Genomic DNA, 140,396 nt, shown 5'->3' on the forward strand with positions numbered 1-140,396 from the left:
GTTTTTTTTTTTTGGTTTGGTTTGGTTTGGGTTTGCTCCCATGGGTTAGTCCCTGATACCACTTGGGCTTCTTTCAGAATCTCAAAATTTGAAGGAACCTCAGAGGCTAACTGGTCCCAAACTGTATTTTGATAGAAATACTTTCCCCATTTCTCTCACCTCAAAGCCAATAAGGGACAGTTTTGCCTTTTTTTTTTTTTTAACCTCCAGAGCACTGGAGGCCACCATTTCTTGAGGCTTCGAGGCAGCTCTGTTCCACCTTTGTGAACTGAGTTGCTAGGAAGTTTTTGAGTCTCAAACAATGCTAAGACTTCCTTTTAAAATCTGTAGACTTTACACTGTGTATGTAATATCCTGAGGTTGCATATAGTACAAGATATCCAAAGCAATAAATGTACTATATGATTATACGTGACTTCTAGTGTATATGAAATTTCACCATTTAAGCCATTTTTTGGTAGATTAGTGGGGCATGCAATTCAAGGATGTTTATTTTTTTCTTTGATTTGCCTTTTTTGATCTTTCTATTTTGAATATGACTGTAAACCTATGTAGAACAAGTATATTTTTATTAGTATCTCCTTTAAAATTTTGCAATAAACATGCTGCTCTACAGAAGTTTTTTGTTACCAAAGTACTTGTAGATTCTGTATCTTCATTGTAAATGAATTCTAAATGAAACATTTCTTTCTTTAAAGCCAATCTCCATCTGCAGCCTGGATGGGTGGATTTGGTGCTCAGCCTGCCCAAGGACAACCTGCTCCTGTAATACCTAACCAAGCTGGATATGGCGTGGCGAGTTACCAAACACAGTGAGCTGGGACTCTTTAAACAAAAGGGTAATTCATGATAGGCTTCAGTTTCCAGTGACATTCTGAAGACAAGAACGTAGACATCGGGAAATGGAAATATTTATTTTTAAAATGGAAATGTTTGGAACCTTTAGCACAGCTTTGCTTTGGTGAAGGACACACATGTCTTCTAGTTCTGCCTTTTTAAGTTTTTGTTCATGATGGATATGAACATGATTTTTCTTTGTGTACAAAAACAAAAATAAAGTCAATAAAGACAATTCTGACTACAAATTTTGATATAGTAGCAGCAGAGAAGTGGGTTATGAATTTTGCTTCTTATATTACCATTCCATTTTTTTCTGTTCTGTCTTCACTGTTTTACATCACTGTTCTAAAAGGAAAAATCGGGCATCTGGAAATACAGTGAATCACTTATAAATTCTATACGAATCTCGAATCCTTTTTTCTTACTGGTGGACTCCATATTATTTCAGCTGAAACAATTGTCATTCAGAAGAAACACATACTCTGGAAGTAACTTAAGGGCATTTAATTATTTTCTGAATGCCCAAAGAAACTGAAGTTTGCCACAGAAATGTTGCAATCTAAAAGAACTGTCTGATTTACTTGAACAAATATTTGTGGTCCACATTGAGGCACATATCAAAATGGTTTTTCTTATTAAAATTATAGTATATTGCATTTAATTTTGGAAGCAATTTTTTAGTGACTATGTTTATATGAAAGTCAGGCAGTCATACTTGGGCTTTTGCATAAAGGTTGAAAATTACACATTGTAAATATTTAATAACTACAATGTTTTAAAGCATGTTCAAACATAGAAGTAACAATCTGTTTGAAGTAATACTTAATATATTCTACTGCTTATAAGTGGTAGATAGACAAGAACGTGGAAGACTGTTGTTTCCAAAGTTGGTTATTATGTAAAGTTATATAAATTGCCATTCAGAAGGAGCCTTAATTTTAAGTTCATAAATTTTTAATGCATTCATGCATTTATAAATATATCACTAAATTTTTTTTATTTTTTATTTTTCTTTATATTATTTGGTATGTAAATACCTTGGTTCAGAGACTTGTAAATGTATTTTAGGGTTACTATAAGTTGTATAGTGAGTGTTTTGAAAATATGGGGCGTGTTTTTTAAGTCTAAAAATATTTTGCCCAAGAATTTTTTAAATAAGATTGTTAAAAACATCCTATTTTAGACTACTCAATGTGCCATTTGGAAAATGCAGATACAGTCAAAACAGTATGCTGAGTTGTGACTTTCTTATTTTTAAAGTTTATGTCAATGAGTGGTTTGCATGTGATGGACCTGTACAGAGGCTGGGTTTGTGTACTGAATATAAATGGATAAATCATGAAGATGTTTTAGATGGATGATTATTTCTGAATCATTTTCTAGATAATTTGACTAAAACTGCCTCAAATTTGTAGCTGAACGGGAATATATATCAGGCAATTCTGTCTATATTATATATGACAGCTAGGGGGTGCAAATGTTTCAGCTGTGTATTTGAATACACTTGAGACAGAAACCCCAAAACTAGAAAATAACACTTAACAGTCAAGTAAGTTACAACTTGCACTGAAAAATTGCTATTTTTAAAAGTTAAAGTTTCAGAGTATATGTAGTTTAATATAGGCAATTTTATTAGTAAAAGTTGCTGTAATGTATTTTTTTCTTTTCCCTTTAGTTATACATTTTACCCAATTTAGTATGTTTCTCCTTATAAATTCACAGAAGTTTTGTCCAAGTTGTGACTTTTGTGTCCAAATTGATAAATTGATAAAGTTCTTTCATTTCTATTAGAAATGGAGGAGTTAGAAAAGAGCTGTTCTAGTCAGCAACTATGCTTTTCTGTTATAAAATTTACCCAGTTAAGGTAAATATCCTGAGGGATAGTATTTTTTTTAAAAAGTTGTTTTATATTTTAAATGGAGAATATCCAAGTGAGAATAGTTTGTTTTCTGTAGTTAGGAATTTAAAGAATTAACTGAATTTTAAGAACTGAACTTTTTATTATACAGTTAAAAAAAAAAGGCCTAGTTTTAATCTGTCAGATAGTTTTTAATACTTTCTTCTTCTAAATAATTCTGGGTTTAAGTGTTCAAATAAATTTAAAGCAACAATTTAGATATTTAACCATGTTATCTATTGCCATCAGTATGCACTGACACAATATTTTAGGATTTTAATAAAATCATTTAGCATTCAGCTTCATTACTATAAATGGGCACATGACTGAAGTGTCCTTGGCCTTAATCTAGAAGGATGAAGAACAAGATTTCATGATCAGCTGATGAAAATGACTTAAGCAGTTTTTATTTTATGAGATTTTTCCAAGTGACATAACATTTTCCCCTTCTTCCCCAACCCTTCAGATCAAGCCTTCAAATTAATACAAGTTTAAGTGTTTCACTGATTTGTTTCTTAACATGATAAGAGTTTTTTACTTTCTTCATCCTAATTCAAACTAAGGATTGTTTTCTTTTTAAATGTTCATTTAAGAGCATCAATGAAGACTGCCTTTGGCACAAAAAAAAGCTTTGTGTCAAACTTCTGTGGAGGTTTATTATAGTGATATGTTTTTACTCTGCCATTCTCTTTGCTCTGGTAATTTATTTACTAGTATTAACGCCCTATGCCACCACGACTTTATTTCTACAACCCTTGGCATTTAGTGGCTATATGTCTAGCCTACTTATGCCAAAACTGTAAATCACAGTTGAAGAAAGTCTTTAAATAAAGACTAGACTGTATGACAAGTGACTTATTCTGTATTGTCATTTGTAATTCTTCCTATTTCTACCCTCAAATCAAAATACTTCATTATTCTTTATATGTTGTTAGGGTATGTGTAGGATTTATTTCTAACAGTTATGTTTCATGCAGTAAAGCCATAAGTGTCAATAAACTAAAATTTAATCTCTGGGTGATAAGGGTTTTGCATCTTCCCTTGAAATGACTTGTTTCAATGTAAAAACCAAATAGAATAAGATGTTATTATTTAGACCCCAAAAACTTAGAAGTCAAGAAAATTGGACCACATCTGGATCAAAATTTATCCTTGTGGTTTCTGGGGGAAAAGGTTAATTTGGCAATTGAGGAACAATAATTTTTCTGGAAATGTCTTTGCTACTTATATAAAAATTTTTAAAAATAAAAACACATTCATATATTTTAATAGCACTTACTAATTAATGTTTACAAACAAATCTTACCAAATAATTCAAACAGTCCCAAGGAGGACACTTGAAAACATTGTGTTAGATTTTAAAAAAATTTCCATTTACTAGAAAATAACTAAAACCTTTAAAAATATACTATAATTTTGGGGGCAGCTAGGTGGCGCAGTGAATAAAGCAGTGGCCTTGGATTTAGGAGGACCTGAGTTCAAATCCAGTCTCAGACACAACACTTAACTGGCTGTGTGACCCTGGGCAAGTCACTTAACCCTCATTGCCCTGCAAAAACCAAACAAACAAAATACTGTAATTTTAAACTTTTTACCAGTTGGGACTGCCTTTCACTCAATAGTAAATTTGCTTAAGTATGAAGCATTCTGCTATATCACCATTGAAAATGTGTCAGTTATCACATTGCAAATATTGAATAGGTTGCAGTAAATACTTTTAAAGTGCATTAGCATTATTTTTCCATAATTTCCTAAAAGTCATTTAAGAAATTTAGTAAGCCATTATGATATTAAAATGCCTTAATATTATGAAATAGGAACATTTCCTACTCATTTAATATTGGTGAAAACTATAAAGTCCAGACACTATTTGGGTGTAAGTTGAGTACATACAATGGTGGTATATTAACTCTTTTTTCTTTTTCCTTTTTTTTTGTGGGGCAATGAGGGTTAAATGACTTGCCCAGGGTCACAGAGCTAATAAGTGTCAAGTGTCTAAGGCCAGATTTGAACTTAGGTCCTCTTAAATCCAGGGCCAGTGCTTTATCCACTGTGCCACTTAGCTGCCCCTATATTAACTCTTTTCTAAAAATTGTTTATCAGTATGCTGAATTAAGAATTTTCTAAATGCTGCTCTAGATAGCCTACATCACCCTAGGTTTGGATAGAGTAGGAAGAGGAATACTTGACTTAATTCGGCTTTAAAAGGAAATACCGATTAAAAGTTAAACATTGACACTTTTGTAAAGTTGGAATTTAGACGTATTGGGTGTAGAGAGAAAGGATTGCTGTATTCACTCAAGTTTCATAGTCTCTTTAAAAACAAATGTCAGCAGGAAACTTAACAAAAGGTGTTCACTGAATAGTTTTTCTTAGTTGGTATTCCAGTAATTTGTGCCAAGATTTAATACTAAGGAAAATACATTCAGATTGTTGCAGCCATCAGAATTTAAGTCATTTTCCATGAGATTTTTCTTTTGGGGAAATGGTTCTTAACTGACCACCTTGAAGTCAGCTTGCTAGATTTACTAAACCTGTATAAAACAAGTTCTGTTGGACAGCTGTTAGAGGAAAATACAAGTAATTGTACATTTACAAAGAATCTTTTAAGACTAAGCTGACTATATATAGCTCTTGCAGCTGTGTTTAGGTTGCCTTGGACCTCATGCATGGGATTGTCTGCCTTATTCTTGTGAACAGGCAACAGTTTTGCAGAGATATTATTTAGCATCTTACAAAATAGAATACTTGTGTACACTTCTTTATTTTCAGCAATAGAGTTGATATGTGCTAATACCTATTGCTGGACAATACAGTGCTATTTTGTTTTTGAACTGTCTTCATGCCTTAGATTTATTTGGCCATTTGAAGAAGACTGTGTAAAAAGACAGAAGACCATGTCATAGGCAATTGCTGACTACAACTGGACATATACTTTGAAACTGATAGCAAATTATCCAGATATCCAAGTTTAAATGCAAAGTGGCGAAATCATTTTAATGCATATTTATGGTTGTCTTTTTCACTGTTCCATTGTTTGATTTTATGTTCTCTATCAATATAGAGAGGCAGAAAGGCATAAGGGATAAAGAATTGATATTACAGTCTAGAAGACTTAAGTTCAAATCCCAAATCACAACTTCTTAGTGTCCCAGGCATCTTTGAAAGAAAAAAAGCTGAAGAGCAGTTATTAATCTGCATTAATAGGGGGAATCTGCTCACTGGGGTGACCTGTAGGGAATCTTCCATTTGGACTTTATGCAAGGCAAACTCCATGATTGATGAACAGTCTTAGCAAACATACATCTTGTTTTGTGTCTTACTCTAGTGCCTAATTAATTAATTAGTAGTTAACCATTTTCCATGGTTGCAATTATCAAGGAATCTCATAAGTCTATAAGACTTTTGTTCTCCCAAGTCAAGTGCATTTTTTAAAAAGTAATCACTAAGCAGTAAGATGTGGTATTTTCTGTACCTTTCAATCAAGTGTATGACTTGATGTGGTCAGCTTTAGAAATTTGTTTACAAAATAGTCTCACTTCCTTTCTTATGTTTTGCCCCAGATTCCCCTCAGTTCAGATGTAGTTCATAATTGTAAAGATGGCTGCATAGGCATGTGAATTATTGTTGTTTTCTCCACGGTCTTTTTTTTGGTGGTATTAATATAATTTTTCCTCTTATCTTTTTGATATCTTCTCCATGAGATTTTGTAAAACAAACCCCTTAATGCTTTTCTAGATTGTGTTGCTTCCAGATTTCTTCAGTCTGCATTTGACCTTAAATATTTCTGCTCTCTTGTGACCTGCCAGGTTCATCCACTCATGGGATGGGATGGCCCAGGTGAATCTCAGGCTAAGGTTTTTGTGAACATGTTTATTAAATATTTCATAAACCATGTTTAATATTGGTTTCTTTTTAAATTTTACATGTTTTGTTTTATGCTTTTAAAAACTTTAGAAGGAGTCTACAAGGCATTCTGCCCAAAGAGTCCATGACACAAAGGTTAAAAACCTTTTCTTTCATTTCTACTTCTTTTGGCTATTTTATGAGGCAATACTGCTAGCAATTTTTCACTATTCTCCTTAACATTGTTTTGCAAATGAGTTTGTCTTTCAAACATGTGTACCCCTTGGTTGCCATGCCTCTGCTTGGTAAGATCAAATGCCAGTTGTATCAAGCCCCCAAAATTTACAGGGTCATAGAGGTGAAACTAACAGTTTGAGTAAGAAAAACTAAATGGATTTTAAGACATTTAATGCCCAGATCACATCTAGTTGGCTGGCCAGTATATTAAATTAATACATCTTTACATATGTATATGCATGTGTAAAAACGGATAATGAATTGGTTTCAAAATTGAATAGGAGTAAGAGTGGGACAGCATTGCATTTTGTTTTGGATTTTTTGTTTTGTTTTGTGGGGCAATGAGGGTTAAGTGACTTGCCCAGGGTCACACAGCCAGTGTCATGTGTCTGAGGCTGGATTTGAACTCAGGTCCTCCTGAATCCAAGGCCAATGCTTTATCCACTGCACCACCTAGCTGCCCCTGCATTTTGGAAAGTAGCTCCTTTAATGATCCTAAGTTGCTCCTGGTGCAGAGACCTGAGTTGTTTTGGGTTGGTTTTTTTTGCGGGACAATGAGGGTTAAGTGACTTGCCCAGGGTCCCATAGCTAGTAAGTGTCAAGTGTCTGAGGCCAGATTTGAACCTCAGGTCCTCCTGAATCCAAGGCCGGTGCTTTAGCTACTGTGCCACCTCGCTGCCCCGAGACCTGAGTTTTTAAGATAATTGTGTTCCCAGTTATGCTGGTGTCCCAAAGGGCAATGGAAAAATGCATGATAGACCCAAGTAGGCTGTAGCATGTTTTCAAAGTTTCAAGCAAGAAGTTGTATAAAAGAAGTATCAAACCCAAATACAAATGGGAGCCTCTAATTCATACATATGGGTCCCTATGGGCTACAAAATGTATTATTTATGTTTTACTATATCTTTGTTTAATATTTCCTAAATCTGGTTTGGGTTACACTCAGGAGTGTTATAGGCCACGTGTTTGACTCCTCTGGTGTGAAGAATGCCATTGATGAAATTTATGATTGGAAAAGGATTGGTTATGTCAAGCAAGGGATAAAGTACTGCTTGAATGCTTCACTGGTACCCATGAAATATGAAAAAGGATTTGAAGCCCTCTAACATTGGCTCTGTGGATGATCTACAAGAAAATACGAACAAGTACATAGGATGAAAAAGCATGGATGTATGGTGATCTGTGCCAGAAAATGAGATGACTCATGATGAGATCCCAGATCCTTTGAAATGAAGTATATGAATATTTCAGTACAGTTCTAACATTTTAATATCTAACATGTTAACATGCTGGAAACAAACCTTAATAATTATATTTAGTACTATTCTAATATGTAGCTATGTTCATTTTAAGAGCCAAACTGTTAAGATTGTAATCTAAATTCCTTGTACCTTGGTTCGAATTTATTTAGAATTTATCACAGTTAACCTCATGTGAGTGGAGAAGGAAGATGTAATGGATAAGGAAAAACATTTTCCTGGGTTTTCATGACACTGCTCGTACTTATCTGGCGGCTCCTTGGTGTTCTTTGCATGCTCATCATCCTTGACTATTCCCCCTCCCTGGATATATTTAGGGCCCTCCATATCACCAACTGTCTTTTGGAGATTTCAAATGAGATAATCTGTAGATATATCAATTTATATCCAAAATAGAACTTATGTCCCCATCTAAAACCTCTCCCCACATCACCCCCTTCCTAGTTTCTCTTGAGGGCACCACCTTTTTTCTAGTCAGATTCACAACTGGAATCATCTTCCACCATCTCCCCTCTCCTCACATCTAATCAGTTGCCAAGACCATTCTACTACTACCTCCATATATCAATCTTCTCTTAATTCATAGCCACCCTTTCCCAACCAGGTCAAGCCCTCCTCATCTCTCACCTAGATGACTACCATAGTTCCCTATTTAATCACTCTGTTTCTGGTCTTTAACCCAGTATAACCTCCACCTATCTGACGTTGATCTTCATAAAGCATAGTTCTGACCATGACACTTCCCTGCTTATGAAACTCTAGAGGCTCCCTTGTATCTTTAGGACAAAAACGACAAACTTGTGTTTAGCTTTTAAAGCTCTGTGCGATCTGTCTCTACCTTACCTTTCCAGGGTTACTATAGGATACCATTCTTCAGGTACTCCATGGTCTAGCCACACTGGCCTGCTTTCTGTTCTGCACAAGATACTCCATCTCGTAGCATTTCTTTAGGTTCTTTCTCATGCTTGGAATGCAGTCCCTACTCATCTTTGCCAAATAGAATCCTTAACTTCCTTTAAATGAGGGTTGCTCAGGCGCCACCTCCTATAGGAAACTTATCCCCGCACTTTGTATGTTTATAGTTTATGTATATGGTTTCAGGGCAGCTAGATGGCACAGTGGATAAAGCACCGGCCCTGGATTCAGGAGGACCTGAGTTTAAATCTGGACTCAAACACTTGACACTTACTAGCTGTGTGACACTGGGCAAGTCACTTAACCCTCATTGCCCTGCAAAAATGAATGAATGAATGAGTTTATGTATCTATGTATGTGTATATATATGTGTGTGTCTGTATATGTGTATATATGTGTATATATATATATATATATATGTATGTGGTTTCCCCCCACACTATAAACTCCATGAAGGCAGAGACTTTTGTTTTTGTGTGTCTGTCTTGTTTGTCTGTCTATCTCTGATGCTTACCATGTAGTAGGCATTTAGTAAGTGCTTATTGAATTAAATGTTGCATGCCTTGGCAGAAAGTTGAGGCCATTTTGAGGTAGATATGGGATGGTAAGGATAACAGATTGATAAGTATGATATACATATATATGTATATATACACATATATAAAATCAAGTTATATGTACATGTATATGTATATACACATATAACTTGATTGTATTAGATGACTAACACTACTCAGTTGCTCTCATGGTAATGTTATCCTTTTAATTATTGACCCTAATGTATCCTCTTAAATATCTTTTAATACATTTTCTTTAGTAAAGTACAACTTACTGCTGATTGAAGTATTGTATACAAATATTATGTTTCATAGGTTATTCTTTTGCCACAAGGCATTTGCAGGGAAATGATTGAGGTTTTTGTCTTCATTTAACTTCAAATAGGAAGTCATTGGTTATAGTTAGGAAAATCTAAAACATGACCTGGTTATTGTGAGGATCAAATGAGAAAAATGCATGTTGACTGATCCACAGACTTTAAAATGCTATGTAAGTTTGAGCCATTATGAAGACAAAATTGAGATTTGCTTTCCTGAATTGTGTCTGGGAAAGAATGAAGTGACACATTTTATTTCAAAGGAATTTCAGTCAGTCAAGGAATATAATGGGTGCTGATGGTTTCCTAAAATAGGTCTTTGTGGAAATAGGATTTTGTGGGGAACATCTAACAAATTTGTTGAATTTTAATCTTATTCTTTTATTGTGAAAGACAAACATTTAAGACTTCGTGGCTTACCTGTACATATCAGTCCCTGAACTTTGACTAGGCTTTTGCCTAGTGTCAGATACATGAGTGAAATTCCCTTGCATTAGTGATCCCATTCCATCTCATCTCTAGCAAGTTGCCTCTTCTGTCATCTCTATTCTCTCACATCTTCAATCTCTCTTCTCTCTACCAGTTGTTCACCTACTATTTAAAACATGCCCATGCTTTCCCTATCTTAAAAGCCATCACTTCATCTGTCTCTGCTAACTATTGTCCCATATCCTGCCTTTTGTGGGCTAAACTAGAGAAGGCCCTTTACGATAGATACCTCTCCTTCCTTTCCTCTCACTCTCTTTTTGAATCTCTATAGTCTAGTTTCCAATCTCATTCCACCAAAGCTGCTCTTTTCAGAGATACCAGTGATCTCTTAATTGCTAAACCCAGTGGCTTTTCTCAGTTCTCATCCATGACATCTGCAGACTTTGATACTGTTAATTACTCTCTTCCCCTTGATATTTTAATCTGTTTTGGGGACACTGCTCTCTTGGCTCTCCTACCTCTATTACTATTCCTCAGTCTCCTTTGCTGGATCTTTATCATATTGTCTGATGAAAATTAGACACTAGTTGGATCATGCCCATTAACCATGGGTATCCCAAAGGTCCCTGTCCTGGGATTCAATTATCTCCATGCTGAAGATTCTCAGTTCTACCCATAGTGCCTTAGCCTCTCTGCTGACCTCCAGTCTCACATTTCCAATAAACTGTTAGCTCAAATGGAATGTCTTGTAGACATTTTAAACTCAACATGTCTTAAACTCACCTCATTTTCTTTCCCCGACCCCCTTAGATATTATTCTCCTCTCAGTCCCACAAGGTCTTAACCTACTTGTCATTTCACTCTTGCCTACTATCCCCAACCCTCTACATCCAAACTGTTGGCAGAACCTGCTGATTTCACCATTGCAAATCTCTCAAATATACTCATCCTCTAATACTACTCCCACCGTGGTGCAGACCCTGGTCTCATGTCTGGACTATTACAATAACCTGCTAAGTGACTGACCTGCCATAAGTCTCTCCCCAGTCCATTCTACCCACCATTAAACTGCCAAAGTGATTTTCCTAAAGCTCAGGTCCAACCACATCATGCTGCCCCCACAGACATTCAGTAAACTCCAGTGGTTCCTTATCACCTCCAGGTTTAAATATAAAACCTCCTGGCATTCAAAGTTCTTCATGGCTCAGGCACCCCCTCACCATCTTTCTAGTCTTCACTTACCCACCAGGTACTTTCTGATACAGTAACACTGGCCTCATTGCTTTTCCTAGAATGAGAAAGACCATATCCCAGCTGGGGACATGTTCATTGTGTCTTCTTCATGCTTGGAATATTCACTCTCATTTCCTCCTCCTGGCTTCCCTGACTTCAAGTGCCAGCTCAAATCCTGCCTTCCTGTAGATGTTTTTGGCAATCTCTCTTAATTCTAGTGCTTCCCTCTTGATTATTTCATATTTATCCTGTGTATAGCTTGTTTGTACATGGTCGCTTACATGTCTCCCCCATTAACTTCTGAGCTCCTTGAGGACAAGGACTGTCTTTTGCCTCTTTTTGTATCCCTGATGCTTTGCACTGTGCCTGGCCCTAAATAGGTGCTTAATAAATGCTTATTGACTGAACTAAAATACAGTTCAAAACTACGTAGATCTTTGATTTCTGTTTGTGTGGGTAAGTCTTTAATTGACACAGGTCATAGCATCCCAATGCTTTTAATAGTTGTGTTCTCTGAGTCACTTTGGCCAAATCAACTTATGCTGTGGCCAACCTTCTGGTGATGAATCTCTGAGTTTAGCCAGGCTTGTTCTCATATGGCAAATATAATATGTTCCCAAGCCTGGACTCTAAACCTTTTCAGATTGGTGAGCCCAGGATCATCTCAGTGCCAACACGAGGCACTGAAGTCATAGTTGTGGAAATTAAAATATATTTGTATGTTTTCACAGGTACAAATAGCCCTTAAAGCCTCCTTAAACGAAATGATTAGCTAAGTACACAGAACTGGAATTCAATCAATTCTTCATGCCAGGTGGCACAGTGGTGTCAGTCAGTTTTGTCTTGTTTTTAGGAGGGAAATGATCTGCATTGAGGATTAAGTGGCCAAGCGAGGGACTTAGAATCACTGGGCGGGGCAGTGGTGAATAGCTGTGCTTAGAGGAGTTAATATGCGAATAGGAAATAGTGTGTGCTGCACCTTTAGGCTTCCCAAAGAAAAGAATCACTGAGTAATCTCCTACTGAGGCGTCCATTGGTGGCAGCCTCGGGGCTCTTAAGTTCTTTGGGGAGAAAGAATACTTAGCTTTAGAAGCTGATTGTATTTGAGATAGTTCCCAGGGTAGGCACCCTAATGGCCATCCCTTTTTCCAATGTGGTATAATCAAATAGACATGGCACTTGAAATCAGAAATCCAGGGTTGTGGTTCTGTTGTTTCCTAGCATTTAAATATAGTAAAATAACTTGACTTCTTAAGACAGGTGTCAGCATGGAGTGCTGGATAGGGCACTGAATTCAAGAGTCAAGAGACCTCAGTTCAAATTCCACCTTAGAATTACTAGTTGTATGATTTTTGGCACTTCATATTGCCATGCCTCAGTTTTCTCATCTGGAAAATTGAGGGGACTGAACTTTTCTCAAAGGTACCTCCCAACTGCAGATCTGTGAACCTATAAAATGGGGGTTCCATTTGCATAACCTACCTTATAGGACTGACTATTGGTAGGGAAAACACTTGGTAAATCTTTAAGCACTAGAGAAAGAAGAGAAATAGGTTGGAAAACACTAAGGAAAAATGAAAAAGAAGTGAGCTAGTCATGCATGTATGTTACAAGAGTGAGGGTAGTTTTCACTTTGGGGACAGGCCCAGGCTGGACATGCTTCATTTCCCTCCATGCTGTGCTTTTTTTTTTTTTTTTTGAGGCAATTGGGGTTAAGTGACTTGCCCAGGGTCACACAGCTAGTAAGTGTTAAGTGTCTGAGGCCGGATTTGAACTCAGGTACTCCTGACTCCAGGGCCGATGCTCTATCCACTGCGCCATCTAGCTGCCCCTCATGCTGTGCTTCTGACACTCCTGGCCTACACTTCTATGCCACCACATCCTCATGGGTAGCTTCTCCCTACCCACTCAGGTTTTCCAGTTCCTTTTTAGGTGTTGCTTCCCTCATTCAAATGCAAACTCTTTGAGGTCAGGGACTGTATTTTTTTTTTTTGTATTTGTATGCCTAGCTCTTAGAGCAGTACCTGGCATATAGTAAGTGATTAATACATGCTTCTCACTTTGCCTAACCAAATGGGCAACTGAGTTCTGTACTGGTATCTATGAAACATTAAACTGAAGGAAGGCTTCCTACATGTTTCACAGTATGAAGAATGTACAAAAGTCACTAGTCAAGAATCAAATAGGCTACAGTTATAGGGTAAGGGAATAAGCATTTATAGAGCACCTACTGTGTGCTGAATGCGAAGTACAAATATTATCTCATTTGATCCTCACTACCCCATACAGATGACTTACTATCTGTGGCAGTGGAGAGAATCTTCATGATGATGAAATCATGAATTCTCTGGAGTAATAATTATTTTCTCCTCATTCTCAAGTCACTGACTTTAATTGACATTAGCGCTCTTATTGGATACTGCTTCACTGCTGCTATGTGACATATTTTGTGACTTCCTCTGAGGGAGGGTTTTTGTTTGTTTGTTTTTAATAGGATGCTCTGAAGGTGGTGGTGTATTATTAGGTATATTAAGGAACCAGCTAAGGGCTGGATATCAGTGAACATAAAGGACAATTTCTAATGAGAAACTTAGATTAAGTAGCAAAGACCTTCTATAAAAGATCTTCAATAACTGGGCAGAAAAATTAAGTTATTTTCATGTGACTTTAGGTAGTATTTGTAACATGGGACTCACTTTCTCATGAAAATATGTTGCTATCACATAATCTTTACTTTGACAATGGATTTCCACTTAGTTATTTTCTTATGCTAGTGATTTCAAGTCACCTGTGTCTAGGAAAAATTTATAATTAAGAAATAAAATGGTATTCCTGGATTTCCAGACTAAAGTGCAGAGGTAAGAGAGGGAGAATTGCTGTGTGACCTACCTCACAAGACTGTTGGGAAAGCTTGTGTGACCAAAGGGGAGTTCTCTCCATCATCTGAAGCAGGAATGTTGAAGGGCAAGAGGAGACATGGCAGTGGTGGACATATGCTTGTCAGTTGGCCTGTGAAGGAATTTATGGACCCCAAACTCCTGGGTATTTTTTGCCCTTCTGTTTTCTTTCTTAAGCACAAGTAAGAGCACATAGCATAGTAAATGACTATAGTAATCTAGTATATGATAAACCCAAAGATCCAAACTTTTGGAACAAAAACTTCATTATTTGACAAAAACTGCTGGGAAAACTGGAAAACAGCATGGCAGAAACTAGGTATTGATCAACATCTCATACCATCTACTAAAATAAAGTCAAAATGGGTACATGATTTACACATAAAGAGTGATACCACAAGCAAATTAAGAGAGCATGGAATAGTTTATCAGATTTATGGACAGAGGAAGAATTTGGGACCAAAGAAGATATAGAGAATAATACAAAATGTAAAATAGATAAGTTTGATTATGTAAAACTAAAAAGCTTTTGCACAAACAAAACTAATGTATTTATACCCTCTATGTATAATCCTTCTGTTTGCCCAAATACATATACAGTTCTTAAGAGTTATAAGTATTATTTTCCCATGTAGGGATATAAACAGTTTAACCTTGTTGAGTAACTTTTTTCCCCCTGTCTACTTTTTTAAACTTCTCTTGAGTCTTGTATGTTAAGATTGAATTTTCTATTCAGTTCTGGTATTTTCATCAGGAAACCTTGAAAGTCCCCAATTTCATTGAATGTCCATCTTTTCCCCTGAAAGATAATGAACATTTTTGCTGGGTAATAGATTCTTGGCTGCAATCCAAGCTCCTTTGCCTTCTGAAATATCATATTCTAAGCCTTACACTCCTTTAATGTTGAAGCTGCCAGGTCCTGAGCAATCATGACTGTGGCTCCATGATATTTAAATTTCTTCTTTCTGGCTGCTCGGAATATTTTCTCCTTCACCTGATAATTCTGGAATTTGGCTATAATATTCCTTGGAGTTTTCCTTTTGGGGTCTCTTTCAGGAGGTGATCGGTAGATTCTTCCAATGATGATTTTATCCTCTGATTCTATAATATCAGGGCAGTTCTTCTTGATAATTTCTCAAAATAGGGTGTCCCAGACACTTTTTCTCATCATGGCTTTCAGGCAGTCCAATAATTCTCAAATTATCTTTCCTGGATCTGTTTTCCAGGTCAGTTGTCTTTCCAGTCAGGTATTTCACATTTTCTTTTCTTTTTTCTTTTTCTTTTTTTTATGGGGCAATGGGGGTTAAGTGACTTGCTCAGAGTCACACAGCTAGTAAGTGTCAAGTGTCTGAGGCCGGATTTGAACTCAGGTGCTCCTGAATCCAAGGCCAGTGCTTTATCCACTGTGCCACCTAGCTGCCCCTGTTTTTTCATCTTTTTGATTCTGCTTGACTGATTCCTGGTGTCTCATGGAGATATTATCTTCCAACTGTCCAGTTTTAATTTTTAAGGCATTGTTTTCTTCAGTGAGATTATGCACCTTTTTTCCATTTGGCCAGATGAAAATTTTTTAAGGAATTGTTTTCTTCAGTCAATCTTTGTGCTTCTTTTTCCAAGCTGCTGATTCTTTTTTCATAATTTTCTTGTCTTGCTTTCATTTCTCTCCCCATTTTTTTCTTCTACCTCTCTCAATTGATTTTTTTTGTTTTGTTTTGTTTTTTTAAGTGAGGCAATTGGGGTTAAGTGACTTGCCCAGGGTCGCACAGCTAGTAAGTGTTAAGTGTCTGAGGCCGGATTTGAACTCAGGTACTCCTGACTTCAGGGCCGGTGCTCTATCCACTGTGCCACCTAGCTGCCCCTCTCAATTGATTTTTAAAATCCTTTTTGAGCTCTTCCAAGAAGGCTTTTTGTTCTTGAGACCAATTCATCTTCCCTCTTTAGGTTTCACATGTAGGCAATTTGAGAGTATTGTCCTCATCTGAGTTTGTTTTTGCCTCTTCCCTGTGGACACAGAAGCTCTCAATGGTAAGAGCTCTTTTTTTGTTTCTTACTCATATTACAGCTTATTATTATTATTTTTTAAAGTTGAGGTCTGCTCTGGGGGCACTAGGGTCCCTGTTTCAATCTTCTTGTGCTGGGGTATAGGGTCTGTGTCACTGGCTTTCTACACTGAGGCCTCTGTGGCTCATGGATCTCTCACCACCCTGGGGCTTGCTCCCAGAGAGCTGGAATGACTGGGTTTGGTCACAATGTCCTGTGGGTGGCCCTCCAACTTGCAGCCTGCCTTCTCAGGTGGTGCTAGTGAGTTTCACCACTGGCCTGCTGCACCACCAGCTTGTTGAGCCAGGATCCAGGGGCCTCAGTTGCTCAGCTGTGGCCTACAGCTCCCTGCTGACTTGCCCCAACCCCTTCCAAGCTGCGCTGTGCTGCAGTGCGCTGCACCTCCCTTTTGCCAAGTGAGACCATCCTTTCCTGAAGTCTTCTAAATTATCTCTGGTTGGAAGACTGTGTCTCTCTGTCTCTTTGCAGGTTCTGTAGTTTCAGAATCTGTCCAGAGGCTTGATTTAATGTTCTTTTTGAGGTTACTGAGGGAGAGCTCAGGCAAACTCACTGGCTTCTCCCCGCCATCTTGGCTCCACCCAACCCCAAACAAAACTAATGTGACCAAGATTATAAAGGAAGCAGAAAACTGGGGGAAAATTTTTGCAACAAGTATCTCTGATAAAAGCTTCATTTCTCAAATATATAGAGAACTGAGTCAAATTTATAAAGATAGAAGTTATTCCCCAATTTATAAATGGTCAAAGGATATGAACAGGCAGTTTTCAGACAAAGAAATCAAACCTATCTATAGTCATATGAAGAAATGCTCTATATCACTATTGATCAAAGAAATACAAATTAAAACAACTCTGAGGTGTCATCTCACACCTATCAGAGTGGCAAATATAACAAAAAAGGAAAATATTGGATGTTGGAGGAGATGTGGGAAAACTGGGACACTAATCCACTATTGGTGAAGTTGTGAACTGATTCAACCATTCTGGAGAGCAATTTGGAACTATGCCCAAAGGGCCATAAAACTGTATATTCTTTGATCTATCAATACCACTGCTAGGTTTTTATCCCCAAAACACCCCCGCCCCAAAAGAGAAAAAGACCTATTTGTACAAAAATATTTATAGCAGCTCTTTTTGTGGTGGCTAAGAATTGGAAATCAAAGGAATGCCCATCATTTGGGAAATGGCTAAACAAGCTGTGGTATATGATTGTGATGGAATATGATTGTGCTTATAAGAAATGCCAAGCAGGATGATTTCAGATAGTCCTGGAAAGACTTGTGTGAACTGATATATAGTGAGGTGAGGAGAACCAGAATGTTGTGCACAGTGACAGCAATACTGTTTGATGAAGAATTGTGAATGAATTAACTATTTCCAGCCAATACAATGATCCAAGATGATCCAAAGGACTAATGATAAAACATATTATCCACCTCCAAAGAAAGGACTGATATTGATTGAACACAGAATGAAGCATGTTATTTTTCACTTTCATTTTTTTCTCCAAGTTTTCTTATACCAAATGACTAATATGGCAATGTTTTACATAATTGCACATGTATAACCTCTCTCTGATTGCTTACTGCCTCAGGGAGGGATGAGGGGAGGGAGGGAAGGAAAGTTAAAATTTGGAACTCAAAACTTTATTTTTTTTTCTTTTCTTTTTTTTTTTTTTGTGGGGCAATGGGGGTTAAGTGACTTGCCCAGGGTCACACAGCTAGTAAGTGTTAAGTGTCTGAGGCCGGATTTGAACTCAGGTACTCCTGAATCCAGGGCCAGTGCTTTAACCACTGTGCCATCTAGCTGCCCCTGAACTCAAAACTTTAAATAAAAACACATAGTATAGTTGCCAGTGGTTATACATGGCCTTAAAGTCTGACAAGCCTAAGACTTTCCCAGTCTTGGACAGTAACCAGGGAGGCTAGTGTCATGGGGGATAGGGGTGGGAAAGCGATCTAGACCTTACAACCCTTGCTATTTTGTCATGACTTGCTCAGATAGTATAGGGCTGAGATCAATGGGGAGAGTTGGTTAAACAGCCTCCAAAGTGCCTTCACCTTCCAGGGATAGTTTAATGAACTAAGGCTTTATGTTTCTGTGTTTGTTTATGGACTCTTGTGAGTCCTCAGCACCTTCTGCATTTTCTGTGATGGTTGAAATAAACTAATGAATGAATTAAAAAAAACATTATTAAGTATTTACTATATGCCTTGCACTGTGCTAAGTGTAAGACAATATTTTAAAAGAGACCAGCTAAGAAATAGAGTGGTGGATCAATGGAATAGGTTAGGCATAGGAGACACAGTAGTAAATGACTTCTGTAATGTACTGTTTGATAAACCCAAAGACTCTAGCTTCTGGGATAGGAACTCAGCATTTGACAAAAACTGCTGGAAAAACTGGAAGATAGTATGGTAGAAACTAGGCATAGTTACATCCTACACTTCATACTAAAATAAGGTCAAAATGGGTACATGATTTAGACATAAAAGGTAGTACCATAAAAGGTAGGTAAATTAGGAGAAGGAACAGTTTAGCTCTCAGATTTATGGAAAGGAGAATAGTTTATGACCAAACTAGAGATAGAGAATATTATGAAATGCAAAATGGATGATTTTGATTACATTAAATTAAAAAGGTTTTGTACAAACAGAGGCAATGCATCCAAAATTAGAAAGGTGAGAGAAAGCTTGGAAACAATTTTTATAGCCAGTATTTCTGATAAAGGTCTAATTTCTAAAATATATTGGGAACTAAATCAAATTTATAAGATTCCAAGTCATTCCCCTATTTAGAAGTGGTCAAAGGATATGAACAGGAAGTTTTCTGATGAAATCAGAGCTATCTATTGCCATATGAAAAAATGCTCTAAATCACTATTCTTTCAATTTCTATTTTAGCTGCTTCTTCTAGAATTTCAGGGCAATTTTCCCTGAGAATATCTTGGAAGATGGTGTCTAAGCTCTTTCCTTGATCATGATTTTCAGGTAGACCAATAATTTTCAAATTATCTCTCCTGGACTTATTTTCCAGGTCAGCAGTTTTTCCCAGAAAATACTTCACATTGCCCTCTAGTTTTTTATTCATTTGGATTTGCTTTATTGTGTCTTGGTTTCTCATAAAGTCACTGGCTTCCATTTGTTCAATCCTAATTCTTAGGCAATTATTTTCAACCTTTTCCATTTGGCCAATTTGACTTTTCAAGCTGTTGAATTTTTTCTCATGTCTTTCCTGCGTCACCCTCATTTCTCTTTCCATTTTTTCCTCTACCTCCTTAACTTTATCTTCAAAGTCCTTTTTGAGCACCTCTATGGCCTGAGACCAATTCATATTTTTCTTGGAAGCTTTAGATATAGGGGCCCTGATGTTGACATCTTCCTCTGAGGGTGCCCCTTGGTCTTCCTTGTTACTGAAGATACTTTCTATGGTCCTAACCTTTCTCTGTCAGCTCATCTTGCCTTTCTTTTACTTGACTTTTAGCTCCTTAAAGTGGGGCAACTGTTTCCAGGCTGCAGTATCCCAAGCAGTCCCAGGTGGTATGATTTAAGGAGAATCAGGTTCTCTCCTCACCCGGCCTGTTTTCTGGCCCTAGATGACCCCAGACCAACTTGCCAATCAACCAGCTTTGTGTGTTGTGGTTGTTAGCTCTGACAAGCCTGTGCCCCTCCCCCACCTGGGCCACTGCTACTCAAGCCTTCCTCCTGGTTCTCAGCAGGGTTGTAAAGTCCAAGTTCTGCCTTAGCACCCATATAGACCCCTGTAGTCTCCTCCCTGCCCAGGGCTCAGCCCACTCACCAGACTGTGAGCTTAGTTCCAGATGACACTGGTGCTTCAGCTGATTCAGAGGCTCTGGGGGTCTCCTTCTCTGGTGAGGCCTTCCTGGGACTGGATCTGTGTCAGGGTGACTGAGGGGTTGGGCTCAACTCCTGTATTAGCACAGCAGCTCCCTCCTTCTGACCTTCCAAGCCGTTCTTGGTTAGAAGATGATTTCAGCACATTCTTCTGTGAGTTTTGCTGCTCCGGGCATTTTCCTATGGCGTTATTTGGATGTTTTTTGGTGCGATTGTGTCATGAGTTCGGGAGCTCACTGACTTTCCTCTGCCATCTTGGCTCTGCCCTGGAAGTCCGATCTAACTGGACTTCCTCTAAATCACTATTGATTAGAGAAATGCAAATTAAAACAGTTCTGAGGTACTACCTCACACCTATCAGATTGGCTAATATGACAAAAAAAGGAAAATAATAAATGTTGGAGAAGCTGTGGAAAAATTGGAACACTAATGCATTGTTGGTGGAGCTATGAACTGATCCAACCATTCTGGAGAACAGTTTGGAACTATGTCCAAAGGGGTATGGGACTGTTCATACCATTTGACCCAGCAATACCTCTATTAGGTCTTTTCCCCAAAGAGATCATAAAAAAGGGAAAAGGACCCACATGTACAACAATATTTATAGCTGCTCTTTTTGTGGTGGCAAGGAATTGGAAATTGAGGGGATGCCCATCAATTGGGGAATGGCTGGACAAGTTGTGGTATATGAATGTAATGGAATACTATTGTGCTATAAGAAACAATGAGCAGGCAGATTTCAGAGAAACCTGTAAGGACTTACATGAACTGATGCTGAGTGAGATGAGCAAAACCAGGAGAACATTGTACACAGTATCAACAACATTGTGTGTTGATCAACTGTGATAGACTTGACTCTTCTCAGTAATACAATGGTCCAAGATAGTTCCAAAGGACTCATGATGGAAAATGCTCTCCAAATCCAGAAAAAAGAACTGTGGAATCTAGATGCAGATTGAACCATACTATTTCTACTTTTTTGTTTTTGTTTTTTTTAGGTTTTTCCCTTTTGTTCTGATTCTTCTTTCACAGCATAACTAATGCAGAAATATGTTTAATGTGATTGTACCTATATAACCTATATCAGATTGTTTGCTGTCTTGGGGACGGGGGAGGGAGGGGAGGGGGGGAGAAAAATTTGGAACTAGAAATCTTATAAAAACAAATGTTGAAAACTATCTCTACGTGTAACTAGAAAATAATAAAATACTTTTATGATAAAAAAATAAATTTAAAAAAGATACCCTTCTTGCCCTCAGGGAGCCTACATTCTAATAGGGGAAGATCACACAGTGGAGTAGTTGACCAGGAAGGGGTGTTTTGTTCTGATGTGGAAAGGATGGGGGAGGAGAGGTAGATGGTAAGATCACCTGGGACTTTGGTGGAATGGAATATAGAGCTGAAACATGGTCTGGTATCTAGGGTTAGCCAACAGTGGGCTAAGTAAGTTAGTTGGCTTACATTGAGTTACCAGTCAACTACATTAGACTCCAGGGAAGGCGCTCCAAAGAGGAGTTTTCAGAGGAAATCTATGAAGCTTACGCTTCCTGAAAGCAGTTATTTATTCCACACTGAGACCTGGTACTCATCACCTCTCTGCACCAAAGACATTCCTTGAAAGAGTTACCCTTAGGAAGACAACAGTGGTATCTAGTTAGCAGTACCACAGATGATCTCTGTGGATAATGACAGAAGACTCCATTCATGAGTCTGGCCCTAATTGCTCCAGTGGTCGAGGGCTGGATTTTGAGAGGCCCAGGTGTGAAGGTTCAGGTCTTAGGTCTGATGTGTAGGGTGCTGATCCAGGTGAGTAGGAATGGGTCAGCAGTACCAGGCAGATGATGAGATGACCTGGTTGGGTTGTTGGGTAAAATGTGAGGCAATTCCAGACTTGATAACTATATTGTACTTTTTTTTTTTTAATTTTTGCAGGGCAATGAGGGTTAAGTGACTTGCCCAGGGTCACACAGCTAGTTAAGTGTCAAGTGTCTGAGGCTGGATTTGAACTTGGGTACTCCGGGTACTCCTGAATCCAAGGCCAGTGCTTTATCCACTACACCACCTAGCTGCCCCACTATATTGTACTTTTAGGATCTACTCAGGCCAACACACCTCAAGAGGCCTTTCCTGATTTCCTCAATTTTTAAGAATTTTGTCTTCCCTCCATCACGATCCTTTATCCTCTATATTTATTTATTTATTTGTCTGCTTGCTCATTTATTTATTTAATTGTTCATTCATTTATTTATTTTGCGGGGCAATGAGGGTTAAGCAACTTACCCAGGGTCACACAGCTGGTAAGTGTCAAGTGTTTGAGGCCAGATTTGACCTCAAGTCCTCCTGAATCCAGGGCCAGTGCTTTATCCACTACGCCACTTAGCTGCTCCCTATCCTTTATATTTATATAGCTATGAACATATGTATTCCTCTTAACAGAATGCAAGCTGCTGACAGGCAGTACCATCTTGTTGAATTTGTATGTGTCTCCAGTTTTTAGCATGTGCCTGTCACCTCGTGGGCACTTAATAAGTGTTTGTTGATCCATAATTGGCCAGGGTGATGCAGAATCAAGGGTCTATCAGGTGGCAATTTTGTTAGTTTTTAATCTTCAAAACATCTGTAAATCAGCTCAGCCTGTAATGTCAAGTGTAGTATACTTGCAACTGGAAAGTTTACTGCTGTTTTTTTTCTCAAGATGAGAGGAATTCCTGGTGATCCTGGAAAACAAAACCAAACATTTATCTAGTTGGAGGCAGGGAGGGAAGAGGTGGATATATGCTCCAATTAGAAGGGTTCTCGCAAGAAGAAATTCTTCCTAAAAGTCAATTTTACTTCTTATCTGAAAGTCATGTGGAAACACGGGCTGAATAAAAATACAGGTATCTTAATGTTTCAAAAATGAGACCTTGAATACGTTATGAAGTTATAGAGATAGATGGGAATTATCTGTAATTATCTCATATCTAAGATAAATGCAGTCTGGCTTTTAATTAGGGCCAGACTCATGCACAAAGTCTTCTGTCATTATCCACAGAAATCATCTGTTGTACTGCTAACTAGATACCACTGTTCTCTTCCTAAGGGTAACTCTTTCAAGGACGGTTTTTGGTGCTGAGAAGTGACGAGTACCAGGTCTCAGTATGGAATAAATAACTGCTTTCAAGAAGTGTAAGCTTCATAGATTTCCTCTGAAATGATGCAGATGCTGCTCCAGTAGCTTTCCTTATTGTCCCAGATGACTGCAAACTTGTTTTTCTTTATTTAGAGTGAGACTTTTTACTCTTTCCCCTCCCCCAATGTTTTGGGTCTATAAGCTTAATATATTTCAGCATCCCCTGCCCCCTTAAGATGAAAAAGTTCTCTGCCAAGATAGGAACACTAAGACTTCAACTAACAATTTTTAAGCAATCAAATACAAGTAAAGTAATATTTAATTCTGGAGTAAAAGAAAATTGCCTCAACTGTCTTTAAAAGTTAATGGTTAGGGGCAGCTAGATGGCGCAGTGGATAGAGCACCGGGCCTGGATTCAGGAGTACCTGAGTTCAAATCTGGCCTCAGACACTTAACACTAACTAGCTGTGTGACCCTGGGCAAGTCACTTAACCCCAACTGCCTCACTAAAAAAAAAAAAAAAGTTAATGGTGCAGGAGTATTTCCTGCTGTATAAATTTAAAAATTAATCAGCTATGTAATTGCATGTTTCATTTTTTGTTTAAATTTTTTTAAAATTCTGAACTTACACATAAAAAAACCCAGAGTATTTCAATATATAGCAGAACACGAAGAGGAATGTATGTAAAACCATGAATCTTCATTTCATACCCATGCTTTAAAAAAAAAGACACAGAATTCCATGTTTTTTCAGAACTGCTTCCTTCTTAACTTTCTTCTGTTCTATGCATTTTAAAAATTGTTTCATCCTTTTTTTGCATCACTGTTGCTAACCCCTCTCCTCCCACCCCCAAATAAAAAGTTAGAGAGAAAAAGTGAGACACACACACACACACACACACACACAGATAGAGACAAAGAGAGACAGAGAGAAAAGAAACCGAAATCCCAAACCTTGTAGCAAATAAGTAGCATAGTCAAGCAAAAGTAATTTACCCAATGGTGGTGTCGAAAAAACATGTCATCTGCATCTTAAGTCCATCACTTATCTGTCAGCAAGTGGGTAACATGCTTCATCATACTGATATATGGCTAGTCTAATGACCATTAAAGAGTCTTTCAAAGTTGTTTTTCTTTACAAAGGTGTTCTTTTATAAATTGTTTTCCTTGTTTTTTTTAATCACTTTGCATAATACCTCGGGTTCTCTGAAATAATTTCTTCACAGTAATAGTCCATTATATTCATATACTGCTATTTATTTGTCCAGCCATTACTCTGTTGATGAGCACCCTCTAAGATTCTAGTTCTTTTTTTTCCTCCCCAACTCCTCTTAATCTCCCCTTCGGCATTGGAAAGTTTGCTTGCAACTAATCCTTCCCCTTTAACCCTCTCCTCATCCAGACAAATGAGAGCTATGCAAAAGCAGAGTGGGCTGTTCCCTGTACGTCCTTCTTTCCCTCCTCCACACCTTCTCACAGGCTGTCTCCCACCAGAGGTGTTCTCCCTCATCAGTGTGGCAGGGCAGAAAGACCACTAGCTCTGGAATCAGAGGACCCAGGCTCAACTCCCGTTTCTGATGCTTATTTTCTGTGTGTGCATTGGGCATTACAATTCTCAACTATTAAGATGACTTTAAAATTGTAGTTTTCTACTGTCATGTGAAAACATTTAGACCCCATGCCAAAAACAAAACAAAACAAAAAACCGTTAACCAGATGCACAAATGTTTTTCTTTGTCCTTTTTTTTTTTTGGTGAGGCAACTGGGGTTAAGTGACTTGCCCAGGGTCACACAGCTAGTAAGCGTTAAGTGTCTTGAGACCAGATTTGAACTCAGGTCCTCCTGAATCCAGGGCTGGTGCTCTATCCACTGCACCACCTAGCTGCCCCTGTCCTTTGTTTTTGAAGAGGATCAATGATATCACATGTGATATATTGACTTGTATGTGAACTGAGTTTAAGTGAGTTTAAGTTGTCAGCCTCACCCTTCTCTTCCAGAGTCATCGAAGTCCAGTGCAAGACAAAAATCAGGATGACTGGTGATGTCCAGGGATGCAGTGGATGCCTGACCAAGCTCTAAGTGCTCCACAGTACCTGCTTCAACCGCCTTCGTGGCTGTTGGAACAAATTGTTCCCTTCTGCCCATTACACTGGGAGAAGTCTTCACATGCTTGGGTAGACATCCCCCTAACTCACCAAGTTTGAGGCCCATCAGTTATCCTCAACCTGGGTTAGCCTGTCTGCTAAGAAAATTTACAGGAGTGTGGCTACTATGCATAGTACAGCATCTTGGAGTTCATAGATGAGAATTGGGCCAATCAGCTGGATACCAAAGGCAGATGAACAGCCCTGAAAGGGTTCACAGCAGAGATGCTAGTCCTCCTGAACACCCCACACACCCCAGGGGCTATCTATACAACTGTGCAAATACAAAAGTTTTTGCCACCTGGGGTTGAATAACAGCCCCATGACATTGGGGAGAAACAATGGGTTAAGGGGAAACCCCCCCAATAACAAACAACAAAGCCTAAGGCTTAGATTCAGGATGTTTCCCTGCTAGGATGGCACCAAAATGTAACACTCACTTATAAACTCATTCTTTCTTCCCACTGGCTACCACTAAGTGAGCAAGGGGTAACTTTTGGCAAATAGCTTCCTAATCTATAAAATGAAGGGGATGGATTAAGTGTTTCTGGAGTCCCTTCCTGCTCTCCATAGGTAGTCCTATGACCATATTTCTACCTGTTGGAATTCTTAGCTCTAGCAGAGGCCAGATCAGGAGCCACTTCATTCATGAGACTTTTTCCAGTCCCCACTCCTTCCAGATGTTGGTGTTCCCCCACTGGAATGATATATTTTGCATTTGTTTTCATGTTATTTTCCCACTGTAGAATGCAATCTCAATAGCAGAGACTGCTTTGTTTTTGTCTTTCTAGAACAGTGCTTGGCACATAGTAGGCACCCAATAAATTCTTGTTGAATTAAATTAATCTTGAACATGTAACTCAAACTTTTAGAACAGCTTTATCTTCAAGGGAGTTGTTTTTTGCATGAGAAACCTTACTTACCCATACCATCTGTGAGGTTTGAATGTTTGACCTTCTGCAAAGTATAAACCTTCCATTACACAAAGAAGGCTAGCATTTGGACCTTTTAGCACATAAAATAGGTATTTATAGCTAGACTCCAAACATGGGCTTTGACTAAAAAAAAAGACCCAACACAAAAAACCTGTTTATATTAAACCATGATGGTTTTCTCTATTGTGACATTTACAGCCCATTTAGATAAAAGACAGGAAAAGGTATTTGTAGAAGTAACATGTTCCTTTTCCTTTATAAGAGAATGATGTTAACTATTTATTCATCAGTTTCAGTCTGAACTTGAAGAGCTATGAGGCCCCTCCTAGCTCCAGTGTTCCCCTGTTCTTGTTGCAGTGGGTAGACCTGACAGTAGCCCAAATTAGTTTTTTTTTCAGGAGTGGGTAGGGTGGAGCTGGCTACCACTTTAAAAATAAACTCTCTTAACCGACTTTTTTTACATTCCTGTGCCTGTTTCCTTATTTCTGCTTTTAGGATTACTTGTAATTGGGAATGTGAATCAGCTTTCTGGAGAAAGTATGTATATGAATTTCCTTGTTATCATTATATGGGTGTCATTATATTTTTTGGAACTGGGATAGGGTACTGGGGTTTAAAATTCCTGCTCTTGGAAAAAGGAGAATTCCAGGCCCTCTGAGAGGCTGCAGAATGTGAGGATTTAGACTTTGTACTTCTTTACCATTTATATCTTTTTATCTTCATTTATCCTCAGTCCAATTACTTAAGACCCATCCTTGGCAGGACAACCAAAGGAAAAGTAGGGCTACCTCATTGTCTCTCCAGCACCAAAACATGAAAAAAAGGGCTGATCTCATCCTTCCTCTTGAGGGTCATATGAAAGTAAGGTTTCAGGCATGTGGACTGGTTTCAGCCAGGCTACTATATAGCAATCTCCTTATCCTTCAGCTCTTTGCAGTGTCCTAACCCAACCTTGCCTTTGAATTATGTTCCAAACATTATTTGAAATGTCACCAGGGGCAGCTAGGTGGCACAGTGGATAGAGCACTGGCCCAGGATTCAGGAAGACCTGAGTTCAAATCCGGCCTCAGACACTTAACACTTACTAGCTGTGTGACCCTGGGCAAGTCACTTAACCCCAATTGCCTCACACACACACAAAAAAATTTAAAAAAAAATTGATGGATCAAAGAACAAATCATAGAAATGTCATCATGGTCTACTCCATTCCTAGTTGGAGCTGAATAACGGTAAACATCAGTCATAAAGGAAGTTTGCAGGATATTTCTGAATTCTGCAACTGAGTCAGCTTAGGATGGGAGATAGAATGTTGGCCTTGGAGTTAGGCAGACTTGAATTCAAGGCCTGCCTCAGCTTCTTAGTAGCTGTGGTACCACAGGCAAGTCACTTAACCTTTTTTTTTAGCCTCAGTTTCTTCATCTATAAAGTGGGAATAATGATCATACCTATCTCACAAGCATATTGTAAGGCTCAGTGAGATAATGTATGTAAAGTGCTACATGTTAGCTATTATTATTACTAAAACTTTTCATATGCTTTTCCCTACCTTAACCCCACAACCAAGAGTGGCATGGAATGAGGGAAAGAATGGTGTCTCTGTATATTTTAATTTCCTCAATTATGAAGTCATGTCTCTTGGGGCTTGGTCCTTGTCGTCCAGCTCTGATGATCTACCACTCCTTTCCTCATACCTTTATAGTAAAAATAACATGCAGCACTTGGGAAGAGTACTTTGAAATACAATAAGTAAACATGACTTTTTGAGTGAGAAAGAAATAGAGAAGAACAGGAAATAGTGGCTGAAGGAAGATGTTAGGTTAGGGAAATTCAATTCAATAAACATTTATTGTTGTTCCATGGTGTCTGACCCTTTATGACTCCATTTGGGATTTTCTTGTCAAAGATACTGGAGTGGTTTGCCATTTCCTTCTCTAGTTCATTTTAAAGATGAGGAAACTGAAGCAAGCAGGGTTAAGTGACTTGCTCAGGGTCACATAGCTATTAAAGGCCAGAATTTAAAGCCAGATTTGAACTCATAAGATAAGTCTTCCTGACTCCTGGCCCACCTCTTATCCTCTGTGTGTCACCTAGGTGCCTTTAAATATCCATTAAGTTCCAAGCACTGGGCTAAATTTTGAGAATACTTTTTTTGGGGGGCGGGGCAATGAGGGTTAAGTGACTTGCTCAGGGTAACACAGCTAGTAAGTGTCAAGTGTCTGAGGTAGGATTTGAACTCAGGTACTCCTGAATCCAGGGCCAGTGCTTTATCCATTTCGCCACCTAGCTGCCCCCTGAGAATATAATTAAAGGAAAGGACAGTCCCCTGCCCTCAAGGAGTTTACAATCTAACAGTGGGAGACACCAATAAGAGGAGTCAGGAAAGGGGGAAGGGAAGATGGGGGGGAGGTATCCCATATGGGGGCATCCTGTTCAGTGGAATTAAAAGCAGACAGGGCAGTAGATGCATAGTTCAGTAAAATGGAAAAAAAAACAATAGGGAAAGGGAAAATTAAAAAGGAGTGTATTATAGTTAAATCTCATTTCTCCCAGTCAACTTGAAACAACTTGAGGGCAGGGACCACTTCTTGTTCATTTTTGTGTCCTTCTCCCCTCCCCTCCCCTCCCCTCCCCCAGTACCTAATACTACACTTAATAAATATTGATTCAATTGGATTCAATGGAATGAGGGGAGGGTGTGGTTCAGAAAAGCAGATATAAAGGAAAGTTTTCCCCAGTAAGAATGAATCAGTGAGAAATTCAGATGGGGAGTAGGGGACAAGGCATAGAGAGAGAATAGCTTAGAGAGATAGCAATTAGTGTTACTAAAAATAAATGTCAATTTAGAGACAAAGACAAACAGACAAAGAAGGGGGTAAGAAATGGCAGAAAAGCAAATCCCTCGTGAAACAAACAAATAAAAAAAACCCCAAGCAAATGTAAGAGAAAAGAAAGAAGGGGGAAAGGAAGAATGAAGATAAAACAGACCTATAGGCATTGACAGTTATTTGGATTATTATGAGATAGGCACCACTGTTTGAAGACTCCGCCAATATTAATAACACTAAAGAAGGAAAAACCTACTTGAGGAGTCTCCCATAGCCAGTTCTTGGGAAAGAGAAATTGGAATGTTCCTATCAAATCCCATGGCAGGATACTTAGATTTGGGTACTTTCTTTGGATACTTGGGAATTTGGAACTACCAAATTCCTGTGGGTTTTCCTAGAGCTCAACTCTCAAAATATTTAAAAACAGGTCCCAAATATTTGAAATCCCTCAGCCTTCTCCCAAATCACAGGCACCCTTTGCATGACATTAGCCCCCCACAGTGTTTTTTTCTAATAACATCATTAATAAATTAGCCAGATCCTACTATCATCACAGATTCCTCAGATATCATCATTGGACGATAGATGATTGGCCATTGATAACATTTCAATGCAGCCATTGTCCTGGTTAACATACCTTTTTTTTTTTTTTGTGGGGGGAGCAATGAGGGTTAAGTGACTTTCCCAGGGTCACACAGCTAGTAAGTGTCAAGTGTCTGAGGCTGGATTTAAACTCAGGTCCTCCTGAATCCAGGGCTGGTGCTTTATCCACTGCGCCACCTAGCTGCCCTGGTTAACATACTTTTGCCTAACATCGTAATTATCTTCTATAACCAATTGATGACAATAGGCAGGGTATTCATGAAAAAATAAGACCAGAGAAAATTATGAGTAAATAAGATGAATTCATATCTCTTTTTCTTTTCAAAAGAGGGGTGCAGTGATAAGAGACGGCAAGGAGGGATAGGGAGAGGGTAACAAAAAAAGGGAAAGAAAATAGGGTCATTGAGACGCCTTTTTTTAAATAGAGAAAATAACAGAGAAAAAGCTACAGGTTGATCTTTTGCTGTATGAAAAGAAAATGTGAGTTGTACATAAGAGACCTGTGGTTTTATGTGGAATCTCTTTTTTTCTGTTCTGCATATAAGACAAATTCTGTTTGTTGTTTAAATTCAGAATAAAAGAAAAACATTAAAAGATGAATTTGCATTTGAGTATGGTATAATAGGGGGCAGCTGGGTGGTGCAGTGGATGGAATGCCAGGCCTGGGCTGAGAAAGACATCTTCCCTAGTTCAAATCTGGTCTCAGACACTTACTATTTGTGTGACCCCGGGTAAGTCACTTCACCCTGTTTGCCTCGGTTTCCTCATCTGTAAAATGAGCCGGAGAAAGAAATGGCAAATCACTCCATTATCTTTGCCAAGAAAATCCCAAATGGGTTCATGAAGAGTCAGACATGACTGAAATGAATGAACAACAATGGTCCCATAGAAAGAATGAGGACCTGAGATCAGGAAAATTGGATTCTAACTAATCCCAGCTCCAAGACTTATTCACTGGGTAACCAAGAACAGGCCACTTAACCTCTTTGGGCCTCAGTTTCCCCATCTGAAAAATGGAGTTAATAATGGTGGACACGTATATGGTGCTTTAAGGTTTACAAAGCACTTTCTGTACCTGATCTCATTTGATAATGAAACTTGCACTGCTGCCTTTACAAGGCTCGGTACTGGAAAGGAAAGAACATTCCATGTGAATTATTATTATAAGTAAGATACAAGGCCACTAGCACCATCAAATGAAATTACAGCTCTTCAACAAACTATATATATACACACACACATACATACATATGTATATGTATATATGTATGTATATACACATGTATGTATATACATATATATACATACACACATACATATACACATACATATATATACACACACACACACACACATATATATATAATATCTTTGCAGGGCAATGAGGGTTAAGTGACTTACTCAGGGTCACACAGCTAGTGTCAAGTGTCTGAGGGCAGATTTGAACTCAGGTCCTCCTGAATCCAGGGCCACTGCTTTATCCACTGTGCCATCTAGCTGCCCCCAAAATTACAGCTCTTCAACAAACATATTAATGACAGAAGCCTTTACCTTTTTTCCCCCTTCTCACCAACCTCCTAAACCCTAAATGTCTAATCAAACCTTTTGGAGAAACCTTTGGATCCTGATCCCAGCAAAAAAGAAAAAAAAAGTACCTAAAACATCCCTACATCAGCTGTTCAGTCTCTTGCTCACCCACACCAGCCCTGCAGAGTAATTGATGTCAGGGTTGTGACTTAGCATCCTCCTGAAATTCTGACATGGAGAGATAAAACCAAAGACCAGCATGTCTCATGGTTGTTAAAAATAGCAACAGGAGAGAGGAAATAGGGATTGTAGCAGCCTGGTCCCACATACGGCTTGTTGGAGGCACTAAAAAAGCTCATTTATTCACAGTTCTCAGTAGAAGCAGCAACAGCAGCAGTATCTGTCCTACCCCCTCACCCCTTTTAGGAACATTTGAGCTAAAAAGCCACAAGCATCAAGTTAATATCTATCAGTGTGAACTAGGTGTTCCCATGTTGTTGTTTTTTCAGCAGTAAAAACAACTGAAAATTTGTTCCTGAACATTTGATGGTCCAAAGACATATGGCCTTAGAATTTAAGCACTTAGAAGGGAAAAGAATAAGCATTTATGTAGTGCCTACTATATACCAGAGACTGCTAAGTGTGTGTGTATGTGCGTGTGCACCCATGTAGAGTTTTTGCTGTTGTTGTTTTATTATCTCATTTGATCCTCACAATGTTAGTCGATCAGAGGTTAAGTGACTTGCACAGTGTCATATAGTATATATATTTGAGGCGGAATTTGAACTCAGGTGTTCCTGATTTCAGGCCCAGTGTTCTATCTACTTTGCCACCAGCTTCCTCCTAGTGGAATACATATTCTTCTGTACAGCTTCTTACATGTTATGGAAGTGAAATACTTGTAAGATATCATTCCTTAGCTCAAATGAATTTAATAGCTCCCCTTTAGCTACTGAACAAATTCTAAACACTGTATGCTGCATTTAAGGCCCTTTATAAACTGGCCTTAACTTGATGCAGGTTATATATATATGGACTTGTCAGGTAGACCTGGATTCAAATTCTGCCTCAGATACACTAGTGATGACCCTGGGCAAGTCACCTAGCCTCTCTGTGTCTCAATTTTCTCATCTATAAAATGGTTGGGGAGATTGGACTTGATGGCTTCTAAGGTCCCTTTCAACTCTAAATCTATGATGCTATGACCTTTCTAAACCCCTCAGTCCATATCAAACCTAGGGGCAGGGCTTGTTGCCATTCCAAGTGTTACTTCTTCTGCCTGGCTTTTCCTATTGCCTCAATTTCCCTTGCCTTCTCAATCCCCTGTGTCCAAATACTCCCCATCTCTCAAGGCCAGGTTCAAATGCACACTTCTTTATAAAGTCTTCCCCAACATAGTCCTTCCTGTCTACAAGTTGGATATTATGTCTCTCTCCTCTAACTTCCAAAACACTTTGTACTATTTGAATGGCTATTATTATTATTATTTTGAAGATCCTGAGGGCAGGGACTCATTTATTTATTTATTTTATTAATTAATTAAATTAATTAATTAATTTATTTATTTTGTGAGGCAATGGGGGTTAAGTGACTTGCCCAGGGTCACACAGCTAGTAAGTGTTAAGTGTCTGAGGCAGAATTTGAACTCAGGTACTCCTGAATCCAGGGCCGGTGCTTTATCCACTGCACCACCTAGCTGCCCCCCTCATTTATTTTTGTACCATGTTCAGAATATGGTGAATATTCAGTAAACATTTGTTGGTTGCATGGATACACTGTCATTTAAAAACAGTATGCACAATGTAGGCAATGAACCTGTGATTTCATTGGTATAAGGAACTCCAGGGTAAGGAAGCTCCCTCTAGGGTCTGCATCCTTCCTACAACTTAGTTTTTAGAGTTGTTCATAGCACTGAGAAATGAATTGCTTACAGTCATAGAGCCAGTTTATCAAAGGTGGGACTTGCACAAAGGTTTTCCTCTCTTTGCAACACCAGCTTGACATTGTGGCTATAAAAAATACAATATGTGGGGCAGCTAAGTAGTGCAGTGGATAAAGCACTGGCCCTGAATTCAGGAGGACCTGAGTTGAAATCAGGCCTTGGACACTTGACACTTACTAGCTGTGTGACCTTGGGCAAGTCACTTAACCCTCATTGCCCAGCCCCCACCCAAAAGATACAATATGTAAAGGTTGTTTATAATTACAATTTGATCTGTCTAAAACATAAGGGGAAGGAGGGAGGGAGGTATTTCATAACAATTTGATATAAGGACAAAAGACTAATAAAAACAAGATACTTTTAAAAAACAACCCATTACATAAAATAGGATGAGGAGCAATGGACAAGGAGCCAGGAAACCTGGATCCTCTGTCATCAAACTCTGGCAACTGAAGTGTCATTGTATTTGAAGAGCTCTGTGATACACTAAAAGAGTCTCTTAACCTCCCTGGGCAACAGCATCTTCATCTGTGAAATGGGGATCATCATAACTGTTCTGTTTCTCACAGGGTTGCTGTGAGGATCTGATGAAAGGATACTTTGCAAATTTTCCATTTCTATAGGAATGTAAAGTTACTGCTTCTCAATGCTTGTCTATAGTTGTGGAGTGGGGAGTAGGGAGGAATACGAGAGGAGAGAGGTGGAAAAGGCAAATGCAAATACTGTATTTGAGAAAAATAACTTTTAGGAAGAATGGTGATCAATTAGAGAGCCAGCACACCAATCAGGAAGACCTAGGCTCATCTCCCATCTCGGACACTTATTGGTATTTCGAACTTGGACAAGTTACTGAACCTTTCGAGGCTTCCAGGCAAAACTCCCTACGTCTCCAATAAATAAAAATTGGTTCAGTTCTTATTATGTAAGAGGCACTGTGCTAAACGCTGGGGATACAAAGATAGAACGTATTTAATGATTTGCAAAGCGTGTTACAAAAATAGTCTCATTGGGGGCAGCTAGGTGGCGCAGTGGATAAAGCACCAGCCCTGGAGTCAGGCGTACCTGAGTTCAAATCCGGTCTCAGACACTTAACACTTACTAACTGTGTGACCCTGGGCAAGTCACTTAACCCCAATTGCCTCAGTAAAAAAAACAAAAAAAAATAGTCTCATTGATTCTCTCAAGCTCAAGTTTTACAGATGGAGAAATTGAGGCTAAGTGATTTGCCCAGGGTCACACAGTTAGAGAGTATGTGAGGTAGGTTTTGAACTCACATTTCCTGCACTCCAAGTCTGGGATTCTATCCAATATTCCTTGAGGAGCAGCTGCTATCTGCATTGGTAGAAGGTGTTTCTTAGCTGGGAGGTCAATACACAATTGGATTAAGGAGACAGAGATAAGGACATTTATAACAGATCCTAACGAATACTACAGAAATGGGAAGACCTATAGTATTTTTGATCTGGAAGAGATCTTTAAGATCATCGTGTCTAATTCTTTCATTTTATGGAGAAAACTAAATCCCGTCCTTCCATTCCCCACCCCCAACCCCCCACCCCCAAGAAGTCAAAAGATACCCCGGAGGTCCTAGATCATTTCGTAATTGTTTTGACTGATACTCACATCTCTTGGCTTAACAGTTTAGCAGCCTGATTGTAATAGTACTCTAAATAGGGTTCCTTCCTAATTTTTATTCTTATATACATAACCTGAGATTTAAAATAGGGCAGAAGTTGCTAATCTCCGACCAATCGGAACAGAGAGTGGACTCACAGGTGTCAGGACTTCAGAGCTGTCTTCCCCCACCCCTCCTCAGGACCCCCTCGGGAAGACTCAAGGAGGATGGGGGCGGGACAATGGTACTCTATTCCAGTGTCGTTTGGCAGCAGCGGCAGCAGCAGCAGCAGCAGCAGCTCAACATCTGGAGTTCTGTTTCTTTCAGTGCCCACACCCTTCTTAAGCTCCTCTCCCGCTTTTCCCTCTCCCCTCCGCCAGCTCTTGTCCGCTGCACCTTGCCCTGGCCACAGCATCGCACGGGTGGGCAGCATTGCAATCTGACGAGGTCTATCACTAGGCAGAGTGGAGAGAGGCTGCTAATGGGAGGGGTTGGTTAAGTTTCAACCTGCTACTGCCACCCTCACACTTCCGAAGGAGCGCGAAGGAGAAAGGGGGAGCGCGGCGGAGAAAGGGGGAGCGCGGCGGAGAAAGGGGGAGCGCGGCGGAGAAAAGGGGAGCGCGGGAAAAGCCAAGGGCGGGGGTAGGGGGGCCGGGGAGCCCGGGAAGAGCCCCCGCGCGCGCAGCGCGTAGTGGGCCGGCCGCGCACTGAGCGCGCCACGCGGCGCCTCCAGAGGTGGGGGCCTCGCACTCCGGCTGGGGCGCTGCACGCTCCACCTCCTGCTGCTCTTCCCCAGCTCTCGCGGCTGCCACTGCTGCCTCGGCTCCTCGCAGCTCCGGGTCTAGCCTCGGCAGCTGGAGATGTTTAACCGGGCAGTGAGCAGGCTCAGCAGAAAGCGGCCGCCTTCAGGTAAACGGGTGCTCCCGGAGCCCTCCAGCGCACCGGGCATGGGGCGGGGGGTGGGGGGAGTGGAGTGCCAAAGGCTGGCAGGCGGATCTCGGACTTGCAAGGAGCCCGCATCCGAGCCACGAAGTTGGCTTTGTGCAAACGGGGTGGGCTGCTTAGCGCCCAGAGGGGAGAGCAGGGTGTGTTTTTGGGTAGTGCCCATGGGAACGACTGCCCAAGTTTGACAGAAGAGGGAACAGCTCTCCGGCTTGTGCTTGGAGGGCACCCTCCATCACTCAGACAGCAGCCTTCGACCCCAGGCGGGGAGGCTGGCACGGTCGTGTTCCGCCCCCCCCTCCCCCCGCCCTTTCGCGTTTCCATCTAAACCTTTACTCACTAAGGGGCTGTGTCCAGCCCCCTCAGATCTGGCAGAAAAGGGTTTCTCCTCTCTCTCCATTTCCCTTCCTCTCCTTTCCTCCCTCCATTCTCGGGGACCACAGCTTCAAAACTCTGAAAGCAATAGCTATTCTCTCGTTTCGCGTCCCGTTGAGGCGGGGAGCTGTTTTAAGATGAGCTCGGAGAGAAGACTGAACAGGAAGTTTGGCTTGAAAGAGGAAGACTAGCAGTTTTCTTTTTACTGAATGTCTGGGAGAAACTAGATACACGCATACACAGACAATCTCTTAAGCACGGTTGGAAGTTAGAATTGAAAAAGCAGAAGTAGGTGAGGATTTCTCTTGGATCCTTTTATTACCTTCCGTGGGGGAGGGAGGAAATGAGGTTAGGCTCTGGTTAGACAGGGGTCTGTCTCATCTCCATCTTTCCAGCCCTAGTTCTTGTGTCTTTTTTAGGTGTTGAGAGATAGATTTATAGAAGAGAGATAGAGAGGGAGAAAAAGACAAAGGAGATGGAGGAGAGAGGGAGAGGGGGAGAGAGAGAGACAGAGGAAGAGAGAGACACAGAGAGACAGAGACACAGAGACAAAAACAGAGAGAGGGAGGGAGACACAGAGAGAGAGAGAGAGAGAGAGAGAGAGAGAGAGAGAGAGAGAGAGAGAGAGAGAGAGAGAGAGAGAGAGAGATCCTTGTTCCGAAGAGATCAGACAACGGCTCAAATACTCACTTTTGCTCTGCAGGAACTAAACGGAGCGTAAGCATGGGGGGGGGGGCGGGGGAGGTGTTATAGTAAGCTTTGAATTTTCAGGGAATGACATGGCGACAAAGGATAGGTTCACTTTCATTTCTTCACTTTTGCCAGATTTCACCAAGAAGTTCATCCTATGGGGACTGTTACAAGGCTGTGGAGTGGTGAAGTTCCAGGCTTTGACTTGGCTTTCATAGTCCTCACTTACTTGACTAGGAGAATGAATACATTTTCAATTTTAGGAACTTAACCAACTTTTCCCTACTTTTCTCTCCCTATTTGGCCCCTGAAAGAACCTAAGGAGCATTAAATTCTAAATTTTATATTATTCCGCATTCTCTTATCTTCAAATCTCGAATATATTTACATAGTTGTCATCCTTGTTCATATTATATCCTTTGCTCTGCTTTTTTCCTTAATGTTATTTCATATGCAGTAAATATTTCTAGGGCAGTTAGGTGGTGCAGTGGATAGAGACCTGGGCTTGGATCCAGGAAGATCAGAATTCAAATCCAGCCCCAGACACTTACTAGCTGCATGACCTTGGGCAAGTCACTTGACCTTGTTTGTCTCAGTTTCCTCATCTGTAAAATGAGGTAGAGAAAGAAATGGTAAACTACTTCAGGATCTTTGCCAAGAAAACTCCAAATGGAGTCACAAAGAGACAAACATGACTGAACTGACTGAATAACAACAACAAAATATTTCCCTGTGATTGAATTTGGAGTTAGATGAGCTTGGTACAAATCCCAACTCTGCTTTTTATACCTGTATGACCTTAGGCAAGTCACCTAATTAATCCCTATAAACTTGGTTTTCTCATATGTAAATGATAGAGTTGGACTAGATGATCTCTGTGGTTCCTTCCAGTCATAAATCCATCACTCTGTGATGGACAGACTTTATGCTTGTCATTTTAAAGAGATCATGTGTATTATTGTGTTATTGTACCCTAGTTTACTCAGCTGTTCTCCTGTTGCTGAACATTTGGGTTGTTTTTAATTTTTGACTCTTTTAAACACCATTTCTGTACAAATTGCTTCTTTTTTTCTTTTGGATTATTCCCTTGGAGACTATCCCCCTCCCCCCACCCCCCAAAACAAAAGAAAACAAAACCTGCCAGGTCAAAAAGCATGAGCAGTTTTCTATCTTTTTTTTTTTTAAGTGAGGCAATTGGGGTTAAGTGACTTGCCCAGGGTCACACAGCTAGTAAGTGTTAAGTGTCTGAGGCCTGATTTGAACTCAGGTACTCCTGACTCCAGGGCCGGTGCTCTATCCACTGCGCCATCTAGCTGCCCCTATCTTTTTTGTAATATATTTGCAGATTGCTTTTTGGAAAGAATGTGTCAATTTAGAGCCCCCCACCTCACCCTTTGTCAACACTCACCCTCCTCATCCTCTAAGAAATATGCTTATCAATGTACCTGTTTGGGTGCAACATTACTTAAGCTTTAGTTCAAGGCACCCATAGTGAGACTGATAGCATTTACAGTGTCATCCAGGACAGGACTGGATGCCTAGACTAGTCCTTGTGGTACCATGCTTGGTTACCTAATACTTCTATTGGAATCTTGAGACTTAAAAATCTAGCAATCTAGCGTGGAAGAACATGAGATCCATTTGGCTAGTGTTGTAATTATCAGGGTAGGGAGCAAAGTAAAGATAAACAAGAGGGTTCAAAATCATGATCTCTAAATTCATGTTCAAGTCTAACATTCTGTGATCTAAGGATGAATGGATAATAAATGGGAAATTTTTTTGGGGGGGCGGCGCAATGGGGGTTAAGTGACTTGCCCAGGGTCACACAGCTAGCAAGTGTCAAGTGTCTGAGGCTGGATTTGAATTCAGGTCCTCCTAAATCCAGGGTCGGTGCTTTATCCACTGTGCCACCTAGCCACCCCTGGGAATAAATATTTTTGAAGGGTTTTCCACAATTCCAAGTTTTCCATACATATTATATTATTATAGTTTAATACTCTGATGGTCCAGCTAATGTACTGAAAAATTGATGGGAGGAAATACCCTTAAAATGATGCTTCTATTCAGTGTTTACAAACTGTCTTTATAATTCTCGTTAAATAAACATGATTGGAGCCTCTTGTTTTTATATCACACACATTTCTGGATATATGTCCTCTACCCTTCTCCTCCCCCCACTCCTTCTCAAGTGTCTTTTCTAGTAACAAAGTAAAAGTTGAGGTTAACTTAGAGTGACCACATCTGATGGTATATGCCATATTATACACCTGAAGTCCTTTACCTTTCAACTGAAAAGAAAGATATATTTCCTCATTTCCAGCCCTGGGGTCAAGATTCATCATAATTACTTAGTATTTGACTTGTTTATAAAATGTTTTATTTGAATTATTGCAGTCATTGTTTATATTGTTCTCCAACTCCTGCTTACTTTACTCAGAATATCAGTTTATATAAATTTTTCCATGTTTCTCTGAATTCCTTATGTTTCTTATGGTACTGTGTTGTTCCATCACATTCATTTGTCTTGTGATTCCCACATCAGTGGACACTCTTTATTCCCACTTTTTGCTACCACAATAAGTGCTGCTGTGAATATTTTGGCTTATATGGGATTTTTCTTTTTGTCTTTGACCTCCTTGATGTGTATGTCCCCAGTAGTGGGTTGTCTGGGTCAAGGTAAATATGAAGAATTTAGAGATTTTTCTCTCATAATTCCACAAGTCTTCTAGAATGGTTGCACTAGTTCCCAGTTCCACAAAAGTAGGTTCCTGTTGTCTCACAGGTTTTCCAGACTTGACCATTTCTACCTTTTGTCTTCTTTGTCAACTTGGTGGGTGTGAGATGAAGTCTCAGCATTGTTTTAATTTGCATTTCCCTTGTTTTTATTTATTTGAAGAAATCTTTCATGTGCTTATTGTCAGTTTGAGTTCTTTTGGTGAAAATTGTTCACGGACTTTCACTACTCTTTTGTTGGATGTTGGCTCTTGTTCTTAAATATCTGTTAATGCTTTATATATCTTGTATTTCTGACTTTTAGCAGAGACATTTGATGCAAGGATTTTTTTCCCATTTGACGGTTCCCCTTCCTAACCTAACAGTCTTGATTTGGTTCCTGCAAAGACTTTTAAATTGTATTTAGTTGAAATGATCTATTTTCTCTTGTCATCCCCATCTCTTGCTAAAGAATGGAAGGTGGTAACTTTCGTAGCTTTTTTCCCAGGTAGATGTGTTTTACTTTTTCTCCTTACCCAGGCTTGAATAATTCTCCTTCACCTCTTTTCCTTCCCTCCTCCCTAAGAAGATGTTCATTATTTTGGATGACTCTGGGGCTTCTCCCTAATCCACTGACCTAAAGAAATATGAAAAGTGAATCCTCCCCATAGTGAAGCAATTGAAAGAACACTGGATGGATTAGGAATCTGAAGAAATGAATTCTGTTCCTGGCTCTTTTACTGATTAACTGAGTGACCTTAAACAAGTCATTTCACTTCTTGTAAATGTATGTGTGTTAGATGCTCTGATTGCTAAGGTCTCTCTAATTCTAATGAGTAATGACTGTGTTTAAGTATATAGTAGTGAGTATATAGTAGGATTCCCAACTCCTCCCAAGCACTCAGACTTTTCCCTGAGGTCTGTTAAAGATTATCTCATTAGGCACTTTGAAACATTTTTAGATTTATTACCTGGCTTGAGTTCTTATTTAAAGATGGCAGTGTATGCAGCCATTTAATATCTTTGTTGTAACAACCCAGCAGAAGGGCAATCTCTGTGAGGGTGAAAACTTTCCCTGTGGAATGTTTCAGGCAGCATGTTTGCTGACTTTTGTAAAGAAAGCTGTGTTGGTCTCATGGAATTCATCAAATGACAGGCAGGCCAAAGTAGGGCTGGGGGAGATCTCACAGCATTAGGATGTCTTTGCCCTGCCTAACTTTAAAAAAAAGAAAAATTCACCCAGAGTCAAAAGGATTGCTTTTATTTCTTTACCTTTTATTGATGAGGTTTTTAAAACATCATGATAACTTCCCAAAATGGCCTTTCTCCTAATAGGATCTTAGATTTAGAGCCAGAAGGGACTTTAGAGGTCATCTAGGCAAACCCCCTTATTTTTTAGCTGTAGAAACTGAGGCCATAGAGGTTAGGTAGGTCCCTTGCCTGAGGTAACACAGTTGGTTGAAAGAATGAGTATTAGAACTAGGTCTTCTGACTCAAATAAAGCACACCTTTCACTATATCAACCTGCCTCACAATAGAACCCTTCCTTATTTAGTAACAGAACCAGAATAAAATACTAATAAACCAGCAAGCAAAGACACCTGATACAGTGACTGTAATTGACTGTATATGTAACATTCTGTATCCACAGACTTACCACTTCTCTAACAAGAAGAAGGAAATATGTTCCAAAAAAAGCCCTCTGGAACCAATACTGGCCCTTGCTTTATTCTGTTATCTTTTCGAATTGTCATAATTTACATTATTGTCATCATTACATATATTACTCTCCAAGTTCAGCTTTCTTTTCTCTATATCAATTCATATAACTCTTTCCATCTTTCTTGGAATTCTTTTTCTTTGTCATTTCTTACAGAACAAAAAGATTCCAGAATATTCAAGTACAATAATTAGTTCGGCCATTCCCAAATCAGTGGACATCACTTTGTTTCCACAAAGTGTAATGCTATGATGGGCCTTTCTCTTGTTGACTTTGGGGTATGTGCTAAATAGAGGGATCAGAGAATATGGACAATTTAGTACCTTTTCTCACATAATTCCAAATTGTTTTCTAGAATTATTGAACTGATTCAGGACTTCACCAACAGTGTATCCATCTTTTCACAAGTCCTTCAATATTGTTTATTTGTCTAATTATTTTTGTGAATTTGTTGGGTATGAAGTGATCCATGAGAATTACTTTAATTGGTATTTCCCTTATTAATCATTTGTAGCATTGTTTTCATATGATTGTTTACATTTTGAATTTTGAAAACTCTTTGGCTATATCCTTTGACCAGTTATCAGTTGGGGGATTGGCTTGTCTTATATACTTGTGTCAATTCTCTATACACTTTAGATATCAGATTTTTATCAGAGATGCTTCAGATCATAGGATCATAGATTTAAAGTTGAAAGGGACTTTAAAGGGTATCAAGTTAACCCCCCCCATATTTTACAAATGAGGAACTGAAGCCAAGAAAGGTTATATGACTTACATGAAATCACATAGCTAATACTTGTCTGAGGCAGAATTTAGACCCTTATCTTTCTGATTCCATGCTGCTGCTCTTATTTGCTTGATGCAAACCCCTCCCTCCACCTAAAGCTTTTATTATCTGTTCTACATTGATTTTATTTGAACAGAATTTTAATAATTTTTTTAAATGGAAATTGTCCATTTTATCTTTTGTGATCTCAGTCCCTTATCTGGTTATGAATTCTTCCCCTTGCCCTAGCTTTGAAAGATACACTCTTTCATTTTACTCTATTTATTTGTCTTTCTTTCTTTCTTTCTTTCTTTCTTTCTTTCTTTCTTTCTTTCTTTCTTTCTTTCTTTCTTTCTTTCTTTCTTTCTTTCTTTCTTTCTTTCTTTCTTCCTTTCTTCCTTTCTTCCTTCCTTCCTTCCTTCCTTCCTTCCTTCCTTCCTTCCTTCCTTCCTTCCTTCCTTCCTTCCTTCCTTCCTTCCTTCCTTTCTTTCTTTTTCAGGGCAGTGAGGGTTAAGTGACTTGCCCAGGGTCACGCTGCTAGTAGGTGTCAAGTGTCTGAGGTCTCATTTGAACTCAGGTCCTCCTGAATCCAGGGCCAGTGCTTTATCCCCTGTGCCACCTAGCTTCCCCCTTTCCTTTTACTCTAAATACTTTTTTAAAAAATGATATGACCATTTATATTGAGGTTATTTATACATTTGGAGTTTATTGTCCTGTATAGTGTAAGATGCTGTTCTAAGCCCACTTTATGCCAAACCACCCCTCATTTTCTACACTAATTTTTACAAATATACAATACAAATAAATATCACTCCCCCTCCCCTTTCCCAGTTATTCCATAGAAACAAATAATTCTAAAAAAGAAAAAAGGAGATAAAAATGAATAAAACAAATCCATACATTAAAAATACTGACAATATATACAGTGTTCCATAAGATGGACTCATCACCTCTGGAAAAGTGTTCTTATTAAATGCTTTGTGGTTCTTTCTATTTTCATTATTATAATCATCATGTGTATTATTTTCTTGTCTCTGCTTATATCTCTTGTTTTAGTTCAAGTAAGTCTGCCTACATTTTTCTTTATTCATATAGTTTGTTGTTTCTTACAGTACAAGGATAATTCCATTCTATTCATGTGTCATAAAATGTTTATTCATTCCCCAATCAATGAACATCTACTTTATTTCCTGTTCTTTGACTACCACAAAAAGTGCTGCAATAGATATTTTTTATATATATGGGGCCTTTCTTTTTATCAATAATCTTGAGACATATGTCCACCATTGGAATCTCTGAAACATAGAAGATGCAAATTATAGCCATTTTATTTAAATAATTCCAAATTGCTTTCTTAGAATGGTAATACGAATTCACAGCTCTCCCAACAATGTATTAGTTTGCCTATCTTTCCACAATCCTTCCAGCATTGACTATTTCCATCTTTGGTCATTTTTACTAATTTGCTGGGTGTGAGGTGAAGAATCAAATTCATTTTGATCTGCATTTCTCTTCTTATTCGTCATTTGGAACATTCTTTCATATGGTTGTTAATGGTTTGTAATTCTGTCCTTCTTCTCTCTTACCCTCCACCCTCCACCTTTTCCTCCACTAATTTATGTTGACTATGGAGTCTTTCCCTAAATAGTTTGTGTTCTGGGGTATATCTGGACTACTGTGCTCATTTGTTTTTATGTATTGTTTTAGCCACTTTTCTATTGTTATTTTGCTGACCAGTGCCAAATAACTGATTTTTACCAATCTGTAATATAATTTCATTTTTGGAAACACTCATCTGTCTTTATTCCTAGTCCTACCTTGCCCCAGTTTTCCATTATAATTATTGATATTTTTTCCTCCAAATGAATTCTGTTATTTTGGTTTTTTGTTTGTTTTGTTTGTTTTTTCTTTTATGAAGTAACCTTGGTGTAAGTTGATTGGTGTAGTAATAAATCTATAGATTAATATAGGTGACTTTATTTTAATTATATTGGTATAATTTAGCTATGAACAAAGAATATCTTTGTTTTTATTTCTGTATAGAGTTTTTGTAGTTTTATTTCTATAAGTCCCTTATGTTTTTGATGCATCAGTTACCTTAGATTTTATTCATTTTATGGTTATTTTAAATGGAATTTAGCTTACTTGGCAAGCTTCCATTTTTCTTCATTGCACATGATACTTGGTTTTAAATATGTACTTTTTTTTTTTTTTAACGGGCAATGGGGGTTAAGCGACTTGCCCAGGGTCATACAGCCAGTAAGTGTCAAGTGTCTGAGGCCAGATTTGAACTCAGGACCTCCTGAATCCAGGGCTGGTACTTTATCCACTGTGCCACCTAGCCACTTTTGATTATATTAGAGATTGAGTCTTCCATATCTATGTGTTTGTTTTTTTTTTTTTAACATAAATGAGTACTTAATTAATCAAAGACATCTATGACAGGCTTTATCAGCATCGTGTGATTTTTGTTGCTAATTATTTTCCTAATATTGCAGATTCTAATGTCACCTGCTCTAAATCCAACTGTCACAGTAAATGATCTATTAGCTATATTGTTACAATCCTTTTGCTAATATTTTATTTAAATATTTACATTGATATTAGTGATAGTGATTTATGTTTCCCTTTTTTGATTTTTTTCCCTACCTGCTTTTTGTGGCAGTACTATATTTGTTACATAATAGGAGGCTAGTAGAATGTTTTCTTTCTCTATTGCTGAGAATAATTTTTCCAGCATTTCCAGTGATTAATTGTTCTTTAAATACTTGATGAAATTAGTTGTAAATCCATCCAGATGAGGTTTTTGTAGCTTATTTATAGCTTGTTCAATTCTTCTTTTTTGAGATTAGACTATTTCAGGTTTTTGTGTTTTTCTTTTTTTTTTTTTTTATTAACTTGAATCTCGTTTTGTTCCTTTAAATACCAATCCATTTCCTTTAATTTCTCAGTTTTTCTGGCATATGGGCTAATGGTTCTGTTCATCAACAAACCTTTAGGAAGTATTGATGATACTTGGCTATGCTTTGTGTAGCTTTTCAATGACTTATTATTTTTTTTCTGGTGAGGCAATTTGGGGTTAAGTGACTTGCCCAGGGTCACACAGCTAGTAAATGTTAAGTGTCTGAAGTCGGATTTGAACTCAGGTCCTCCTGAATCCAGGGCCGGTGCTCTATCAACTGCGCCATCTAGCTGCCCTCAATGGCTTATTTTTTATGAAATAAATTTGTATTGATATCTCTTGTATTTATATAGTATAGTAGTTTCTGTTAATCCTTTATTTCCTTTCTATTTGTTATGAATTCACCTTTTTCACTAAAATTTTTTTTGGTAATTTGGTTTCCCAAATATCTGATCATCTCTATAGTTTTCCTTTTTTTAACTAATCTTTTTGCTAGATTTACCCAGATCTGAAAAAATATTAAAGTTTTCTACAATTATTGTGTGATAATATATAAATGTAAGTTACTATAATTGTAGTTCTGCTATAATATATAGCCTAAGTTCAACATAAATGACAGTTAAGGTAAGTCACTTTACCCATCAAAGGCAGTGTGCTATAGTAGATAGAGCCTGGCCTTGGAGTCAGGAAGACCTAGTCTCAAGTTCTGTCTTTGATACAGACTGAATTGTGTGATCATGGTTAAATTACTTAATCTTTATGTCACAAGGCTAGTTTCTAGGAAGTTAAGTTGCCTGAGAAAATATCGATGCAATGATCGGGGTCACTTCCTTCACTGATGAAATCACAGGTGTACTTAAAAAGTTTCAACCACTGAGTTTTCTCAGATTTGGTAGGCTTTACCAATAACTGTTCTCCCTGGTGTTTAGCACAATGTGCCTGTCACATTGTAGGTACTTAATTAATACTTGTTGATTATTTTCAAAGCCATTTTCACAGTTCATTTAGCTTTTCCCTTAAGACCTCAGTTGATATACTATTGGTGTGGGGCAGCTAGATGGCGCAGTGGATAGAGCACCGGCCCTGGATTCAGGAGTACCTGAGTTAAAATCTGGCCTCAGACACTTAACACTTACTAGCTGTGTGACCCTGGGCAAGTCACTTAACCCCAATTGCCCCTCAAAAAACCCCCCAAAAAACAAACAAAAATAAAGATATACTATTGGTGCATATATTTAAAAAATGGTTGGGGCAGCTAGATGGCGCAGTGGATAGAGCACCGGCCCTGGAGTCAGGAGTACCTGAGTTCAAATCCGGCCTCAGACACTTAACACTTACTAGCTGTGTGACCCTGGGCAAGTCACTTAACCCCAATTGCCTCACTAAAAAAAAAAAAATGGTACTATTTGATTATCTATGGTGACTTTATGCTTATTGTAGTTTCTCTTTATCTCTGTCCTCATTTTCAACTTTTATTTTTGCCTTATATGAAATCATCGTTGCATCTTTTGTTTATTTGGGGGATTGTTCCAGGTCTTCATTTTCACTCTGTATACGTTTTTATATTTTAAATGTGTTTCTTATTGTTAGGCCTTGTTTTTATTCATTTGGCCATTCTCTGACATTTCAATGGGGAATTTGAGGCTTTCACATTTAAAGTTGTTGTTTCTAAGTTTATATTTTCCTCCATTATATTGGGTTTTTTTTGTTTTTGTTTGTTTTTTTAGTGAGGCAATGGGGGTTAAGTGACTTGCCCAGGGTCACACAGCTAAGTAAGTGTTAAGTGTCTGAGGCCGGATTTGAACTCAGGTCCTCCTGACTCCAAGGCCAGTGCTCTATCCACTGTGCCATCTAGCTGCCCCCCTCCATTATATTGTTATACTAGTTTTCTCCCTTTTATAAGTAAGATACTTTATCCCCAGGGTTTGTTAGGTTACTAACCTAGTTTCCTCCCTTAGAATCTTCCTACTTCTCTTCTGATTATCTCAGCCCAAATACCTTGAATTCAATTTCGTTCTCATTCTCATCCTTTCTCTCTGTCTCTGTCTCTGTCTTTGTTTTTTTCTTTGTCTCTTATCTTTTTGTAGCATAAAGGGATACACTCACACACAAGACACTGACCATATTTGACAATGTAGGCCTCCTTCTGCCCCTTATAGTTCACTCTCTCTGCTGAGAGGAAGGCGGCATGTTTTGCTAGGAATACTCTGAAATCAGTACTAATCAACTAAATGGAATCAACAAGCATTTGCTAAGTGCTTAATATATGTCAACCACTGTGCCAGATATTGGGGATATAAATCTAAACATGAAAGCAGTCCTTGCCTCCAGCTAGTTTTCATTCACCGCATTGGTCAGGATTCTAACATCTTTCAGAGTTGTTTTCCTTTTCATTATTGTGGCTATTGTGTAAATTTTCCCCTTGCTTCTATTTACTCTGCTCTTCATCAGTTCATATAAATTCTCACAAGTTTTTCTGAATTTTAAAATTTAATTTATGCCTTTGTTTTTAAAACAGTCATTTCTGTATATACATGTTTCTATTCCACTCCCATCCCCAAGTGAGCCTTCACTTTGTAACAAAGGAAAAAAGAGTCATCTAAACAACCAACATATTTAACAATGTGTCTAATTATGTCTAATAGCATGTGCAATATTTGTACCTATACTTCTCCAGGAAAAAGAAAAAGGTACATTTCTTCTTTAGGGCCAAGATCAGTCATCATAATATAGATGGTCAAGTAATATAGAAGGCCAAGTAAGTTATATTTTACCCTTCGCTCAGGGTTTCCCAGCACCTTTAAGAGAGTTTGTGACATTCTCAATAAGATCAAGCCCCTTCTGATTGTGTTCCCCTGATTTTAGGAGTCCCCTTTACCTCAGTTACACTTAAACACTTAGTGGCCAGGTGAGCTTTTACAAAGGAATATTTTCTTTTAAAAATATAACAAGAATTCTGGCCCTGGATTCAGGAGGACCTGAGTTCAAATGCGCTCTCAGGCACTTGACACTTACTAGCTGTGTGACCCTGGGCAAGTCACTTAACCCTCATTGCCCTACAAAAAAATTTTAAAAAATATATAGCAAGGGGGGCAGCTAGGTGGTACAGTGGATAGAACACTGGCCCTGGAGTCAGGAGTACCCGAGTTCAAATCCGGCCTCAGACTTGACACATACTAGCTGTGTGACCCTGGGCAAGTCACTTAGCCCCAATTGCCTCACCAAAATAAATAAATAAATATATCAAGACCAGTCCCAGGAATTGGAGAGGGGAAGGGATGGAAAGGAATGAACATCAGGATTTGTTACTCTCAAAGAGGGCAAGAAGAGAAGGATGGGAGACCAAGGGGGGTGTCACTTTTCATTGGCTTGAGAAGAGATTGAAAATGAAGAAAAACTTTTAAAACTTTAAAAAAACAATTGTATGGCAGTTTTTACTTTTATCACAAATAAATGATAACAAAACCTCAAAAATATATAGCAAGAACTGTTGAAAACTATCTCTACATGTAACTAGAAAATAATAAAATGCTATATAAAAATATAGCAAGAACAAACATACTAACACCCTTCTCATCCCCTGCCTGCCTGGGTGGGGCAAAATTTTCTCTTATAATACCTTAGTTTTGGGGGAGCAGAAGGGGATCCATTCCTGTATGGCATGGTTCCATCAAGTTCCAAGTCCAAAGCCCCCATGGGCTTATGTCCAGGACTCTACTTTCTCAGATTCTCCCTTGAGCTGGCAGCAATAACCAGCCTGGAATTCTGCCTCCAAGGTTGTCATGACTCCTGGGTTCAGGGACTCTACTGTCTGCACCTGGAACTGAAAAAGACAACTAACATAGACAAAAACTCCAAATCTGATTCTTGAGACCCTAAAGGAGAAGGCAAAGATAGCCTTTTCCTCTACTTGGTTTAGCTCATGGTGCCCATGCTGTGGGTGAACAGGACTTTTAGCTGTCCTGAGTGCTACCAGAGAGAGTGAGACTGTCCCACTCTTTTTTTTTTTTTTTTGGTGGGGCAATGAGGGTTAAGTGACTTGCCCAGGGTCACACAGCCAGTAAGTATCAAGTGTCTGAGGCTAGATTTGAACTCAGGTTCTCCTGAATCCAAGGCCAGTGCTTTATCCACTGTGCCACCTAGCTGTCCCACTGTCCCACTGTCCCACTGTCCCACTCTCGATAGTTTTAAAGATGCAGTCTGTTCTGGCTGTGCAGTCATGGAAAGCAGCTGCTACAACCCATATGGTAGGGGAACACAGGATATCTTTTTGCAGAAGCAGATTCCTACCATCTCCCACATAGGTACCTCTATCTCAGGTTATTTGAACATGTATAGCAAAGCCCTGTTACAAAAATTACACAGCATTCAGCATAATTTCTTACAGTATAAAAATAAATATTTCTTCCCATTCATATATCATAATGTGTTCATCCATACCCATTTTATAGGTATCCACTTTGTTTTCAACATATATTTTTGTATATAAATTGCATATTTTTATAGATTCTCTCCCTTTGGTTTTCTTCTTTTAGGCTGTATAATAGTAATGAAATTACTAGATCAAAAAGTTTATATTAGTGAATTTTCTAGCATAATTCCATTTATTTTTCCAAAATGAACCAATTCTCAGCTCTACTAACAGTGCTTATCTTATTGCATTTCCTTTATTAACCATTTTTACTTTTTGTTATATGCACAAATATGATGAGTATAAGTTGGAACCTCTGGAGTTGCATTTCATTTCTCTTATTATGATTCAGAGAACTTTCATATGGTAGTTGATAGTTTGCATTTCTTCTTTTTTTGGGGGGGGCGAGGCAATGAGGGTTAAGTGGCTTGCTCAGGGTCACACAGCTAGTAAGTGTCAAGAGTCTGAGTCTGGATTTGAACTCAGATCCTCCTGAATCCAGGGCCAGTGCTCTGTCCACTGCACCACCTAGCTGCCCCGGCATTTCTTCTTTTGAAAGCTGCCTTTTCATATATTTTCACCATTTATCTTAGTTTCCCTGATTTATGAAGATCTTGTGTTCATATCTTATTTTCTTTTGATTTTGTTCTATCTGTTTTTCTCCTACCTCTACATCCTTAAGTTCCAAATTATGCATGTGGTTACACAGCTAATTAGTGTCACAGGTGGGATTTGAAACTACATCTTTTGATTCCAAGTCCAATACTCTTACAAATAATAACATAATAGAAATGCTCATATTGGGAAATAATAAAAAACATAATCACTCTGTTCCCCTTAGAATCTGTATATGTATTTACGAAGAGCTCTTGATTTTTTTTTTGCTTTAATAGAATAAAAATGTAGTTTTAATCTAGGTCTTTGCTGGTATGATTCAGCTTTGCATAATTTCATGTAGGTGTTTCCTTCTTTTATTTCTTGATATTTGTTATTTTGTGTCACCATGATATTGGCTACATCAAAAATTTAGTCAGTCATTCCTTAATCATTAGTAATAGAATTTTTCAGTTTTTCACTGTTACAAATGTGTTAATAAACTACAGAATGTCCTGAGAAATATTCCTAGGATGGTGAGATGATGATTCATGACAATTGGATAGAATTGGGGTGGGGATATTTAAACTGAAGAAGCAAAGGTTAAGGAGAACATGATAGTTCTCTTCAAGTATTTGAAACACTGTCATGTAGGAGAGGGATCAGATTTGTTCCAATTGATCAAAGAATGAAAAAATAAAAGCAGTGGGTGAAAGTTGAAAAGAAACAGATTTTTGTTTGCTCATAAGATCATGAATTTTTAGAGCTGGAAGGGACCTTAGAAATGATCCCCTTATATCACAGAGAGGAAACAGGCTCAGAGAGAAGTGACTCTTCTAAGGTAGTAAGTAGCAGAGTTTGAATTCAAACCTAGATCTAAACTATGTATTCTATCCACAGCGAACTTTCCCATGAGGAAAAAGTTCCTATAGATTAAAGCTATCCCAAAATAGAATGGTTCCCCTGGGGGGAGGTAGTGGGTTCTCTTTCATTAGAAGTGTTCAAGGAAAAGATGGGTGAGCACTTGTCAGAGATATTTTAAAAGGAATTCTTGTTCAGGACTAGTTGGCCTCTGAGAACAGATTCCATGAATCTGTAAAACAAAAGGAGCCATGAATGTTTTTATACAGATGTTTCTAGAAAAATGTTAAATGATATATTTTTTTTTGGTGAGGCAATTGGGGTTAAGTGACTTGTCCAGGGTCACACAGCTAGTAAGTGTCAAGTGTCTGAGGCTGGATTTGAACTCAGGTCCTCCTGAATCCAGGGCCGTGCTCTATCCACTGTGCCACCTAGGTTAAATGATATCTTTAGGATTTGATCCTAATAGTGATAGCATTGCCTTGTCAAAGGGTATATGACAAATTTTGTGACTCATATATTGCTAGATTGCCTTTCAGTCAGCAATGTAATAAAGTATCTTCTTTCCATCACTAACTTTGGGTTTCATTCTTTTTTTTTAACCTGTGCATTTGGTGATAATAAATTGTTTTAACTTGTGTTTCTCTAATAGAGAATATAGTTTTTAACATGTTTATTAACTGTTTATATTCCCCCTTCAAAATATATATCTTCATTACTCTCTAGTGGGAGGGTATATATTACTCTTATAGATATAGATTCCTTGAAAGGTCTGGATATCAGATCTTTATTAGCTATATTTATTGCAAGTGTTTCCTCACCTCAATCTCTTTCTTTCCTTTTTATTTTGGAGAAATTTCTTTCTGTCATCCATAACAATATAATAATCAGTCTTCCAATGATTTCTTCCATTTGCTTCATAGATAATTTTTTCCTCTTCTTTATAATTTAGGGAATTATACTATTCACTTTCTTGTAAAATTGTTATTTTATAATTAAAACTTTTAAATGATGTAGTGATACAAAAATCATAATTAAAATGTATAAATAGCTAGATTATATATAATAATTATTACTTTTACCTTTTAGATCACCAAATACCAGCAAAGCTTATTGTATTATATGATTTATGTTGTGGATCTGCATCTCCCCCTTCCACCATATACTTGTGCCATTATGTTGGGGTTTTTGTCTAGTTCTCTGGGTATCTGCCTGGAGAGCAAGGATCATATGGAGACTACAAATAACAACAGCTCATCCTTTTTTAAATTTCCTTCCTTCTGGTTCAAACTGGAAGTCAGTGAACATCTGTTGTTTAGTCCATTCAAAAGAGGATGTTGAGATTTGTTCTTTGATCAAGTCAAAGAGTTCACAGGAGACAAATTCTCTGCTTCTTTAGGACACAGAATCGTTGAAAACTCAGAGATGGCAAGAGCAGGTCTATGGGCATCCATTTCACCTGGGAGCTATTCAAGTAATACTCAGAAGATGGGAAGTAAGGGATGGTTTCCCCTAGTAGCCGTGTACATTTGGCCACTATTCTGCTATTTTAGCTTTAGTTTCCAGTTAATAATGGGAAAGAAGTTTTGAGTACTTTTGGACATTTCTCTTTTCATGTGACTTTTATGATAATAACTAGATGCTTGGTTTCCTTTTAGGACTGTACAATATTTGTGATACTTTTTTTCTTTCAAGAAATTCCCTTCCATCCCACTCAAGAAAAGATAGGTTTTCTGGTTTGGTTTTGCTACTGGATATTGGTATTTTTTGTTATTTTATTTCATTTCATTTTTCAATTTGACTTCACTTCATGTATAGTTCCCGACTTGGGAAAATGCATATTGTTCCCAGAAGTTTGATTCTATAGCTATTAAGACTTAATCGTTAGAAGAATTGTGCCCCTAAACTAGTTTACTCAAAAAGCTGCTTTCATAGATGATCAGTTGTGTTGAATAGGCTGTCAGTCTTGGGTTATGAGTCGGAATGCATCCTTTTTCTATGTGGACGTAGGGTGAAATGTATTAAGAAGTTGATTAGCTTTGACTAGATTTTGTGGGGCATAAAGATTTCTGAGTAGTCTGTTGCTATGTTGCTGCAAAGTAGAGTTTATTTAAAGGAGATGTGTATATGTGCACTTGGATACTCATGTACATGCATATGTGCATATGCATACTCATGTACATGTACACAGTATACATTTTCTTTGGGCAGTTGGCCTAATTAAAAAACTTATTTCTCTGAATATTCTGTATGTTTTAGGGGAAACTTGAAACTAGATCATTATAAGATACAGAGGTAGCTCAAGAATTTGGGGGAACTATAATATATTTCTATTATTAAAGTATTACTTAACTCTTATAAGTTATTTAGTTATAGATGATCACATAGGATTTCATGCTCCTTGATCTAGTAAAATCCAGATTGCCAGAATTCCCTACTGATGAATGTTCGGGATGCTTTTTTTTTTTTGGTATTGATTTCTAAGGAATTCACATTAGGAGGTGGCATGGTGTGTAGAACAGGTGCTGTATTTGGAATCTCATGGACTAAATCTAAAGGACTTGGGTTTGAGATCTGACTTTGTCACTAGCTATCTATATGACCTTGTGCAAGCAATTTAATTGTTTTGGTGGGGAAGGGAGTCGCAGTTTCCTTATCTATAAAATGAAGGGTTGGGTTAGAAAAACTTTAAGGACCTATCCAGTTCTAAATCTTTGATCCTACATTTATGTTTGAATACTTTGTGATTTCTTTCTAATATATATATTTCATGGTGTTTCTTTCCTTCTATATAAGATAAAGTAAGGTTCACAATCAGCTCACCTATTTATCTTCTGTTTGTTTTTTTAGTGAGGCAATTGGGGTTAAGTAACTTGCCCAGGGTCACACAGCTAGTAAGTGTTAAGTGCCTGAGGCTGGATCTGAACTCAGGTACTCCTGACTCTAGGGCCATGCTCTATCCACTGCGCCAGCTAGCTGCCCCACCTATTTAGCTTTTTTTTTTTTTTAAGTGAGGCAATTGGGGTTAAGTGACTTGCCCAGGGTCACATAGCCAGTAAGTGTTAAATGTCTGAGGCTGGATTTGAACTCAGGTCCTCCTGACTCCAGGGCCAGTGCTCTATCCACTGCGCCACCTAGCTGCCCCCACCTATTTATCTTAATATATAAGTTGGGGTGGGGTGGGTTGGACTAGATCACCTCTGAGATCTTTAGGATTCTGTAATTATATAAATTAATCATTCTGTCTTTTATAGTCTAGCTTCTGTTCTTATAAATATCATTATAAAATTAATTATATCTTTTTAATAAATATTAACCACATATTTAAAGATAAATTTATCAAAATCCAAATTTTAAAAGTATAAAATAGAAGTATTAGTTTATGTAGATGTTTTAGAGTTGCAAAATGCTACAAAATTCCATAAAGGATAAGCACTGGTAATTAATTTCCTACAGGAATTGTTTTTACAAGGTGAAATTAACAACCCAAAAATTTAACTGAGATTAGTCAAATAACAGCAAAGTAAGGTTATCATCAAGTCATAGTGAGTCTGAAGGTATCTTTTTTGTTTATTTTAATTTAATTAAAATTTTTGTGTGTGGGGCATTGAGGGTTAAGTGACTTACCCAAGGTCACACAGCTAGTTTCAAGTGCCTAAAGCTGGATTTGAACTCAGGTCCTCCTGAATCCAGGGCCAGAGCTTTATCCACTGCCCCATCTAGCTGCCCCATTTTTTGTTTATTTTTTAAATTATCAAGCATTTATATTTTTTCCTCTCCCCCAACAGGGAAAAAACCCTTATAACAAATAAATAGAATCAAGCAAAACAAATTCCCATGATGGTCATGTCCAAAAATATTTTTCTCATTCTTCATATTAATCAATCACCTCTGTCAGTGTGAGGGTAGCCTTCTTCATCACTGGTTCTCTAGAATGATGATTGATCTTTGTGTTGATCAGAGTTCTTTAGTCTTTCAAAATTATTCATTTTAACAATGCTGACATTTTAGTATAAATTGTTTTTGTTGCTATGCTCACTTCACTCTGTATTATTCCATATGTCTTCCTAGATTTTTCTGAAAACATCCCCCTTATCTTTACTTACAGCACAATAGTAATCCATAGCTATTCCCCAATTGATAGGCTCCCCCTTAATTTCCAGTTCTTTGCCACTATGAAAAGAGCTGTTATAAATATTTTTGTACAGTTGGAACTTGTTCCTCTTTTTTGATCACTTTCAGGTATAGACCTAGTAGTGATATTGATGGATTAAAGTGTTTGCACAATTTAGTGACCCTTTGGACAGAGTTCTAAATTGCTTTCCAGAATGACTATGACTATACCATCACAGCTCCATCCAGAGTGTGTCAGTGTGCCTGTTTTCCCACAGCTCCTTTAACATCTGTAATTCTCTCTCTCTCTCTCTCTCTCTCTCTCTCTCCCTCCCTCCCTCCCTCCCTTCCTCTCTTTCTTTTCTCCTTCCTTCCTTTTTTTTGAGACTGAAAATATCTAAAGTTTGCTTAGAAGAAAAGATTAATTTTCATAGGAAGGAGCCACAAAAATCATCTGTCCAAGAATCTCACTTTTACATTCCCAACAAGTAGATACACAACCTTTGTTTGAAGACAGTTTGGGGGGCGGCTAGGTGGCGAAGTGGATAAAGCACCGGCCCTGGATTCAGGAGTACCTGAGTTCAAATCCGGCCTCAGACACTTACTAGCTGTGTGACCCTGGGCAAGTCACTTAACCCCCATTGCCCCGCATAAAAAAAAAAAAAAAGACAGTTTGTAGGGGGAAACCTACTCCATCCCAAAATAGTACCTCCACTTTTAGATAGTGCCAATTCTTAAGAAGTTCTCCCTTCTATTGCACCTAAACTGCAAGTCTGCAATTTCAATTATGGGCATTCTAAATCTTGTTTTCCTTGATTTACAGTATTTTAAATCTTGGCTATCTTCTACTTATCAAAGAGTCTTTAAAAATCTCTTAAATAATGGAGAGACATAGGGGGTCTTATATTTGGAAGCTTAATCTATTTAAATTTCTTTTTAAAAAAACTATATTTTTTCTGGGAAATAAACTGAAGTTGTGAAGTTGTTTTTTTTTTTAAGGCAGGAGTGAATGGCTTCATATAAATTATTTTAAATAATCTAAGACATGGTCAGTTGTGTGGATTGAAAAGCAGTAGAAGTATTTTGAGCAAAGTAATGGAAATACCTCAGGGGTATGGGAGGTATTTAGTTTAATGCCACAGAGTAGGGAGTTTGATTAGTCAACCTGAATGTGGCAATGACTTGGAAGAAATGCAGGATATCTGATAGTTTACGGTAAGTATATATTTGTCAGATGGTTGCAGTTTGACAGCAAAACATCAAACGTGTGTTTTAAAAAATTTGTTGTTTTGTTTTAAAGAGGGACCAGGTTCTAGAGGGAGACATCTCAAATCTGAGTTGAAAACTAGTGGTCATAGACAGATATAAATGGCCTGCGGTGGCAGCTGAGCTCTGTCACTTCTGAAGAACAATGAACTTCTGGGAACAATGAACTTGAATTTTTTCAACATTTATCGAAGAGACAATTAACCAGTGAAACTTTGGCAAATTACTGTGCAAAATTTGCTGTGTAACAGAATAATGGAGTAATGTAACATTTTCTCTCAAGAATAGTACAAGTTAGTTGTTGAGTAGAATAGATTCCAACATTAATGATTCTCCAAAGCCATTTGTGTCTTATTATACAAAAATGAAATATACAGAAAGTACATATTCTAACATTTGAAACCAAGAAAATAATTTAATGTGTATTACCTTCAAATGTATTACTACTCGACATAATCTTTTTTTTTTTTTTTTTTTGGTGAGGCAATTGGGATTAAGAGACTTGCCCAGGGTCACAGAGCTAGTAAGTGTCAAGTGTCTGAGGCTGGATTTGAACTCAGGTCCTCCTGAATCCAGGGCCAGTGCTCTATCTACTGTGCCACCTAGCTGCCCCTTACATAATCTTTTTTTTTTTTTTTTTTAGTGAGGCAATTGGGGTTAAGTGACTTGCCCAGGGTCACACAGCTAATAAATGTTAAGTGTCTGAGGTCGGATTTGAACTCAGGTATTCCTGACTCCAGGGCCAGTGCTCTATCCACTGCGCCACCTAGCTGCCCCCCTTACATAATCTTTTAAAAAATACTTTATTGGTGCTTTTTTTTTCTTTCTTCATCATCATCTCTACCTAATGATTCCTACTGCCATTTCCAATAGAACCCTCTGTTGGAGCAAAGAATTGCAGCTAAGTAAAACAAACCAGGACAGTGGCCATATTTGACAACCTGTGCCTCCTTCCACACCTTTTGGCCACTTCTCTATTTCTCTGTCAAGGAGTGTGTGTGTATGGGGGTGGGGCACAGGAGGGGATCTTACTGTCACTCCTCTTACAGTCAAGATTGGTCACTTGGTCTTTGAGTATTTCATCTTCTAACATTAGCAGAATCTATTGGTCCATTTGTGCTTCTATAAATATATTTCTTTTACTTCACTTACTCTTTTCTATGCTCCAGTAAATGTGTGTTCACTTTTACTACTCCCTATTGAAGACTGACTTCTCTCTCTCTTCTTTTTCATTCAGCTCAATCCTTTACCAGCTCTAACATTAACTTTGTAAATATCTCATCTAGTTTGTAAATACTAATATTTATAACATAATCAACGTGCTCATTTCTGAAGGCCAGAAGTTTCTATAAGAAGTAGGCAATGGAGAGGGGGCGGGAAGGAACAGCTAGGTGGCGCACTAGATAAAGCACGGGCCTTGGATTCAGCAGGACCTGAGTTCAAATGTGGCCTCAGACACAGGACACTTCATTATTCTTGCGTACTTCCTAGGGAAAAGTGACCACTTGACTTGGACAATTTGGTTGAATAACTAGTTGGCAAAACTAAAAGACTGTTCGATCAAAAAGGGAACCTACACTTACTAGCTGTGTGACCCTGGGCAAGTCACTTAACCCTCATTGCCCCACCGGAAAAAAAAAATGAATTAGGCAATAGGATCAAGCAACAAAAGAGAGCTGCTTGTTGTCCTCTGATAGGATGTTAAAGAAGGGAATAAGGTTATTGTCTCAGAGACTTTTTGGAGTTGGAAGAGGCCATCTAGCTAGCTCATATCTCTAAACTTATAGATTTTTAGAAGCTATGTAGCCCCCAACTTATTAACAATTATTGTTAATTTTTTAAAACTTTGAGTTCCAAACTCTCTCCCTCCCTAGAGCCCCTTCCCCACCCATTGAGAAGACAAGCAATATGATATCTGTTATGCATGTGAAATCTTGCAAAACACATTTTCATGTTAGCCATGTTGCAAAAAAATCAAGAGAAAAATAAAGTGAAAAAATTATACTTCAGTTTGCACTCAGATTTCATCAGTTCTCTCTCTGGACGTGGATAGCATTTTAAAAAATCATAAGTCCTTCAGAAATGTCCTGAATCTTTTTATTGATCAGAGTAGTTAAGCCTTTCACAGTTGATCACTGCAATATTGCTTTCTTTCTTTTTTGTTTTTTTGCAATATTGCTTTTACTATATACACTGTTCTACTGGGTTGGCTCATTTCACTTTGCATCAGTTCATTAAGTGTTTTCACGTTTTTCTGAAACTAGCTTTTTTGTCATTTCTTATAGCTTAATAGTATTTCATCATAATCATATACCACAACTTGTTCAACCATTTGCCAACTGATGGGCATCCTCTCAATGTTCAATTCTTTGCCACTACAAAAAGAGCTATAAATATTTTTGTAGATAAAGGTCCTTTTCTTTTTTCTTTGCTCTTTTTGTTTTAAAGACCTAGTAGTGGTGTATCTAGGTCAAAGGGTATGCAGTTATATAGCTTTTTGAGTATAGTTCCAAATGGTTTTCCAGAATGGTTGGACTAGTTCACAACTCTAGTAATAGTACATTAATGTCCCAATTTTCCCACCTCACCTCCTGGATTTGTCATTTTCCTTTTCTGTCATGTTAGTCTATCTGATAGGTGTGAGGTGGTACCTCAGAGTTGTTTTAATTTGCATTTCTCTAATCAATAGTGATTTAGAGCAGTTTTTCATATGACTATAGATAGCTTTGATTTCTTCTTCTGAAAACTACCTGTTCATATCCCTTGACCATTTATCAACTGGGGGAATGGCTCTTATTTTTATGAATTTCACTCAGTTCCCTACAGATTTGAGAAATGAGGCCTTAATAGAGAAACCTGTAAAAAAATCCTCCCCCCCCCCAGTTTCCTGCTTTCCTTTGAATTTTGACTGCATTGGTTTTGTTTCTGTAAAATCTTTTTAACTTCATATAATCAAAATTATGTGCAGCTAAGTAGCATAGTAGATAGAGTGCTGGGGGCTGGAGTCAGTAGGACTCATCTTACTGAGTTTAAATCTGGTCTCAGACACTTACTTAGCTGCCTGACCCTGGACAAGTCACTTAATCCTATTTGCCTCAGTTTCCTCATCTGTAAAATGAGCCGGGGAAGGAAATGGCAAACTATTCCAAGATCTTTGCCCAAAAAACCCCAAATGGGGTCACGAAGAATCAGGCATGACAAATGACTCAATAAAAAACCCAAAATTATCCATTTTATTTCCTATGATCTTTTTATCTTATTTGGTCATAAATTCTTCCCTTATCCATAGATCTAAAGGGTATAATTTTACATATTCCCCTAATTTGTTTATGATACCACCCTTTATGTCTAAATCATGTACCCATTTTGTTGGTATACAGTATAAGATAGTGATTTATGCCTACTTTCTTCCTAACTCCTTTCCAGTTTTCCCAGCAATTTTTGTCAAATGGTGAGTTCTTACCCCCCAAAGTTCAGATCTTTGGATTTATCAAAGACTAGATCACTATGGTCTTTTACTACTATGCATTATGTATTTAATCTATACCACTGATCCACCACTCTTTTTCTTAACCAGTCTCAGGTTGTTTTGATGTTTACCACTTTGTAATATAGCTTGAAATATACTAGTAGATCACCTTCCTTCATATTTTTAATTGATTCCATTGATATTGACCTTTTGTTCTTCCAGATGAAATTTGTTATTATTTTTTCTGAATCTATAAAATAATTATTTGGTAGTTTGATTACTATGGCACTTGAATAAGTAAATTAATTTAGGTAAAATTGTCATTTTTATTTTATTAGCTTGGCCTACCCACAAGCAATTCTTATTTCTCCAGTTGTTTAGATGTCTTTATTTGTGTGAAAAGTGTTTTATAACTGTGTTTATGTAGTCCTTGGATTTGTCTTGGCAGATAGACTCCCAAATATTTTATATTGTCTGCAGTTATTTGAAATGGAATTTCTCTTTCTGTCTCTTCCTGTTGGGTATTGTTGGTAATATATAGTAATGATAACGGACACTCTTGTTTCACACCTGATTTTATTGGGAAGGCTTCTAGTTATCCCCCATTACAAATAATAGTTGCTGATGATTTTAGGTAGATACTACTTATCATTTTAAGGAAAGCTCCATTTATTCTTATGCTCTCTGATGTTTTTAATAGTAATAGGTGATGTATTTTTTCAAAAGCTTTTTCTGAATCTATTGAGATAATCCTATGATTTTTGTTGAAGCTATGTGACTTTTAAACTCAACCTGATCTTCTAAGGTTTTTTTTCTTTAGACCATCTAGCTGTTGCTTCAATCCAGTTAATTATGTGTTCTTCACAAATTATTCCTCTCTATGTCTCAGTTTCTTCCTCTTTACTGTGAAAAGGTTGGACTCAATGTACTCTGAAATTCCTTCCAGCTGAAATGTTTTAAAATTCTATCCCTAGCTATCCTATAAATATTAATATTTATAAAAATTATTTCCCTTGAATATTTAGTTTTTTAAAGTTTTACTGTTTTCTTAATTGTCATTTTGTGGGGCTGGAGGTTTGATTTTTCTATAGAAATAAATTTCCAATGAAATGAAACTCATCTGGGAGTGGAGATTGGAGGGTTTTTTAAATATGAAATTTTACTTTATGGGAAAAAAATCAAAGGAAGCCATTGTTTCTGTGAAATGAGGCTCACCTTTATTTGCTATTATTTTGATTCTCCTACTAATCATAGTATCTGGCACATAATAGGTACTTAAACATTGACTTATTACTTCTACAATTTCCTTTTCCTCGCTTTTTTATAACTCAAAATTGGTAGAATCTGATGTCAGATTATAAACACTAAATGGCAAAACTTTTTAGTTGGTGAATCCACTTGAGGTAAAGAAAGGGGATCCCCAAGGCTTGCAGTAGGTTCAAATAATGTTGCAAATTTTTTAAAAAAATATTATCTTCAGGAGAACCTTGTGTATAACCTGCATTTTATTATTTTTTTTCCAGATATACACGATGGTGATGGGACTCCTAGCAGCAGCCACCAGAATGTAAAAGGCACTGCAAAATGGGCGACCTCCTTGGAGAGCTTGCTTGAAGACCCAGAAGGAATTAAACGATTTAGGGTTGCTATTTTTACTACTGATATTGACATAAAATGTTAAGATGAATAGATAATTTTTTTTAAAAGACCAGGGCTTAGTCTTGTGTGTCATGTCTGAAAGACTGAGGAGGTTCTCATTACACAGTCATTGATGAATTGAAAATATTTTCATTAGTAGAGCTTTACTAAGACCAAGCAGAAGATAGTGCATTTCAGACATTGTACATTATGGGACAAAGATGGGGTGGATAGATTACAGTATTTGCAAGTGATTAGAGAATTTCTAGCTCTTTGATTCCAGGTAGGAGCAGGAGCCTGGCTGTCTCTGTCTGGCTGCCTGCTATAAAGTCTTATTGGAACCATAAGAGCCCAGAGGGCCAATAGACATCATCTGCTTCAAACCCTTAATTTAACAGATGAGGCAACTGAGGTCCACAAGGAAGAAATTACTTTCCCAGGCTCATACTTAAGGCATTCTTAGGATCATGTTACTGATGGAAGCCTAGAAAGTATTTTGTGGTACATTTCAAGCTACCTCAATGTTCACAGAAAGTGCAGAGACTTTAGTGAAAAGATCATTGGAATGGGAGTCAGAGGACCTGGGTTTGAATCTTGGCTTTGTTGTTTACTACTTGTGGAATCTTAACCTCTCTGGTCATCACTTTCCTTATTTAAAATAAGAGGTTGGGATCAGGACTTGGATATCAGTTGTTGATATCCAGTGTTTCCAGAATCCTTGAGGATTCTTGAATATACAGTCTCCAGAATATTTAAATGCTGTCTCTTGGATAGTCTATTAATTTTCCTTGCAAGACCTTTCTTCATAGCACAGTGCCCAGCACTGTGTAAATAAATGCTTATTGATTGAAAAAAAAATCGAATGAAAGGGTTGGATTGGAGGACCTCTGAGGTTCTTCCTGGTTCTAAATCCTATGAACAGCAGGGGAGAAAGCAAATTTATACAAATAGCAAAATTTATTTCTTTTACTAATGTATTTGTCAAACATCATTCATGAAGTGGGGATCTTCCCTAACATTTTGTTGAGGGAAGACTTGTCAAATTCTACTGTTAGTTGATAAAAGCACCATGAACAAACTCATAAGAATGTGAAGAATCTGCCCAAACCGACCTACTCTTTGATGTCAATTGACTGAAAAATTATATAGAACAAGGCAGGCACCATCAGTATTTCTTTCCTACCCTCCTGTGCTAGAAGCTGGGAAGCAGCCTCAGGCTTATTCTATGTCTTAGTGAGGAAATAGTTTATAGTGGGGCATGTTGTTATGGAGAAAATACTGGATTTGGAATCAGGAGAATAGGATTCTAGTCCTATACTTGCTGTATGGCCTTGGGCAAGTCATTTCTACCTCTCTGAGACTTACTTTCATCATTTGTAAAATGTTTGGTTTGGGGGGGGAGCAGCTAGGTGGTACAGTGGATAAAGCACCGGCCCTGGATTCAGGAGGACCTGAGTTCAAATCCTGCCTCAGACACTTGACACTTATTAGCTGTGTGACCCTGGGCAAGTAACTTAACACCCCACCCCCACCCCCCATTGCCCTGCCCCAAAGGAAAAAAATAGTTTGGGTTGGACTAGAACGGGGCTTCTTAAACATTTTCCACTCATGATGCCTTTTCACCCAAGAAATTTTTATGCTACCATGGGTATATAGGTATATAAAATAGGTATACATAACTTTTTACTATTGGCAGATTTTTCACGACCTCCACACAACCCCATATGGGGTCTTGACCCACAGTTTAAGAAGCTAGGGACTAGACAATACCCAATATCCCTAAAGTTTTTTTGTTTTGTTTTGTTTTGTGCGGGGCAATGGGGGTTAAGTGACTTGCCCAGAGTCACACAGCTAGTAAGTGTCAAGTGTCTGAGTTCGGATTTGAACTCAGGTCCTCCTGAATCCAGGGCCGGTGCTTTATCCACTGCGCCACCTAGCTGCCCCATCCCTCAAGTTTAATGACTGACTCAGAGTTGTAAGGGACCTCAGAGGTCATGCAGTCCAATTCTCACTTGAATAACGAATCTCCTCTACAAAGTATCCAACAAAAGTGGTTATCTAGTCCTTTCTCCCACATTTTTGGTGATGGGTAACTTGGTAGCTAATGAGGCAACTCTTCATTTCGGGGGATGTTCTAATCATTAGCAAGTTTTTACTTATATCGAGCTGAAATCTGCCTCTGTTTGACTTCTCACCAGCCTTTATTGCTACATATATCAAGAATACACGAATGACAAAGAATATATGAATGACACTTGGTAGGGACAGAAAACAACTCTATCGACATTCCAAATGATCACATGCTATTTCGGCAAGGCACAAAACACATTTGAAAATAAAAAACAAAAGCACTGAAATTTAAAATTATTTTAATCATTTCTTTTATAAATAAGGCTTGTCTATTGATAGGTTTTTCCTCTCTTTTAAAAATAGTTTTACTTTTAGAGGAATTTACTTTGTTTAAACACTGTCTAGAAAGAACTAATATATTTTTCATTTTAATTTACTTTAGGATAATTTATTATCAGTGAGAATTTTTTTAGAAACTTGCCCAGTTTCTCCTTTTCCTTACACCAGAATCAGCAAATCCAAATGTTTATAAAATCTAAGGTAATCATATTAGTTTTTTAAAAACCCACTGAAAACACTTGTTAGAAGATGATTGCATGGTGTTGAATAGTTGATTAGTTCCATGTGAAAGAAAATTTTAAAAAGAAAGAAACCAAAATAGGAGAATGTATAATGTTTTTTCTTTTCTTTCTCCCCAGGAATTTTTGAAAAAAGAATTTAGTGAAGAAAATGTCTTGTTTTGGCTAGCATGTGAAGACTTTAAGAAAATTCAAGATAAGAAACAGGTATTTCCTTCAGTCCTGTTATCAGCCAAGAGTTTCTGTAATATTCCCTTGGGACATATTGTTTTTCCTCTCCCTTAAAAAAAAAGTTGAAGTAGGTGGAATTGTCATGCCAGGACACATTTGTAATGCTTGAAGAAATTGGCACATGCTATTTGGAATATGTTTGATGTGTTCCTTGTATTTTGGAGTGGGTAAGAGCAATGTATTTGGTATCCTGAGATACGAGTTTGAATCTCAATGTTTTTTACTTACTAGCTGTGTGATCTTGGACAAATCAGTAGTAATAAGAGCTGACATTTCTATTGTGCTTTACCAGTTTTGGAAATTTATTTTTCTTGTTGCAGTCCTGTGAAGAGAAAATGTTGCAGGTATTATTATCTCTGTTTTCCAGATGAGGAAACTGAGGCTGAATTCAAGTGACTTCCCAAAGTTAAATAGCTTATACTGGTTGAGTTTGGATTGGGTTTCTAATTCCAGATTATGTTACTCTTTCCACTATACCATTCTGCCTGCCTCTCTCTCTCTCTTTCTCTCTCTCTCCCTCCCCCCCCTTCTACCCTCAGTTTCTTCATTTGAAAAATGGGCATGTGCTACTCAACTCATAGGGTTGTTATGATATAATCTTCATAAAATGCTTTATAAATATAAAATACCATGCACATGGCAGTACTTATTGCTTGTGTTATCCTGAAGAAGTCACTTAATCTGCCTGGCCTCATATTCCTTATCTGTCAAATGAAGAGGCAGGCCTCATGGGCCTCAGAGGCCTTTTCTAGTTCTATCTTTATGGTCTTATGACCGTAAGTACTCCATATTAAAAAATAAAAGGATTTAATCTAACATAAAACCATGACAACTGTGTAAGGCTAAAAATTGCCAAAGAGTGTCAGTCTATGTTAGAAGGAGTTTCCTTATTAGGAGTTCTCTGTACCAATAAAATCACAAAAATAAAAATAAAAATAGATTTAATTAATAAAATTTTAGAGTAAATTTATTCTTTATGTCACCTGGAATTCGATTTTGGCTATAGCCTTTGTTCTTTGAATCAATTGCAAGGATGCCTTTCCCTTCCTGGGTCACGTTAAGAATACATTCAGCCATAGTGAATGGTGACCAGATGTTTCGAGATAAAAGCACAATGTATTGTTAGATGCATTGTCAATTATTTAATATCCACTTTTATGAAGCATCATGTAGTTGGTATGCACCCTATTTAGAATATTTCTAAGTGTTCTTCCTGGTAAATGTGTGTTCTATAATATATTAGGCAATTTGTATATTACGTGACCTTAAGTAGATTTCCATGGCCATAGAATTCATCACCAAAGACCAGTACTCATGATGACCTCTGTTAATTTAGCTCTGTAGGTCCTCAGGTAGCATATATGCTTCTGTAGGTGGGACCATACTTGAGCTGATTTTTGCCATTTTTTGAAGGGCCTATGAATATGCATATTGCTAGGGCAGTAGGGAAACAAAGTTTTTGAAAATCAGAATGTAGTGGTAGACTGGGTGTGTTTATATCACCTTTGCTGGGGACTAACAGATTGGAAGCTGGAGAGTAGGGAAGTTTGAAGATATCATGAGAGCAGCAGGAGTTGAACTAAACACCTCAAATTTGGAAGTCAATAGCTAGGTGGTACAGTGGATAGAGCACTGTCCCTGGAGTCAGGAGGACCTGAGTTCAGATCCAACCTCAGACACTTACTAGGTACATGACCCTGGGCAAGTCATTTAATCCCGATTGCCTCAAAAATAAAAACATATGTAAAAAAAGAAAGTAAATAGCAGGGATGAATTTGCAAATCTGAATTTATGAATTGACATTTTAAGCTCTTTCACACATAGTGACATGTGATCCTCATGGCAACCCTGTCAAGTAGGTACTTACAGGTATTATTCTTATTTCACAGATGAGAAAATAGGCTCATACAAGTCTTGTGACTTGCTGATCAATAGTCACACAGCATGCGTCAGAGGTAGGATTTGAATGCAGCCTTCTTCTGATTTGATAAGTCCAGTGTTCCTTTCACTAAACCATGTTCCCTCCCAAATTTCATCATTTGTTCTTTAATCTCATTCACATTTTAAGATTCTAAAGCATCCTCAAAAAGAGCAACAGATTAGTCCTCTAGTCCAGGGCTTCTTAAACTTTTTCCACTCGCAACCCCTTTTCACCCTAGAAATTTTTATGTGACCCTGGATATATAGGTATATAAAATAGATACACATAACCTTTTACTGTTGCCAAATTTTTCAGGATCCCCACATTCAGTTATGTGACCCCATATGGGGTTGCAACCCACAGTTTAAGAAGTTAGGCTCTAGTCCTTCAGGGAAAGGTCTTATGGATTGGGTTGAGTGGTTGTGTCCATAGTTCTACAATCCTCCAGTCTGAAGTGACTTAATACCTCCTTTCTTTTATGAGCTAATCTGTTGGACAGATATCTGGTTCTTGAAATTCCCCAACGAGCCTAATTCCAACTTCACTGTGAGCAACAGTCCACTCATAGGCTTCTTAGTGTAGTATTCATACCATCTGGGAGTAAACTGTGTTTAGTTTTGTGCTTCACATTTCAGGAAGGACAATATGGGTTAGAGGGCATTTGTTTTTGTTTTTAGTGAGGCAGTTGGGGTTAAGTGACTTGCCCAGGGTCACACAGCTAGTAAGTGTTAAGTGTCTGAGGCCGGATTTGAACTCAGGTCCTCCTGACTCCAGGGCCAGTGCTCTATCCACTGTGCCACCTAGCTGCCCCGGTTAGAGGGCATTTGGAGGAAGGAGACCAGGATGGCAAAGAGCTTCAAGGTTATGCCAGTGAGGATGAGTTGAAGGAACTGGGAATGTTCAGCCTAGAGAAGAAAAGATCTGGGTCAGGTAAGGGGTGGTGGAAGATGACTGTTTTAAATTACTTTAGATTGTCACATGGAAGAGGGATTACATGTTATGTTTGGTCTCAATGGCAGAACTGTAGGTGGAAACTGAAGAGGCTAATGTAGAATAATTAGAGCTATCTAGAAGTGGAATGGTCTGCTAAGGATGGGTAGAAGTGGGAGGAAGCATGTTCTCCTTCCTGAAAGGTATTCAGGTGAAGTCTGGGTGACCAATTGTTGGCTATACTCTCATAGCACTTTAAGGTGGACAAAATTATTTCTACAGCATTATTTAATTTGGTTCCCACAACCACCCTTTCAGGGTAAGTAGGTACTATAGGTATCCATTTTGCAGATGAGGAAACAGGCTCAGAGATGGGTTATGTGACTTGATCATGGTCACAGCTGGTATCAGAGGTGAGATTCAAATCCAGGGCTTTGAGAATCCAAGTTCAGTTCTTTCTCTGGTAGCCATGGTGTTCTTCTCAGTTGCCTAGAATTTAGAGAACATTTTTGTTTGGTCACGGTTGGATTATATAACCTCTGAGATTCTAATGATTCTGTACATTTCTACACTGGCAGAATTGGACTCGTGTGAATTGTGAAATTATGCCTATCACATTTATTACTGCTCTGGAATTTTTCCATGATTTTTTTTCCCTTTGCACTGGCAAATGAAGGCAATTATCAGGCCAAAAAAAAAAAAATCCCAAACCAAAACAAAAAACAAAGAGCAGCTAACTTTGGCCTCAGTTATTTCAGGCAAAGCTGAAAACTGAAAGGCTTTGTCCCCCGTTGGTCTCTTAAAAAAGTAGATTGTTGAGATAATTGTCTCGATTCTCCTTTCCATTTCTAACACCCAGACACAGTTTCAAGAGTGCAAAAGGCTCAACCCAGTTCTGAATAGATCAGTATTTTGTTAGGATTCTTTCTTTACAAAAGCTAGCTATTTGATTCATACTTGGTCCTGACTTATACCCCAGGTTCCTTTCCTAGTGTCCTTCATAGGGAGAAAAATGGTTTTTCTTTGTTTTCTACTTGTTTCTTGGGGGAGTTTCTGATCGGTGTAAGTATATAAATCAATAAATAGGACTGGGGATTTAAAAGAGCTAAGAGGTAAGTTCTTAGAAGTTCCTGTTCCTACCTTTTAATTTGATGCTGTTTCAGCTGCTGGGAATCTCAGGTGGCATTTTTGGGTTAGGAAGGTCATCCCACAGTCTGCTTTTTACTTTCAAAAGTAAGTGGACTTTAAACTGCTTTATAAATGTTACTATTATTACTGTATTTACTATTATTAGTATTTTTGTTGAGTCATTTCAGTCATATCTGATTCTTGGTGACCCCATTTGGATTTTTTTTTTTAGTGAGGCATTTGGGGTTAAGTGACTTGCCCAGGGTCACACAGCTAGTAAGTGTTAAGTGTCTGAGGCCGGATTTGAACTCAGGTACTCCTGACTCCAGGGCTGGTACTCTATCCACTGCGCCACCTAGCTGCCCCTGGATTTTTTTTGACAAAGATACTAGTATGATTTGTCATTTCCTTCTTCAGCTCATTTTACAGATGAGGAAACTGAGGCAAACAGGATTTGCCCAGTCATATAGCTAGTAAGTGTCTGAGGCCAGATTTGACCTTAGGAAGATGAGTCTTCCTGATTCCAGGCCTAGCACTCTATCCACTGCGCCATCTAGCTAATATTAGTATTAAGAAGGTCTAGTGCAAGTTATGCTTCCTTTACACTACCTTCTTAATTTTCCATTTCTTTTCCTCTTGAAACCATTCAGTGGATTGCCAAACATTGGTTGAGTGACAAGCCCTTCAGCACAGGGTATTTCCTTTACCCTGTCCAACTCCCACAAGTGTGGAGGGAGTAGAGGGGTGGAATGGAGCTGGCCTTTTCCTGGCATTCGGATCCTCCAAGAGTTTGCACAAAAATGAAAGAAACCCAACCAAACCAGGGAGCCTGAATGATGATCCTGGGAATGTCAGACTCATGTGTAGACTGTCATCCCTGGAAGACAAGAGATTCAGAGGAGGGAAATCAGCAGTCAGCCTAGAGTCACACAGGTAGTAAGTCACAGCAGCACTGGGAACGAAGCCCATATACTGCCCCCAACCCCAGCTGGGGCCCCCATCACTTGCACCACACTGTTATTTTAATGGACTATACCCTACAAAACACAAAAGTATTACTAAAAGTTACAAAAGTGGTCTGAGAAAATAAAATAAGATCCAAGATTTTTTTTGTTAAAAGTTCATGTACAATCATCTTTTAAAAATTTTTATTGTACTTTGTTATGGAAATGCTCGTTTTATTCCTTAAATTAAAAGTTAAATTTTTAAAAAGTACACAGAAGACTTTAGAATTACCTTTATATTTTAAAAAAGTACTGCTATTCTCTTAAAGGCTTTCATGAATAAGTGTTATCAAAGTAGTCCTGAAGAAAGTCAACTCAGGCCAGTCTTGAGTAGGAAAAGCAGCACATCAAGTGGGCTATATTGGGAAAGACGGCACTGGAGAGACAAAAGGAGAGACAAACAACATTGGTTAGGAGTCAGAACATTTGGCTTCTCTGAACCCACAGCTGTCAACAGGCCACTTCTCTTTGTCTCTTCTTCACTATGGAGGGGCAAAGGAGGGAGCAGGAAGTCCCAAAGTCTGTTCCTTCCCTTTATGGGCATAGAAGTAGGCAAAGAAAACCATTTAGAATTCCCAGAAAAGAGAGAAATCTCAAGCAATAGTGTCATTAATTTCTCAAGTGGACATAGGACAACAGGGTTTCCTTCTTATCTTTGCCATTAACAAAGATAATCATGAATTATTCTGATTCACTTGCCTAGAAATTATCAGCTTATTGAAAATTTCAGATGAAAGGTATTTCAGGGGGAAAAGTGATTGTGTAACTTTAGATTTAAGTGCTGAGTAGATACTTATGGGCATCCTTCAGAATGATTGTGGAGGCTTTACATCATCCATTTACATTTTGTTATTACAGGTGGTACAGGGTTGCTTGCTTGAATAAATTCGATGTTTTCATAGGGCCATAATGTTTAGAGCCAGAGAGGAATTTAGAGCCCACCCATCCCAACTCTTCTGTAAATGGGGAAAATGAGACCCACAGGAGGGAAGGTCACAAAGCTAGGAAGTGGCAAGGCTGGGGTTTGAACACAGGTTCTTTGATTCCAAAGCAAATGCTCTTTTCATTACACTATTGAAGCTGTTCCCCTTAACATAAGTAATATGGATGCCTTGACTTTTTATAGGACCTTATGCTCTTTAAAGAACCTTCAAATCCTTTATCTTATTTAATCCTTGTAGCATTGCTGAAAAGCAGATAGGGGAAGTTCTGTTCTTCCTATTTTAAAAGATAAGGAGACTGCCCCCCCACCAAAGGATCATCTAAGGTAAAAGAGCTAGTTTATGATAGAGCTAGTAGTAGTTGTTGTTGCTGCTGAATTATTTCAGTCAAGTCTGACTTTTCATGACCCCATTTAGAGTTTTCTTGGCAAAGATACTAGAGTGGTTTGCTATTTCCTTCTCTAGTTCATTTTACAAATGAGAAAACTGAGTTAAATAAGGTTAGGTGACTTGCCCAGGGTCTGAGGCCTGATTTGAACTCGGGTCTTTTTGATCAGGCGCTCTATCCATTGCGCCACTTAACTGCCCCCATGTTGGAGTTAGATTAGAACCTAAATTGTCTGACTCCCAGTCAAGTACTCTTTCTGCTGCCACATACTGTGGGTGCTCTTTACAAGACTGGAAGATACTTTTCAATAATTATCAATAGGGAATGCCCTTGAGACTTGGGTTCAAGGTGAACGGCTGACACATACTGGCTCTTCAGGCACTTAACTTCTCAGAGCCAAAGCTTCTTAAACTGTGGGTCATGACCCCATATGGGGTCACAATAACTGAATGTGGGGGGGGTCACAAAATTGGCAACAGTAAAAGGTTATGTATATCTATTTTATATACCTATATACCCAGGGTTGTGTAAAAATTTCTCCAAGAGAAAAGGGGTTGAGAATGGAAAAAAATTTAAGGAGGCAACTCTCTGAGACTCTAAATTGCAAAGAAAGAGCTAACCTGCATTAGTCAATAGAATTTCTTCACCTGGGAATTCCCTCTACTAATGAAATCCTGGACCATGTTCCTGATTTGATCCCCTTTCAGCAAACCTGAGAAGGAGGTGTATATGTCTGTATGTTTCTGTATATGTATGTGTGTATATGTCTATATATTTATGTAGGATATATTTAACAAATCCCCACTGTAAGGATAAGTGAACCAAGGCTTAGACAGAGTTAAAAGTGAGTCCCAGCCAAGCTGGGACCATGTTTTTGATTTTAGGTTTGATTCTTACTATACTGTGCTGCCTCTCTTATCTATTTGTCTGAATTCCCCACCTTTCTAAATGAATTCATATGCATATTTCTCATCTCCTCCCTACCTCCACCACATACCAGCGTTAAGGATTGATCTTTAGATCTCTTGATTCAAGTATATCAGTCACAGCCATTTGAAGGAGAATTCTATGCATCCATAACTAAAGTTGTGAAATGAAATCAACTGTTAGTGTTTGCGTTGTGTGACCCAGCCTTCTGACACAGCTTAACTATTTTTGTGATTACTTTATATTTTTAAATGTTTAAAAGTGCTTCTTCCCCATGAGTTAGCATATAGGATATATTTAACAAAGCAGCTTTTTATCTATTATTGAACCATGAAGGAAGTCACCAGACAATTTTTTTTTCATCCCTTGAATGTAGCTAAATGTGTATGGTTCATAGTAAAATATATAGAAATAGAAAATACCCCCCTCCCCAAGATCTTGCTTGCAAAATTGAATTCCAAGACTTTTCTAATAGAAATAGCAACAATTTAGTACTGGCATGTGTTATTACCGATGGAGCCAGGTGCCTCATTAGGACAAATAATGAACTGCCCTTAAGTGGTTGCATTATTTGAATTTGCCCTGCAGATTTCCATTGGACTGGAAACAGTGCCCATATTTTATACAGTTATAACTTTTTTTGGTTTTGTTTTTTGTCTTTTTTTTTTTCTTTTTTGCCGGGCAATGAGGGTTAAATGACTTGCCCAGGGTCACACAGCTAGTAAGTGTCAAGTGTCTGAGGCCGCATTTGAACTCAGGTACTCCTGAATGCAGGACCGGCGCTTTATCCATTGTGCCACCTAGCTGCCCCCTACAGTTATAATTTTGAATATTATAAGTTTGAATGCTTGTATCCATTTCAGGGAATTCATTATTTGCTTGAGTCAGGATTTAGCTTCAACGTGGGGTTCGGGATTGTGTGTTATATTTTCCATTATTTGGTGTTGTTTTTGGGAAATGAATGTGGATCTGGTGTTGGGTTATATATATGTTGTCAAGTACCAGACCACATAATTTCAAAGAAGTCTTTCACCAGGCTGGCTTCAGGATGATGTGTTGTTTGGCCATAATAACTCTCAAAGATGATCCATTCAGTTATAGAAGGTCTGTGTCAGTGAAGGGAGTACTTTGAAGTATCACAGTCATATCATATAATATCATAACACATCCCATCATATCATGTCACGTCATGTCATGTCACATCACATTACACATCATACTCATTTTGAAGTGATGAGAGAACATTTTCCTAAGAGGTTGAGGTATCATTTTTATATGTCTTTAAAGACCAAAAAATACAGTCTGGGGAGTCATAATGTCCTCCTGTAATCGATAAAACGCTGTTTCATTTTATAAAATGATTATATACCTTTTGCTAACTCTTGAGGCAGAAGTACTTTTAAGGAACACATAAAATATGGAGCATAGTTTTTGGCATATAGATGTTTAATAAATCCTTGTTGAATGAATACATTGCCTCTTTAAGCATGAATGTAATGATCTAACAGTGGGAAATATTTCCTTTTCAAGATGGTTACCCCCCTTTAATGGTGGCAAAGAGTCCTGGATTTGGGGTCAGAGGATCTGGGTTTGAATCTTGGCTCTGATATTTATTAGCTCTTTGGCCTTGGCCAAGTCATTTGATATCTCCAGGCCCTGGTTTTTTCATCTGCAAAATGAGGATGATAACACTTATATTACCTACTTCTGAAAAATACTAGCTAGGGGACCCTGGACAAATCACTTAATCCTTTAATACCCTAATTATTTCTCTTAAACTGACAGTTACAAAGAATGTGCCAGCCTGCATTGGTAGAGGGAATCTCCCCTTATAGGAGCACCCTGTACTAGTTAAATCACAAGTATAGTCCTTAGGTCCTATTAACTGCCTCATAGACTGGTTGTGAGGAAGGTGCTATATTCATCTGACCTGTTAGGAGTGGAAAGTATAGTGTGGGAGTTAAATAACGGGGTCCAAATCATGATTCTCATCCAAATTACTCTGCCACCTCCTTTCTCTGACCCCCAGGTTCCCCTTTGGCAGTTGAATATATCGGGCTACATCTGTGAGCTTCTCTCTAGCTCTACAATTTTGGTATTTTTAAGTGCCAGAATAAGGAGCCACATTGGTTACAGTTATATCCACCTAGAGTGGCGATAAACACTACGAATCTATAGGCCAAACCTTGTTCATCCCAAGTGATTCGAATTTCCTTTACAAAAATGACACCCATAAGCATAATTTTCAGCTCTTAGCTGGATTTCAATTCAACTATTTCTGGAGAAGGAATGATGAAACAGTACTTTCAATCATTGTGATGTCATTAAGAGATGCATATTGCACTAATGAGATTGGATCTCCTCTATGGCTTAAAAGATGATCTTTAGGGGCAGCTAGGTGGCGCAGTGGATAGAGCACCGGCCCTGGAGTCAGGAGTACCTGAGTTCAAATCCGGCCTCAGACACTTAACACTTACTAGCTGTGTGACCCTGGGCAAGTCACTTAACCCCAATTGCCTCACTTTAAAAAAAAAAAAAGATGATCTTTAAACATTTCTGTGGCCAAAAAAACCTTTTCAGTTTGTAGACACTTGCTTTGTGCTAGGCTCTTTATAAATATATCGCACGATGTTCCCACCAACCCTGTGAGATCAGGGCTGTTTGTTATCTCCATTTTACAGTGGAAGAAACTGAGGCAGACAAAGGTTAAGTGACTTGCCTAAAGTCACATAGCCAGTAAGTATCTGAGGTGGGATTTGGATTCAGGTCTTCCTGACTCTAGGCCCAGCACTTGATATACTGTACCACTTAGCTGCCTTACTTCTTGCCTTTTTCTGTTTTGAAAGGCAGAAGGCCTTAGCAGAAGGATATTTGGACTTGTCACTGGGAGACCTGTGTCTCTATCTGGCCTCTGACACCTATTAACTGTGTTACCTTAGGAAAGTTATCTCACCTCTTTCAGCCTCAGTTTTTTCATCTGCAAAATGTCAATTATGCACACTCTCCCTATTTCATAGATTCGCGGTGAGAAAAGCACCTTCGTTGTCTATAATGTGTTATTATTCCTAGCAACCATAAAGACCAATCAATCAGCAAGCATTTATTACATACCTATGTGCCAGACATTGTGCTTAGTGCTGGGGATAAAGGGACATTTATTAAACCCCGAGGTAAGGTCACTCTCAATTGTATTTTCCTGGTGGTTGGAGGGAAAGGAAGGGAAGGCTTAAATACAAAGACCTTTTTGACTAAGTCTTTTTTCCTAGTAGAGCTAGTGGGAGAATGTAGCACATTTCCTTGGGAACTGGTAGCTTCAGTGTGGTACCAAGGAGAAAACACAAGATCTGGAGGCAGGGGACCTGGGCCCAAAGCTTGGTTCTAAAATCATGTGACCTTGGGCAAGTCACATTCTCTGGACCTCGGTTTCTTCATCTGTAAAATGAAGGGATTGGTCTAGAAGACCTCTCAAGTCCTTTCAGATCTAAATCTATGATTCTATGATCTTGTGGTCTGTCATATGCAATCTTTTTTTTTTTTTGGGTGGGGCAATGAGGGTTAAGTGACTTGCCCAGGGTCACACAGCTAGTAAGTGTCAAGTGTCTGAGGCCGGATTTGAACTCAGGTCCTCCTGAATCCAGGGCCGGTGCTTTATCTACTGCACCACCTAACTGCCCCTGTCATACGTAATCTTTACGTAAAAGCTGGGTGACCACTTGTCAAATCAGTTGTAAAAGACGTTTTTGTTTAGTTAATTTCAATATTGGACTCGATGTTTTCTGAAGTCTCTTATGGCCCTGAGATTCTGAAATTCATGTGACATCTAGAGAAGTAATTTTCAGCTAACTACCAATTGACATTGTGGGAATATACCAATATATGTTAGAATCCCAGAAATTTAGAGATGGAAGGGGCCTTATAGAATACTTTACTAAGTTCACATCCTGGTTCTGCTTATTACCTGCATGACCTCGAGCAAGTTTGTCCTCTTTCCTGGGTCTTCGTTTCCTTGTTGATAAAATGAAAGGGTTGTATTTGGAGGTGACCATGAAGATCTATCCCAGCTCAGGCAGGCTAGAATGATGCACTCGTGCTTCGGGGACACCAGTCCTCTCTGCGGACACCACAGGAGCTACAACAGGGTTAACAAAACACCGGAAAACCCACCAAAATAGCCAGATGCGCTTCTCCTTTTTGGTGAACTCTTCTGTGCTTGAACACAGAATATTCCCGTGACTTGTTTGTGGTCGATTGTTTGAGTGTTTCCCTTTTCGGTCACATTTCCTATCCTGGCCAAGATAAGAACTGCTACTGAAACCATTCTGACCAAAATGTACAGCTCAAAAAACACAGAAAATGGAGGGGGGGGGGTTATTGGCTGCAGGCAAAGCCTCAACTAGGGGATAGAGAGAGAGGGCAGGCTCTTTAGTGCCTGCACTCTAGCCCGACTACTGCCATATTGGCATGGCAGCTGGGCATGGGAGAGCTCCTGAGGCATATATATACATTACACATGTAAGATATACGTGTGTATGACACATACATAAATATACAACATGTGGTATATTCTACATGCATGCATGCAGTGTGCACACAAGGTAACTGCACAATGCACCTGTGTGTAGGTACATATATATTCACAGGCATGCACACACAATATACACACATGTATATATATTGTATATGTGGGCAACATGTGTATATATGTGTATTGTATGTGTGTGTATACATATATATACTCTCTCACAAACACAAACCATAATGATCACTACTGCCATCAAAATCCCTTGATATAGGGGGCAGCTAGGTGGCACAGTGGATAGAGCACCAGCCCTGGAGTCAGGAGGACCTGAGTTCAAATCCAACCTCAGACACTTAACACTTACTAGCTGTGTGACCCTGGGCAAGTCACTTAACCCCAATTGCCTCACTAAAAAAAAAATCCCTTGATATTAGGTAGCCTGGTAGGACTACTCCTTTCTACTTCCATTCATATCTCTCAGATTATAGGTTATACTCTATTGCCTTAACTTTTTTTGTTGTTGTTTTGTTTTGTTTTTTTGCAGGGCAATGAGGGTTAAGTGACTTGCCCAGGGTTACACAGCTAGTAAGTGTCAAGTGTCTGAGGCCAGATGTGAACTCAGGTCCTCCTGAATTCAGGGCCAGTGCTTTATCCACTGAACCACCAAGCTGCCCCCCACAGAACCCTTTTAACAAATTAGTATGGTCAAGCATAACAGATTCTCATATTGGCCATTTCCAAAAATATGTGTCTAATTCTGCATCTTAGTCTGTTACCTCTCATTCAGGAGCAGGTAGCATTCTTCATCGCTGGTCTCCTGGAATCATGCTTGATCTTTGCATGATCAAGTATTTAAATCTTTCAAATTGTCCATATGTATAATGTTAATGTTAGAGTTAATATAATTTTCTGCTTGTGCTCACATCACTCTGTATCATCTCTTTCATATTTCTTATAGCACAATAGTATTCCATTCCATTATTTTATTATAAGTTGTCCAGCCATTCTCCAATGGCTGGGCATCCTTTTAGTTTCTAATTCTTTGCTATAACAACCAAAAGGCTGCTATAAATATTTTTTGTTCATAGGAGTCATTTTCCTCTTTATTTGATATCTTTGGGAATATAGACCTAGTGGTATTACTGAGTCAAAGGGTATGCTCAGTTAATAACTTTTGGGGGGCATGGTTGCTTTGCAAAATGGTTGGACCAGTTCACAGCTCACCCAGCAGCACCTTAGTGTGTCTGTTTTCCCACAGTCCATCCAACAATCATTATTTTCCTCTTTTTGTTATCTTTGTCAATTTGATGGGGATGAGGTGTAACCTTATAGTTGCTTTAATTTTCATTTCTTGAATTATTAGTGATTTTGAGTACTTTCACAAATTGGCTATTGATAGCTTGGAGTTTTTCCTATAACAGCTGTTTATTCACATCCCTTGGCCTTGACCTATTGGAAAGTGGTGCTTGTTCTTTTATTTTGAATACATTTCTTATACATATTGGATATGAGACTTTTATCAGAGAAACTTGCCACAGAGATATTTTTCTAGTTAACTGTTTCTTTTCTGGTTTTAACTGCACTGACTTTCCTCAAGAACTTTAATTTTGTGTAATCAAAATAATTCATTTTATCTTCTGTGATCCCCTTTATCTTTTGTTTGGCCATGAAATTTCTCCCTATTTATAAATGCTGAAGGTGTTTCCTTCTTTGCTCTATTTTTTGATGCTACTTTTTATATCTAAGTCTTTTATCCATTCGGGCTTGTTTAGGTATATGGTATGAGTTGTTATTTTTCCGTGTCTCATTCTTGCACAGTCCAAATCTGGAGCTGGATCTGTGACTGGCCCCCAAAAGATATTATTGATTGCTCTGGCAGGTGCACTACTAGCCCTGGCTCTCTTGCTGTTGCTCAGCAACAGTCTGGCTCTTGCTATGGTTTGGGCATGGGCTTCCTGGGTACTGGTCTGGTTCTGTGTTAGCCTTTTGTCCTGATGTGGCTCCGATGGGTTCTGTATGTCCTACGCTGGTTACTGGTCATGTATGGTCACCTGCTATGTCTTCATTACTAGCTGCCTAGGTGCTACTATATAGTCCTGTCTCCTGCTGTGGCTAGGATACTGGTTGACTGTATCCAAACTTTGCTAATTTGGTCTGGTTTCCTGCTTTAGGTCTGGGTAGTTTGTGCACTGTGCTTTGTCACCTATTGAGCCTTCACAGGTTTCTGGAAATCTTGTGAAATTCCAGACTGAAGGGAGGATCCCCTTTGGTTTCTTTATAGTTGTTCCTTCTGGTCCATTTTTAGAGCATTCCTGGAGGATATTTGTCAGGATTCTGGTCTCCTCTAGGTCCTAATATATTTCTACCTCAGCCAGAAAGCTCAAGGTAATTATTTTTTCAAGCATGAGTAGGCACATGGTTAGACAATGTGGTTACTGAAAAGAGGGCTAGCTCTGAAGTCCAAGGATTTGAGTTCAAATCCCAATTCTTCCATTTACTACCTATGTAACCTTTAGGAAATTCCCCTCTCCTTGCCTTCTCCCTCCCCCTAACTCCTCCCTCTGATAGCTGTGACTTCCAAGGTCCCTTTAAACTCCCATTCCTTGATCTCTTCTCTTGTTATTGCCTTTGGCTGGAGTGGGTCCCCCAGTGGAGGAATTTCAAGAACTACATCTCAAACTCTTTTCTAAGCAGTTTGGTATCTCAGTCATTCCAGGTGGGTAGTAGCCATTTCCTGTTATCTTCCCCAAGGAGAAAGATAATAAAACTTTGTAACTATAAGAGCATGATGAAGTTTTGTAAAACCAGCATGACAGAAATACATTGAGAATCAGGAGTCTATGAGACTGGCTACCTCCCAGCTTCTAGCAGCCCATATAGCTTCCCACCCCAAATAAACAATTCATTGATTTACTCCTAACACAAAAATTCATGTTTTTGATGTTTTTTTTAAACCCTCTCCCCTTCTATCAGTGTGGCATAACTTTGTTTTCTTATCTGTAGAAAGAAAGAAAGGCTTGAGCTGGGTGCTCTCTAAGGCTCCTGACTCCATACTATGAGAATTTCTGTGAATAACTATGTAACCCTTCCCCTTCCCCATATATATGTATATATATGCACACATGTATGTATATGTATATATATATATGTATATATATATATCATTATTTTTTGCTAATTACTGGGGAGGAATTTTGAGAAGAATCAGACAAGAATTATACAAGATGAGAGAAGGGGCTTAGAGGGTTTTGATCCATAGGCAACAGAGCTCTGTTTTTTTTTCCCCCAGACAAAGCACACCTACTACAACGTAGTTTATTTATTGTTACAAGGATTATATGATTACAGTTACTATGAGTTTTAGTAATAATAATAGCTGACATTTATATTGTATTTTAAAGTTTGCAAAGTATTTTTATGTGTGCAAATCATTTGTCTATAACTCCAGTTTCTAAATATCCTTGTTTAATCTTTGAATGGGAAGGCCCTTCATGGGAGGGTTTCCATTTAGTTCCACAAGTCTTCCCAGCAGGACTATTCCTGTCTTTTCATTTTTTTTTTTTAAATATGTTGTGCTTTTCATTGTTTAACTTATTGGCCTAAAAAAATCACTTGGCCTTGGTGTAATATATTTAACTATCAAGAATATCACATGAAAGAAATGAACACCTGAATGCAGCCAACTATCCATTTGTCTTTTAACATTGGTATCCTTAGCATATAGCACCTATGCCCTGTACATAGCAGTCATTTAATAAAAAATTTTTTGGCGGGGTGAGGCAATTGGGGTTAAGTGACTTTCCCAGGGTCACACAGCTAGTAAGTATCAAGTGTCTGAGGCCAGATTTGAACTCATATCTTCCTGACTTCAGGGCCAAATGCTCTATCCCATTTAATAAATTTTTGTTGAATTACTGTTTTTGAATGATGTAGGAGTTTCTAGCAGGCCAACTCACTGATTATCATACCAGGTATCTGATGTTTCATTGCTTCATTTGGATAGTATCTTAATCCTGCAACCTTATGTTTATTAGAGATATTATTTCTGTATTAATCTACAACTTTTTTTTTTCCAGCAGTGTTTCATTTAGGATGTTCAGTAAGAAAGCCAGGTAATGATAGACACTTTTTTAGTGAGAAAAAAAATAAGGGTTAAAAGTTGTCATGACAACTATAGATTATATAGGTCTTAGTCTGAGGGAAGAAGCAGGGGGAGATACATTATTTTCTTTCATGTGGCTATTCCTTCTGGCAGCCATATGTATTGGATTATGAGATGCTGACAAGCCCCGGAGGGCTGTGGAAAGAGCTATGTAGGCAGATAATAAATGGATCTTTATTTTGCTTTCTTGTAGATGCAAGAAAAGGCAAAAGACATTTACATGACCTTCCTGTCCAGTAAAGCCTCATCACAAGTTAATGTGGAGGGACAGTCTCGCCTAAATGAGAAGATCCTAGAGGAACCTCATCCTTTGATGTTTCAAAAGTTGCAGGACCAGGTAATGGGGCTTCTTTCTTTTTTAACCGACTCTTTAGATATTTTTTTCAATTAACAAAGATCTACAATGCCATTCATAATTCCAGAGTACTGATGATGAAATATATTATCCTTTATAGAGATGTGACAGATTTAGGCTACAGAGGGGGTGTGTGTGTGTGTGTGTGTGTGTGTGTGTGTATGTGTGTGTAACCACTGAGGGAATTTTTAAATTTTGACTATGCATATTTGTTACAAAGAATTTGTTTTTCTTTTCTTTTTCTTTTTTCCTTAATGGGTTGGGGATGGGAGGGAGAGAAGAGATTCCTGTTACTTTTTAAAAATTAAGAAGTTGGGGGGAGGTTTGCTAGATATGAAATGTTGCATACACTTTCAGGTGAAGTCACTGTATTATTAGTTTTACTTAACTGTTTTGCTTTCTTACAAGAGACCTTTTAGGAAGAGGGACTAATCTTTAAATGTTTGTAATATAAAAACAAAACACATCAATAAAAGTTGCAAAAACCCCAAAGATTTATTTTCTCTCCTCTATATCTCCCTCCCCAACCCCCGGCTGCCCCCTCCACATACCCATAGAAGGGGAGAATCAATCCTTGTAACAAATTATAGTCAAGCAAAGCAAATTCCTGTATTGGCCATTTCCAAAAGCACAGATCACATTTTGCACCCTAAGTTGTAGGAGAGCTATAGTTTTGCATTGGTAGAGAATCATAGGAGTGGACCTTAGAGGCCATCAAGCTCAACCTTTTCATCTTATAAATGAGGAAACTGAAGCCCAGAAAGGTTAAATGTGACCCAAGGTCACACAGATAGTAAGAGGCAGAGCTACAATTTGAATCCAGATCCATTAAAGTATTGAAGTCACATGTCTATAACACACATACGTGCATGCATGTATGTATACATACATATATATATATATATATATACATATGTATATGGTGTCCCAAAAGTCTCAGGGCAGTTGTAAGTTTTAAAAATGAAACCTGTAAGAAATAAAATGATATAAAATGTGCTAAGCACACTCTTCACAATAATCGTATGTAGCAGGAAGTACAAATATTTTTATATTCATAGATTACAGATGAAGAAATTGCATTCACATAGGTAATTTGCCAAGATTCAGGTCTCCTGACTCAGAGTTCAGTGTTCTTTTCACTATAAAATGCTTCCTATTTTTGTTATCTGAGAAAAAAATCAGTTATTTGCAATAAGTCATTCCCTATTTGATGTTTTATAAATGAGGTAATTATACTTCCAAATTTTAGTCTAAATTTAGAGGTATGGGTTATCAGAATATTGCATTATTTATACTTTAGTCTATAGAACTAAAACAACATTCAGTAGATACAGCAGTGATATCCTTATTCAAAGAGGCAGTTGATAACAATATCATTACATGTGTGAGTGTGAAGAACATTCTTTCCTGTGGTACATTCTTATGAAGACTGACCTTTGACTTAGTTACCAAGCATTCTATTTAAGGTCTGGAAGGGACTTCAAAAGTCATCTTGTTGGGGGCAGCTAGGTGGTGTAGTGGATAAAGCACCAGTCCTGGATTCGGGAGGACCTGAGTCCAAATCGGGCCTTAGACACTTGACACTTACTAGCTATGTGACCCTGGGCAAGTCACTTAACCCTCATTGCCCCCCCTCCCCCACAAAAAAAAGTCATCTTGTCCTACCCCTCATTTTACAAGTGGCATCCCACTCTGACCATTATATTCCAGAGGGGGTCAGTTCAAGGCAGAATGCAATGAGTACCTCTTTTTTTTCTGGACACCAGTTTTCTTAATAGAACCTAAGACTATTGGCAGCCGGGTGATCCGGGTGATTCATATTTTGAGTAAGTCCATGGAAATCTTCTTCACATGTGCTATTGTCTAGTTCCATCTCCTTCCCTGTACTTGTACATTTGATTGGTTTTTTTTAAACTTGAGGGTAGGACTTTGTATTGCACACTATTATGTTTATTATTATAAGAGAGCACACAGTTATTTTATGTCACTCTAAAGAAAAATGAGAACGGCATAGCCTGTGAAAATCTGATCCCATGTTGCTAAACAGTTGACTGACTAGCAGACTTTGAAGGATAAGAATTCTTTCTAGTTGCATATTACAAAAAGGCATCAACACTGAGACTGAAATAATCAGAATAATATTGGCACAAGTGAAGTAACAGATGGTTTTGTTCAGTCCCACGCTATGGGATTGAGCCACATGCAGCAGTGTGGAATACAAGTGGCAAAGGAGGGAATTTTAAGTGACTAAAATAAGAAACTTTTAGGACCCCTTGTTAAAACCTTTCCTTTGAGGAAAAGTTCAATGTCTCCAAAAGGATATGTGATTGAAAGTACCCTTTTTAAAATCAGGACTAAGTCTACAACAAATATTCCAAAGATACTTTGGGTTCCCATTTCACTTCTCTAAAATTCTGGCTCTGGAGAAGTTTTGTTGGCAACCACCAAAATACACTTTCAGAATGGTCTCTAGTTCTCTTTCTTTCCCAAAGGGCCTCCTACACAAGTCCTGTTTTCATGAGTAAAAGAGAGAAACTAAGCAGTGGCATGTTTCAAACTGATGGGTTTCATGTAGTTTAAAATAAAAGCAAATCTCAGCATATTTTGCTTTTCATGGGGCCTCTTGGCTTTGTGTTAGAGCCACCAGAATAGATTGTTCTGCACTTTCAGTTCTCCCAGAACATAACCATCGGGGAAAATTTAGATTATCTTTAGTCTTGCGTCCAAGTACAGAAGCACTTCACTTATCTGACAGCCTCAACTATCCAGAATACAGCTAAGAACCTGGGAGAAAAACAAAAGACCTCTGAGTGACTAAAATAGATATAATAAAGTTCATAAACTGGTCATTTAAGCAATCATTCAATGCGTATTTACTTTTTTTTTTTTTTGCGGGGTAATTGGGGTTAAGTGACTTGCCCAGGGTCACACAACTAGTAAGTGTTAAGTGTCTGAGGCCAGATTTGAACTCAGGTACTCCTGACTCCAGGGCCGGTGCTCTATCCACTGTGCCACCTAGCTGCCCCAAAAAACCCAGAATTTTAAAAAATGTAGTTAAGTAGTTTCTTAGCCCCTATCTGATTAGAAGCAGCAAAATATACTGGGTGTGGGACTTATTATGGGCAAACACGAAGAGTTGTCTAAATTGATTACTTCCACTTACTCTGTACTCATTTAAGACATATATATATATATATATATATATACACACACACATACATCCATGTACTTATATACAAATACACATATATGTATAGACATACATATATCAATATATTTATGTGTACATATATACTTTTATATATATGTATATATGCTTATAGGCATAGACGCATACATATTTGGGCAGGTAGGTGCCATAGTGGATAGAGCACAAGGCCTGGGGTCAGGAAGATTTATCTTCCTGAGTTCAAATGTGACCTCAGAAACTATGTAACTATGGGCTAATCACTTAAGCCTCAGCTCCTCATCTATAAAATGAGCTGGAGAAGGAAATGACAAACCACTCTAAGTATCTTTGCCAAGAAAACCCCCAATGGAGTCACGAAGAGTCAGACACAACTGTAATGACTGAACAACAAAACATACATTTTTGTTTGTTTGTTTGTTTGTTTTTTACATATAAGGTATTTTATTTTTTCCGTTACATGTAAAGATAGTTCTCAACTTTTGTTTATACAAGCTTTACAATTTCAGATTTTTCTCCCTCCCTCCCCTCCCTCCCCCTTCCCCTAGACAGCAGGTAATCTGATATAGCTTATATCTATCTATCTATATATCATATCCATATCCATATAGATAGATAGATATATACACATAATAACATTAATCCTATGTCTGCATTAATCCTGTTACAAGAGAAAAAATCAGAGCAGTGATGCAAAACCTCAAAATAGAAAAAAAAACAACAGCACCCAAAACAAAAGAAACAGTATGGTTCAATCAGCATCTATACTCCACAGTTCTTTTTTTTTTTTTTTTCTTGGATTTGGAGATCCTCTTCTATCATGAGTTCCCTGGAACTCTTCTGTACCATTGCATTGGTGAGAAGAATATAGTCCATCACAGTAGGTCAACACTCAATGTTGATGATACTGTGTACAATGTTCTTCTGGTTCTGCTCATCTCACTCATCATCAGCTCACGTAAGACCCTCCAGGTTTCTCTGAACTCCTCCTGTTCATCATTTCTTACAGCACAATAGTATTCCATTGTATTCATATACCACAACTTGTCCAGCCATTCCCCAATTGATGGGCACCCCCTCAACTTCCAATTCCTTGCTACCACGTAAAGAGCAGCTATAAATATTTTTGTACATGTGGGTCCCTTTCCCCCTTCCAAAAACATACATTTTTAATACATAGACATTTCTCTAAATTATAAAAAGCAGACATAAGAATTTCAAATTCAAAGTCAGTTAGCATAGGATAATCTCAATTATAATATAATAAGCATTTATTAAGTAAGTGCTTACTATGTGCCAGGCACTGTAAAAAAAAGGCAAAAACATGGCCTGAGCCCTCAAGGAACAGTTATTTATTGCAAATAACTGTATATGCAAGATATATACAATGTAGATGCAAGGTGATGCCAGAGGAAAGACACTTACATTGGATCGGGTTGGAGGGGTGGTGGTGTAGGGTTTGGGAACTGGAAAATTACTCCTTTAGAAGATGGGTTTTGAGCTAAGTCTTAAAGGAAACCAAGAGTCAGAGGTAAGGAGGGGACAGCATTATGTACCTGGAAGACAGCCAGTGAAAAAGCATGGAAATGTGATCTAGAGTGTTACACTCCATGCACAGCAGAGGCAGTGTAGTTGAATCACAGAGTGAAAAGGAATAAAGTATAAGTGGGTTGAAAAAGTAGGATGGGGCCAGGTTGTGAAGGGCTTTAAGTGCCAGACAGGATTTCATATTCAATCCAGTCAATGATGGGGAGCCACTGGAATTTACTGAGTGGATGGCATGGGAAGATCAATGGTGGTGGTGGTGACATAGTCAGACCTGAGCTTTAAGAAAAATGACTTTAGAAGAAGCTTGAGTGGTGGACTGACTGGAGTGGGGAGAAATTTGAAGCAGGGAGACCCATCAGAAGGCTGTTGCAATAGTGTGGGTAAGAGGTGCTTGTACTTGGGTAATGCCTATGTGAGTGGAGATAAGGGGGCATACACAAGCAATGTTATAAAGGTAAAAATGGCAAGATTGGAGATAGATTGGATAGATAGGGTGAGTTAGAGTAAGGAGTTGAGGATGATACCACTATTGTGATTTTGGGTGACTGGAAGGATGGTAGTGCCCTCAACAATATTAGCAAAGTTTGGGAGAAAGAAGAGGGTTTGAGGGAAGAAATAATGAGAGCTGTTTTGTACATGTCGAGTTTGAGATGCCTTATAAGATATCCAAGAGACAATTAGAGATTGATTACTATAGCTCAGGAGAGAGGCTATGGCTGGTTATATAGATATGAAAATCATCTACATAAAGATGATAATTGAACCCATGGGAACCAATGAGATCACCAAGTGAGATAATATAGTAATATAGAGTGAAAAGAGAGCCCAAGATAGAACCCTGGGCTGTGCTTACAGTTAGTAGACATAATGTGACTCAATAAAAGAATGAGAAGGAGCAATTAGAAAGATTGGAGGAGAACCAAGACAGAGTAGTGTTATGAAATCCTATAGAGGAGATAGTAACCAGGAGGAAGAGGAAGAAGGGGAAGTCAACAGCATCAGATGCTGCAGAGAGTCAATAAGAATCGAGAAAGGGCTGTTATATTTAGTAATTAAGAGATCATTGGTAACTTTTGAGAGAGTAGTTTCGATTGAATGAAGAGGACAGAAACCAGATTGCAGAAGGTTTAGAAGAGAGTAAGAGAGAAGACACATAATGTAGATGGCTTTCTAAAGGTGTTTAGCCTTGAAGGGGAGGAGATATATAGGATTATAGTCAGCTAGAGATAGTTGGATCAAGTGAAGTGTTTTATTTTTTGTTGATAAGAGAGACATGGATGTATTTGTAGGCAGCAGGGAAGGATCCAGTTTATTAGGAGAGATTCAATATAAAGGAGAGAGTTTGGAGGATAGAGGTAGAAATTTGCTGGAGAAGTTGGGAGGGAATGTGACCTGAGACCAGAGTGAAGAGATTGGGGGGAGGGGAATGTCTGGATGATGTGAGATTAGGAGGTGGAGTAAAGGAGGAGATCTTGGTGAAATATGAGGCAAGATTCTCAGCTGAAAGGGTGGGAGGAGTGTGTGCCAAGAGAGGCTTGAGAAGAGATGAGATTTGTAACAACTACTATGGAGAATGGGCTCATGAGTCAGTCAGGGATTAATGGATTGTTTGCCTCACCACAGTGAGGACCCAGTTGAGTTTAAATAACATAAATTGTAATGTAATTTTGTCCAGCTCTGTTCAGAAGCGCATGAATAAGGGTCAAGCAAGTGGATGATGGGTTGGGATATAGCAAGGGATGATCAGTGATATGATATGAGCACAGGGGGTTTGAGGGTGGAGGTAGCATGGAGTTGAATTGGTTCACCAAGGGGCTGAGGTAAGGAAGGAACAAGAATGTAACTGGCCTGTTAAATAATGAAGTGATGGGAGGTCATAGTGAGCATGAAGAACAGAGTTAGGGTTCATAAGGCATAAGGAGATATTTAACAAAAAAGATTTTTAATCCAATAAAGAAATTTTGGAGTTCATGAACATGGAAGAAAAATGCTTGGGGATGATTGCAAGATCCAGGATATGACCACTTCTGAGGGTGGCTGAGGTGGAGGAGATGATGAGAATTGAGTAAATTGAGGAATTGGGAAGTTAGGGCATTTGAGAGGATATCAGTTATGTAAAAGGGACTTTAGGGGTTAGTTATCCAGTTGAGCTTCTTCACAAAGATGAAGACACTTAGGCCAGAGAACTTAGATGACTTGTCCAAGGTCACACAAGCCATAAGTGGTAGAGTAAGAATTTAAACCCAGGCCTTCTGACTCCAGATCCAGCATCCTTTCCACTGTGTTACTCAACCTGGAGGATAAAATACAAAATTTTCAGTCTAACATTTAAGACTATATGGTTTGGTTCCAACCAACATTATTTCATATTACTCTCCTTCCTTTGCACATAGTGCTGGCAATAACTGCCATTTTTATAGCCCTTTAGCCTTTTGAAAGTGTTTTTATAAACATTATCTCTTTTGATTCCCCACAACTCTCTAAGAGAGGTGCCAGAGGTATAACTATCCCCATCTTACAGATGAAGGAACTGAGGCTGAGAGGCTAAGTGAATTATATAGACTAGTAAGCATGATTCAAGTGTTACATTTTTCTGGCTCCTAGTCTGGTGCGTGATTGTTTGTGTATATCCTAGGGTTGGGTTGTTGAGACTGAATAAACACTATGGTCCCTTTCATGCATATTAGTATCTTCTCAAATGCCCTAACTTCCCAATTCCTCAATTTACTCAATTCTCATCTAGACAGTAGATATCTTTAAATGTTTGTTGAATTCAACTGAGTTCTGACAACAGAAATATGTGATAGCTAACAACCTGATTTTGATGATAAAAAGCAGACATACAAATACATAACTCATAGCTTCTGGGTCATTTAGCTAGCATAGAGACAAATAACCCTACCCAGCTCAATAGCTCCTGAGAGCATTAATATATTACAGAATCACATAATTATTGATGTTCACAATTGCCCAAGCACAGAACTGGATCCTCAGAACGCATCCAGTCCAAGACATATCTAAGAACTCTTTCTACAACACAGTGCACAAATGGTCAACCAGTGTGTGTGTGTGGGCAGGGCATGTGTTCTAAGATTTCTAGGTGAATACATTACTTCCTGAGGCAATCCATTCCATTTTGGGGTTGCTCCAGTTGAGAGGAAGTTTTTTTTTCCCATTTCTTATGCATAAATTTCCTTCTTTGCAATTTTTCCTGACCAGTCAGAATAAGTCTAATCTCCTTTGCATCTGGGTTCTTCTAGATGGCTGACATGGTCCTCCCAAGTTCTAAATAGCCCCGATTCTAAATGTCCTCTAACTGATCCTCAAATGACACAATGTCAGGGGCCTTTACTATCCGGGTTGCCCTTTGAATGTTCTCCAGCTGCATTAGAGTTATGCTTATAAGATAATAAAATTAGAATTTCAAGGGACCTAAGCAATTACCTAGTCCAACTCCCTTATTTTATACATGAGCAAATTGAGATTAAGAAAAGCTGAGTGACTTGCCAAGAGTTGCCAGGTAGTAAGTAGCAAAGCAGGGATCCGAATACACTTCCTCTGACTCCAAATCCAATACTTTAATCTTTTTTAAAAAATTATTTATTTATGTATTTATTTTTGGGCAAGGCAGTTGGGGTTAAGTGACTTGCCCAAGGTCACACAGCTAGTAAGTGTCTGAGGCTGGGCTTGAACTTAGACTCCCGGCTTGGTGCTCTATCTACTATGCCACCTAACTGCTGAAACAATAGTCAATTAGCATTTTCTTAATTTTGTTAAAGAATCATCTATTTCAATGACTCTTATACACATGTCTGCTTAGCTCTAGAAAGTGATGCCAGGGAGGCCAAGATCCCGGGTTTGATTACTGCATGGCCCCGTTTACTTTTGTCAGTTCTCTGGTCTGTCTCTGGCCAGCTGACTTGCAAATGTGTCTTTGTTCAATTGGTGTGATTATCTCAGTGTAAATATATCCCTTTTGCTGAAAAAAAAAACAAAACAACCTCTAAGTATTTGGTTGGATCATCTTTGTATACTAAGTATGCATAGCACCTCTAAAAAAAATGAAACACTCATTTCTCTTCATTTCTTCCTGTATACTAAAGTCTGATTCATCTGCCACCTTCTTGCCATCAGAACTATCCATCATTATTATTAGAAAGATAAATGGACTTTATGAGCCGGCAGTCAGGAGTATGCATGACCCTCAATGAATCACCCTTTCCAACAACTGTCTCCATTAAAATGGACTTTGCTATTGCACCTCGTGGGAGTAGATTCAATTGAATTCAACAGTTATTTAAAGTGTGCTAACATGTGAGTCATTAGAGACAACGACAAACAACAAAAACAACAACAAAATCCAAGAATTAATCCCTTTCCTCGAGGAGTTTACATTCTACTAGGAGATACAACATGCCTGCAGATAAGTAAATGTGAAGTAATTGGAGGAAGATGAGAGCACTGACAATTAGGGGAAATCAAGAAAAGCTTCTGCTAAGAGATGGTGCTTGAACTGAGCTTTAAAGGAAGTTAAGATTAAGAGAAGAGGGGCAGCTAGGTGGCACAGTGGATAGAGCACCAGCCCTGGAGTCAGGAGGACCTGAGTTCAAATCCAGCCTCAGATACTTGACACTTACTAGCTGTGTGACCCTGAGCAAGTCACTTAACCCCAATTGCCACACACACACACACACACACACACACACACACACACACACACACACACACACACAATGTTTGTTTCATTGAATTGAAAGATTAAGAGAAGAAGGTGAACAAGTCCAAGGCAATGAGGTCAAAGATAGAAGGCTAAACACCAGGTAGACCAGTATGCCTGGGATGTAGATTGTGTGAAGGGGAGTAATGTGAAATAATTCTGGAACGAGAAGCTGGAACCAGCCCAGAGCACTGTGCTCATATAAATGCCCACTCATATCCAATTTTTATATCTCTTTTCCCAAATCATGATAATCACATTTTCTTGAAATCATATCCTTCTTCATTTCCCCCCTTATTTATACTTTAGTCCCCTTGATCTTTGTGATATGATAGTAGGCACAGTGAATAGAGCTAGGCGATGCAGTAGATAGAGCATTGGATTTGGGACCAGAAAGACTTATCTTCCTGGTTCCAATCCAGTCTCAGACACTTACTTGCTCTGTGACCCTAAGCAAGTCACTTAACTCTCTTTGCCTCAGTTTCCTCATCTGTAAAATGGAAAACTACTCGAGTATCCCTGACAAGAAAATCCCAAATGGGGTCATAAAGAGTTGGACACAACTGAAAGAGTCTAACAACAGCAACAAGAAAGATAGAATTCAGGTCCCAATTGTCTAGCCTTCTGAGCATAATTCTGGCATGGTTCAAATGATTCACCTCTGTGTTCTTTAGTTTCTTCACTTTAAAGTGCAGTAAATAATATGTGTATGCATCACCAACGTCTTAGTGAATTTGCTGAAGACAATTATGAAGTAATTCTACATAAATAAAAATTTTATTTGCACATATGGTTCTCTGATTTTTAAAAACATTTGTAACTTTCTTTCTGGCCTGAAGTGAAGTTTCTTCTTAATTATTTGTTTAAAAATATTTAAAATGAAATGTCTGCAAAGCACTTTGCAAACCTTAAAGCACTATATAAATGCTAATTATTATTATTGTTGGTATTATATGTACACATATTGCAGTAAATATCTATCAAATTTCTGACAGTTGTGTTAGTTGTTGTTTGGCATTAAGAAAGCCAGATCAATTTATTTCTTCCTACAGGTTGGTTCTGGAGTATTTCCCCTAATTACTAATGGAAAATTTGAAAGTTCAGTTTATAATGTGAGGAGACCAATTAGTTACAGACAGTCTAACTATTAGTTTTCTTTAGAAAAGAAAATGTTAGGGTCAATCCACACTGCCATCTGCTCTTGGGTCAGCATGCTTAAGCATGCTCCTGCCTAGAATATGTGATTGACAGGGATCTGAGGGGCTACAAATAGCTTCCACTGGCAGAGATTCATGACTTTTCTGGAGAGAGACATCCTAATAAGTGGCTATTACTAATAAGCATGTATTTGATGAAATTGTGGGTGGTAGGAAGAAGGGGAGGGTATGTCTCCCAAGTGTCTGTCACTCAGGATGCTGGATTTTAGAAGGAAACAGCTTCATGGTGACATGGCTGTGAAGGATTTAAAGTGAAAGGCTTTCCCCCCCTTTTCTTTCTTTCTTTTTTAAATGATCTGATCCAACAAGCAACTCCACACCAATTCTTCTCCTTTCCTGCCAGTGCCTTTTGTAATTAAGGAGCCCAATCACTATTTCCTCTGGAATGAGGAGGAGATTTTTGCCAGGGTTACTGCTGTGAAAAAGGGTTGTAAATGGTGATTTCTTTGCATACACCCTTAATAGAGATTGAGATGTGCACACAATTTTTCAAGGGATAGAGAAAACCTCAATTTCTCCTCTGCCGACTTTAGTGTCAAGTCTGCTATCAGCAACAATTAATCCAGAGACAGGTCATTATAACAATAGGAGTTCTTACATACATACATACATACATACATACATACATACATACATACATACATACATACATACATACATACATACATACACTCTGCTTGGAGACACCTTAAGAGGAGGAGCCTAGTGCTTCTACAGACAGCTGACTCCATTCTTGGATACCTCTAATTCTTGCAAGTTTTTTTTCTGGGTATCAGCCCTAAATTTGTCTCTTTGCAACTTGCACCATCCTTCCTGGTTCCATTCTTTGGGGCCATCCTCCTCATGATAGCCCTTCAAATACTTCAAGACAGCAACTGTATCCAGTCCCCATGTCTTTGTCTACCCCTCTCCTGTCTCAACTCATCTCTTCTCTGGGCTATATATATGTGTAATTCCTCTAATCAATTCCATTATGACATTGAATCAAGTCCCTTCATTAACGTGGTTGCTTTCCTCTGGTTATACATCACCTTTACAATGTCCTTTTTAAAAGACATTGTGTCAGTGGCCCAGCTTGAACATAATACTCTAGAACACTGGTTCTCAAACCTTTGGGTCTAAGGAGCCCTTTACACTTTAAAAAAGTTTCAAGGGTCTCCCAAAGTGCTTTCGTTTATTTGGATTATATTTATCAATATTTATAACATTAGAGATTAAAGTATTTTAGCATTATAATAAAAATATTTTTGACTTGTTATATCCTCTCAAAGAGTCTTGGGGACCTCTATAGGATCTAGGATCATACTTTGAGAACTACTGCTCTAGATGAATGAATGATCAGAGCAAAGTATAGTGGGACTATTCCCTTCCAATTCCTAGAAGTTTTGTCTCTTGCATTAGTTATCTTGGTTGCCATATCATATTGCTGATGCATATTGAGCTTATAGTCCACTCACACCATCACTCACCCTCAGCTATAGTATTTGTGGTTGATTTTTTTTGTACCCATGTACAAGACTTTACATTTATCCGTTTTGAATTTCATATTATTAGTCAATAAATATTAAGCACCCACTGTGTTCTAGGCACTGTGCCAAGTGCTAGGGATACACAAAAATAGGCAAAAGACAGCCCCTGCCCTCAAGCAAACAAATATGTACAAACAAACTATATATACGATAAATAGGAAATAAATTGAGAGGGAAGCTATTAAATTAGAAGGGTCAAAAAAGGTTTACTGTAGAAGATGGGCTTTTAGCTAGGACTTAAAGGAAGTCAGCAGGAAATGAGGAAGAAGAGCTTTCCAGACATGAAGGACAGCCAGAGAAAATGACCAGAGGTGAGAGTTGGAATGTCTTAATCCAAAAGAGGCCAATGTCTTTGGATCATAGTCCATAGCAAGAAGTAAGGTGTAAGAAACTTGGAAAGGTAGAAATTATTATTAAATAATTATCATTAAATTCAGCACAGTGCTCTAGTGCAGGGATTCTTAACTTTCTTTGGGTATAATGGATCCCTTTTGCAGTCTGGTGAAGTCTATGGATCTCTTCTCAGCACAATTTCTTACATAATTAAAGACATAATTAGACAGTGCTAACTTTGAGGTTAGTGAAAATAAAGATGCATTTTTTGAACATTTGAGCTCCTAGACCCTCTGAAATCTGTCCTTGGACCCCAGTTAATAATCTTTTAAGATTCTTTTGGATCCTGACTCTGTTTTCCCATGTGTTATCTATTCCTTCCAGCCTTATGCTATCTGCAGATTGAGGAGTATAACTGTATCCAAGTCATTGATAAAAATGCCAGCACAGGGTCCAGCACAGATCTTTAAGGTACTCCCATAGAGATCATCTGTCATGTTGACACTGAGTCTGGCCATCCAAACAGTTGTCAAACAAGGTAGAGAGCTACCTTGGCACAAGGACCAGGGACTGACCCTTTTTAGCAAAAAGAACATTCCCTTAATTTCCCAGATAGTCAAATAAAGATTAACTCTCTTTTTACAAGGTAGAAGTAGTAGTGGAAGAAGTAAGATAACTCACTTTTTTATGACCCACTAAAGTTTATAGTGCTTTCATCTGGTCCTAGGGTTCAGGGGAGTTTCCCCAATCAATATGATGGGAGAACAAAAGAGAATAAAAGGCAGCTCTTAAGTTTCTTTGATGGGGTTGCTTCCTAGATGATTTGGTTGACTGGGACCCTTGGGACTATTGCCAGAGAAGCTGTCCCTGTGCCAGCCTATAAAAGAGAACAAGCAGACTTCTCTCTGGTTCCTTTTTCCCTTTTGCCTATGCACATTTCTTCTGGAGTGCACCAGGTAAGGGAAGTGATTTTTCCCCCCACTCCACTCCCAATGGCTTCTTTGGGGCAGAAGTACATGGGCACCAGAGGCAGTTACCCAGTTCCTGGGCAATGTCATTTCTGAACCTCTCTCTCCTAATTATAGGAAGGGACTGCTATATGAGCATCTAACCTTTTAGTGAGAGGAACTTAAGAAGTAATTGTCTTTTGTTGTCTTACATGCCAATAGACCTTACAAGGAGAGAGGTATGGCTCATCAAAGGTCCTCAACAGAGATCTGCCCCTTAGCAGTAAGCTAATCAGATCAATCAGGGAATTCCCAGATCAACCACAATTACAATTGCAACAACTTTGTGAAATATGATTATCTCCACTTTACAGATGAGGAAACTGAGCTTCATCAAGGTGAAGTGGACTATCCATAGTAACACAGCTAGTAAATGATACACCCCAAATGGATTTACTTGTCCTTCATTCCTGGTATGAAATTATAGTAATTGGAAAGGGCAGTGTCACTAAAAGAAGTTAACATCGAGATCTACATGTACTGTCCCCTCTCCCCCCCAATATATATGCCCCTTCAGGGCATTCTTAGTTTTGTATCTCTATCTCCAGTGCTTAGCACTGTGCCTGGCACCTAGAAAGTGCTTAATAAATGCAATTTTCATCCATCCATCTATCCATCCATCCATCCATCCATCCATCCATCCATCCATCCATCCATCCATCCATCCATCCATACCTTTGACAAGCTTTTGTTATATGAAGTTTGGTGATGATAGTCAGTTTCCTTCTTTCCTTTGGGCACCTTCTTCCCTGGACTCTCTACCTGAAACCCCTCACTGGACCCCTCACATCTGCTATTAAACTACATTAGGAAGACCCTGGGATTTTGAGCTGCTCTTCCAGTTTATATTGCTCTCTCCTGAATCTAGGTAAAAATGACATATCAGTTACTATTGAACATTCTACCTTGATTTATCATAAGTGCTAAACAGTATTATTACTTAAGTTTAAGTACAGAATAGTGTAGTTGTATGTGCATACAAATTATACATGCATGTGAATATATATATATGTGTATGTATTATATAAGGCATTAACAGGATAGAAAGGTGAAGAGCAGATTTTAAACTCAAATACAAGGAAAATTGAAGAGGCAGTATGATACAGTGGAAAGAGTGCCAGATTAGAAGGCAGAGGCCGCGAGTTCAAATGTAAGCTCTCCCACTTGTTATCTATGTGACCTTATGCAAGTCCCTTCAATTTTTTAGGCTTCGGTTCCCTCATATACGAAATGGGGAAATGAAAGAATTGGACTAGCTGACTTCTACAGTCTAAATATGATGTACTGCACCTATTTACCTAGAGGGGAAAGAGTGATGAGGGTCAATTATTGAACTAATGAATAACATTTATTGAAATAATTTAGTATTGTACTTGGAGTACTCCTGCTCCAGATGTAAGGTACTCTGTGGGCCCATGTCTGCTTAAAAGTGTTGTTCACAATCCCCCACCAATATGTTTGCATTTTTCCCATAGTCATTCAAAAACTACAATTAGTTAAAAGCAAAGGAATTTAATGAAATAGCATAGTAAGAGAAGTTGTACTAGAATATCCTCTTCCTCCACCTGAAGCATACTCTTCCACAGATATCCATTAGAAGTAGGGATGATGGTCATGTATGGGATCATGGATGGGGGACACATGTATTCAGGGAACAAATGTAGAGGGATAATGTCTGCCTCTGGTAATACAGAATCCTGTGTCTTATGGGGATTTCACTGCACGGCTCTCATTGGCTTATTTCCTGGTGGGTGTAGTGTGTTTGCTGGATAGACTGTTTTATTCATTTAACTTGGCCTTGTGATGTCTGCTAGTAACTGATGGGTGAGTAGTCTGCTGGGAGTTGTTCCCTATTACCAACACTTTTTCAAAGCTACTTGCCAATTATCTCAGCTCCAGACTGTAAGGGTATAGCTTATAGCCCTGCTAACAAAAGTCAAGTCAGAGAGAGTGCCTTTAGGCTAAGAGTAAATCTTTTTCTACTCTTGGAAATTGCAGCTGTCTGTTCCAGACAACCATCTCATTTAGGGTTAGATATTCCCTAAGTCTTCTCTGGCATAGCATGTAAATGATTTGAGCCTGGATAGATGCTAAGGAGACAAATTCATAACTCTCCATTCACCAATGCATATCTGATGAGAGTAAAACCTCAGTGCTTTGGTGTTCTATTTGAGTGGGTGGATGGGAACTTCAGTCTTCCTACATTGAAATTTTGAATATAGATTTCTGTATTCTTCTCTAGCTTTCCATTTATATGAAATAGTAGGGTCTTTCTCTTCTTCCTCAGTTCTTTTTTAGTATATTCCTTTTTCCTTCCCTTTTCATTCCTCTTTTTAAACCAACAACAGAAGCACACCCAAGCCCTTTGCTTGTCTTATTTACTCCCTTCTGTGACCCATGAAGACACTGGGATTCTGAAGGTACTTTGATCTCCTTCCTCTACTAGAATGTAAGTACTGTGTCGTTGTTATAATTGCTCAAATGTATTTACCTTTCTGGTTTTCTCTTGATTCCTGTGCTTGCATTTCAAAGTATCTGCCCAAATTTGGTTCTTTCCTCAGGAATTCTTGGAAGTTTATATTAAGGTCCATTCTCTTCCCCCTCCCCCCATTTAGTATTTTATTTTCCCCCAATAACATGCAAAAACCAATTTTTAACATACATTTTTCAAACTTTGATTTCCAAATTCTTTCCCTTCTTCCCCCTCCCCTTTGAGAAGGCAAGCAGTTTGATATAGTTTATACATGTGTAGTCAGGCAAAACATTTCCATATTAGTCATGTTGTAAAAAAAGACAGACAAAAAACTCAAGAAAAATAAAGTAAAAAAATTATCCTTGAATCTGTATTCAGACACCATCAGTTCTTTCTCTGGGGATGGACAGCATTTTTCATCACAAGTCCTTCAGAGTTGTCTTGGATCGTTGTATTGATGAGAGTAGTTAAATCATTCATAGCAGATCATCTTACAATATTGCTCTTACTTTGTATGCAGTACATTTCACTTTGTATCAGCTCATCTAAGTCTTTTCAGGTTTTTCTGAAAACATCCTGCTCATTATTTCTTACAGCACAATAGTATTCCATCATAATCACATACCACAATTTGTATAGCCATTCCCCAATTGGTGAGCATCCCTTCAATTTCCAATTCCTTGCCACCAGAAAAGAGCTGTTATAAATATTTTTGTACTTATAGGTCCTTTTTGAGAACTTTTTGTTTTTTATCTCTTTTTGGATACAGACCTGGTAGTGGTATTTCTAGATCAAAGAGTATGCATGGTTTTATAGTCATTTGGGCATTAGTTCCAAATTGCTCTACAGAATGCTTAAATCAGTTCACAACCCTATATAAGGTCCATTCTCAATGTTGATTCTCTTTCCAATAGAATTATACTCAGTTTTTTGAAAGGTAAATTTTTCTTGTTTGTAAGTCTTTATCTTTGCCTTTTGGAATATCTGTTCCCAGATTTTCTCTACTTTATAGTAGTATATTGCCAAGTATTGGTTGATCCTTATTGTACTTTATAGGTTCTTGCACTCTTTCCTACTAGCTTACTTGCATTAGGTTTTTTTTGACTTGGAACCTCTGGATTTTAGCTGTGACATTCTTTGGTGTTTTTGGTTTGGAGTTTCAGAAGGTAATTAGTGTAACCTTTCTATTATCACTTTGGTCCCTGGTTCTAATAGATCTGGGCAGTTATCATGTATGACTTCTTGAAATATGGCATCCAGGTTTTTTGTTTGACCATGGTTTTCAGGAAGTGATTCTTGACCTATATTCTAGGAGTTTTTGAAAGTCAGTCTTTGACATTTTCTTCTATTCTTTCAATTTTTTGACTTTGTTCTAATATTTCTTGTTGTTTTATTTAGTGATTGCATTCTTTTTTTCCATTTCAGTTTTCATAGTCTGTAGCGAGGATGACTTTTTTTTTTTTTGGTGAGGCAATTGGGGTTAAGTGACTTGCCCAGGGTCACACAGCTAGTAAGTGTTAAGTGTCTGAGGCCAGATTTGAATTCAGGTAGTCCTGACTTCAGGGCCGGTGCTTTATCCACTGCGCCACCTAGCTGCCCCTAGGATGACATTTTTTACCTTTTTTTCTAAACTATTTATTCTTCTTTAATTTTCTTCCTCCTAAACGCTTCTTTCATTTTTTAATTTCTTCATTTTTTCCCATATCCCCTGATAGTCCTTGAGGCCAAACCTTTTTTTCCCCTCTGAGGCTCTGCTTATAGTTATAACTAAACCTCTTCTAGGTTTACCTCTTGTACTTCTCCTAACCCCATTTATTTCTTAATTATGCCAATGTTTTAGTTTGTTTACTCATATTTGGAGTTTCTCATATTTCTCAGTTTGGGATTTTGTGCTCAGGTCAGTCCCCTCAAACGTTGTTGGATTGGTTGGATGGGCCTTCTTTTATCTTGCTTGCTCTGTGGTTTGATTGGTGCTGCCACTGCTGAATTGGATGGGGTGGTTTATAATAGGCCTCACCTTGTATCTCAATCCCTGGCTTGCATCGCAGCCTCATGGTAGCCCAATGTAGATTCAGGCCTCAACTAGTCTTTTTCTCCTTGCATGATCTTTAGTTAAGAGTTGGTTCTGTCCTTTGGCTCTGGCCTTATGAATACTCAGTGGATTGTTGGATATCACTTTGATCTCAGGTTTCCAAACCTTCAGGTGCTGGCACCTGGGAGCTTGATTTGGCCCTGTCTCCTGTTGTGGAGCTCAGTGGCCCAAGGAGTTTACGAATTGGCATTTTCTCCCTACTCATTGATCTACTGGGGATGTTTCTGTCACTCATTTATGTTCTGAAAGGCTAGGACTGAGATTTCCATTTAGCCACCCAGTTACTGTAGCTGGCACTGACATTTCCAGAGTGCTGGCTGGCTTTCAGATCTATTTGTGGGAGTTTTCACTGATTCCCCTTCCCTCCTTGTCTTGAGTTTGCTTATACCTGTCTACCTGCCTCTTCCTGCTTCTGTTAATCCTTTTAGACAGTTCTGGACTGTAAGAAGTTTCTGCTTCTTTTAGGATTCCTTGGCTTTTTGTCAACTTTTCTGAGGCTGTTTTCAACTATTTGCTGGAGTTTATGTGGGAAGGCCAGGCTTTTCTATGATCATTCCCAGTGTCATGTTAACTGAGAATCAAAATTTTTTTTTTTTTTTACAGAATCAAAATCATGTTGGGTATCAGTGGGGAGGGTCAATTGTTAAATTCTCCTTTAAAAAAGCTTGGCCTAGGGCAGCTAGGCGGCACAGCAGATAGAGCACCCGTCCTAGATTCACAAGGACCTGAGTTCAAATCTGACCTCAGACACTTGACACTTACTAGCTGTGTGACCCTGGGCAAGTCACTTAACCCTCATTGCCCTGCAAAAAAAAAGAAACAAAAGCTTGGCTAGAAGGACCATAAGAGTGTATAAAAGATAAAAGGAGAATAAATAGCTTAGAACAGAAGGTGGGGAAAGGAAGCAAGTTAAAACCAACCCCTCTGCCTTTGCTTTGGTGATTTAAGTTAGAAATCTGTTGTTTGGACACTGAATCTTAAGCCTCCAGCATCAAGCTGGTTATCTTCCTCTTAAAAGCACCATTATCTTTTTCCAGACAAGAAAGAGTTTTAAAAATGATCAACCTTTTAAGGTACTTTTGAGCCAGCAGAGTTGGCTCTAGCATCTCCCTCTATAGGTCAAAATTGTCCAGATTTTGTCAGTACATGTTAATATTTCTACACAGGCTTTGCACAGTCTTGGCACTGTGATTTCATTCCCTTTAGATGAACATTGAGAGTTCAGTTTTAAAAGAACTGGATATCTTTGCCCCAGTCCATCACAAGACCTCCTGGGGAAACTCTGGGGAAAGAATTTGAAGTAAGAGTTTTTGTTATTTTAATTCCCATTCAGTGCTTCAGTCTTCCCTCAGACCTTCTCCAGAGCAAACCTCACCCCTTACAGTCAAAGAGTGCAAAGCAGTCTGAATCTTGGGACATGATCCTTCTGTATTTCCCCAAACCAGCCCCCTTCATGTTCTGCCAATCCTATAATCACTTGATTGTGTGGAAATGTTCCTTTTCCCTGCCCTCCCCTCCCCCCTTTGCTTAAAGCACGTGTGTTTGTAGGGAGTTTTCAAACAGCAATTCAAATGTCAGAAGACTTTTGCGGGGGTACATTGATAGCGGCTACACATCCTGTATTTTTTTCTTTTTCTTTTTAGAGACAGTCTCAACTTTAAGGAAAAAAAAAAGTGTTGGGGTTTTTTCCCCCATGAAGTACTTTGCAAAAAGTTTATGGTTTATAAGACCATATATCCTGATTTTTGATTTGGAAAATATGGCTACTCTAGGTTTGCTCCAACATGCTCTTAACTACAAACTAAATCAAATGTTTGTGCAAGTTATAAACAATCTTGTTAAAGATACATTTGTATTACATTCGTTTGGTTGCTGATTTTTTTTCTCCCTTTAACTTCTTGCTTATACCTACTTGAAGTGAATATAATGCAGAATTCTGACAGATTTTGAGCCTCCTTCCCCTCCAAAAAAGGGGCAACAGATTGCTGAAGGGGAAGACTCATTAGGTTCTTCATGTAATTCTTTTTCGAAAGCTTTAAATTATTATTAAGCTTTGAATATAACTTGTCCAGATAATAGGGCTTAGACCTAGAAGCTATATCAGAAATCATTTAATATGAACATCTCATTTTACAAATGAGGGAACAGAAGACCAGAAAGGTGAAGTAATAGTGGTAGATTTTGGCTTAGGGATCTTCAAAAGGCTTTATTAAGTTCTTACAGATCATTCAGTGTAGTCTTCTAGATTTAAACTTAACCTCTTAGATTTTTTTTTTCATACAGTAAAGAAGGTAGTACTCAACAATTATCACTGGGAAATTGTTTTCAGATGTTACTTTAACTTTGCAGCAAACTATGGGGAAATACCAGAGCTGAGACTGGGAGGGGAAACTGAGGGTGGAGGGGAAAGCTGCGGGTCATAAAATATGTTGCTCACTTTCTGATGTGGAACGGTTGTGAGAAGTTGCATGTCTGCATCAAGGATCATTTCTCATTTTTCAGAGGGCGTCCAACATCCAGCTGCTTATAGGGTGAAATTCCAGTGCAGCAATGTTCAACAATTTACATTCCAGGCCCACAGCTCACAGGCAGCCAGCAGTGTGCCAAAACCCAGAGCCCTTCTGGGCCACATTTATCTGGCCAGAAAAAAGGGCACATAACCGCAACTCTACTGACGGTCTGATTTTTTCATTTCTTCTGTATTCTCTTTCTTTTGATTTTATATTTGTACTTAGCCTTCTACTCAGATCCTGACAAATTTCTCCTTTTATCTCCAATTCTGTTTCAGTTTTTCCCTAAACAATTGATAATTTGTTTCTTGGTTGCATACAGTGTAATTGTGGTACATCCCAGAATTAATGGTAAGCTACCAAATGTAACCAGAGATTCCTAATAGCATTAATTTGAATAGGGTGTGTGTGTGTGTGTGTGTGTGTGTGTGTGTGTGTGTGTGTGTGTGTGTGTGATGGGTTTGGGTCCTGATTCTGCTGCTTTACCACTAACTAGCTATGTGACCTTGGTCAAGTCATTCACCTTTCTAGGCTTCAGTTTCACCATCTGTAACACGAGAAAACTAGGTGGCACAGTAGATATAGTGCTAGACTTAGGTCAGGAAGACCTGTGTTTAAATCCTGCCTCAGATAATCTCTGTGTGAAAAAAGTAACTTCACCTCTTTCAGGTCTCAAGTTTCCTCATCTTAAAGCACCTACTTCACAGGGTTGTTGTGAGGATCAAATGAGATAAGAAAACTTAAATATTTGCAGAACTTAAATCACTAAATAAATGGTAGCTAAGTGCTAACATGATAATAACTAGCATTTATATAGCTCTTTAAGCTTTGCCCCAAGATTTACTAATATTATCTCATTTGATGCTTATAACAGCTCTGAGAGGTCGATACTATTATTTTTATTCCTTTGTTACAGATGAGGAAATTGAGGCAGGCAGCAAGTGACTTGCTCACAGTCGTACAACTATTAAGTGTCTAAGGCATAATTATTATTATTATTATTACAACATAACCTCATGGGTCCTTTCTAGTTCTTAGAATCCATCAGTGCAGTGTGGTAAAAAATTATTTGTGGTAAAGATTAATATTGAAAGTTTTAGCTGAATCATTTGGGAGGGGCCACACCTGGCCCACCCTGAGATTATGTATGCTACTGAGAAGGACCTCCCATTTTGGGGGAGGAAAAACTGAACACCACTGGAAGGGAGGCAACTTCCGGGAGGTGGGGCGTGTTCAAGAGTTCTCGCTTTTGTGGCCTGGCAGATCATTCTGGTGGGGTCCTGGTCCTGGCAGAGGCACGTGTTCTGCTCTGTTTCGGGCGACTGCGTTTCTAACAAGTAACTGTAGACTGACTGGGGTTGGTGAGTTTAACCCTAAATTCCTTTGAACTAGCTTAATTGCGAATGCTCTGGGATTGCATAGGCTAAGCTTAGAGTTAATACTATCTATCTGTATTTCTACTTCCTTATTTCCTTAATTGGTTTCACCTTTGTAGTTTAATTAATTCCCAAGTAATAAAACCTGATCCTTTATGAACTAAAGCTCAGAGGCTCCTTTTCTTATTGGCCTGGGAGGAATATATAAAGAGGAAGGTTCAAAGGGGAGATTAAACCTAAAAGAGTCCCTCATATTTCCGGGACCCCAGTATTAAGGCAAGTCACCCAAATAACACTCCGTATATTGAATTTTGGCCCTCGCAGAAGGTTATCAAGACTAGGTGATGCTTTTGTGATGTCTGCATTCAAACCAACCAGCCATCCTTTAGCCCTCTTCATTTATTCATTTTCCAAGTCATCATGGTCCCTAACCCTTTTGAGAAACCAGGAGGTAATCTAGGGCTTTCTGGGATCCATTAAAAGGAGACTTCTTTGTTGTCAGAGCACAACCTGCAGACAAGACTGCCTTGGGCACTGAACTATTTGGTTAGAAGGACTTTGAAATGGTAGTGGGAAATCTTGGATCTTTGGGACCCTATTAAGTGAATGAATAAAACAGGCATCTTATGACCCAAGAATAGGAGGACATTTATAGAATCCCTAGAATCTTTGATTCAAAAGGGAATTCAAAGCAATTAATTCTGACTGACACCTGACAGGAATCTCCTCCAAAACACACCCAAAGAAGGTTTCCCAGCCTTCATCAAATGAGGAAAAACCCCTGTCCTCCCAGCACATCCTGTTCCATCTTTGCACAGCTTTATTCAAAGAAGTACATTTTTCCTCTCAACATTGTACAGGTCTTAGGCTGATGGCAAAATGGTTCAACGTAATTGAGTCATAGAAATTGTTTTTGTTTTTGTTTTTTGGGGGTGAGGCAATTGGGGTTAAGTGACTTGCCCAGGGTCACACAGCTTGTACGTGCCAAGTGTCTGAGGCTGGATTTGAATTCAGGTCTTCCTGACTCCAGGGCCGGTGCTCTATCCACTGCGCCACCTAGCTGCCCCTGAGTCATAGAAATTGAAGAAATAACAAGGCAGCCAGAGGAAGAGAGAGGAGATAGATGACATGCCAATTGGATCAAACCATTGCCTCAACCTCTAACTCCCCTCTCAACCTGGTAGAGACAGTCCAGGGCCCTGTGTCTCAAGAACTCTAGGAAGAACAGCACCACCCCACCCATGCTAGGTCACCTGCTTTTTCTCCCCAGGGCTGGACCTTGCAGCTATTATTCAGAACAACCCATGTGGAGAAGGGCCTTACCATCCCCTTTCCTACCACTTTTTCAACACCTATCACTTTTCTTACCCAACTACTACAGATGGATGAGTCCTAAAGCCATGCAACAGCAGAGTTTCCCCTTACCATCTGACTTATTCCAGGCTACCTCTCCCATCATCCAGGGAAGCGATCCCTTGTAGACACACAACCTCTGGGTGCTGCCACTGTAGATAGTACAGCTCCTGTCTTCTCAGAGGGCACAGCTAGTGAACCTCCAGAAAGGAAACTTGTCATCCCCAAAGTCCTTGGCACCTTCAACTATTTAAGTATCAGAAACAGATAGGTTTTATCATTAATTAAAATGGCACTAAAAGAAGATACCTTAACATCTGTCTTGTTTTGGGGGCAAGAGACCACTGGGCCTTTCCATCTGACATGTAGCTAAAATCTTTTATATGTCTTGTCTCTTTTCGAATATGATAGGAACAGTCTTACTTTTCTTTTTGTATCTGCAGTGTTAGACTAATGTTTTGCACATAATAAACTCATTAACAAATTCATCCATTCAGCAAAGGTGAGAACTCCAGGCCTAATCTAGGAAGACTTTTTTTTTTTTTGCCAGTGGGGCATTTCACATCTAAACAACACAGGGAAGGCTTTTTTATGTTCTCTTGTGAAATACTTAGGGTGCACCAGAGCTGCCCAACAAAATGGTATTCAATGGTACAAGAAGGTATTGACTGAAATATCTCATCCTTGTGTTCCCTGGCCCACACCCACTTGAAGCGTCCATCTCTTGGCTGCTCTAAAAAGTCATCTTGGTCCATTAGTATCTTCCTTCAAAACATTTAGGCATTTTAGCATGGCTTTTTGCACTTTTCTCTTAAAATGAGACAAACTTTACCTCTTTTACCTCTCCTCCCTCTTCTGCCCACCTAATATGTCTCCAAATAAAGTGGGTGGTTTTTTTTTTAACTCTGAGGGAGTTGCTCTGAAACATCTACCTTAGGCAAACAGGATGTTACACCCACGCACATGGAAAGTTCCCATAAAACATTTGGGTTATACTTAATCTTTCTTTGATTTGTGTGTCTTTGACTTAAATTTGTCTCTTTTTCTGTATAAACAGGAATTCAGTGTGTGTGTGTGTGTGTGTGTGTGTGTGTGTGTGTGTGTGTGTGTGTGTAAAAAGAGATTTTCTTCCCCATGCCTTAAGTCTGAAAATGCAACACTTTAGGAGAGAGACTTGTCAAATTGTTTTCATTTGTCATGCTTGGCATATCCTTTTTTATTAAACCAGCCAAACATCCACAAATTCCTCTTGGAGACTCTAGTGACTTGGAGAAAGATGAAATGTAGTCAATAGTGGTTCATGGCAAGAGGAGACTTTTGTGGTAGGCTGCCTCTTTTCTTTCTTTCTTTCTTATTTTAAAAAAAGAATTATGCTTTTTGCCTTTTCTCCAAGGATCTTTCCCCTACAATTTCTCCCAATCTAGGCAAAATATAGTTACATACTGTATTCCCATTGCAGACTTCCCTCTCATTCTCCCTCCCAAGAAACCTCATGAAAGGTCAAAGATGAAATTGCTGTTAAGGAGGTGAAGGGATAAAAAGAGGTCTCCGATTAGAAGAGCAGGTTCTGAATAGGATTACTAGAGATCTTAAGAAATGTGTGAAAGGAATCACTGGGATGAGCACAGCTAAAGAACACACACACTGAGATTAAAAAACAAGAACAACAATCCTTCCTTGTTCCATGAGTTATACTTATGGTAAAAATAAGTGCTTTGAAAATGTGTTTAAGATAGTCACTTTTAGCAGATGTTTTTTGGTTTTTTAATAATATATGTTTGAAAAATAGGCAAGGCATTTAGAAAAGTGTCTTGGGCCACTTTTCAGGATAACCAACCTTCTCTCCCTTCCTTCCTCTAGCTCTCCTCTGGAGGCCATCTAGAAGAAGTTCGATGCTCACTTGTTAGATGCTAGGGGATGGCTTGTGCTTCATTCAGGGGCAGGGTTCCTAACATAAGGTCCATGAACTTGTGGCTTCTAAGAAATTGTTTGGTAACTCAATATAAACAGTTTCCTTTGTAATTCTATGCATTTTAAAACCTTATTCTGAGTCATTTTGACTATTATAAATACTCAAATTAACGACAAAGAACCTATGAAAGATGCTATCTGCATACAGAGAAGGAATTGATAAATAAAAGCATATAAAGAATGATTTTATCTATCTATCTCTATCATCTATTGATCTTCTACCTATCTACCTATCTCTACTCTTTCTTTCTGTCTGCCTGCCTGTTTGCTATCTGTCTGCTGTCTATCTATCCATCCATCCATCTAGCTTAATTATCTGTCTGTCTGTTTATACACACATACATATTTGTGTCTAATGGTAGCCATCTCTGGGGGAGGAGGAAGAAAAAAAGGGGGGGGAAGACATTTATATAACTTTATTACACATTTAAAAGGAATAACAAATTGTACACAATAGATTTGCAGTTTCATATGTAATCTTTTTAAAATTCTAGAATGTTATGGAAATGTTTGTTTTGTTTCATACATTAAAAAACAACAACTGTTATTCTGAGAAGGGGATCATTAGTTTCACCATACTACCAAAGGGGACCATGAGACAAAAAAATTCAGAGCCCTGATGTTAGACTACATGATCTCTGTCTTTTTGGGGGGGGGGTGAGGCAAGTGGGGTTAAGTGACTTGCCCGGGTCACACAGCTAGTAAGTGTTAAGTGTCTGAGGCCGGATTTGAACTCAGGTACTCCTGACTCCAGGGCCAGTGCTCTATCCACTGTGCCACCTAGCTGCCCCTCTAATGTCTTTCCAACCCTGTGATTCTCTGAGTTCTGAGAAGCTTAGACAGCATTTTTCTTTGTTGTGTGTGATCTGAAGCAAACAAGGAACTGACTTTTATTATCTCTATCATCGTTCTAATTCAATTTTGTTGTCTCCCTACCGAACATGCCAATGTTTAAGGTCACATGATAGATATCACTCTTTTTTTTTTTTTTTTTTGGTTTTTTTCGGTAAGGCAATTGGGGTTAAGTGACTTGCCCAGGGTCACACAGCTAGTAAATGTTAAGTGTCTGAGGCGGGATTTGAACTCAGGTACTCCTGAATCCAGGGCTGGTGCTTTATCCACTGCGCCACCTAGCTGCCCCTAGATATCACTCTTAAAGGGATTTTCCCTTTATGGGTCATATCCCTTTATCAGCCAGAAAATGTTTGTTTCCACTTGTTCTCCTCTTAAACTCCCCATCCTTTTTGTTGGGCAAACTTGTGATGCAAGTAATGCAACTATTACTATTCCTTTTTTATAAAGGAGGGAAAATGAGGCGTAGTGATGCCAGCATGAATCAGTGCACTTAGTAAATGGCAGAGTTGATGAGCTTAAAACCCCCCACCCTTCTAACTTGAGCCCAACACTTTCCATTGGAGCTCAACGCCTCAGGCATTCTTTGTGTTCACTGTTTATTCAAGATCCTTTTAGTTCTTCATTGAATGATTGAATGGTTTCCTTCATAGAGATATATGACACAGTTAGTCTTACCCCTTAGTTTTTTGCTATCCTAAAGCCTGCTCATGTTTTTTTTTTTTTTAAACAAATTCTTCCTGAGAGTCTCTCCTTGGCAAGACTGCTGTATTCCTGCTCTGGATATGCAACTGTATTGTTCCTTGGCAAAATTACAGATATGTTTGGAATCTCAGACATCATCATAATATTGGAATCATTATGTCATGTGATACCATAATAATAACAACATTGTGACCAATATTTCTACAGCCACGATTTCTATCCCTGGATGTCCAAACCCTTTCAGAAATATAGTGAAAGAAGACCTCTGTTCTCTTTCCAGGTCAATTAGAAATTATTCAATGACTTTTTGATACTACACTATAAATCAATGTTGGGTGGAAACAACGCTGTAATAATAGCATCTGACATATGCTCAGTGTTTTAAAGTTCGCAAAACTTTTCACAGATTTATCTCCATTGAGATGCCCTTGTTGTTTGCAATTCTCTAATACTTTATAAATTCTCATTTGATTCTCACAACTCTGGAAAATGGAACAAGTGTCTCTATTTTAAAGTCAGAAACTAAGGCTCAGAATGGTTAAGAAACTTGCCTAAGTTTACACAGTGACTAAGTATCAGAGTGGGCAGCTATGTGGTGCAGTAGAGTGTCACCTGGAGTCAGGAAGACTCATCGTTCTGAGTTCAAATCCAGCCTCAGATTCTTACAAGCTGTATGCCCCTGGGTAAATCACTTAACCCTGTTTACCTTGGTTTCCTCATCTGTACAATGACCTGGAAAAGGAAATGGCAAACCACCCCAGTATCTTTGCCAGGTAACCCCCAAATGGGGTCACAAAGAGTCAGGTACAACCGAACAGTAAAAATACTTTATATTCTGGTACATGTCTTCATACTGACCAAAAGCGTCCAGGGAAGCTGCTTACCCTGGAACAAGCTGTTTAATTCCTTACAGCATCAGTTTTCTTTTTCCCCATGTATACATTTTCTCTCCATCCAGGTTGTAAGCTCTCTAGAGGCAGGAAATATGTCTCTGACACAGTGGAGTTTTAAAGAAAGAGCACTGGACTTGGGGTCAGAAAGTTGTAGATTCAAGTACTGGCTCCGGTTCTTAGAAGAGAAAGAGAAGGGAAGGGAATAAGCATTTTTGTGGGGTCAACTTTGTGCCAGGCATTGTGCTAAGTGCTTTTATAAATATTATCTCATTTGATCCGCACATGAACCCTGTTAGGTAGGTGCAGTTATTATTACCGTTTTACATTGAGGAAACTGAGGCAAACAGAGGTTAAGTGACTTGCCCAGGGTCACACATCTAGTAAGTGTCTGAATTGGGATTTGAATTCAGTTCTTCCTGACTCCAGGTCTAGAGCTGTATTCCCTATGCCACTGCCTTAGAAGCCAGGTAACCACAGGCAAATTACTCAACCTCTCTGGACCTCAGTTTTTTCATCTTTCACATGGCTGGGGATACCTGTTCTACCTACCTGTCAGGGTAGTTTTGAACATTAAAGCTTTTGAAAAACTGTAAACTGCTATGTGAATGGAGATTGGCACTGGTCATGTAAAAGTCTACAGCTGTTCCACAGTGCCTCACAAACTAGGCAGATGGGAGATGTTGTATTTTGATTGACTCACGGTGAGCAGTGTTTTGTGTTTAGCACTGAGGGGGATATAAAGCTTAGTTAAGACTTAGCCCCTGCCTTCCTGAGCTTACAGGCTATGGATGGGATGCGTGCACAAGTAACTGTAATGCTAGATTAGATAGTTGATTCATTTGTTGACTCAATCACCTATAGTCTTCAGACTTTTTTTCTTCTTTCACTCCTCAGATTTTTAATCTCATGAAGTATGACAGCTACAGCCGCTTCTTAAAATCGGATTTATTTTTAAAACACAAACGAACTGAGGAAGAGGAAGGAGATGCATCTGATTCCCAAACTGTAGCCAAAAGAGCTTCAAGAATTTATAACACATGATTTGGAGAAGAGTGAGGACTGGCAACTACTTTTTTTTAACTCTCAGGAACCATGTGGCACGTAGAACTGCTTGATTATCTATGTATGGACTATGAAATATGAAACCTATTTGTGGTATTGTGTGTATCTTACTAATTGCTTGAACCATTAGTTTTGCATGAAAGCTAATCTTGCCCAGTGTCCTTGAAGAAAAAAGGCCTTCCAGCTCTTCCCAAATAACTGAGAGACTCTTTAAGCCTTGAACATGTTCAATATTTGTATGGATTAAGGTGCTTCCAAAAAATCTTGTCTTCACTTAGGATAACACAATGTTAGAGCCGGAAGATAACTGAGAGATTGTTTTTATTAAAGACTTTCTTCTTAATTTTTTTTAACAGAATGGGGCACTGAGGCCCAGGGAAGGGGAAGTAAGGGACTTAGGTAAGGTCACACAGCTAGTTGATGCCAAGTAGCATGCTTATGGAAGATAAACAGGCTTTGCTTTTTTTGTTCTTTACCCAGATGCCCCCAGGTTGAGATTTGGGACATTTTCCCAGATTTATCTTGCAAATTAGTTCATTTAGATGGTTTATTTATTGTTCACCATAGAGCTTATCAACCATGCTGCCATGCTTTTTGGGCCTGAATGCTTCTTGAAGGCAAATGTATTAATGGAAAGAAATGAATTGTCAAGAACTTGTAAAGACTTGGGGAGCTGTATATGTCTGTGTAATCAAAGAGTTATTATTTCTTCTGTGTGGATTTATGTGTGTAATCAATGGGTTATTATTTCTTCTGCTTTCCCCCCATGGTTCATGACATTTCATGCAATAGGCTATTAGCCTTTCTGAGAAACCCAGCCATATAGCCCATCTTGACAGAAATAAGATCTTAGTATTGAACAATAAACATGGGAATATGGGAAACAGTGCAGGGTCCCCATACCAACATAAGCTATAGTGTAATGAAAGAATGACATTAAATGCATGCTGAAACTCAACTCAACGGTGACTTTTGGTTCTTCCTTTTCCTCTCTAGATGGGTCTCTAAAACCAGGCTCTCCAAATCTACCTACTTTCTCTGTCTCTTCTCTCTCCAACCTCCTCCTCCTTCCCTCCCCCAAAGAGACTTTTCCCCTTAAATCATAGCTTCCTTGAGTACAAGAGGTCAGATGATGTTTTTTGGGAGACCTCACAATGGAGAAGAGAATTCATTAAGGGAAGAGGGGCAAGTAGTTCCAAGGATCTCCTTACACCAGGCTGAGAGACTGGGGGAGAGGCTTTGGCCAGGAGCCCGGCCAGGCCAGCCTAGGCCAGGCCAGCTGTTCTCCCTTTTTCAGGACAAGGCAATAGAATTAGGAGGTGAGTGGGTGTTTGGCACCTTCCCTCTAGGCATGCATATTGTTCCCAAATAATTCTTTAGACCAGAATGGTACTGATGGATTTTTTTAAAGCACATTTGCCAACCTTAAATCCAAATTTTCAGCCCTTTTTGTTTGTGTTTGAGGAGATATAAAAGCTTCCACATAGCATGATTTTTAGTAAACAATTGAAGTCACAGAATTTTACATATAGTAGGTATTCAGTAATATAAAAGCATAAAATTTGACTAAAAATGATGTTTAAAGACTCAGTCAACAAAATAGAAGCATCATGTTGAACTCTATGAATGCACCACAATTTTTGATACTCCTGAAAACTCTTTGTTTTCTCCTTTTCTCATCCATCCTTGAGTTCAGATGCCTTTTTAAAAATATATATACAAACACCATTATTATGCAGAAATCTTTCCCGACCATACAAAACATCAGAGATAGAAGAAACCATGGAATTCATCTAGTCCAAAGCTTAAGTTTTAGAGAAATTATAAAGGAACTGTACAGGAAATTGAGGGTCAGACTTGTTGGCTAACTAGGTGACACCATGGCTAGACAATAGGCCTGGAGTCAGAAAGACTCATCTTCCTGAGTTCAAATCTGGCCTCAGACAATTACTAGCTCTGTGACCCTGGGCAAGTCATTTAACCCCGTTTGCTTCCATTTCCTCATTTGTAGAATGAGCTGGAGAAGGAAATGGCAAACTACTCCAGTATCTTTGCTGAGAAAATCCCAAATGGGGTCGTGAAGAGTCAAAAACAACTGAACAAAAGCGAAGAGATTACAAACAAATGGCAGAGCTGAGTCTTGAATCCTAGTCTGCTGACTCCTGAGCCCATGCATGCACTTTCCATTATACCATATTCCTTCCTAATGAGGTCCCAGGACAAGTTCCAAGGCTCATGGAAAATGAAGTGACTTGGGGTGAGGTGGTGAAGTCCAGTCATTCCAGATGAAGTAGTTCCCCAAATACTTCAGCAAAGTTTCAGTCCTAACAAATGCTAAGTAGGAATTGAAGCAAAATGCTATATCCTCAAACCACCAGGTGATTAAAAGGTATTTATGGGGCAGCTAGGTGGCACAGTGGATAAAGCACCAGCCCTGGATTCAGGAGGACCTGAGTTCAAATTCAGCCTCAAACACTTGACACTTACTAGCTGTGTGACCCTGGGCAAGTCACTTAACCCTCATTGCCCTGCAAAAAACAAACAAAAAAACCAAAACAAAAAAGTTATTTGAGGAACTTAAGTGATTCAGGTAGTTTTCCGGTCATTGCTTCTCTCTGGTCCTCTCCTTCCCTTGGCATGTCTCTTTCTTGTACAATTGCCATCTCTGTGAATGGAGCCATTTCTTGTAATGCTACATCTGTTTTACTTTGGAATTGTGTTGACATGGAGGTGGGGGAGGTTTTCTTTCCACTCCCGGGAGAACTCTTTCAAAGAGAGAATTCTACTTAATAATAATAACAATAATAGCTGCTTTTTATTTGGAGTTTTAGGGAGGTAAAGGTCTTTAGATCCCCCACAAATCCATGAGATGGATACTGCAGGTGTTGCTATAGTCATTTTACAGGAAAAGATGAGGGCAGCTAGGTGGCACAGTGGGTACAACACTGACCCTGGAGTCAGGAGGACCTGAGTTCAAATCTCACCTCAGACACTTATTAGCTGTGTGACCCTGGGCAAGTCATTTAACCCTGATTTGCTTAAAACATTCAGGGCTATCTCTCGTCATCCTGATGTATATCTTGCCACTGGACCCAGAAGGCTCTGGAGCAGATCTTGCACAGCCCCTCTTCACTTAAATCCAATTCAGGGCAAGTCATGATATCACCCCCATGTCATGGTCCTCTTCAAGAATGATGGACAGGGGCAGCTAGGTGGTGCAGTGGATAGAGCACTGTCCCTGGAGTCAGGAGGACATGAGTTCAAATCCAGCCTCAGACACTTAACACTTACTAGCTGTGTGACCCTGGGCAAGTCACTTAACCCCAATTGCCTCACCAAAAAAAAAAAAAAAAGAATGAAGGACAAAGAACAACAACAGGGAAAGATGCTGAGGCAGAGAGAGGTTAAATTACTTGACCCCAGTCACACAGCTAATGAGTATCAGAAGCAGGTCTCACCTACCTCCAAGTTCAGCACACTTTCCATGGAATTAATGACAGTCAGCGTTCCTGGACTGAGACAATAATGGTAATAAGGCAACCTTCCATGGTGGTTTTGAGGATCACAACTATAGCAAAAGTAAAACACTTTACAAGCCTTCCAAATGCTATGTAAATGTTAATCACTAATGTAAATGTAAATAGTTAATAGTAGCAAGTCTGCAAAGGCAAGTCTCTACAATGTGAAAGTTTCAGAACTGGTGACAATCTGAATCGGTTGGGAGTGCTCTTGCGGGGAGTTTCTAAAACAATGAAATGACAGGTGCCGACCCCAAACAACTCACATTTCCATGGTGTTTGAAGCACCAGCACGGAGCCTCACATGTATTACGCTGAATAAAAATTTGTTCAAATGAAGATTTATGAAGCACCTTTGTAAACTTTTTGTTTTTTCACTTAATCTATTTTCTCTCCCTTTCACCTCCTCCCCACCCCCCAAACTGAGAAAAGAAAAAGAAAACTCTTGTAACTAATATGTATAGTTGAACAAAACAAATTCTTGTGTTGACCATGTCCAAAAAATTGTGTTTGAAGTACTTCCTTTACACCACGTGAGGTACATAGTATAATAGATGAGTCAATAGGGCACAGTGCATAGAGTGCTGGGCCAGGAATCAGGAAGACATCTCTCCAAGTTCAAATATGACCTCAAACATTTACTAGCTATGTGACCCTGGGCAAGTAACTTCACCCTATTTGCCTCAGTTTCCTCTTTTGCAAAATGAGCTGGAGAAGGAAATGACAAACCTCTCAAGTATCTTTCTCAAGAAAACCCCAAATGGGGTCACAAAGAATCAGACACAACTAATTGACTAAATAATAACAATGAATAATGATTCGCTCCAAACCGTGTTAAGTGCTGAGTGTGCCAAAAACAAATTCAAAGACAATCTCTTTCCTTAGCTTTCATTCTAATAGAAGAAGACAATATATATAGGGAAGTTGTGGCCAGGATGGGGTAGTCTATTTTGGAAAATTAGTCCAAAGGAGATAATGGGAAGTGCAATTATCTCAGCTGGAAGGAGGGAGTGAAGGATCATGGGAGGCAGAAGTGTTGGGGGAAGGGGAGAAGGAAAGAGAGAAGCTCAAGAATTTTGGGTTTGCTCCAGGCTTTTGGCCAGCTGATTGCAAGGGAAGGGTATGGGTATCACAAATTGAATACAATCAAGAGCTGTTGAAGCCCCGTCTGGCCACCCTGACCTTCTTGAGTGATTTTTCGGGGGAGAATTTGCTCCTGCATTAGGTCCTGGTGATGTTAGCCTCTCTCCATTACCTCCCTCTTCTCTGCCTTCCTGTTTCTGAGCAAACCGATATTGCCTACCCTTGGGTGTTCACTCCCTCTCCCTTTTAAATCTTGTTTATTTGTAGTCTTTACTTTTATAATGTATTTTGTTTACAGAGAAAGATAAGCTGAATTTTATTGCATGTTTACAATAAATGAGTAAACTGTTCCATGGAAAGGACAAAAGCAAACCCTAGTCCAATCTCAAGCCTCTCTTTCTCTCTCTCTCTCTCTCTCTCTCTCTCTCTCTCTCTCTCTCTCTCTCTCTCTCTCTTTCTTTCTCTCTCTCTCTCTCTCCTCTTTCCCTTCCACAAAGAGAAACTTCCTAAAGATATAGGGACAGTGAGGACAAGCATAGGAGAGCAGATATATCCTTTCCAGTAGTCATGGCAGTATTGATTTGATTATGATTTCAGGATTGAAAAGGGAGCAATAGAAAATATTTCCACAGTTTCAGAATGGCTGTTGAGAAGATAGATAGGAAGTGAAGTATGGCTGGAATTTACTGCATATAGTGGGTCACATCACCAATCAGGACAGTTGGGGTTGGGGAGGAGCCAACACTGGAGTTCTGGATTTGAAATTAAGTACTCCAGAGCTTGATCTTTGATTCTGTGGCAAGGTAGCTGTTGGGAACATGACCAGAGAATATCTCCATTTTACAGATGAAGAAACTGAGGTACAAAAGAATTGAAGTGATTGGTCCTTGAACCAGCAAGGGCCAGAGCCTACATTTGAACTCAGGTTTTCCTACTCCAAGGCCTATGCTCTTTCCACCATTTTATGTTATTGCTACAAAGCCTATGACCAGCCATTTGAGTCCATCTCTACCTAGAACTTGTTTTCTCTTCCTACAGAAACAGGCTGCCAGGCTTCATGAGCAGACCATTCAAGCGGATGATATTTTTAAAAATATAATGAAAATTAGTGTCATATTGGAAATGATGGACCATAGTTGCTTGAGACCTTCATGAAATGAAAAAGATACCAAGTGACTAGAAAAAAGCAAAATGGTAAATTTGAACAGCAGGAAAATCTTTTGAAAGTGCATACTTTTTTACAGCATATGTTCTTTGATGTGTTATGGATTTTTAAGTGGATTCACTTAAGGCCAGGCTGCCAAATCCTGTTTTTAAATTGAGGAAAGAATATTTTATTTACAAGGTTTCCAAAGTATAGGCAAGCTAGAGCTGTGACTCACATTCTCTCATTATTTACTCTTATCTGAGCTGCCAAGATTCTCCTGCTCGTATCTATGTAAGTATTAAATAATATTGTATAATTGGTTGTCGAACTTTTTTTTTTCTCTCCCTACCTCCCTTCTCCATTGCTGTAGATGTTTAAGCAAAGGCAGGATGACCATGTAGAGGAGACCCTGTACAGGGAACATGATTCATCTAGGGGTTAAGCTAGATGACCTCAGATCTCTTCCATTCTGAGGTGCCATTATTTAAAACTGTCTTTCTATACAAGGTCAATTCTGTGTGACACAGCATGGTTCTTAAGAATACTTGTAGGGGCGGCTAGGTGGTGCAGTGGATAGAGCACCGGCCCTGGAGTCAGGAGTACCTGAGTTCAAATCCGGCCTCAGACACTTAACACTTACTAGCTGTGTGACCCTGGGCAAGTCACTTAACCCCAACTGCCTCACTTAAAAAAAAAAAAAAAGAATACTTGTAAAGCACTGAGGTTATAGAATTATACAACCCTAGAATATCAGAGCTAGAAGCAAGAGACCTTGGAGATCACCTAATCTAACTTTCTCTTTTAACAGATAAAGAAACTGAGGTCCTGAAAGGAAACAGACTTTGTTCAAGATCACAAAGTGAATGTAGTGGCAAATGGGGGATTAGAATCCAGGTTTTCCAGCTTTGAAGCCACTGTTTTTTTCTACTGCACAATGGATGCTTCCTTCTACCATGAAGGATAGAAGTTGCAGAAACAGTCATAGAAATTTTTTTTTTTTTTGCAGGGCAAGGGGGTTAAGTGACTTGCCCAGGGTCACACAGCTAGTAAGTGTCAAGCGTCTGAGGCCGGATTTGAACTCAGGTACTCCTGAGTCCAGGGCCGGTGCTTTACCGCTGTGCCACCTAGCTGCCCCCTTACAGTCATAAAATTTTAAAACTGGAAAAGACCTCAGACACAGGTGATTTTCTGGTGGATCAGTAAGAAGTGATTAGTTGCTAAAGTTGAAATGAAGGGCACTTTGTGACTATTCATGGTAAAGAAAGAAAGAAAAGGTGGGTCTAGTCTAGTAAGCACTCTAGATTTAGAGATTGTAGATTTCAGAATTCAGGTCATATGCTATAATTTAAAAATTATGGTGGAGACATCATCCCAAGAGACACAGCAAGCTTCTAGGAATAAGATGCTTTCAATAAGAAATAAAAAGGGAGAGCTAGTTAAAGAAATCATGTGCAATCATTTTTAAAAATTATACTATGTTATGTTAATACTTGTTTTATCCCATAAATTAAAAATAAAAGAAATAAAAATTTTTAAAAAATCAATGTGGATGCACAGGGAACTCATCAACTAACCATGATTTTATTTATTTATTTGTTTTTGTGGGGCAATGGGGGTTAAGTGACTTGCCCAGGGTCACACAGCTAGTAAGTGTCAAGTGTCTGAGGTCGGATTTGAACTCAGGTACTCCTGAATCCAGGGCCGGTGCTTTATCCACTGCGCCACCTAGCCGCCCCAACTAACCATGATTTAAAAAAGATATGGACAGAAAATGGAAGCAAGGGCAGTGTATATGATAGGATATAGAAGCATGGGAAAGAGGCATGGTCCTAGAAAAAGAGCACTAAGGCATAGAGCAACAAAATATATTTTTAAAGCAATGTTAAAAAAACTCAAGGAAGATCTAATAAGGACAAAACTACTACTCAAAATGGAGGGGGATGAAAATAGACAATGAAGGTGAAACAGAACTAAATTGATTATTTTCCCTTTTCTCTTTGGGGGAAATGATCTTTGGATAGGGAATGGGGAAAAAACAGGTAAGTAGGGAAATTATAAGAGAGACCCTAGTGAGTTTGTCACTAAGGGATAAACAATATTCCTGGGTCCCAAAACAACTGGAGAGTGTGGTTACTGAGTTGGAATAGAAAAGAATGGGAGAGGTGTCCCAAGATGTGAGAAGGGAAGTTCTGATTTTCCAAAAAGAGAAGAGCTTGAAGTCTTCAAATAATAGGTCAGTGACCTTGGCTTTGAATTTTAAAATTCTAGAACATCATATTAAAGCAATGGGTTGTGATCATATGGTAGGGGAAAATGGTACCAACATGGATTCGTCAAGAATACACCTCATTTTCTAGGTTGGTAAAGCAAGGGAATGCCTCAGACATGGTATACTTAGATTGCAGCCAACCATCTGATAAAGTTTTCATGCTATCTCTGTGGATAAAGTAGAGATATAGGCTGGATTCTGTATTGGATAGATGACTAAACCCAAAAAGTGGTTATCAATGAGTTGATGCCAGTTTAAAGAGAAACTACTCTGAAGGGTCCTAAGGATAGATCCTTTTTGACTATACTGGTTAACTTTTTTTTTTATCAGTTACTTAGATGAATGTGTAGATAACATGCTTATCAAATTTGCTGATAGAACAAAGCTGGGGGGGGGGGACGGCTAGGTGGCGCAGTGGATAAAGCATCGGCCCTGGAGTCAGGAGGACCTGAGTTCAAATCCGGCCTCAGACACTCAACATTTACTAGCTGTGTGACCCTGGACAAGTCACTTAACCCCCAATTGCCTCACTTAAAAAAAAAAAAAAAGGAACAAAGCTGGGAATGACAGTGAATATTTAGAATGTAGGCATCAGAATCCCAAAAGATCACAATAGATGAACTGAATCTAATTCCATAAAGCTTAACAGGGATTATGTTAAATCCTGGATTTACTCTCAAAAAGTCAACCATATGGGGCAGCTAGATGGCACAGTGGATAGAGCACCGGCCCTGGATTCAGGAGTACCTGAGTTCAAATCCGGCCTCAGACACTTAATACTTACTAGCTGTGTGACCCTGGGCAAGTCACTTAACCCCAATTGCCTCACTAAAAAAAAAAAAAAAAAGTCAACCATACATGTACAGGATGAGAACACAATGACTAGACAATGACTAGAACACAATGGATTCGACAACGGTCCAAATATGAAAGAAGGTGTTTTGGTTTGTTGGACCATAATTTCTTTATGACAGCAATAAGGCGAATATAATAATAAATTGTATGAAAAGGGTGCAACATCCAGAGTGAGGGAGGTGATGGTCCTGCTGCGCATCACTTTTTAGAAAGGATCTTGTCATGCTAATATATACCCATCAACAATAGAGTGACCAGGATGATGAAGAGACTGGAGCCTGTGGTAAATGGATATGTTTAGCCTGAAGAAGAGAAGACTCCAGAGAAAATGATCCTCATCTTTAGATTATTTTTTGTTTTGTTTTGTTTTGGTTTTTTGGTGACGCAATTGGGGTTAAGTGACTTGCCTAGGGTCACACAGCTAGTAAGTGTCAAGTGTCTGAGGCCAAATTTGAACTCAGGTCCTCCTGAATCCAGGGCCAGTGCTCTATCCACTGCGCCACCTAGCTGCCCCTCATCTTTAGTTTTAATAAGACCATCACATGAAAAACAAAAAGATTAGACCTGGCTCTATGGGGTAGAACTAGAACCAACAAGTGAAAGATGCAGAAAAACACTATTTGGCTCAGGGTAAGGGAAAATATCACAATCTGATCAACTTTGGAATGGGTTGCATTGGGAGGTAATGGGCTCCTTCTCATGGCAGGTCTTCAAGTGGAGGCTGAACGAGCACTTGTTGGATATGTTGTAGAGAAGATTTTTGATCAGTCTAGAGTTTGGACTAGTTTGCCTCTGAAGCCCCTTCCTACTCTGAGAGCCTGTTTAGTCTTTTCTAATAACAAAGTGAATTATAAATGTAAACTAGCGTTATGACCAAGGAGTTCCTCTGCATGTGTCTGTGATGCTCAGCATAGTATCCAGAGATCCCATCCATACCAGACTCCTTTTAAAACAATTTGTTTTGGGAAATGACAGCTCTCACCTCTGTCCCATTGCCCACATTGTTTGTATTTTCAAGATTATTTAAGGAAGATTAATTTTTTCCTTGTGCTAATTTCAGAACAATTTACATACTGTTTCGCAATTCAGGCATGATGTTTTCTTTTTATTTAAGCATTGCGACTTTGTTTTTTAAACTGTTATGGAATTGCTATTGCTGAAGAGCAACAGATGTCCTCTTAATAGAGTTGTTATTTTTTTTCCCAGAAAAAGAATTTGGGTTCTTATTGGTCTCCAGAGGAAGAATGACATTTGTAAGGATTTGTCTTTTTGTCCAAATGTCTTCCCTTTGCCACTTTGAAGAAGAGCTAGAAAAGATACACAATATTTCTTGCTACCTTATAAATATCTGTAATCACTTTTTTTATAGGTGGTCATAGTGAAATGATGAAGAGCTTCAGCAGATAGAGACATGCACAGCCCATATCTAGCTGATTTTATATTCAAGACACAAAGAAAAATAAGAATCTTGCTGCATTTTCCCAGGTTAGAGAGGAACAGACTATTGGGAAAATTACACAAAATAGGTATTTACTGTTTTTCAAAATTCAAGGATATGTAGAGAATTCTGACAGGTTGCTATAGAAAAATATAATAACTCAATTTCTGTTGTGCTTTAACATTTCAAAGGTGTCTTTCTTACAACCCTGTGAAGTAGACAAGATAAGTGTTATTTTATTTTTTTTGCGGGGCAGTGAGGGTTAAGTGACTTGCCCAGGGTCACACAGCTAGTGAGTGTCAAGTGTCTGAGGCCGGATTTGAACTCAGGTCCTCCTGAATCCAGGGCCATGGCTCTATCCACTGCCCCACCTAGCTGCCCCTTCAATAGAATCTTTTAAAAATAAAACTTACCGGGGCAGCTAAGTGGGGCAGTGGATAGAGCCATGGCCCTGGATTCAGGAGGACCTGAGTTCAAATCCGGCCTCAGACACTTGACACTCACTAGCTGTGTGACCCTGGGCAAGTCACTTAACCCTCACTGCCCCGCAAAAAAAAAAAAAAAAAAAGTGTCAACTCAACAGATTCTATTGATACTTTTTGCATCATCGGTTTTCCTCAGCATCTCTCTTCTCTCCTTCCCAGAGAGCTATTCCATATAACAAATAATAGGAGGGTTTTTGTTTCTGTGAGGTAATTGGGGTTAAGTGGCTTGCCTAGGGCCACACAGCTAGTGTCGACTGTCTGAGGTCGAATTTGAACTAATCATCTATTGACTCCAGGGTTGGTGCTCTATCCACGGCGCCACCTAGCTGTCCCAACAAGTAGAAGTTTTTTAAGAAAAAGAAAGAAGGGGTGGGGGTGGCGGGCGGGGAATCAGCATAACCAATCAATACATTGAAAACATACGTACTAATGCAACACCTGTATACTTCCCACCTCCACAAAGGGGTGGTTTGGGGGTGTCTACTCCTATCTCTCCTTTTGAGTCATGCTTGATCTTTGTAATTTTGCTACATTCTTTTTTTTTTTTTTTTTTGCTTGTGGTTCTTTCCGTTTGCATTGTTGTAGTATTGTGGATCAGTTCTTGGCTCTGTTTCCTTTACAACATAAGCATTTTTATTCTCATTTTATAGATGAGGTAACAGGCTCAGAGATGTCAAAGTGGCAATATTCAGGGTCCCACAGCTAGTAATGATAAGATGTAGAATTGAAAGCCATCTCCTGAGCACATTCTCCACACCCCGGGTTTGACAGGATCTTAGCAATTATTCAGAATCTTTGAGATGCACAAGGCAAAGGTCTTTGTTAGAGGATCATGAGTTTAAAGTTGGAATTTAGACTTTACCTAGCCCAATGTTTTCATTTTAGAGATGGAGAAGCCGAATCTCAGGAAGACTAAATGTTTTGCCCAAGGTTATTCAGGTGATAAGTGAGAGGTAGATGGAAGAGTAGATTGAGCACTAGATTTAGAGGACTTAATTTCGGAACCTGCTTCTCTCACTGATTGTGTGACTTTGGGCAATCACTGACACGCTCTAGAACTCAGTTTCCTTATCTATAAAATCAGGGAATTGGATTAGATGGCCTTTAAGGTCTCTTCTAACTTGTAATCTGTGATTTTATGATTCTAAGTAGCAGAGTCAGGAGTTGAACCCAGGTCCTTTGACTGAGCAGTAGCTTGCGGGCAAGGTGGATATAGTACCCAGCCCGGAGTCAGGATACATCTGAGTTAAAATGTAGGCTCAGACACTAGTTATGTGACCTTGGGCCAGTCACTTAACCCTATTTGCTTCACTTTCTTCATCTGTAAAATGAGCTGAAGAAGGAAATGGAAAATCACCAATATATTTGCTCCCCCCAAAACACCAATGGGGTAACAAAGAATCAGACATGAACAACAACAACCTCTGAGAAATCTAGGTTGTTTTTTTTTCTTTTGTTTTTGTTTGTTTTTTTAATAAAGGACATCAGCCTAACCCTTTCATTTAATGCTACAAGAAAATCAGGACCAGAGAGGTTAGGCGATTGCTCAAGGTCAAACATTAAGTTTTTTGCACAGCTGGAACCAAAACTTAATCTTTCTAACTCGAACCTCCCTCCCAATTGGATCAATTTGTTGGTAGAACTGACTGTAACCAACCTTTGTGAGAGGGGACAAAATCTTCTGGTCATCTGGTCATCGTCTCGAGGGAGAAAAGCTGTCGTGATGAATGATTAATAGCATGCCAGTATTCCTCTTTCTTTTTCTCACGGCCAGGCCAGTGAAGGGCCCAGACAGAGAGGAATTTATTCCTGAATTTTCCAGCTGATGCTCGGAGGGGCACTGGTGAGCTTTGGAGGGAATTTCTGCTTGCCAGCTACAGAGGGGAGGGGCCTCACCAGCAGAGTACTCATTTAGAGTCTCTGAGTCCCTCTCTCTTCCACCCACCACAGTTTCCATTATATACACCTCAATTTGTCGAGATTGGGCAAGTTGTTCAGAAACTCCTCTTGCTGTAAAGAAAAGTTTGCATGATTTTCTCTGAGAGCCTAGGTACCATGGTGATAGAAGTGCAGGAAGGGAATGGAAGTTTGTTCCTAGAAACTGTGCTCATTCGGCTCAGCAGCTTGGTGCTGAAGAACAGACAGGAATGCTGGGGGTGCCGGTCAAGACAGCATGCTATCACAGAAAAAAACCCAGTGCGCGGGGAGTTGGAAGCCCTGGCTTTGGGTCCTGGTGCTTCCATTCATGAGCTTTGTGACCAGGCATCAGTTTCTTTGTCTATAAAATGAGGAGGTTGGTCCAGATGATCCCAAGGTCCCTTTGGCTTCTACCATTATATGATTCTGAGCTCCTGTCCTGTTGTCATTTATCCATGAAAGAGGAAGTAGACTTATTTTCTACTAAGTCTACTTTACCCAAGAAAGCATCACAAGGAGCAATGAATGGAAGTGGTATAGAGATCAATTTGGACTGGATGTTTGGCAAAAACCTCCTTACAATAACAGTTTTCCCACAGTGGAATGAGCTGCCCCAGAAGACCACATATGGGCTTTGTTGGGCTATGTCATAGAGTTGGTTCTTGGACTAAATGAACTCTGCGGCTCCTTCCAATTCTAAAATTCTATGATTCTGAGACCTTGGACAAGTCACTGGTCCCTTCTCAGATAGCACAGTGTAATGGAAACATCAATAGACTTGGAGTTGGAAGACCTGGGCTTGGGTCCTGGTGCTTCCACTTAATAGCTGTGGAAATCTGTAGAAGAGGCACAATAATGCTTTCCCCTTTAACATCCTACCCTTATTATACATATCCTTGAATAAAATGAGACAATGTTTCCCTAACTGTCCAACAAAACAACATCAATTGGACACACATTTTTCCAAGCTCAGAAAGTTAAAAAAAAAAATGATGGTATGGAACATTCAAACTGGAAAGGAGGTCATTCGGTCCAATGATCTCTTTTTTTTTTTGGTGAGGCAATTGGGGTTAAGTGACTTGCTCAGGGTCACACAGCTAGTAAATGTCAAGTGTCTGAGACTGGATTTGAACTCAGGTCCTCCTGAATCCAGGGCCGGTGCTCTATCCACTGCGCCACCTAGCTGCCCCACAATGATCTCATTTTACATATAAGGAAACTGAGGCTCAAAGAAGACAAGTGACTTGAATAATCTCATACAATGAGCTAGTGGCAGGGCTAGGAGGTGGAACTGAGGTACCTGGACTACCACACTCTCTGAGCTCCTTGCAGAAATGCCTCATGTGGTTACCATCAAATACTATACCCTTTGCCTATATAAGAGAGGATTTTTAAGGCCTCCCAATGGAATAGCACTTCTCATCCTTCTGTAAAATATGCTTTGAAGATTTTGTCCTCTGTATCATTCAAGGTCCTTCGTAGCAGTACCCACTTTATGTATCCCCTCTTGCATTAAATTCTAGGAAATGTTTTATTTCTGAAGATAAAGTGCTGCTAATTTACCCATTTTTGTATCAATCAACAGTAGATTTCAATCCAAATTTGTTGCCTAAGAGTTGTATTCTGCTCCAGCTAGGTGGGTGAAGGCTTTCTTCAGGTCTCCTCTATTTTGTTTTATCTATTTTGTTTCATCTGTAAGTTGCCTCCAGTCCTTTCTGAAGTGCCAACAATCCTGAAGTGATTGTGTCCTTTGCCATTGTTTAAGAAAAAATATATTGATGTTCTCTTTCAAAATGCAGGCACTTCCCAATACTATTCCTTTCTACCACAACAGATGTCTGACTTGTAGAGAAAACACAACAGAACTGATGGGTTGACTAGATTTGGCAGTATATGCCTCATTCTGCACCCAAGGCCCACCACCTCTTTACTGAGAGGAAGGAGGTATGGCCCACCATCTGTCCTCTGGAATCATAGTTCTTGACTTACTTTTCAGTGCTCACTGCTCCTTGTCTCATGCTCTCAACATAGTGGGCAAGGGGATTGAGGTGGTATGCTCCTTGCTCTTCCATTCTTCCGCATTCACCTTTCCCTCAATCACTATCACTTAGCAACTTCTCCTCCTTTGAGTTCCACTCCATCCATCTCTATCACTCAGTTCAAATCCTTCTTATTGTCACTGACCAAACACTGAGTCACTTTCCTTTCTTTCTTTTCTTTTCTTTTTTTTTTCAGGCAATGGGGGTTAAGTGACTTGCCCAGGGTCACACAGCTAGTAAGTGTTAAGTGTCTGAGGCCGGATTTGAACTCAGGTACTCCTGACTCCAGGGCCGGTGCTCTATCCACTGCACTACCTAGCCACCCCCCTTTCCTTTCTTTCTAATACCTAGTTTCATTTTCCTCTCAATCCCAACACCCGCCTTTATTCTTAGTGACTTCAGTATTCACAGAGATATATCTTTAGACAGTACCTCAAAGTCAACTCATCTAAAATGGAAGTCATGATCTTCCCCTCTAAACACATTTCCCCTCTAAAATTTCTGTCAAAGACTTCCCCATACCCCATGTCACCCAAGTTTAAAACATCAAAGGCATCTTTTATGCTTCCTTCTTCTTTCCTTTATTCGATCAGTTGCCAAGTCCTGTCTACACAACACCTCTCACATCTGTATCCTTCTCTCCATTCACAAGCCAGTATTTTAGTTCATGTCTTTCATTTCCTCTTGCCCAGGCTATTGTTTTGGTCTCTCTGCTTTCAGCCTCTTCATTCTCCAACCCCCCTTTCATATAGCTACCCCAATAATCTTTCTAGTGCACAAATCTGATCATGACACTTTCTTTCTCCAAACCCTTTTAGTGGTCCCATATAACCTCTGGAATAAAATACAAATACCTTAAATGAATCTATGTCCTTATCAATAGGGTATCGACTTCTCTGATCCTCATTTGTAAAATGGGGATAGTAATACTTGAACTACCTACCTCTCAGGGATGTTGTCAGGAGATACTGTTGTTAGTTAGAATCATTCCTGCTATTCCATGGGCATTGCTGAAGTCTCCTCTGGATTCCATAATGTAGGTATGAAAATAATGGGTCTAAGGATACTGTGGAAGAATTGGTGGGGACCAATGAGATATTTCACTCACCTTTCTTTTACCCAGAGCTAAAACATCATTTCCTTCCTTCCTTCCTTCCTTCCTTCCTTCCTTCCTTCCTTCCTTCCTTCCTTCCTTCCTTCCTTCCACAATTATTTGGTAAGTGCTTTCTTTGTGCCATGGATACAAAGATAAAAACAAAAGTTCTTGCACACAACGAAGTCATTTTACTGAGGGAGAAACCATGTATTTTGGTAAATATTTACAAAGTAAATAATATTTACAATATAATCTCAGAGGGGAGAACACTGCTATCCCCAGAGAGATTTTAGGTAGAAGGTGGTACTTGAATTGAGCCTTAAAAGAGGCTTGAGATGGATGCTACCATAACCATTATGTCCATTGTAAATAAAAGAATTTCCCTCCACCTCCCACCAACTTGGGAGAACAAGTAGGAAAGGACAACAGAAGGGACACAGAGGCAAAAGTGAAGAGGGAGTATATTTCAGGCTTGGGGGATAGTCTGTGTAAAGGTATGAAAGGAAAGATAGGAAATGGAATATTACACATGAAGAATAGCAAATGGTTCAATGGCACTGGAGCACAGAGTGTATGACCAGGGAGTAATGTGAGATTGGGATGATTAACTAAAGCCAGACTGTCACTTGGGGGACAGAAGGAAGACCTATGAAGAACCAACCAGTGATTTCCTTTCAACTCTTCCTTGACTGAAAAGTTATCTAAGTTGAGATGGTGTTTTCTTGACTTCACTCTGAAACCTTCTGTAGAGCAAATGAGAAGTAACTTTTGGAACACTGGGCCCCTTGAACTGATGGTTTGTTTTTCTGCATCTATTCTCTGCTTGCTGTAGCACATTTTAAATACCCTTTGAAATTTTGCAGAAAAATGAATGGTGCGTTTGGCAATCTATCAAATGGGTGGCAGTGATCTGCTCTGTATTCTGTGCATACAAAGAAATGATGCTACTAATTATATATCTCTCATCTGATGTACTCTCCTGCTTCCCCCCACACATACTCCCAAACTCTCCTCAATGATGTGCTAGACCTCAGACACAAATGGTGACTTGGTTGGCAATGACGGGGAAGGAAATAGAGCTCTTATTTACACTGGCAATAATGACTCCCATAGCATTCATTCATTCATCAAAGTAGCTAATGCATGCAGAGCAGAATTATAGAATTTGAGAGTTGGGAGAGATCTTGGTGACCATCTAATCCAATACATTCTTTCCAGAAGTCCCACTATAACACAGCTGACAAGTGGTCATCCAGCTTTTTGAAGACCTCTGAAGAAGACAATACCACCACCTCTCTGGGTAACTTTTTTTTGTATCATATCCAAAGTCAAGCCAATCTGGGCTATACAGGAATTGAGGGCAACCAGGATAGGTCCTGACATTGGGCATACAAATGTGTACTTATATGTTGTCTTCTCCAATAAAATGTAAGCTTCTCAAGAACAGAAACTGGTTCATTTTTAATTTTGTTTCCTCTGGCATAATGTCTGGCACATAGTAGGCACTTAATAATTTTTGCTGATTGATGAATTACTGGCATACCCTGTGAAGATACTGTATTCCAACAGAAATACTTCCAACCACACACATTTAAAGCAATTCTGAACCTCCAGCTTTACTTGAAATATAAAACAAACAAAAAGCTAGAATTTCAGGTTTGCATTTTCATTAAAAATAAAAACCTGTCTTTGATTCATGGGCCAAAATCTGTGTTAGTTTTCTTTCCCCTTCATTTTTTCCTTTCTGCCTCTACTATCAGGAATTGGTCCAGAGGAGATGGAAAAAAGAAAGAAGGTGCAGTGGAATTGGGAGGAGGGTTGTTTGTCCTTCATTCTCAAAGAAGAACATGACATCAGGAGGTGATGTCATGACTTGCAGTGAATTGTATTTAAGTGAGGGAGGACTGTGCAAAGTCACCCCCCTCACTCTTTCCTCCAGAGCTACCTGGGTCCAGTAGCAAGATATACATCAGGACAATTGGAGATGTCCCCCAGGAAGAGAGAGAAAAAGATAGTGAAAGAGTCTCCACTCCCAAGGGTGTTGCTGACGCTTTATATAAAATTGGACCTGAGAAGTCAAACCTGCTGGGGTTTCCCACCAGTGTATTAGAATTGTGTTCACTTGCACTCAGGATAAGAAAAGTTAAGATTGAAGACTCACAGATTTAGTCCTGAGAGAGATCTAAGGGACCTGTCTCTTCTTTCCTGCCCTTGTAGCACTACCTTCCTTCATCCTAGGCATCCCGCTTGAGCCTATAAATACATCCTTTCACTCCAGCTTCCTCCGCAGACTCATGGAACTTCAGAGTTGTAAAAAACCTTAGCAGTAATTTAATCCATATGGAAACCGAGGCAAAGGAAAGTGACATGACTTGCCTAAGGTCACACAAGCTGCCTGAGGCAGTTTATGGTAGATAAATACTACCCAGAAGTCTACTCATTTAGGCCTCCTCCCATATAATGGAAAAGCAGTTTCCTGGATCCTAGACTAGGGTACCAGAATTCACTCTCTAAGGTTAAAGAACTTTAGAAACTATATGTCATTGGAAAATACTTACTTTATAGATCAGCTGTGTGACTCTGGGTAAGTAATTTTCTTTCTCTGGGCCTTGGCTTCCTCTTCTGGCTTGAAAAATCTATGACTAAATGATATCCAGAGCTAACATTCTACGGACCTGTAATTGGATAGAATGTCAATTTCTTGAGGATATGGATTATTTCATTTAAATTTAATCCCAATTTAAATTAAATTTAAATCCCAAGCACCTAGCACAGTTCCTGGTACACAGCAGGGACTTAATAAACAGCAAAACTCGGAACCCCATTAAATGATCAAAGCAATTCATGTGAACATAAACAGAAAAGATTGGACTCCTTTAGATAAGTTCCTTCCTGTCTCCAAGTCTTAGTTTCTTCTTCTGTCAAACGAGAAGGATGGATTACCAGATCTCAAAATCTCTGATTCAATAGATTTCTATTTAACAAAATGTTACCGTGAAAAAAAATGGTTTTAGCTAAGCCTCTCTAAGATCAACTCCAGATAATACCCACCCATTCATCCTCCTCTACACACACACACAAACACACACGCACACACGCACACACGCACACATATGCACATGCACACTCACACTGACATGCACACACACATGCATGCACTTTTGTTTAGATAGCTATATAGATAATGCATTCATTAAGTGCTCACTATATTGTTATATTTATATAAAATAGAAATATGTTGTTATAAATAGAAATAGTATTAAAATATATAATATATATAATATATAACATAATCTATTATAATATAAATAACAAAATACATAAAGGTAGCCCCTTCTCTCATGGAGCTTAGATTCCAATTAGGGAAGACACCACATAGTAGGATGCTACAAAAGGTAAGTGGGAAAGGATATGAACCAGGTAACATATGGTCAAAGTTCCCCAATTAGAGTTCTGTGTTCCAAGGGGCCAAGTTCAAGGCTCTGGAGAGGGGAGATGGGGATCTCCATATGGTTTGGAAATGGCTGAGAACTAAGAGAAACAGGAGGTAGGATAAAAAAAATTTAGAAAAGAATCTTTCATTTTAAAAAAATCATTCCTTATAAGACTTTCATAGGCTTTGAAAGGGACCTCAGAGACAATCCCATCACCTCATTTTACAGATGAGGAAACTAAGTGACTTATGCACGTAATAAGTGGGAGTGGTGGAGTATGAAGATAAGCCCTTTAGCTCCTGAGCTAGTGCTCCTTGTCCCTTTCTCAGTATTTTGTAACTAAAGCAGCCGAAGGGATATTAGTCGGTGCCTTTCCCCCAAATCCTCTTCTTCGTCCTGCTATTCCCCAACTTGGGAAGAGCTATCAATAAAATGGCTGATATTTGGTCATCAAATGTCCCATTGTGAATACCAGGAAAGGACTTGAGGGACACTTTGTGAGAGGCTGCCCAGAGTCACCACAGGCATGGAGGCAAAGGGTTATGCCAGTGGTCTCCAGTGCAGTCTTCCTTTTGCTCACTACATCATGTTTAAACTGTTTAAGCATTTTCCATTCACTGGGATGAATATTTATGTATCATTTACAAAACATGAACAAAATCTCTCTGAACTGAAGTTTCCAACCTCAAGATGTCTTGTTGTTTTTGGAGTCATCAAGTCCTGGGCAATTGCTGAGGGGAAATTTTTGGCCTTTGTAGCTGGGCCAATAACTCAGTAAACTGAAGGATGCACTGTCCCTTTCAGAGGCCAGCACTGCCCTGTGAATAAAGATCTCTCTGAACCCGCATGGATCCAGTGTTTGACGGAGCACATGACATTTTTATTGTTTGTTTATTATTTTAACTTTCCACTCTGGGATTGCTTAAAGCTCCCTTTACTATAAAAGAGAGGATTATGATGGGATTGGGTAGGAGGCAGTTTGACTCTCTCTGCACCAATCCGCTTTCAGTTAAATGGGGAACCAAACAGCTAGAGAACTGGAAATTGCAAAGGGGGCAAGTTTAGAAGGCCCCAGGTTGCTAATGAAGGATGCTTGTGGCATGGTACCACTGGCCAAAGGGAAACTCAAAGCCACAAGGATGAACACAGCCCAATACCACCAACTGGAGATGAAAGGCTGATCTCTCTGGTTTCCATTTGATCCACTCCAATTTGCTGCCAATCACTCCTTTCAGTATATCAACTTTTGATAACATCTTAAAGGGGGAAACTCAGACTCTGGAGTGAAGTCTGTTTCAGGTCATGAATTCATCAAATACAGTGGTCCATGCAAATTAAAATGCTAGCCTTCCCTAAGACAATCGGACACATTTAATCACTTTGGCAGAACAGGATGACCTTAGCCCTTTCCTCAAGTTGGAGACTTCATAACTCAGGCCTACTGGTCATTTCAGTCTCTTACAACATTCTGGCCTTCTTTGAGGAACCACAGAAGACTCAAAACCAAGGTGGGTTGGATGAGCTTTTTTGGTTTGGAGAAACCCAAAAAGGCCAATTAACTCTGATTTCAAATCCTGCTGGCTGTAATTCAGCCTGGTCCATTTTTTCCTGTGTCTCCCCTGAGAAGAGAAGCTGTTAGACTAGACATTCATTTTGTGGAAGGGGGAACCTTTGGGGAGAGGAATGACCTATGGTGGTTTGGGGTTTTTTGTTATTCTTTTTGTTAGCCTTATTTTCTGGTTGTCTCATATGGTTTGTGTTAGAAACAAATCAGTTAAATTGACCAAACAAAAGGGTAGTCAACCAGATGGTTTTCTGTGCAGTAACCTCTATGCAACCAGCTTAATGTCTCATAAGCCAGGCTCTGGGCTGGAAGCCTTCTTTTCTTTTCTTTTTTTTTTTCTTAAAGTAAGTTTTATTGATGTCTTTTGTTATTATGTCACTGTCTTTTCTGAACATACCCCTCTCTATCCTGCCCTGCCTCTAAAATTGAACCCTCCATTGTAACAAACAGAACTAAGCAAAAACAATCACTATAGTAATCATAGTTAACAATGTATGTGGCACTCTTCCCACATAGTCCCCCACCTCTCTGATAAAAGGAGAAAAGTATTTTTAAAATTTTCTGTTATTTGGGACTGTGTTCAGTTTTTTCAATTACTCAGAGTTCCATTTTCTTTGGCATTTTCATTTTGTTGTGTTTATAGAATAGACATTTTATTAGACGTTACTAGACCTTGTAATAGATGCTGCATATATTACAACTTTAGTCCCTCTTATTTTGCTATAATCAGTTCATACCCATCTTTCTATGTTTCTCTGAATTCCTCATATATGTGCTGTGTAATAATATTCTATTACATGAACAGTTTGTTCATCTGCTTCCCAGTTGAGGGGTACCCACTTTGCTACCTGTTCTTAGCTACCATAAAATGTTCTACTAGGAATATTTTGGTATAAACTAGAATTTTGATCTGTCTTTGACCTCCTTGGGCTCAACAGTGGGATAGCTGGGTCACAGGATATGGACTATTTAATCACTTTCTTAGCATAATTCCAAATTGTTATCCAGAAGAGATTAGAGCAATTCACAGCTCCACCAACAGTGTATTAGTGCCTGACAACCTTCTTTTCAAAACCACCACTGCTCTGGGAAACTTTTGGCATGGCCTCAATAGCAAAAGGACATGTAAACAACTTCATATACAAGAACTAAAAAGGGGCCTGGGAGAATGATAACTGGGCTAGGGACATGGTCAAGAAAGCTTGAGGTTTATTCTATTATTGCTATTGTTTTGGAGTCAGGCTTACTCTGTCCAATGAGACCACCCAAGAAGAAACTAGAAATGCTAAGGACGGCCTGTTGGCTTTTTTCTAAACTAAACTAAACTCAATTATATTTTATTGTAAACAAAAACTCAAACATTTCAATAATCAATCATTATTACATATTTATTATGTGCCTGCCTGAATTGATAATTAATTTATGAAGTTATGAAATGGGGGCAGCCATACCCACTTCTTTTGGTAGCCACTAGGAAAGACCACAATGGCAACAGGAAATGGGGGCTGTACACTTTTAGCAAGGCACAGAAGGTATAGGAGCAAAAAATGTAGAAAGTACGGAGATAAAAGGTGAAAAGGCATATAGAGGCAGACAGTGTGGGGACAGAGGATGGGGAGGGGATGAGTCAGTTACATAACTCAGGCAGATTAGTGTTGGGAGCACTGGAGCAACAAGGACCCTTAACAGATGGAAGTGCTGGGAGATGGGCAGGAGTTTGAGGTCTTATTTTTATAGGATTTGTGGAGGCGGGGCACAGATTTTTATCTGTACCCTCTTGGGGTTAGTTCATCAACATATCCAAAAACATTTTAAAGCTGTCAGTAAAACTTTAAAGTTAACATGTCTACATCATCTCAAAATTATCAGCACCATTTGGTGATCTACTTGTTTTTACAGAGGCTTCCTGGAATTTGTCCAGGCTTTCCATATCATAGGACCAAAAGGCCCTGACAGCAAAGCCTGGATGACCTCCTGATTGAGCACATATTAAAAAGCAGGATGTGATTTATAGTTAATATAATACAATTTGTAAATTACATTCCTTTGGTCTTTGGCACAGTTTGTATGGGACCTCTAGGTTCCCCTTAGCAATCTTCCTGCTATTACCATTTTATAGTGGCTACTTAAAAACATACTCTACTGGTTAGGTTTTTTTTTTTGTTTTGGGGTTTTTTGGTTTTTTTTTTTGGTGAGGCAATTGGGGTTAAGTGACTTGCCTAGGGTCACACAACTAGTAAGTGTTAAGTGTCTGAGGCCAGATTTGAACTCAGGTCCTCCTGAATCTAGGGCCGGTGCTCTATCCACTGCGCTACCTAGCTGCTCCCACTGGTTAGGTTTTAATATACTGGCACATACAAATAAGAACAAGAAGAGGATTTTATATGAAACCATGAAATTCTATTACATACAGTTTATTTTTAATGTATATTTAATTGAACAAGATAGTAATAAAATTGCCCTGTTAGTGTCCCTTTCTGACCTTTGGGGTTTTTCCGGTCCATTTAAAATATTTATTGAGATTCTTCCCCTCTCTTCCCCCGCTTTTTTTGCAGCTCTGTCATATTACCTGTTAACCAATCTTCCCATCCTTGGAACAAATGAGTATAGTCAAACAAAACAAATCAATGCATTGTCAGTGTCTAAAAACATATGCCAAATTTGGCACCTTTTGTTCATTACTGCTTTTCTAAGAATGGGGAGGTATGCTTCATCATATATATTTTATTTCAAATAGTCAAGTGGTGCAGTGGGCAGAGTACTAGAACTGAAGTCAGGTAGACCTGACCATTTCAAATCCTACCTTAGATGGTTAGCAACTGTGTGTGATCCTGGACAAGTCACTTAACCTTTGTTCACCAGGTGTAATTTGGGGATAATAATAGCACCTACTTTCCAGTGTTGTTAAGAGGATAAAATGCGATAATTATAAAAAGCACTTGGCCAACCATAAAGCTCTCTATAAATGCTATTCTTATTATTGTTATTGTTATTATCCAAAGGCATAATTAGTCACTGCACTGATCAAAATTCTGAAGTCTTTCAAATTGGTTCTACTTTACATTACTGTGATTATTATACAGGGTGTCCTAAAAGTTCCATGGCAATTTTTACCAATTAAAACTTAAAACTCCCCTAAAACTCTTGGGACATCTATATAAGTTGTTTGCTTGGTTCTGATCATTTTACTTTGCATTGGAGAAACCTTGGCAAGTTTCTCTGAATTCTTCCTATTTATCCTTTCTTATTGCACGTGAATATCATTGCTGTTGAGTCGTTTCCATTGTGTCTGACTCTCTGTGACCCCATTTGGGGTTTTCTTGGCCAAGATACTAGAGTGGTTGCCCATTTCCTTCTCCAGCTCATTTTACAGATGAGGAAACTGAGGCAAACAGGGCTAAGTGACTTGTCCAGGGTCACACAGTTAGTAAGTGTCTGAGGCTGGATTTGAACTCAGGAAGATCAGTCTTTCTGACTCCAGAACCGGCACTCTATTCACTTTGCCACCTAGTTGCCAATTCCTACTGACTGTGTATAAAATACAAACTTTCTGGTGGTCACCCTATGATCCTCTATAAAAGCTTTTGCCTTGTTTCGGTTCTAGGAGGAAGATGTTTCTAAGCCATCTCTTCCCCTTGAGGCTGTCTTTGACTTCCCTCTTGGTCACTTTCTCTAGTGCCCAAATCAAAGACCACTTTAATTCTAATTGGACTGTGCATCGAGAGTGTAATTCTTTTTTTTTTTTTTTTTGTGAGTCGATTGGGGTTAAGTGACTTTCCCAGGGTCACGCAGCTAGTAAGTGTCTGAGGTCACATTTGAACCCAGGTCCTCCTGATTCCAGAGCCCTTGCTCTATCCATCATACCATCTAGCTGCCCCCAGCACATGAATAGTCCATTATACTCATGTACCCCAGTTTGTTCAGTTATTCACCAAAAATAGTTTGCTTCCTTCAAGGAGTTTCTCCTTAAAGGTCATAGCACTGGAGTCTCTGAAATCAGTCCTACTTGGAATATGGCCTCTGGGGATGAGACCATTAATGATGGCTAGACACTGCCCACAGGAGGCCTGCCTTGATCATTCTTCTCCTACAATAAAGAAACACCAGAATATTTTTAAAGCATTTCCCTGGTCACCTCCTTACCCACTTCTTTTCTACTTGAATGCCCTAGAAGGAGGGAGGGGGAAGATGAAAATATAGTTGGAGGCCCTTATGAAGCAGACTGTATTAAGACTGAAGAGGCCCTTCCAGCCCCCTGTGACATATCTCCCCTACCCTTTTTTGCCACTCTCACACCCTGCTCCCTTCCAACACAGAAAACGTTTTGCTCCTTCCCAGGACGAGGCTATGAGGAACCTCTCCTTGCTTTTCTCTCTTCCTCTTTATTCTCTTTTTCTTCATCCTTTCATTTAGAGTAGGTTATGTTTATATCTATATTTATATCTATCCTTCAGGGAAACTGGGGGGAAGGCTGCCCAGCTGAGCTCCCATCCATTGGGTCTCTGGGAGACAGGAGACTCAGTGAAGACAGAGCCATGGTTGAAGTCCAAGGTTTCTCCCTCCCCTACCCCCCCCCGGCAAAACAAGCGCAGCACTGTCTACTTCCCAGGGAGAAGACACTGGGAGTTTGACCAAATGTCTGCTTCAGTGTTTGCTTTGGTCTATCAGGGGGCTTGGGGCCTGGGACTTGGGCCTAGGCCTGGCTCTTACACCATTGGGAAAATGGGTCCTCATAGACCCATAGAATGTCAGAGCCAGAAGGGATTTTAGAGATTATCCATCCAGTTCAGCCTCTTCATTCACTGACTTCCAGAGAGGAAGTGACTTACCCAGGATGGCTTAGCAAATCTGTGATAAAACCAGGCTGGAGCTAGGATCTCTCAACCTCCAGTCCAGTATATTATATGGGCTCTTGTAAGTATATATATTTGGTCTCCATGAGAGGATTGTAAATTTCTTAAATGTAAGGGGGAATAATTATAATGATGATAAATTTTATTTTTAGACCTGACCTGTGAGTTCATTGGTATAGGGAACTTTAAGCAAGGAAACTCCTTCCTCCAATATAGATTGGCAATTGCTCCACAATTAATAATTTTATAGAGTTACCTGGGGACAACTAAGAGGTTAAGTGAATTTCCCAGAGTCAAACAGCTTGTCTTTATCAGAGGCAGGACATGAAATCAGGTCTCCCTGATTCAAAGACCACCTTTCTTATTGCCTGAACATGATCTCATTATTAGTAATAATAATAGTTCACATTTCTTTGTGTTCTAAAGTTTCCTTTGCATATATTTTCTCATTTGAGCCTTACAAGTTTGGTTATATTTTAGATTTGTCATTATTATAAACATTATCATTTTATTTTTCTTCAATTAACAGGCATTTATTTTCTATCCTTCCTACTCCTTTTAAACACATATACATAGTCAAACAAAAACAAATTCCCACATTGCTCATGTCCAAAATTGTCCATACATTCTGTAACTTGAGGATATCACCTCTCTGATCTTCTGGAATCATGGCTGGTCATTGTTGCGTTGATTAGAGGGCTGTAAGTCTTTTAAAATTTTGTTGTTTTCCCAAAATTATTGTCATCTTATAAATTGCTTTCCTAATTCTGCTCACTTCCCTCTGATTTAGTTCATACAAGTCTCTTCATGTTTTTCTTACAGCACAATAGTATCTCATTAACAGTCACATACCATAACTTATTTGGCCATTTCCCAATTGATGGGCACCCCCTAAGTTTCCAGTTCTTTGTCACCACAAAAAGAGCTTCTATAAATATTTTCTGCACTTCTGGATCCTTTTCCTCTTTCTGTGATCTCTTTGGGAATAGGCCTAGCAGTGGTGTCATTAGGTCAAAGGGTATGCACAGTTTAATAGCTTTTGGGGGCATGGTTCCAAATTGCTTTTCAGAATTGTCAGACCCATTTGCAGCTCTACCAACAGTGCATTAACATGCCTGTTTTCCCACAAATACCTCCAACATTTGTCATTTTTTGTATAAGCATCATTGAATCAAAGTACAATTCTATTTCCTCCAAATCACTTGCCATTCTTCAAGATATTTCAAATAACATAATAAATATAATGGAGGGATATTTCACTGCTATTTACCATTCTTGAGATGCCTGCTATACTTAGATGACTGTCAGTGAGGCCAATCTTCCTACAAAGGGCAGTCCTTCACCTACCAACATAAAATGCTGAAGCACAGCCTACACGACTCTGTTGCTCCAATTTGCAAACACTATATGATCCTGGGCCAATCACTTCACCTTAACCTCGTTGCTTCGGGCAACTCTCTAAGATGATAAATGAAATTGGTGGTGATAGTTTCATCACTGGGAATTCCCCCTATCAATGAAATCACAAGGCCGGTCAGCCTCTATCCCTCTTTTCTCTTTTATTACTGTGAATTTTACAAATATCAACAAATGGGATTATTTCCACATACAAAGAACAGAAAAAGAAGATTGTAGATGAGACTGTAAATTCCTATTATATATAGTTTATTTTGGAGTTTGACATCCAATTAATTTAACGTGATAGTTCTACAACTGTTCTGCTTATCTATATCCTTGAACTTCTTGACCTCTCTTTCATGTTTTTAAAAAATTCGGGGCAACTAGATGGTGCAGTGGATAGAGCACTGGCCCTGGATTCAGGAGGACCTGAGTTGAAATCCAGCTTCAGACACTTGACACTTAACTAGCTGTGTGACCTTGGGCAAGTCACTTAACCCCAATTACCTAACCAAAAAAATTAAATAAATAAAAAATTCATTGGTGATCTTTTCTTTCTTTTCTTCTCCTTTTTGGTATTGCTAATTCCTACCCTTTCCATCTCCCACCCCCTAAAAAAATAAAAGCACTTTCTTGTAACATAAAACTCTCCAGTCCTCTTTCCATTATAATATCATTACTTCGGGGCAGCTAGATGGCGCAGTGGTTAAAGCACCTGCCTTGAATTCAGGAGTACCTGAGTTCAAATCCGGCCTCAGACACTTGACACTTACTAGCTGTGTGACCCTGGGCAAGTCACTTAACCTCAGTTGCCTGCAAAAAAAAAATATATATATAGATAGATATAGATATATAGATATATATATATCTCATTACTTCTCAGAGCAGGGTTCAGCAGGTTCATTAGTGCAATTGGGACATGGGTAAAAGTTCATAGTTTGGGCCTGCTCAGGTGAGAGTCAGAGTGGAGCTATGGGCCTTTTAGAGTAGAAAGATTTTTAGCCTAGGAGTCAGGGCACCTGGGTCCTAATATGGACCATGACTCTAACCAGCTGTGTGCCCTTGGGCAAGCCACTTCATCTCAGCGTCCTTACCTATAAGACGAGGGGGTTAGATCAAATGACCAATACGGTCTGTTCTAGCTTTAATGTTCTATGAGTCCATAATTCTAAATGATTTCTTTGAAATCTGTCCTTTCTCTACCTACTTGTCTTTCTGTCTAGGCCACTCTGCCTTGTCACATTCTATAGCATGGGAACCCTTGGGCACTTATGTTTCAGTACAAGGAAGGGCCACAAAGGTCGGTATCACACTCAAGGCCCTTTAAGCCGCGGACCAGGCTCCTGGCATTTGTAAAAAAAACATGTTACCATCTGTTTCACCTTATAATAGCATGAAGAGGTCTGAGAAGGAAAAGAGATGAAGGAAAGTTGGTTTGAGGTGAAAAAAAGGAGGGGAGGATTGTGGATTAGAGGCTCCAGCCTAGTTGGAAAGGGGCTGAGGGAGAGAGAGAGAGAGAGAGAGAGAGAGAGAGAGAGAGAGAGAGAGAGAGAGAGAGGAGAGATTTTTTTTCCCCATGGAAGTGCAGATTTGTGAGAATTAAGCCAGCTCTATTTTCTTGTAGGAGGTGTGTGGTCCTCCTCCATCAAGGCAGGGGAATAAAAACGTTCATCCTGTGAAATTCTATTCTTTCCCCTTTTTGCTGATTCCCCAAATATATAGATCCTCATTTACACATGTGGCAGGTGGATAGCATAAGATTGTGGAACAAACCCATGACATGCCATCTCCCATGAACCTTTGCAATGTCTGGCCCCATACCTGGAATTTTCTCCTTCTTCACTTCCCTCTCCTGGCTTCCCTGTCTTTTTTTTAAGATTCAGATAAAATTCTGCTTTCTGTTGGAGGTCTTTCCCAGCCTCCCTAGCTTCTTCTTTCAGATTATCTTCATATATATTTGAAATAATAGAAGTGGGAGTAATGTTCCTGTTTTTCAAATATGTTCTTTCAAATATGGCAAAAGCTTATTATAAAAGATCGAACACTTTGAGCTAGAAAGAATGTCAGTGGCCATCAACCTTTCGTTTTACAGATGAGGAAACTGAGGCCCAGAGATATAGAGCCCATGAAAACAAAAATATTCATCTTTTACATGTCAAATCACGCACCCCTCTTCTAGTTATGTTTATATTGCAGGAGTGCGTGCATGTGTGTAAGTGTAGTTCCTCTGTAGTTACAGCCTAGTGATGGATAACTTCTGTTGTGAAAGTTAAATTTGACCCCAAAACACCTGTTTTAGGGCTGGATGATTTTGTCATTTGAGTGGAAGTAGTGGCACAACCCAAACTCCTTTTCCTGCCATTGCAAACACTCTTAGTCATTTCCTCCTTGGTGCTCATCTGGACTAACCTTTTAATTGATCTTTCATCTCTATCACTATCCCACCCAACTATCACATAACTGCCAATGTCATTTTCCTAATACAATGATCTATGCCATTCCCATGCTCAGTAGTCTTCAGTGGCTCATGTTGACCTATAAAAAATACCCAGAATCCCTAGTCTGTATTCCACAGTGCTGTTTGACACACCATGCCAAAAGAGACTACTTTCATTGTTTCCTGAACTCTTCCCTTTTCCTTTTCTGTTTATAGGATTTCCCATGCCTGGAATCCTCATCCTTTCCCAAATCCCAGTCTGTTGAAATCTTTCCCATTTTTCAAGGCCTGTTTTTAATACCACCTGCTCCATGAAGATTTCACTGATCATCTGCCCTTAGTGATCTCTTCTTACTCTACTACCTCCTAACACTCTGACCATATTTCTCTTATTCATGACCTCATTCTATGCCACATTGCAAAAGGCAGCATAACATAGGGAACAGAACATTACATTTGGAGTCAGGAATAATAATGCATTTTATAATATATATGATAGTATAATAAATACTAGCATATATAACAGCTAGCATGTATATGGTACTTTAAAATTTGCACAGTACTTTATATATGTTATCTCATTTGTTCCTCAGGATCATCCTGAGAGAGAGGTGCTATTCTTATCTCCATTTTACAGAAGAGGAAACTGAGGTTGAGAGAGAATAAGTCACCTGGTTTTGATAATTACTAGCTGTGTGACCATAAGCAAGTCCTGTAACCTCTCTGAGCCTCAGTCTCCTCATCTGTAAATGGAGATACTATTATGATAGCACCTAACTTATAGAGTTGTTCTGAAGGTCAAAAGAGGTAGGGGGCAGCTAGGTGGCACAGTGGATAAAGCACCGGCCCTGAATTCAGGAGGACCTGAGTTCAAATCGAGATGCAGACACTTGACACTTACTAGCTGTGTGACCCTGGGAAAGTCACTTAACCCTCATTGTCCCACAAAAAAAAAGGTAACATGCATAGAGGGCTTTACAAACTTGAAAGAGCTCTACAAAGGTCAGTTTCCCTATGAAGTCCTACTGCCATGTCTCATCATGGTCTGGCGGTAACCTTGGGGCCTCAAAGCCTATGGATTGTAAATGCCTAGTAAGCTTTGCCATACTGGTAAGGATTCAAGTATGGTCCTAGCACCAGAAAGTCTGTTTTCTAAGCACCAGTCTAGCTAAGTGTAAAGAAGTATAGCTCCAGAAAGCTAGCCAGCTACTTGATGTTGAGTTTTTTGGCCAAAGAAACCTATGAAATGAAGATAAGTACAAAACAACCCTATTCCTATGTGCCCACTCCCCCCATCACATCTGCACCAACAGTGGCTGAGGGGTGGAAAGGGACAGAAGGTGCTAAGAGTCATGCAACTTCTAGACCATCAATAAAT

The 140,396-nt window shown here is 38.9% G+C and overlaps 2 protein-coding genes across 10 annotated transcripts in view; both read left to right on the forward strand.

The window, feature by feature from the left end:
* TIAL1 (TIA1 cytotoxic granule associated RNA binding protein like 1) overlaps positions 1–3,591 on the forward strand; it is a 20,673-nt gene extending 17,082 nt beyond the window's left edge. For all 7 annotated transcript variants that reach the window (XM_043989109.1, XM_043989104.1, XM_043989106.1 and 4 more), the window contains one exon: positions 699–3,591. In XM_043989109.1, the coding sequence (XP_043845044.1) occupies positions 699–816 (118 nt within the window). In that variant the 3' untranslated portion in view covers positions 817–3,591. The remainder of the gene's footprint in view (positions 1–698) is intronic.
* Positions 3,592–35,731: 32,140 nt separating this feature from the next.
* RGS10 (regulator of G protein signaling 10) lies at positions 35,732–110,522 on the forward strand. Of its 3 annotated transcripts, none has more exons than XM_043986383.1 (5): positions 35,732–35,953; positions 61,392–61,510; positions 64,275–64,361; positions 80,499–80,642; positions 109,318–110,520. In XM_043986383.1, the coding sequence occupies exons 1-5, from the start codon at positions 35,905–35,907 to the stop codon at positions 109,462–109,464; spliced, it is 546 nt and encodes a 181-aa protein (XP_043842318.1). In that variant the 5' UTR covers positions 35,732–35,904; the 3' UTR covers positions 109,465–110,520. The 3 variants fall into 3 exon arrangements, with proteins under 3 accessions (XP_043842318.1, XP_043842316.1, XP_043842319.1); XM_043986381.1 differs by lacking the exon at positions 35,732–35,953 and adding an exon at positions 52,388–52,515 and having other exon boundaries at positions 109,318–110,522; XM_043986384.1 differs by lacking the exon at positions 35,732–35,953 and adding an exon at positions 52,401–52,494 and having other exon boundaries at positions 109,318–110,522.
* The last annotated feature ends 29,874 nt before the right edge of the window (positions 110,523–140,396 follow it).

The sequence above is a fragment of the Dromiciops gliroides genome, chromosome 2 (genome assembly GCF_019393635.1).
Source record: "Dromiciops gliroides isolate mDroGli1 chromosome 2, mDroGli1.pri, whole genome shotgun sequence".
NCBI classification, from domain to species: Eukaryota; Metazoa; Chordata; class Mammalia; order Microbiotheria; family Microbiotheriidae; genus Dromiciops; species Dromiciops gliroides.

Coding starts and splice junctions, on each gene's coding strand:
- RGS10 (XM_043986381.1), top strand. CDS start 52,446: ATGGCAAGAGCAGGTCTATGGGCATCCATTTCACCTGGGAGCTATTCA. Junction 52,516..61,391: donor TAATACTCAGAAGATGGGAA/GTAAGGGATGGT, acceptor TTTTTTTTCCAG/ATATACACGATGGTGATGGG. Junction 61,511..64,274: donor AAGGAATTAAACGATTTAGG/GTTGCTATTTTT, acceptor CTTTCTCCCCAG/GAATTTTTGAAAAAAGAATT.